A 121,896-nucleotide genomic window follows, 5' to 3' on the forward strand; every position below is an offset into this window, starting at 1 on the left:
CCCACCTTTAACTGATGTTCTACCTGTGGACACCTCACCCACCTTTAACTGATGTTCTACCTGTGGACACCTCACCCACCTTTAACTGATGTTCTACCTGTGGACACCTCCCCACCTTTAACTGATGTTCTACCTGTGGACACCTCACCCACCTTTAACTGATGTTCTACCTGTGGACACCTCACCCACCTTTAACTGATGTTCTACCTGTGGACACCTCACCACCTTTAACTGATGTTCTACCTGTGGACACCTCCCCACCTTTAACTGATGTTCTACCTGTGGACACCTCACCCACCTTTAACTGATGTTCTACCTGTGGACACCTCACCCACCTTTAACTGATGTTCTACCTGTGGACACCTCACCACCTTTAACTGATGTTCTACCTGTGGACACCTCACCCACCTTTAACTGATGTTCTACCTGTGGACACCTCACCCACCTTTAACTGATGTTCTACCTGTGGACACCTCACCCACCTTTAACTGATGTTCTACCTGTGGACACCTCACCCACCTTTAACTGATGTTCTACCTGTGGGCACCTTTAACTGATGTTCTACCTGTGGACAACTTTAACTGATGTTCTACCTGTGGACACCTCACCCACCTTTAACTGATGTTCTACCTGTGGACACCTCCCCACCTTTAACTGATGTTCTACCTGTGGACACCTCACCCACCTTTAACTGATGTTCTACCTGTGGACACCTCACCCACCTTTAACTGATGTTCTACCTGTGGACACCTCACCCACCTTTAACTGATGTTCTACCTGTGGACACCTCCCCCACCTTTAACTGATGTTCTACCTGTGGACACCTCCCCCACCTTTAACTGATGTTCTACCTGTGGACACCTCACCCACCTTTAACTGATGTTCTACCTGTGGACACCTCACCCACCTTTAACTGATGTTCTACCTGTGGACACCTCACCCACCTTTAACTGATGTTCTACCTGTGGACACCTCCCCACCTTTAACTGATGTTCTACCTGTGGACACCTCACCCACCTTTAACTGATGTTCTACCTGTGGACACCTCACCACCTTTAACTGATGTTCTACCTGTGGACACCTCCCCACCTTTAACTGATGTTCTACCTTTGGCACCTCACCCACCTTTAACTGATGTTCTACCTGTGGACACCTCACCCACCTTTAACTGATGTTCTACCTGTGGACACCTCACCACCTTTAACTGATGTTCTACCTGTGGCACCTCACCCACCTTTAACTGATGTTCTACCTGTGGACACCTCACCCACCTTTAACTGATGTTCTACCTGTGGACACCTCTCCCACCTTTAACTGATGTTCTACCTGTGGACACCTCCCCACCTTTAACTGATGTTCTACCTGTGGACACCTCACCACCTTTAACTGATGTTCTACCTGTGGACACCTCCCCACCTTTAACTGATGTTCTACCTGTGGGCACCTTTAACTGATGTTCTACCTGTGGACAACTTTACTGATGTTCTACCTGTGGACACCTCACCCACCTTTAACTGATGTTCTACCTGTGGACACCTCACCCACCTTTAACTGATGTTCTACCTGTGGACACCTCACCCACCTTTAACTGATGTTCTACCTGTGGACACCTCCCCACCTTTAACTGATGTTCTACCTGTGGACACCTCACCCACCTTTAACTGATGTTCTACCTGTGGACACCTCACCACCTTTAACTGATGTTCTACCTGTGGACACCTCACCCACCTTTAACTGATGTTCTACCTGTGGACACCTCCCCCACCTTTAACTGATGTTCTACCTGTGGACACCTCACCCACCTTTAACTGATGTTCTACCTGTGGACACCACACCCACCTTTAACTGATGTTCTACCTGTGGACACCTCACCCACCTTTAACTGATGTTCTACCTGTGGACACCTCACCACCTTTAACTGATGTTCTACCTGTGGACACCTCACCACCTTTAACTGATGTTCTACCTGTGGACACCTCACCCACCTTTAACTGATGTTCTACCTGTGGACACCTCACCACCTTTAACTGATGTTCTACCTGTGGCACCTCACCCACCTTTAACTGATGTTCTACCTGTGGACACCTCACCCACCTTTAACTGATGTTCTACCTGTGGACACCTCACCACCTTTAACTGATGTTCTACCTGTGGACACCTTTAACTGATGTTCTACCTGTGGACACCTCACCCACCTTTAACTGATGTTCTACCTGTGGACACCTCACCCACCTTTAACTGATGTTCTACCTGTGGACACCTCTCCCACCTTTAACTGATGTTCTACCTGTGGACACCTCCCCACCTTTAACTGATGTTCTACCTGTGGACACCTCACCCACCTTTAACTGATGTTCTACCTGTGGGCACCTTTAACTGATGTTCTACCTGTGGACACCTTTAACTGATGTTCTACCTGTGGACACCTCCCCACCTTTAACTGATGTTCTACCTGTGGGCACCTCACCCACCTTTAACTGATGTTCTACCTGTGGACACCTCCCCACCTTTAACTGATGTTCTACCTGTGGACACCTCACCCACCTTTAACTGATGTTCTACCTGTGGACACCTCCCCACCTTTAACTGATGTTCTACCTGTGGACACCTCCCCCACCTTTAACTGATGTTCTACCTGTGGACACCTCACCCACCTTTAACTGATGTTCTACCTGTGGACACCTCACCCACCTTTAACTGATGTTCTACCTGTGGGCACCTCCCCCACCTTTAACTGATGTTCTACCTGTGGACACCTCCCCCACCTTTAACTGATGTTCTACCTGTGGACACCTCACCCACCTTTAACTGATGTTCTACCTGTGGGCACCTTTAACTGATATTCTACCTGTGGACAACTTTAACTGATGTTCTACCTGTGGACACCTCACCCACCGTTAACTGTTGTTCTACCTGTGGACACCTCCCCCACCTTTAACTGATGTTCTACCTGTCGACACCTCACCCACCTTTAACTGATGTTCTACCTGTGGACACCTCACCACCTTTAACTGATGTTCTACCTGTGGGCACCTTTAACTGATATTCTACCTGTGGACAACTTTAACTGATGTTCTACCTGTGGACACCTCCCCCACCTTTAACTGATGTTCTACCTGTGGACACCTCACCACCTTTAACTGATGTTCTACCTGTGGACACCTCACCCACCTTTAACTGATGTTCTACCTGTGGACACCTCACCACCTTTAACTGATGTTCTACCTGTGGACACCTCCCCACCTTTAACTGATGTTCTACCTGTGGACACCTCACCACCTTTAACTGATGTTCTACCTGTGGACACCTCACCACCTTTAACTGATGTTCTACCTGTGGACACCTCCCCACCTTTAACTGATGTTCTACCTGTGGACACCTCACCACCTTTAACTGATGTTCTACCTGTGGACACCTCACCACCTTTAACTGATGTTCTACCTGTGGACACCTCACCACCTTTAACTGATGTTCTACCTGTGGACACCTCACCCACCTTTAACTGATGTTCTACCTGTGGACACCTCACCCACCTTTAACTGATGTTCTACCTGTGGACACCTCACCCACCTTTAACTGATGTTCTACCTGTGGACACCTCCCCCACCTTTAACTGATGTTCTAACTGTGGACACCTCACCCACCTTTAACTGATGTTCTACCTGTGGACACCTCACCCACCTTTAACTGATGTTCTACCTGTGGACACCTCCCCCACCTTTAACTGATGTTCTACCTGTGGACACCTCACCCACCTTTAACTGATGTTCTACCTGTGGACACCTCACCCACCTTTAACTGATGTTCTACCTGTGGACACCTCACCACCTTTAACTGATGTTCTACCTGTGGACACCTCCCCACCTTTAACTGATGTTCTACCTGTGGACACCTCACCACCTTTAACTGATGTTCTACCTGTGGACACCTCCCCACCTTTAACTGATGTTCTACCTGTGGACACCTCACCCACCTTTAACTGATGTTCTACCTGTGGGCACCTCACCCACCTTTAACTGATGTTCTACCTGTGGACACCTCACCCACCTTTAACTGATGTTCTACCTGTGGACACCTCCCCCACCTTTAACTGATGTTCTACCTGTGGACACCTCACCCACCTTTAACTGATGTTCTACCTGTGGACACCTCACCCACCTTTAACTGATGTTCTACCTGTGGACACCTCCCCACCTTTAACTGATGTTCTACCTGTGGACACCTCACCCACCTTTAACTGATGTTCTACCTGTGGACACCTCCCCCACCTTTAACTGATGTTCTACCTGTGGACACCTCACCCACCTTTAACTGATGTTCTACCTGTGGACACCTCTCCCACCTTTAACTGATGTTCTACCTGTGGACACCTCCCCCACCTTTAACTGATGTTCTACCTGTGGGCACCTCACCCACCTTTAACTGATGTTCTACCTGTGGGCACCTTTAACTGATGTTCTACCTGTGGACAACTTTTTCTGATGTTCTACCTGTGGACACCTCACCCACCTTTAACTGATGTTCTACCTGTGGACACCTCCCCCACCTTTAACTGATGTTCTACCTGTGGGCACCTCACCCACCTTTAACTGATGTTCTACCTGTGGACACCTCACCCACCTTTAACTGATGTTCTACCTGTGGACACCTCACCCACCTTTAACTGATGTTCTACCTGTGGACACCTCCCCCACCTTTAACTGATGTTCTACCTGTGGACACCTCCCCCACCTTTAACTGATGTTCTACCTGTGGACACCTCACCCACCTTTAACTGATGTTCTACCTGTGGGCACCTCACCCACCTTTAACTGATGTTCTACCTGTGGACACCTCACCCACCTTTAACTGATGTTCTACCTGTGGACACCTCCCCCACCTTTAACTGATGTTCTACCTGTGGACACCTCACCCACCTTTAACTGATGTTCTACCTGTGGACACCTCACCACCTTTAACTGATGTTCTACCTGTGGACACCTCCCCCACCTTTAACTGATGTTCTACCTGTGGACACCTCACCCACCTTTAACTGATGTTCTACCTGTGGACACCTCACCCACCTTTAACTGATGTTCTACCTGTGGACACCTCACCCACCTTTAACTGATGTTCTACCTGTGGACACCTCACCCACCTTTAACTGATGTTCTACCTGTGGACACCTCACCCACCTTTAACTGATGTTCTACCTGTGGACACCTCCCCCACCTTTAACTGATGTTCTACCTGTGGACACCTCACCCACCTTTAACTGATGTTCTACCTGTGGACACCTCACCACCTTTAACTGATGTTCTACCTGTGGACACCTCACCCACCTTTAACTGATGTTCTACCTGTGGACACCTCCCCACCTTTAACTGATGTTCTACCTGTGGACACCTCACCCACCTTTAACTGATGTTCTACCTGTGGACACCTCACCACCTTTAACTGATGTTCTACCTGTGGACACCTCCCCCACCTTTAACTGATGTTCTACCTGTGGACACCTCACCCACCTTTAACTGATGTTCTACCTGTGGACACCTCACCCACCTTTAACTGATGTTCTACCTGTGGACACCTCACCACCTTTAACTGATGTTCTACCTGTGGACACCTCACCCACCTTTAACTGATGTTCTACCTGTGGACACCTCACCCACCTTTAACTGATGTTCTACCTGTGGACACCTCACCCACCTTTAACTGATGTTCTACCTGTGGACACCTCCCCACCTTTAACTGATGTTCTACCTGTGGACACCTCACCACCTTTAACTGATGTTCTACCTGTGGACACCTCCCCCACCTTTAACTGATGTTCTACCTGTGGGCACCTTTAACTGATGTTCTACCTGTGGACAACTTTACTGATGTTCTACCTGTGGACACCTCACCCACCTTTAACTGATGTTCTACCTGTGGACACCTCACCCACCTTTAACTGATGTTCTACCTGTGGACACCTCACCCACCTTTAACTGATGTTCTACCTGTGGACACCTCCCCCACCTTTAACTGATGTTCTACCTGTGGACACCTCACCCACCTTTAACTGATGTTCTACCTGTGGACACCTCACCCACCTTTAACTGATGTTCTACCTGTGGACACCTCACCCACCTTTAACTGATGTTCTACCTGTGGACACCTCCCCCACCTTTAACTGATGTTCTAACTGTGGACACCTCACCCACCTTTAACTGATATTCTACCTGTGGACACCACACCCACCTTTAACTGATGTTCTACCTGTGGACACCTCACCCACCTTTAACTGATGTTCTACCTGTGGACACCTCACCACCTTTAACTGATGTTCTACCTGTGGACACCTCACCACCTTTAACTGATGTTCTACCTGTGGACACCTCACCCACCTTTAACTGATGTTCTACCTGTGGACACCTCACCACCTTTAACTGATGTTCTACCTGTGGCACCTCACCCACCTTTAACTGATGTTCTACCTGTGGACACCTCACCCACCTTTAACTGATGTTCTACCTGTGGACACCTCACCACCTTTAACTGATGTTCTACCTGTGGACACATTTAACTGATGTTCTACCTGTGGACACCTCACCCACCTTTAACTGATGTTCTACCTGTGGACACCTCACCCACCTTTAACTGATGTTCTACCTGTGGACACCTCACCCACCTTTAACTGATGTTCTACCTGTGGACACCTCCCCCACCTTTAACTGATGTTCTACCTGTGGGCACCTCACCCACCTTTAACTGATGTTCTACCTGTGGACACCTCACCCACCTTTAACTGATGTTCTACCTGTGGACACCTCCCCCACCTTTAACTGATGTTCTACCTGTGGGCACCTTTAACTGATGTTCTACCTGTGGACACCTTTAACTGATGTTCTACCTGTGGACACCTCCCCCACCTTTAACTGATGTTCTACCTGTGGGCACCTCACCCACCTTTAACTGATGTTCTACCTGTGGACACCTCCCCACCTTTAACTGATGTTCTACCTGTGGACACCTCACCCACCTTTAACTGATGTTCTACCTGTGGACACCTCCCCACCTTTACTGATGTTCTACCTGTGGACACCTCCCCCACCTTTAACTGATGTTCTACCTGTGGACACCTCACCCACCTTTAACTGATGTTCTACCTGTGGACACCTCACCCACCTTTAACTGATGTTCTACCTGTGGACACCTCCCCACCTTTAACTGATGTTCTACCTGTGGACACCTCCCCCACCTTTAACTGATGTTCTACCTGTGGACACCTCACCCACCTTTAACTGATGTTCTACCTGTGGGCACCTTTAACTGATGTTCTACCTGTGGACAACTTTAACTGATGTTCTACCTGTGGACACCTCACCCACCTTTAACTGATGTTCTACCTGTGGACACCTCCCCACCTTTAACTGATGTTCTACCTGTGGACACCTCACCCACCTTTAACTGATGTTCTACCTGTGGACACCTCCCCACCTTTAACTGATGTTCTACCTGTGGACACCTCACCACCTTTAACTGATGTTCTACCTGTGGACACCTCACCCACCTTTAACTGATGTTCTACCTGTGGACACCTCACCACCTTTAACTGATGTTCTACCTGTGGACACCTCCCCCACCTTTAACTGATGTTCTACCTGTGGACACCTCACCCACCTTTAACTGATGTTCTACCTGTGGACACCTCACCACCTTTAACTGATGTTCTACCTGTGGACACCTCCCCCACCTTTAACTGATGTTCTACCTGTGGACACCTCACCACCTTTAACTGATGTTCTACCTGTGGACACCTCACCACCTTTAACTGATGTTCTACCTGTGGACACCTCACCACCTTTAACTGATGTTCTACCTGTGGACACCTCACCCACCTTTAACTGATGTTCTACCTGTGGACACCTCACCCACCTTTAACTGATGTTCTACCTGTGGACACCTCACCCACCTTTAACTGATGTTCTACCTGTGGACACCTCCCCACCTTTAACTGATGTTCTAACTGTTGACACCTCACCCACCTTTAACTGATGTTCTACCTGTGGACACCTCACCCACCTTTAACTGATGTTCTACCTGTGGACACCTCCCCACCTTTAACTGATGTTCTACCTGTGGACACCTCACCCACCTTTAACTGATGTTCTACCTGTGGACACCTCACCCACCTTTAACTGATGTTCTACCTGTGGACACCTCACCACCTTTAACTGATGTTCTACCTGTGGACACCTCCCCCACCTTTAACTGATGTTCTACCTGTGGACACCTCACCCACCTTTAACTGATGTTCTACCTGTGGACACCTCCCCACCTTTAACTGATGTTCTACCTGTGGACACCTCACCCACCTTTAACTGATGTTCTACCTGTGGGCACCTCACCCACCTTTAACTGATGTTCTACCTGTGGAGATGTGTATAAGAGACAGGTGGACACCTCACCACCTTTAACTGATGTTCTACCTGTGGACACCTCCCCCACCTTTAACTGATGTTCTAACTTTGGACACCTCACCCACCTTTAACTGATGTTCTACCTGTGGACACCTCACCCACCTTTAACTGATGTTCTACCTGTGGACACCTCCCACCTTTAACTGATGTTCTACCTGTGGACACCTCACCCACCTTTAACTGATGTTCTACCTGTGGACACCTCCCCCACCTTTAACTGATGTTCTACCTGTGGACACCTCACCCACCTTTAACTGATGTTCTACCTGTGGACACCTCTCCCACCTTTAACTGATGTTCTACCTGTGGACACCTCCCCACCTTTAACTGATGTTCTACCTGTGGACACCTCACCCACCTTTAACTGATGTTCTACCTGTGGGCACCTTTAACTGATGTTCTACCTGGGGACAACTTTAACTGATGTTCTACCTGTGGACACCTCACCCACCTTTAACTGATGTTCTACCTGTGGACACCCTCCCCACCTTTAACTGATGTTCTACCTGTGGGCACCTCACCCACCTTTAACTGATGTTCTACCTGTGGACACCTCACCCACCTTTAACTGATGTTCTACCTGTGGACACCTCACCCACCTTTAACTGATGTTCTACCTGTGGACACCTCCCCCACCTTTAACTGATGTTCTACCTGTGGACACCTCCCCACCTTTAACTGATGTTCTACCTGTGGACACCTCACCCACCTTTAACTGATGTTCTACCTGTGGGCACCTCACCCACCTTTAACTGATGTTCTACCTGTGGACACCTCACCCACCTTTAACTGATGTTCTACCTGTGGACACCTCCCCCACCTTTAACTGATGTTCTACCTGTGGACACCTCACCCACCTTTAACTGATGTTCTACCTGTGGACACCTCACCACCTTTAACTGATGTTCTACCTGTGGACACCTCCCCCACCTTTAACTGATGTTCTACCTTTGGCACCTCACCCACCTTTAACTGATGTTCTACCTGTGGACACCTCACCCACCTTTAACTGATGTTCTACCTGTGGACACCTCACCCACCTTTAACTGATGTTCTACCTGTGGACACCTCCCCCACCTTTAACTGATGTTCTACCTGTGGACACCTCACCACCTTTAACTGATGTTCTACCTGTGGACACCTCCCCACCTTTAACTGATGTTCTACCTGTGGGCACCTTTAACTGATGTTCTACTGTGGACACCTTTACTGATGTTCTACCTGTGGACACCTCACCCACCTTTAACTGATGTTCTACCTGTGGACACCTCACCCACCTTTAACTGATGTTCTACCTGTGGACACCTCACCCACCTTTAACTGATGTTCTACCTGTGGACACCTCCCCCACCTTTAACTGATGTTCTACCTGTGGGCACCTCACCACCTTTAACTGATGTTCTACCTGTGGACACCTCACCCACCTTTAACTGATGTTCTACCTGTGGACACCTCACCCACCTTTAACTGATGTTCTACCTGTGGACACCTCCCCCACCTTTAACTGATGTTCTACCTGTGGACACCTCCCCCACCTTTAACTGATGTTCTACCTGTGGACACCTCACCCACCTTTAACTGATGTTCTACCTGTGGGCACCTCACCCACCTTTAACTGATGTTCTACCTGTGGACACCTCACCCACCTTTAACTGATGTTCTACCTGTGGACACCTCCCCACCTTTAACTGATGTTCTACCTGTGGACACCTCCCCACCTTTAACTGATGTTCTACCTGTGGACACCTCACCCACCTTTAACTGATGTTCTACCTGTGGACACCTCCACCTTTAACTGATGTTCTACCTGTGGACACCTCCCCACTTTAACTGATGTTCTACCTGTGGCACCTCACCCACCTTTAACTGATGTTCTACCTGTGGACACCTCACCACCTTTAACTGATGTTCTACCTGTGGACACCTCACCACCTTTAACTGATGTTCTACCTGTGGACACCTCACCCACCTTTAACTGATGTTCTACCTGTGGACACCTCACCCACCTTTAACTGATGTTCTACCTGTGGACACCTCCCCACCTTTAACTGATGTTCTACCTGTGGGCACCTCACCCACCTTTAACTGATGTTCTACCTGTGGACACCTCACCCACCTTTAACTGATGTTCTACCTGTGGACACCTCACCCACTTTAACTGATGTTCTACCTGTGGACACCTCACCCACCTTTAACTGATGTTCTAACTGTGGACACCTCACCCACCTTTAACTGATGTTCTACCTGTGGACACCTCACCCACCTTTAACTGATGTTCTACCTGTGGACACCTCCCACCTTTAACTGATGTTCTACCTGTGGACACCTCACCCACCTTTAACTGATGTTCTACCTGTGGCACCTCACCACCTTTAACTGATGTTCTACCTGTGGACACCTCCCCCACCTTTAACTGATGTTCTACCTGTGGCACCTTTAACTGATGTTCTACCTGTGGACACCTTTTACTGATGTTCTACCTGTGGACACCTCACCCACCTTTAACTGATGTTCTACCTGTGGACACCTCACCCACCTTTAACTGATGTTCTACCTGTGGACACCTCACCCACCTTTAACTGATGTTCTACCTGTGGACACCTCCCACCTTTAACTGATGTTCTACCTGTGGACACCTCCCCACCTTTAACTGATGTTCTACCTGTGGACACCTCACCCACCTTTAACTGATGTTCTACCTGTGGACACCTCACCACCTTTAACTGATGTTCTACCTGTGGACACCTCCCCCACCTTAACTGATGTTCTACCTGTGGACACCTCCCCACCTTTAACTGATGTTCTACCTGTGGACACCTCACCCACCTTTAACTGATGTTCTACCTGTGGACACCTCACCCACCTTTAACTGATGTTCTACCTGTGGACACCTCACCCACCTTTAACTGATGTTCTACCTGTGGACACCTCCCCACCTTTAACTGATGTTCTACCTGTGGACACCTCCCCACCTTTAACTGATGTTCTACCTGTGGACACCTCACCCACCTTTACTGATGTTCTACCTGTGGACACCACCTCACCACCTTAACTGATGTTCTACCTGTGGACACCTCCCCCACCTTTAACTGATGTTCTACCTGTGGACACCTCACCCACCTTTAACTGATGTTCTACCTGTGGACACCTCACCCACCTTTAACTGATGTTCTACTGGGCACCTCACCCACCTTTACTGATGTTCTACCTGTGGACACCTCACCCACCTTTAACTGATGTTCTACCTGTGGACACCCCACCCACCTTTAACTGATGTTCTACCTGTGGACACCTCCCCCACCTTTAACTGATGTTCTACCTGTGGACACACTCACCCACTTTAACTGATGTTCTACCTGTGGACACCTCACCCACCTTTAACTGATGTTCTACCTGTGGACACTCACCCACCTTTAACTGATGTTCTACCTGTGGGACACCTCCCCCACCTTTAACTGATGTTCTACCTGTGGACACCTCACCACCTTTAACTGATGTTCTACCTGTGGACACCTCCCCCACCTTTAACTGATGTTCTACCTGTGGACACCTCACCCACCTTTAACTGATGTTCTACCTGTGGACACTCACCCACCTTTAACTGATGTTCTACCTGTGGACACCTCCCCCACCTTTAACTGATGTTCTACCTGTGGACACCTCACCCACCTTTAACTGATGTTCTACCTGTGGACACCTCACCCACCTTTAACTGATGTTCTACCTGTGGACACCTCACCACCTTTAACTGATGTTCTACCTGTGGACACCTCCCCCCACCTTTAACTGATGTTCTACCTGTGGACACCTCACCCACCTTTAACTGATGTTCTACCTGTGGACACCTCACCCACCTTTAACTGATGTTCTACCTGTGGACACCTCACCCCACCTTTAACTGATGTTCTACCTGTGGACACCTCCCCACCTTTAACTGATGTTCTACCTGTGGACACCTCACCACCTTTAACTGATGTTCTACCTGTGGACACCTCCACCACTTTAACTGATGTTCTACCTGTGGACACCTCCCCCACCCTTTAATGATGTTCTACCTTTGGACACCTCACCACCTTAACTGATGTTCTACCTGTGGACACCTCACCCACCTTTAACTGATGTTCTACCTGTGGACACCTCACACCTTTAACTGATGTTCTACCTTTGGACACCTCACCCACCTTTAATGATGTTCTACCTGTGGACACTCACCCACCTTTAACTGATGTTCTACCTGTGGAACTCACCCACCTTTAACTGATTTTCTACCTGTGGACACCTCCCCCACTTTAACTGATGTTCTACCTGTGGGACACCTCCCCACCTTTAACTGATGTTCTACCTGTGGGCACCTTAACTGATGTTCTACCTGTGGACAACTTTTCTGATGTTCTACCTGTGGACACCTCACCCACCTTTAACTGATGTTCTACCTGTGGACACCTCCCCACCTTTTTAACTGATGTTCTACTGTGGACACCTCACCCGCTTTAACTGATGTTCTACCTGTGGACACCTCACCCACCTTTAACTGATGTTCTACCTGTGGACACCTCACCCACCTTTAACTGATGTTCTACCTGTGGACACCTCACCCACCTTTAACTGATGTTCTACCTGTGGACACCTCCCCCACCTTTAACTGATGTTCTACCTGTGGACACCTCCCCCACCTTTAACTGATGTTCTACCTGTGGACACCTCACCCACCTTTAACTGATGTTCTACCTGTGGACACCTCACCCACCTTTAACTGATGTTCTACCTGTGGACACCTCACCCCACCTTTAACTGATGTTCTACCTGTGGACACCTCCCCACCTTTAACTGATGTTCTACCTGTGGACACCTCACCCACCTTTAACTGATGTTCTACCTGTGGACACCTCCCACACCTTTAACTGATGTTCTACCTGTGGACACCTCCCACCTTTAACTGATGTTCTACTTTTTTGCACCTCACCCACCTTTAACTGATGTTCTACCTGTGGACACCTCCCCACCTTTAACTGATGTTCTACCTGTGGACACCTCACCACCTTTAACTGATGTTCTACCTTGTGGCACCTCACCCACCTTTAACTGATGTTCTACTGTGGACACCTCACCACCTTAACTGATGTTCTACCTGTGGACACCTCCCCCACCTTTAACTGATGTTCTACCTGTGGATACCTCCCCCCACCTTTAACTGATGTTCTACCTGTGGGACACCTCACCACCTTTAACTGATGTTCTACCTGTGGACACCTCCCCACCTTTAACTGATGTTCTACCTGTGGGCACCTTAACTGATGTTCTACCTGTGGACAACTTTTACTGATGTTCTACCTGTGGACACCTCACCACCTTTAACTGATGTTCTACCTGTGGACACCCACCCACCTTAACTGATGTTCTACTGTGGACCCTCACCCACCCTTAACTGATGTTCTACCTGTGGACACCTCCCCCACCTTTAACTGATGTTCTACCTGTGGGAACCTCACCCACCTTTAACTGATGTTCTACCTGTGGACACCTCACCACCTTTAACTGATGTTCTACCTGTGGACACCTCACCACCTTTAACTGATGTTCTACCTGTGGACACCTCACCCACCCTTAACTGATGTTCTACCTGTGGACACCTCACCACCTTTAACTGATGTTCTACCTGTGGACACCTCCCACCTTTAACTGATGTTCTATGTGGACACCTCCCCCACCTTTAACTGATGTTCTACCTGTGGACACCTCACCCACCTTAACTGATGTTCTACCTGTGGGCACCTCACCACCTTTAACTGATGTTCTACCTGTGGACACCTCACCCACCTTTAACTGATGTTCTACTGTGGACACCTCCCCACCTTAACTGATGTTCTACCTGTGGACACCTCACCCACCTTTAACTGATGTTCTACCTGTGGACACCTCACCACCTTTAACTGATGTTCTACCTGTGGACACCTCCCCACCTTTAACTGATGTTCTACCTTTTGACACCTCACCCACCTTTAACTGATGTTCTACCTGTGGACACCTCACCACCTTTAACTGATGTTCTACCTGTGGACACCTCACCACCTTTAACTGATGTTCTACCTGTGGACACCTCACCCACCTTTAACTGATGTTCTACCTGTGGACACCTCACCCACCTTTAACTGATGTTCTACCTGTGGACACTCTCCCACCTTTAACTGATGTTCTACCTGTGGAACCTCCCCACCTTTAACTGTTTGATGTTCTACCTGTGGACACCTCACACCTTTAACTGATGTTCTACCTGTGGACACCTCCCCCACCTTTAACTGAGTTCTACCTGTGGGCACCTTTAACTGATGTTCTACCTGTGGACAACTTTTACTGATGTTCTACCTGTGGACACCTCACCACCTTTAACTGATGTTCTACCTGTGGACACCTCACCCACCTTTAACTGATGTTCTACCTGTGGACACCTCACCCACCTTTAACTGATGTTCTACTGTGGACACCTCCCCACCTTTAACTGATGTTCTACCTGTGGGACCTCACCCAACTTTAACTGATGTTCTACCTGTGGACACCTCACCCACCTTTAAATGTTCTACCTGTGGACACCTCACCACCTTTAACTGATGTTCTACCTGTGGACACCTCCCCCACCTTTGACTGAAGTTCTAACTGTGGACACCTCACCCACCTTTAACTGATATTCTACCTGTGGACACCACAGCCACCTTTAACTGATGTTCTACCTGTGGACACCTCACCCACCTTTAACTGATGTTCTACCTGTGGACACCTCACCACCTTTAACTGATGTTCTACCTGTGGACACCTCACCCACCTTTAACTGATGTTCTACCTGTGGACACCTCACCCACCTTTAACTGATGTTCTACCTGTGGACACCTCACCACCTTTAACTGATGTTCTACCTTTGGGCACCTCACCCACCTTTAACTGATGTTCTACCTGTGGACACCTCACCCACCTTTAACTGATGTTCTACCTGTGGACACCTCACCACCTTTAACTGATGTTCTACCTGTGGACACATTTAACTGATGTTCTACCTGTGGACACCTCACCCACCTTTAACTGATGTTCTACCTGTGGCACCTCACCCACCTTTAACTGATGTTCTACCTGTGGACACCTCACCCACCTTTAACTGATGTTCTACCTGTGGACACCTCCCCCACCTTTAACTGATGTTCTACCTGTGGCACCTCACCCACCTTTAACTGATGTTCTACCTGTGGACACCTCACCCACCTTTAACTGATGTTCTACCTGTGGACACCTCCCCCACCTTTAACTGATGTTCTACCTGTGGGCAACTTTCACTGATGTTCTACCTGTGGACACCCTTTAACTAACTGATGTTCTACCTGTGGACACCTCCCCACCTTTAACTGATGTTCTACCTGTGGCACCTCACCCACCTTTAACTGATGTTCTACCTGTGGACACCTCCCCCACCTTTAACTGATGTTCTACCTGTGGACACCTCACCCACCTTTAACTGATGTTCTACCTGTGGACACCTCCCCCACCTTTAACTGATGTTCTACCTGTGGACACCTCCCCCACCTTTAACTGATGTTCTACCTGTGGACACCTCACCCACCTTTAACTGATGTTCTACCTGTGGACACCTCACCCACCTTTAACTGATGTTCTACCTGTGGGCACCTCCCCCACCTTTAACTGATGTTCTACCTGTGGACACCTCCCCCACCTTTAACTGATGTTCTACCTGTGGACACCTCACCCACCTTTAACTGATGTTCTACCTGTGGCACCTTTAACTGATGTTCTACCTGTGGACAACTTTAACTGATGTTCTACCTGTGGACACCTCACCCACCTTTAACTGATGTTCTACCTGTGGACACCTCCCCCACCTTTAACTGATGTTCTACCTGTGGACACCTCACCACCTTTAACTGATGTTCTACCTGTGGACACCTCACCCACCTTTAACTGATGTTCTACCTGTGGACACCTCACCCACCTTTAACTGATGTTCTACCTGTGGACACCTCCCCACCTTTAACTGATGTTCTACCTGTGGACACCTCACCCACCTTTAACTGATGTTCTACCTGTGGACACCTCACCACCTTTAACTGATGTTCTACCTGTGGACACCTCCCCCACCTTTAACTGATGTTCTACCTGTGGACACCTCACCCACCTTTAACTGATGTTCTACCTGTGGACACCTCTCCCACCTTAACTGATGTTCTACCTGTGGATACCTCCCCCACCTTTAACTGATGTTCTACCTGTGGGCACCTCACCACCTTTAACTGATGTTCTACCTGTGGACACCTCCCCCACCTTTAACTGATGTTCTACCTGTGGGCACCTTTAACTGATGTTCTACCTGTGGACAACTTTTACTGATGTTCTACCTGTAGACACCTCACCCACCTTTAACTGATGTTCTACCTGTGGACACCTCACCCACCTTTAACTGATGTTCTACCTGTGGACACCTCACCCACCTTTAACTGATGTTCTACCTGTGGACACCTCCCCCCCCTTTAACTGATGTTCTACCTGTGGACACCTCCCCCACCTTTAACTGATGTTCTACCTGTGGACACCTCACCCACCTTTAACTGATGTTCTACCTGTGGACACCTCACCCACCTTTAACTGATGTTCTACCTGTGGACACCTCACCCACCTTTAACTGATGTTCTACCTGTGGACACCTCCCCCACCTTTACTGATGTTCTACCTGTGGACACCTCACCCACCTTTAACTGATGTTCTACCTGTGGACACCTCACCCACCTTTAACTGATGTTCTACCTGTGGACACCTCACCCACCTTTAACTGATGTTCTACCTGTGGACACCTCACCCACCTTTAACTGATGTTCTACCTGTGGACACCTCCCCCACCTTTAACTGATGTTCTACCTGTGGACACCTCACCCACCTTTAACTGATGTTCTACCTGTGGACACCTCACCACCTTTAACTGATGTTCTACCTGTGGACACCTCCCCCACCTTTAACTGATGTTCTACCTTTGGACACCTCACCCACCTTTAACTGATGTTCTACCTGTGGACACCTCACCCACCTTTAACTGATGTTCTACCTGTGGACACCTCACCCACCTTTAACTGATGTTCTACCTGTGGACACCTCACCCACCTTTAACTGATGTTCTACCTGTGGACACCTCACCCACCTTTAACTGATGTTCTACCTGTGGACACCTCCCCCACCTTTAACTGATGTTCTACCTGTGGACACCTCACCCACCTTTAACTGATGTTCTACCTGTGGACACCTCACCCACCTTTAACTGATGTTCTACCTGTGGACACCTCACCCACCTTTAACTGATGTTCTACCTGTGGACACCTCCCCCACCTTTAACTGATGTTCTACCTGTGGACACCTCACCCACCTTTAACTGATGTTCTACCTGTGGACACCTCACCCACCTTTAACTGATGTTCTACCTGTGGACACCTCACCCACCTTTAACTGATGTTCTACCTGTGGACACCTCACCCACCTTTAACTGATGTTCTACCTGTGGACACCTCCCCCACCTTTAACTGATGTTCTACCTGTGGACACCTCACCCACCTTTAACTGATGTTCTACCTGTGGACACCTCACCCACCTTTAACTGATGTTCTACCTGTGGACACCTCACCCACCTTTAACTGATGTTCTACCTGTGGACACCTCCCCCACCTTTAACTGATGTTCTACCTGTGGACACCTCACCCACCTTTAACTGATGTTCTACCTGTGGACACCTCACCCACCTTTAACTGATGTTCTACCTGTGGACACCTCCCCCACCTTTAACTGATGTTCTACCTTTTGACACCTCACCCACCTTTAACTGATGTTCTACCTGTGGACACCTCACCCACCTTTAACTGATGTTCTACCTGTGGACACCTCACCACCTTTAACTGATGTTCTACCTGTGGACACCTCACCCACCTTTAACTGATGTTCTACCTGTGGACACCTCACCCACCTTTAACTGATGTTCTACCTGTGGACACCTCACCCACCTTTAACTGATGTTCTACCTGTGGACACCTCACCCACTTTAACTGATGTTCTACCTGACACCTCCCCCACCTTTAACTGATGTTCTACCTGTGGGCACCTCACCCACCTTTAACTGATGTTCTACCTGTGGGCACCTTTAACTGATGTTCTACCTGTGGACAACTTTTTCTGATGTTCTACCTGTGGACACCTCACCCACCTTTAACTGATGTTCTACCTGTGGACACCCCCCACCTTTAACTGATGTTCTACCTGTGGACACCTCACCCACCTTTAACTGATGTTCTACCTGTGGACCACCTCACCCACCTTTTAACTGATGTTCTACCTGTGGACACCTCACCCACCTTTAACTGATGTTCACTGTGGACACCTCACCCACCTTTAACTGATTGTTCTACCTTGGCACCTCCCCCACCTTTAACTGATGTTCTACCTGTGGACACCTCCCCCCACCTTTACCTGATGTTCTACCTGTGGGCACCTCACCCACCTTTAACTGATGTTCTACCTGTGGGCACCTCACCCACCTTTAACTGATGTTCTACCTGTGGACACCTCACCCACCTTTAACTGATGTTCTACCTGTGGACACCTCCCCCACCTTTAACTGATGTTCTACCTGTGGAACCTCACCACTTTAATGATGTTCTACCTGTGGACACCTCACCACCTTTAACTGATGTTCGACCTTTTTTGCACCTCACCCACTTTAACTGATGTTCTACCTGTGGACACCTCACCCACCTTTAACTGTGTTCTTACCTGTGGACACCTCACCACCTTTAACTGATGTTCTACCTTTTGGCACCTCACCCACCTTTAACTGATGTTCTACCTGTGGACACCTCACCCACCTTTAACTGATGTTCTACCTGTGGACACCTCTCCACCTTTAACTGATGTTTCACCTGTGGATGACCTCCCCCCACCTTTAACTGATGTTCTACCTGTGGGCACCTCACCACCTTTAAACTGATGTTCTACCTGGTGGACACCTCCCCCACCTTTAACTGATGTTCGAACCTGTGGGCACCTTTAACTGATGTTCTACCTGTGGACAACTTTTACTGATGTTCTACCTGTAGGACACCTCACCCAACCTTTAACTGATGTTCTACCTGTGGACACCTCACCCACCTTTAACTGATGTTCTACCTGTGGACACCTCACCCACCTTTAACTGATGTTCTACCTGTGGACACCTCCCCTCACCTTTTAACTGATTTCTACCTGTGGGCACCTCACCCACCTTTAACTGATGTTCTACCTGTGGACACCTCACCCACCTTTAACTGATGTTTTACCTGTGGACACCTCACCCACCTTTAACTGATGTTCTACCTGTGGACACCTCCCCCACCTTTGACTGAGTTCTAACTGTGGACACCTCACCCACCTTAACTGATGTTTCTACCTGTGGACACCTCCCCCCACCTTTTAACTGATGTTCTACCTGTGGACACCTCCCCCACCCTTTACCTGATGTTCTACCTGTGGACACCTCACCCACCTTTAACTGGATGTTCTACCTGTGGGCACCTCACCCACCTTTAACTGATGTTCTACCTGTGGACACCTCACCCACCTTTAACTGATGTTCTACCTGTGGACACCTCCCCCACCTTAACTGATGTTCTACCTGTGGACACCTCACCCACCTTTAACTGATGTTCTACCTGTGGACACCTCACCACCTTTAACTGATGTTCTACCTGTGGACACCTCCCCCACCTTTAACTGATGTTCTACCTTTTTGCACCTCAGCCACCTTTAACTGATGTTCTACCTGTGGACACCTCACCCACCTTTAACTGATGTTCTACCTGTGGACACCTCACCACCTTTAACTGATGTTCTACCTTTTGGCACCTCACCCACCTTTAACTGATGTTCTACCTGTGGACACCTCACCCACCTTTAACTGATGTTCTACCTGTGGACACCTCTCCCACCTTTAACTGATGTTCTACCTGTGGATACCTCCCCCACCTTTAACTGATGTTCTACCTGTGGGCACCTCACCACCTTTAACTGATGTTCTACCTGTGGACACCTCCCCCACCTTTAACTGATGTTCGACCTGTGGACAACTTTTACTGATGTTCTACCTGTAGACACCTCACCCACCTTTAACTGATGTTCTACCTGTGGACACCTCACCCACCTTTAACTGATGTTCTACCTGTGGACACCTCACCCACCTTTAACTGATGTTCTACCTGTGGACACCTCCCCTCACCTTTAACTGATGTTCTACCTGTGGGCACCTCACCCAACTTTAACTGATGTTCTACCTGTGGACACCTCACCCACCTTTAACTGATGTTCTACCTGTGGACACCTCACCCACCTTTAACTGATGTTCTACCTGTGGACACCTCCCCCACCTTTGACTGAAGTTCTAACTGTGGACACCTCACCCACCTTTAACTGATATTCTACCTGTGGACACCACAGCCACCTTTAACTGATGTTCTACCTGTGGACACCTCACCCACCTTTAACTGATGTTCTACCTGTGGACACCTCACCACCCTTTAACTGATGTTCTACCTGTGGACACCTCACCACCTTTAACGGATGTTCTACCTGTGGACACCTCACCCACCTTTAACTGATGTTCTACCTTTTGGCACACCTCACCCCTAACTGAATGTTCTACCTTTTTGGCCACCTCACCCACCCTTTAAACTGGTTCTACCTGTGGACACCTCACCCACCTTTTAACTGCATGTTCTACCTGTGGACACCTCACCACCTTTAACTGATGTTCTACCTGTGGACACATTTAACTGATGTTCTACCTGTGGACACCTAACCCACCTTTAACTGATGTTCAACCTGTGGGCACCTCACCCACCTTTAACTGATGTTCTACCTTGTGGACACCTCTCCCACCTTTAACTGATGTTCTACCTGTGGACACCTCCCCCACCTTTAACTGATGTTCTACCTGTGGGCACCTCACCCACCTTTAACTGATGTTCTACCTGTGGACACCTCACCCACCTTTAACTGATGTTCTACCTGTGGAACCTCCCCCACCTTTAACTGATGTTCTACCTGTGGGCACCTTTCACTGATGTTCTACCTGTGGACACCTTTAACTGATGTTTCTACCTGTGGACACCTCCCCACCTTTAACTGATGTTCTACCTGTGGGCACCTCACCCACCTTTAACTGATGTTCTACCTGTGGACACCTCCCCCACCTGTAACTGAATGTTCTGCCTGGGACACCTCACCCACCTTTAACTGATGTTCTACCTGTGGACACCTCCCCCACCCTTTTACTATGTCTACCTGTGGACACCCTCCCCACCTTTAACTGATGTTCTGCCTGTGGACACCTCACCCACCTTTAACTGATGTTCTACCTGTGGACACCTCACCCACCTTTAACTGATGTTCTACCTGTGGGCACCTCCCCCACCTTTAACTGGTGTTCTGCCTGTGGACACCTCCCCCACTTTCAACTGATGTTCTACCTGTGGACACCTTCACCCACTTTAACTGATGTTCTACCTGTCGACACCTCACCCACCTTTAACTGATGTTCTACCTGTGGACACCTCCCCCACCTTTAACTGATGTTCTACCTGTGGACACCTCACCACCTTTAACTGATGTTCTACCTGTGGACACCTCACCCACCTTTAACTGATGTTCTACCTGTGGACACCTCACCACCTTTAACTGATGTTCTACCTGTGGACACCTCCCCCACCTTTAACTGATGTTCTACCTGTGGACACCTCACCACCTTTAACTGATGTTCTACCTGTGGACACCTCACCACCTTTAACTGATGTTCTACCTGTGGACACCTCCCCCACCTTTAACTGATGTTCTACCTGTGGACACCTCATCACCTTTAACTGATGTTCTACCTGTGGACACCTCACCACCTTTAACTGATGTTCTACCTGTGGACACCTCACCACCTTTAACTGATGTTCTACCTGTGGACACCTCACCCACCTTTAACTGATGTTCTACCTGTGGACACCTCACCCACCTTTAACTGATGTTCTACCTGTGGACACCTCACCCACCTTTAACTGATGTTCTACCTGTGGACACCTCACCACCTTTAACTGATGTTCTACCTGTGGACACCTCCCCCACCTTTAACTGATGTTCTACCTGTGGACACCTCACCACCTTTAACTGATGTTCTACCTGTGGACACCTCCCCACCTTTGACTGATGTTCTAACTTTTGACACCCTCACCCACCTTTAACTGATATTCTACCTGTGGGCACCTCACCCACCTTTAACTGATGTTCTACCTGTGGACACCTCACCCACCTTTAACTGATGTTCTACCTGTGGACACCTCCCCCACCTTTGACTGATGTTCTAACTTTTGACACCTCACCCACCTTTAACTGATATTCTACCTGTGGACACCTCACCCACCTTTAACTGATGTTCTACCTGTTGACACCTCCCCCACCTTTAACTGATGTCCTACCTGTGGACACCTCACCCACCTTTAACTGATGTTCTACCTGTTGACACCTCCCCCACCTTTAACTGATGTCCTACCTGTGGACACCTCACCCACCTTTAACTGATGTTCTACCTGTGGACACCTCTCCCACATTTAACTGATGTTCTACCTGTGGACACCTCCCCCACCTTTAACTGATGTTCTACCTGTGGGCACCTCACCCACCTTTAACTGATGTTCTACCTGTGGGCACCTTAACTGATGTTCTACCTGTGGACAACTTTGATGTTCTGCCTGTGGACACCTCACCCACCTTTAACTGATGTTCTACCTGTGGACACCTCCCCCACCTTTTACTGATGTTCTACCTGTGGACACCTCCCCCACCTTTAACTGATGTTCTGCCTGTGGACACCTCACCCACCTTTAACTGATGTTCTACCTGTGGACACCTCACCCACCTTTAACTGATGTTCTACCTGTGGGCACCTCCCCCACCTTTAACTGGTGTTCTGCCTGTGGACACCTCCCCCACCTTCAACTGATGTTCTACCTGTGGACACCTCACCCACCTTTAACTGATGTTCTACCTGTGGGCACCTTTAACTGATGTTCTACCTGTGGACAACTTTAACTGATGTTCTACCTGTGGACACCTCACCCACCGTTAACTGTTGTTCTACCTGTGGACACCTCCCCCACCTTTAACTGATGTTCTACCTGTCGACACCTCACCCACCTTTAACTGATGTTCTACCTGTGGACACCTCCCCCACCTTTAACTGATGTTCTACCTGTGGACACCTCACCACCTTTAACTGATGTTCTACCTGTGGACACCTCACCCACCTTTAACTGATGTTCTACCTGTGGACACCTCACCACCTTTAACTGATGTTCTACCTGTGGACACCTCCCCCACCTTTAACTGATGTTCTACCTGTGGACACCTCACCACCTTTAACTGATGTTCTACCTGTGGACACCTCACCACCTTTAACTGATGTTCTACCTGTGGACACCTCCCCCACCTTTAACTGATGTTCTACCTGTGGACACCTCATCACCTTTAACTGATGTTCTACCTGTGGACACCTCACCACCTTTAACTGATGTTCTACCTGTGGACACCTCACCACCTTTAACTGATGTTCTACCTGTGGACACCTCACCCACCTTTAACTGATGTTCTACCTGTGGACACCTCACCCACCTTTAACTGATGTTCTACCTGTGGACACCTCACCCACCTTTAACTGATGTTCTACCTGTGGACACCTCCCCCCACCTTTGACTGATGTTCTAACTTTTGACACCTCACCCACCTTTAACTGATATTCTACCTGTGGACACCTCACCCACCTTTAACTGATGTTCTACCTGTTGACACCTCCCCCACCTTTAACTGATGTCCTACCTGTGGACACCTCACCCACCTTTAACTGATGTTCTACCTGTGGACACCTCACCCACCTTTAACTGATGTTCTACCTGTGGACACCTCACCACCTTTAACTGATGTTCTACCTGTGGACACCTCCCCCACCTTTAACTGATGTTCTACCTGTGGACACCTCACCACCTTTAACTGATGTTCTACCTGTGGACACCTCCCCACCTTTGACTGATGTTCTAACTTTTGACACCTCACCCACCTTTAACTGATATTCTACCTGTGGGCACCTCACCCACCTTTAACTGATGTTCTACCTGTGGACACCTCACCCACCTTTAACTGATGTTCTACCTGTGGACACCTCCCCCACCTTTGACTGATGTTCTAACTTTTGACACCTCACCCACCTTTAACTGATATTCTACCTGTGGACACCTCACCCACCTTTAACTGATGTTCTACCTGTTGACACCTCCCCCACCTTTAACTGATGTCCTACCTGTGGACACCTCACCCACCTTTAACTGATGTTCTACCTGTTGACACCTCCCCCACCTTTAACTGATGTCCTACCTGTGGACACCTCACCCACCTTTAACTGATGTTCTACCTGTGGACACCTCTCCCACATTTAACTGATGTTCTACCTGTGGATACCTCCCCCACCTTTAACTGATGTTCTACCTGTGGGCACCTCACCCACCTTTAACTGATGTTCGACCTGTGGGCACCTTTAACTGATGTTCTACCTGTGGACAACTTTTTCTGATGTTCTACCTGTAGACACCTCACCCACCTTTAACTGATGTTCTACCTGTGGACAACTCCCCCACCTTTAACTGATGTTCTACCTGTGGGCACCTCACCCGCCTTTAACTGATGTTCTACCTGTGGACACCTCACCCACCTTTAACTGATGTTCTACCTGTGGACACCTCACCCACCTTTAACTGATGTTCTACCTGTGGACACCTCCCCCACCTTTAACTGATGTTCTACCTGTGGACACCTCCCCCACCTTTACCTGATGTTCTACCTGTGGACACCTCACCCACCTTTAACTGATGTTCTACCTGTGGGCACCTCACCCACCTTTAACTGATGTTCTACCTGTGGACACCTCACCCACCTTTAACTGATGTTCTACCTGTGGACACCTCCCCCACCTTTAACTGATGTTCTACCTGTGGACACCTCACCCACCTTTAACTGATGTTCTACCTGTGGACACCTCACCACCTTTAACTGATGTTCTACCTGTGGACACCTCCCCCAACTTTAACTGATGTTCTACCTTTTTTGCACCTCACCCACCTTTAACTGATGTTCTACCTGTGGACACCTCACCCACCTTTAACTGATGTTCTACCTGTGGACACCTCACCACCTTTAACTGATGTTCTACCTTTTGGCACCTCACCCACCTTTAACTGATGTTCTACCTGTGGACACCTCACCCACCTTTAACTGATGTTCTACCTGTGGACACCTCTCCCACCTTTAACTGATGTTCTACCTGTGGATACCTCCCCCACCTTTAACTGATGTTCTACCTGTGGGCACCTCACCACCTTTAACTGATGTTCTACCTGTGGACACCTCCCCCACCTTTAACTGATGTTCGACCTGTGGGCACCTTTAACTGATGTTCTACCTGTGGACAACTTTTACTGATGTTCTACCTGTAGACACCTCACCCACCTTTAACTGATGTTCTACCTGTGGACACCTCACCCACCTTTAACTGATGTTCTACCTGTGGACACCTCACCCACCTTTAACTGATGTTCTACCTGTGGACACCTCCCCTCACCTTTAACTGATGTTCTACCTGTGGGCACCTCACCCACCTTTAACTGATGTTCTACCTGTGGACACCTCACCCACCTTTAACTGATGTTTTACCTGTGGACACCTCACCCACCTTTAACTGATGTTCTACCTGTGGACACCTCCCCCACCTTTGACTGAAGTTCTAACTGTGGACACCTCACCCACCTTTAACTGATATTCTACCTGTGGACACCACACCCACCTTTAACTGATGTTCTACCTGTGGACACCTCCCCCACCTTTAACTGATGTTCTACCTGTGGACACCTCACCCACCTTTAACTGATGTTCTACCTGTGGACACCTCACCACCTTTAACTGATGTTCTACCTGTGGACACCTCCCCCACCTTTAACTGATGTTCTACCTTTTTTGCACCTCACCCACCTTTAACTGATGTTCTACCTGTGGACACCTCACCACCTTTAACTGATGTTCTACCTGTAGACACCTCACCCACCTTTAACTGATGTTCTACCTGTGGACACCTCACCCACCTTTAACTGATGTTCTACCTGTGGACACCTCCCCTCACCTTTAACTGATGTTCTACCTGTGGGCACCTCACCCACCTTTAACTGATGTTCTACCTGTGGACACCTCACCCACCTTTAACTGATGTTTTACCTGTGGACACCTCACCCACCTTTAACTGATGTTCTACCTGTGGACACCTCCCCCACCTTTGACTGAAGTTCTACCTGTGGACACCTCCCCCACCTTTAACTGATGTTCTACCTGTGGACACCTCCCCCACCTTTAACTGATGTTCTACCTGTGGACACCTCACCCACCTTTAACTGATGTTCTACCTGTGGACACCTCACCCACCTTTAACTGATGTTCTACCTGTGGACACCTCACCACCTTTAACTGATGTTCTACATTTTGGCACCTCACCCACCTTTAACTGATGTTCTACCTGTGGACACCTCACCCACCTTTAACTGATGTTCTACCTGTGGACACCTCTCCCACATTTAACTGATGTTCTACCTGTGGATACCTCCCCCACCTTTAACTGATGTTCTACCTGTGGGCACCTCACCCACCTTTAACTGATGTTCGACCTGTGGGCACCTTTAACTGATGTTCTACCTGTGGACAACTTTTTCTGATGTTCTACCTGTAGACACCTCACCCACCTTTAACTGATGTTCTACCTGTGGACAACTCCCCCACCTTTAACTGATGTTCTACCTGTGGGCACCTCACCCGACTTTAACTGATGTTCTACCTGTGGACACCTCCCCCACCTTTGACTGATGTTCTACCTGTGGACACCTCACCCACCTTTAACTGATGTTCTACCTGTGGACACCTCACCCACCTTTAACTGATGTTCTACCTGTGGACACCTCACCCACCTTTAACTGATGTTCTACCTGTGGACACCTCCCCCACCTTTAACTGATGTTCTACCTGTGGACACCTCCCCCACCTTTACCTGATGTTCTACCTGTGGACACCTCACCCACCTTTAACTGATGTTCTACCTGTGGGCACCTCACCCACCTTTAACTGATGTTCTACCTGTGGACACCTCACCCACCTTTAACTGATGTTCTACCTGTGGACACCTCCCCCACCTTTAACTGATGTTCTACCTGTGGACACCTCACCCACCTTTAACTGATGTTCTACCTGTGGACACCTCACCACCTTTAACTGATGTTCTACCTGTGGACACCTCCCCCACCTTTAACTGATGTTCTACCTTTTTTGCACCTCACCCACCTTTAACTGATGTTCTACCTGTGGACACCTCACCCACCTTTAACTGATGTTCTACCTGTGGACACCTCACCACCTTTAACTGATGTTCTACCTTTTGGCACCTCACCCACCTTTAACTGATGTTCTACCTGTGGACACCTCACCCACCTTTAACTGATGTTCTACCTGTGGACACCTCTCCCACCTTTAACTGATGTTCTACCTGTGGATACCTCCCCCACCTTTAACTGATGTTCTACCTGTGGGCACCTCACCACCTTTAACTGATGTTCTACCTGTGGACACCTCCCCCACCTTTAACTGATGTTCGACCTGTGGGCACCTTTAACTGATGTTCTACCTGTGGACAACTTTTACTGATGTTCTACCTGTAGACACCTCACCCACCTTTAACTGATGTTCTACCTGTGGACACCTCACCCACCTTTAACTGATGTTCTACCTGTGGACACCTCCCCTCACCTTTAACTGATGTTCTACCTGTGGGCACCTCACCCACCTTTAACTGATGTTCTACCTGTGGACACCTCACCCACCTTTAACTGATGTTTTACCTGTGGACACCTCACCCACCTTTAACTGATGTTCTACCTGTGGACACCTCCCCCACCTTTGACTGAAGTTCTAACTGTGGACACCCCACCCACCTTTAACTGATATTCTACCTGTGGACACCACACCCACCTTTAACTGATGTTCTACCTGTGGACACCTCACCCACCTTTAACTGATGTTCTACCTGTGGACACCTCACCCACCTTTAACTGATGTTCTACCTGTGGACACCTCCCCCACCTTTACCTGATGTTCTACCTGTGGACACCTCACCCACCTTTAACTGATGTTCTACCTGTGGGCACCTCACCCACCTTTAACTGATGTTCTACCTGTGGACACCTCACCCACCTTTAACTGATGTTCTACCTGTGGACACCTCCCCCACCTTTAACTGATGTTCTACCTGTGGACACCTCACCCACCTTTAACTGATGTTCTACCTGTGGGCACCTCACCCACCTTTAACTGATGTTCTACCTGTGGACACCTCACCCACCTTTAACTGATGTTCTACCTGTGGACACCTCCCCCACCTTTAACTGATGTTCTACCTGTGGACACCTCCCCCACCTTTAACTGATGTTCTACCTGTGGACACCTCACCCACCTTTAACTGATGTTCTACCTGTGGACACCTCACCACCTTTAACTGATGTTCTACATTTTGGCACCTCACCCACCTTTAACTGATGTTCTACCTGTGGACACCTCACCCACCTTTAACTGATGTTCTACCTGTGGACACATTTAACTGATGTTCTACCTGTGGACACCTCACCCACCTTTAACTGATGTTCTACTTGTGGGCACCTTTAACTGATGTTCTACCTGTGGACAACTTTAACTGATGTTCTACCTGTGGACACCTCCCCCACCTTTAACTGATGTTCTACCTGTGGACACCTCACCACCTTTAACGGATGCTCTACCTGTGGACACCTCACCCACCTTTAACTGATGTTCTACCTGTGGACACCTCACCACCTTTAACTGATGTTCTACCTTTTGGCACCTCACCCACCTTTAACTGATGTTCTACCTGTGGACACCTCACCCACCTTTAACTGATGTTCTACCTGTGGACACCTCACCACCTTTAACTGATGTTCTACCTGTGGACACATTTAACTGATGTTCTACCTGTGGACACCTAACCCACCTTTAACTGATGTTCAACCTGTGGGCACCTCACCCACCTTTAACTGATGTTCTACCTGTGGACACCTCTCCCACCTTTAACTGATGTTCTACCTGTGGACACCTCCCCCACCTTTAACTGATGTTCTACCTGTGGGCACCTCACCCACCTTTAACTGATGTTCTACCTGTGGACACCTCACCCACCTTTAACTGATGTTCTACCTGTGGACACCTCCCCCACCTTTAACTGATGTTCTACCTGTGGGCACCTTTCACTGATGTTCTACCTGTGGACACCTTTAACTGATGTTCTACCTGTGGACACCTCCCCCACCTTTAACTGATGTTCTACCTGTGGGCACCTCACCCACCTTTAACTGATGTTCTACCTGTGGACACCTCCCCCACCTTTAACTGATGTTCTGCCTGTGGACACCTCCCCCACCTTTAACTGATGTTCTGCCTGTGGACACCTCACCCACCTTTAACTGATGTTCTACCTGTGGACACCTCACCCACCTTTAACTGATGTTCTACCTGTGGGCACCTCCCCCACCTTTAACTGGTGTTCTGCCTGTGGACACCTCCCCCACCTTCAACTGATGTTCTACCTGTGGACACCTCACCCACCTTTAACTGATGTTCTACCTGTGGGCACCTTTAACTGATGTTCTACCTGTGGACAACTTTAACTGATGTTCTACCTGTGGACACCTCACCCACCGTTAACTGTTGTTCTACCTGTGGACACCTCCCCCACCTTTAACTGATGTTCTACCTGTCGACACCTCACCCACCTTTAACTGATGTTCTACCTGTGGACACCTCCCCCACCTTTAACTGATGTTCTACCTGTGGACACCTCACCCACCTTTAACTGATGTTCTACCTGTGGACACCTCACCACCTTTAACTGATGTTCTACCTGTGGACACCTCCCCCACCTTTAACTGATGTTCTACCTGTGGACACCTCACCACCTTTAACTGATGTTCTACCTGTGGACACCTCACCACCTTTAACTGATGTTCTACCTGTGGACACCTCCCCCACCTTTAACTGATGTTCTACCTGTGGACACCTCACCACCTTTAACTGATGTTCTACCTGTGGACACCTCACCACCTTTAACTGATGTTCTACCTGTGGACACCTCACCACCTTTAACTGATGTTCTACCTGTGGACACCTCACCCACCTTTAACTGATGTTCTACCTGTGGACACCTCACCACCTTTAACTGATGTTCAACCTGTGGACACCTCACCACCTTTAACTGATGTTCAACCTGTGGACACCTCACCCACCTTTAACTGATGTTCCAGCAGTTGTATTTCTATTTTTATATTTTGCATCTGCAGCCTTATGTGGTCAATTTCTAAATGACATTTTCCAATTTGTTCCTCTAAGTACAACTTGTACAGCTGTTTCACAGGGAGCTATAGTAACACAAAAGAAATACATAGAATTTTACAGTGCCAGGTCTACTTAGTTTCATTGTAAGTCATGGGCCAATGCTGAACAACATCTTAATGAGGTAAGTTCTGCTGTGGAGCTGGATGGACCCTCTTCCTCATTGTAATTTCCAGCATTGCTCTGTTAGAGAAAAAGAAGGTGCAAGTTTTATTATGGTACAACACTATCATCAACTGTTAGATGTGCTTTTTAAGGCATAACCCTCAATAGGCCTCTCTGTATCTTCCCTCTCTGTGGCAGCTGGCAAGGTGTCTTCATCATCCTCCTGTAATGAAAATTAACAATTTTGGTGTTCTACTGTAACCATTATGAAAAATCTGTGGAGTATTAAGAGTACTTACAACTGCATGGAGGTCTGTAATGGCAGAAGGCTCCATCAGACAGATGACACCATCAGTAACTGGTAGAAGATTAAACAGTTACATTATAACTTCCCCCAGAAAAGTGCCCCACCTAATTTGAAGTTGTGTCTAAGATGGATGGGTGGGAGTCACTGTAGTAACACTGGCAAAAGGATGAATGTAAATATATAATTCATTTGGATAACTAACCTCTTATGTAGACACTTGTGTCCTGTGGGGTGGTTGGGTCAGATGAGCTTCTTCCAGAGATGCCTTCAGCAATAGGTTTCCCACTGTTTTGACTGAGAGCCATCTCTTCAGCCTCTTTGAGTGGTGGTGGACCCCCCCCCCCCCCACACACATGTTTTTCGGCCCTCAGCCTTTTTTCTATTGGCTATAATGGAGGTCAAATTTCCAGTAAGCACAAATTTGGAGACTGGTATGTATGAAGGAATTTAGGTGTTACTTTCAAAGAAACAGTATTTAATCCTGGCAGTGTTGGGTTGGCTGAAAATGGTACTTTTTTTGCTTCAAAAATGTCACTAACTACTTAAATATATCACATGTTGAATGTAGCCACTTAATGCTGTTTAATTAGGAAGGGTAGGCTAAACAACATCACAATTGCTTGTAATGAAATTATACCTCACCTGTTTGAAGTATGTTTTTATACTTCATCTTCAGTTGCTGACAAGTACGTTTTGTGGCTGTTGGGTTGCACCTGCATATATATATATATATATATATATATACATATGCGCACGCACACACACCAAAATATATATGTGTGTGTGTGTGTGTGTTGAATAAGTGGAACACTCGAGATAAAACTTTTTTTCATTTTTTTTCAATTAATACTCATGCATTGAGTCATCGGTCAGCAATCTTCTGCCGTGCCAGTCCACGTTCTTTTGCTGCTGCTAATGTATTGCTTTTTTTCTTAAATATATACTCATATTTGCTTTGCTTTATCTTGGCCAGGTCGCAGTTGTAAATGAGAACGTGTTCTCAACTAGCTTACCTGGTTAAATAAAGGTGGAAGAAAAAATATATAGAGATATATTCTGCATATGCGAGATTTCTTACTCCACTGGTGAAGTAGGAGGTTTGAGCCCTTTTTTCTCCTGTTGCCATGATGAATCATGTTCTCTGCATTCCATTGATGAGGGCTTTTTATCTCCCCATGCACATGCTTTACTCAGGGTTAACTTAACTCAGAGTTGATTGAACTAATTGTTATCACCTGTTCTGAAACCGAAAACTCTGAGTTTAACAGCTCAGACAGAGTTAGTTAACTTAGAGTTCAGGTTTAAACTCAGAGTTTGTTAAACCTGCTTTCTGAAACAGGGCCCAGGTGAAATATTTAGTCAGATTGGCTAGCTACTTGTCATTAAAAGCCTAAAGGGGATATCAGCAGTTTCTAGATCCATCTTTGGACTGTTAAATTAATGATATGTACCCATTGATTCTTGAAGATATAACTTATAAAATACCTTATGAGCTTAGTTCAACCGTCATACCCCACCAGAACCCCAAATAAAAGCTTGTTTTACTCCAATGTTTGTAAACAAAGTAAGTGTAAACAAACACAGTATAGCCTCAAACTATAGCATGGATGGTCAGTCCTTGCATCCATATCTCTGGCAATGAATTTGAGAGCGGTAACATTTCTCCAGCCCCGTCCCATAGCTTTTTACCCAAACTGGAACATGGAAGATGCTTTACTGTTTCTACTGCTGATTGCAGCTTCAAGTGCTTTTCATTTGCTTCATATTGTAACCTGCAATAGGCTCGATGTGAGTGCAGTATAATGAAAAGACTGGCTCCTACTACCCTGACCAAGGGCTTTTGGTCTTGCTGGCAAAGGCTAATTACCTTTCAGTAAGATCAAAAGGACGGAAGGCTCTTGTTCATAGTGCAACAGTTTGTCAGAGAATTTGGTCTTTCCTTTGCAGGTAAAGTACTATTGAAAAACAGATTAAAAGTAGACAATACAGTTGCTGTGTTTCTTGTTTTCCTAAGCATATTTACCATTAATACCAATAATAATAATTAGGTGGGCGCTTATACTTGTCGTATATTGTGTCATTCTGCAGCATGTTATTTTAATTGTTCATAGGTATAAACACAACTGGACCACAGGAGGGTGGGAGGAGCCCAGCAGATCTAGTTCTGGCAGTTAAAGACGTCTTCAATTCTAAATGTAATATGTTTATGGTTAAAGTGATTTCCTTTCTGACAATAGCAAACAGCACATTCATTTAGTCACATCAATAGATTATAGATACATTTGGTCACATCAATTATTGCAGAATAAATGTAATTGTATTGTTTAGTGGTACCAATAATGTAGTATGTAACATTTGATGTTTGATATCTACAGTATGTATGTATGTATGTTATCCATGTCAAGTTCTCTGTGTCTTCCCTGTTAGATGAATGTGGTGGAAAAGGTTGGTTCCCCTACCGCTCTTTTGAGGGGACCATCGTCATGTCTGGGGCATGAGTTTACCATCAAGAGACCGTGATCTTTTGGAAAGAAGCAGCTGGAAGACATACTGGCAAAGGGCAGGGGACTTCAAATTTGAAATTAGTAGGTGTAAATTAGTTATAATAAAACATTTATTATAACACGAAGAGAGTGGTATGAGATCTCTCTCAACAATGGACAACAGAGTGCAGCAGAAAATATCAAGGTAACAGACGTCCAAACCCCTTCACTGCCTGAGTTCCTATCTGGTGTATTTGGAATGGTATGCTTGTGTGCGTACTTTTCCCAAATCTTCCCGTACCTTCCTAACATTCCCTTTCCCTCACAATTTCCTGTACAAAGTCGACAACATGTCGATAAATGTCTCTGCCAAATGACTCAGAATGGCCTTTAGGGTTTATAGCAGCAGTCATCATTTTGTTGTCACTTAGGTTACAGGCAAGTGCTGGAACTTGCACCCCAGTGCTGATGTCTAATGGAAGCTCTCTGCTCGCCCAGTTGAAGTCAGTGCCCTGTAATGAGGCAGGTTGCTTGAATAAAACACAAAATGTATGTATTAAAAAATGATCTTTGTGTGTTGTATGAATTACCTCCATATCGCACATGACCAATTTCCCACAACTGGTTGGGAGTGCAGTTCTGCTCAGTGCTCTGTGGATGGTAGTTCCATCCCTCTGTGAATGAGTACAGGTCTGTCTGAAGGCGTGACAAGTACACATACTCTTTATGTTATGATAAAAGTTTTAACCAAGCATGTTTTTATTGGAATTACACATTGAATAACACTGCAATCAATCGAAGCTGTTGTTGTCAACATATTTTCCACTCCATTGTTACATTTTGCAATTTAGCTAAGCCTAACAAATAACACATTTATCACAGCCTTTAACATGTTTGTAATTATTTACAACCAGCAAATTATACAACAAGTATTCACATACAAATGCAACAACAATAATTAAAAGCTCATGAACAGTCTCATGGTGTCTTCATTGATCACTCACAATGCCAGCTGTCAATTTCCATTGAATGGCATTGACTACCTTTGCGGTGAGCTTTAACTCGGATTTAATAGATTGTACTACAAAACTGACTCCTAGTTTAGTCTCTTAACTTCTTCAAAAAAATAATTAACCACACAGGACACCCACTTCAATATTGGCCCCTTTCAGCCTTGATGAAAATGGGCGTTCTGCAATCAAAGAACATTTTCTGAAAATGTAAAAGATATTTGAGGTGTGTTCTGGTGAGAGAAACCAAAATCGCATTGGCCGGCACACAAACAGTAAGTGTGTGTCATATACTAACAATGACTTGTTTCCATCACAGACAATCCTGCAGATGAAGAAGCAAAAATGTACATTCAATTCTCTGGCAACAGCTCTGGTGGACATTCCTGCAGTCAGCATGCCTATTGCACACTCCCTCAAAACTTGAGACATCTGTGGCAATGTGCTGTGTGACAAAACTGCTAATTTTAGAGTGGCCTTTTATTTTCCCCAGCACAAGGTGCACCTGTGTAATGATCATGCTGTTTAATCAGCTTCTTGATATGCCACAACTGTCAGGTGAATAGATTATCTTGGCAAAGGAGAAATGCTCACTAACAGGGTTGGAAACCAATTTGTGCTGAACATTTGAGAGACAAGCTTTTAGCGCATATGGAACATTTCTGCGATCTTTTATTTCAGCTCATGGAACCAACACTTTACATGTTGCGTTTCTATTTCTGTTCAGTGTATAATCCATGGTATACAATGATGTACCCTTATTATATTGGGACATTCGTTGGGACCTCTTCATCTGCAGACAGGGTTTGAAAAAAATAAAAAATATCCATCTCTCTCCATATTTCAAGAGATGGCATATGATGTTTCTGTGAGATACCCGATTGGTTGGATGATGCTGTTCTTGTCAATTATCCTGAAAAAACAATCAATCCTGCATCGTTAACACTATGGAAAGGTCAAATGCTTTATTATCTAATCAAATCAAATTGTATTTGTCACATGTTTAGCAGATGTTTAGCTAAATACTTGTAATCTAAATGTTGAAAGAGTGTGGGCGACGGAGAGAAACAAAATGGTGCCATTTGAGGTGGGCGCTGGAGATGATGTGAATGTTTGTGTGCGTCTGTATGTTTTTGTTTGTTTGTGGATGTTTTGTATTGTTAAAAAAAACAATAGGAAAAAAACTAGTCCAATATAGGATTCCAATAGGATTCTGGTAGAGGTGATACACAATCCTATAGGACTGCAAGAATTGTATAGGGTCTGATAGGATTACTTTTGATTCCCAATAGGAAAAAACTGTCCAATATAATTCCAATAGGATTCTAATACAGGTGACACAACATCCTATAGGACTGTGAGAATCCTATAGAATCCAATATGATTACTTTTTTTTATTTCCAATAGATTCTAATAGGATTCCAAAAGGATTCTGATAGAGGTGACGAGATTCTATTGAAAAAAAATCACTAATCCTGTAGGATTTTTTCACAAGGGCTGAAATGATGTAGAAACAATGTTGATTCAAACAGTTTTTGCCCAGTGGGTAAGTTGATGTTCTGTGGTCCCCACAGGCCCATCCAAACATGATAAAGAGGAAGCACGTTAAATAAAAAAATAAAAAATATTCAGAAATATAAACGACAAAACACAAGTGAAGATATCAGAAATAAATTATACATTGCCTATTAATAAAAAGATTGCACTTCCTTCTCTGTTCCCAAATGCTATCAGGCAGCTTCCACTCCACCAGGTAGGCTAGCTGCATTTGAGTTTAATATTATAAACAAAAAAACGATAAAAGAACTTGACTGCATAGTAACTTTATTATAACTTAGATAACAGAATCTACCCCAAACCCCAATGCCTACTTCCATTAACCAACCTATTTGAAGTTAGACAAGACCATCCTAAATGTTAACAAGCAGCTGTCCATACTAGAACTCCACTAGATAGTTGCGTGCCTTCATCAGGCGTTTGAGCTTGCTCTGCAGTGCAGTCCTCTTGCTGCCGATGTCGATGTCCTCTTTCAGCAGCTGCTCGATGTTGTCCTTCTCCTGCAGAGTCTGAAGCATCTCCCTCTGCAGCTGGGAAGCAAACTCCTGCAGCACCAGGTAGCGGATCACCATGGGAATCTGATCAGCCAGACGCTGACTGGCAATCTGGCAAAGAAAAAAAACCGAAGAGGAGTGTATCAGCTCTTGGGCATGAGACAATGAACTTCTTTTAACAGTAGCCTGCTGTAAATACTCCTGACTTACATGATAATAGGACTTGAGGTGCAGCATCATCTCCCGTAGGGTAGCATGGGTGTCAAGGCCGTTGACAGTACTCCTTACAGAGACAGAGAACCCTTTCTGACTCCCTAAATGATTTTTAACTAACTCTCCCTCCTCCAACTCTTCCTCCTCCCTCTTCCTCTTCTTCAGGCTAGAGCTGTATGTGCTGTCCTGTGTGTACACTATCAGCTCCATCTTGAACTGAGTCCTCAACGTGGACTCAGCCATAGACTCCTTCTCCTGCTTGATGGTCTCGATCTTAGTCTGAAGGCCAAAAGACAAGTTATTCAATGTGTTATCTCCGCATCTTGTTTAGGTTTAACTTGATGGCCAGCTGTGGCAATATATATGGAAAAGTATATAGAAACAGTTCTGAAAACAGTTACCTTTGCTGTTTTCAGAAGGATAGGGAAACCTGTGAAGCTGTTCTGAGCCAGCAGTATGAACGCCTTCCTAGCAGCATCTAGAAAAGGGAAGAAACACCACTGTGATACATACAGATGTAGGATCTTAATTTGATCACTCTTTTGTTGCTAAGAATTTTCCTGCCCTGCAGGAAATGCAGATGAGCTTCATGATTTACATAAATCCACTGAAAACACATAATAACACAAGGTTATATTAACGGTATTGCACACACACACATAATTGTTTATGTAACGGTCTGAGTGTAGTGGGTGAGGAGTCAGGCGCAGGAAGCAGAGAGTTCAGGGGAGTGCTACTTTAATGCACTGAGAAAAAACGCTGAACATAAGCCAACCCTCACAAACACACAGGGCATACTGAACATACAAATGCCCCAAACAGGGGGACTTAAACTGTCCAGGGAAAAACCACAAAATGGGAAAACACAAAACCCATCGACGTGCACAATAGTACACCAAACAGACGATCACAATAATTAATCCCGCACAAGGAACCCTGCGGGCCGGCTGACTAATAAAGCCTACTACCTAACACAAAACAGGTGCACACAATCAACACATAAGGAGGGGGAGGAAATAATCAGTAGCAGCTAGTAGGCCGGCGACGACGACCGCCGAGCGCCACCCGAACGGGAAGGGGAGTGTCCTTCGGTCGGAGTCGTGACAGTTTAATTGTATTGTTTGTATATTGTTGTATTTAACATTTCTGTGACTGTCCTTGTTTATCTGTGTATCACTATTTTGTTACTTGTCATATTATGTGTTTCTTATGGACCCCAGGAAGAGTAGCTGCTGCTTCTGCAAAAGTTAATGGGGATCCAAATAAACAAATAGGCATTTTGCATGTAGCCTAATTTTGGCCAGCTGATAGCCTAACCACCAATCAAGCAACATTATGGACTAAATGTTGAGATCCTGTTGCTGTAGGAACATTTTGCTGCAACAATACTGGTCAAACTAAGATCTGACATCGGTAGGACTCAAAACTACTACCAAACTCAAAGATAGACTACATTCTTGGATGTAAATCATTTTGGTGGCTTCATGGTTGAATCAAACCCAATGACTGGGTTTCAGGATAAGTTAAAAAAAAAAGAATCCATGTACTCAATACTGTACCTGATAACTCTTTCAGCTTCTTGACTGCTGGTTCTTCCAGTTGTTTGATCTGGTCCTTCACAATCACCTCAAAGGTCTTGTAGTTGATGAACCCTGGGAGCTCCCTTCCACGGTACGTCTTCTCATAATCATCCACTTCTTTTTCAATCTTCTTTTTAACTGCAATATGAGGCATCCACATTATCCTGTTGTTTAACCTAAACGTGTGAGTGTAAGCATTCAATGCGATTTTAGATTCACAAGAAAGATGCTATGAGGCTTCATTAATTTTATACATCTATGTTAACAATCTACAACTATATGATATTATGATATTTTGTTTGTCTTGGATGACACAGGAAAAGAAAACATTTTGACATAAATGGCAACTCTCGGTTACCAAACTTCCTGACCCAGTATTTATGGCCAATGTTTGATTGGTGTATGAGAATTGTGTACTCACAGTTCTTTCCAGAGCGATCCACGTGTGCCTTCCATTTCCCAAACTCTGTTCTGAGTGTGGAGAAGACATTGATGTCTCCACTTTTCAGCTCCTCCCCAGTGCTCAGGTTAATTGCATCCTGGGTGAACAAAGTCACTTTCTGCCACACGGAAAGAGGAAGTATCACATGTCAGTGTATCCTAAGAATGAGGGACTATGATTGCTTTGAGCTTCAGGGACTCACATCGATCAGAAAATACAGCCGCTCTTTTGGGTCTTCAGGGGGTCCGTTACCACATTTCTCCAGAGCGGTGCGTGTCTCCTCCAGCTTTTCCTCAATCTGCTCTTTTAGACGAGGCATGGATTTCTAAACACAAAGAAAAACATTCAAACAAGCATATAACAATACACCCTGCAAATAATCACGGTATATTCACATAAAGCCAGAGAGGTACAGAGAGGTACAGGGAGGTACAGGGAGGTACAGAGAGGTACAGGGAGGTACAGGGAGGTACAGAGAGGTACAGGGAGGTACAGGGAGGTACAGAGAGGTACAGGGAGGTACAGGGAGGTACAGGGAGGTGCAGAGAGGTACAGAGAGGTACAGGGACATCATAATGTAAGAGGAATTCACCTCGATATGTTGCACTAGTTCAAGAGTTAATTTCTCCGCCAGTTTAGGGATGGTGGCATGCCCCTCATCATAAAGTGTGCTACATAAAGGATAGAGAAAATGTGAAAACACAATGCAAACCTTTCAGAAAATGTTGATGCATTTGTCAGACAATAAGACAACAACAACAACAACACAGATCTGAAAATTATAGGGGAGACAGCCTAAAAACACACCGGTAGGATTTTCAGACGTTTTCCATCAACAAAACTCTGAACAGAATGTCACAGTCACTCTCTTTTGTGCTCACACAGCAAAGACTTTGAAGTCATTAACCAGTCAGAATTGTTCAAATAACTCAAACCAGAAGGTGGCAATAGTGTTGCTTGGAAATGCATGTCTGTGTGTGTTGCTTTATGGTCTAGTCCAGGTATTCCCAAACTGGGGTACGCGCAATGCCGTTGGGGGTACGCCAAATAAAAATGATTGATAAAAAATATATATAATTCTTCACATTTTTAAACAGTTATATTTTCCAACAGGGCTATACATTTGGGTAAGGTTTTTTTCTCGCCTGAGTAGCCTCGTTTCACTGACAAAAATAAAATTAAACCATCTAGTAAACCATCTAGTTTAACTTTGTTAAAGCAAGGCCCCTGAACTCTCATGTGTTTTCTGCACAATGCAATGATATGGGCATGTAACGTTTTTATAACATACAGAAGTGCGCTGGTTATCAAGGGGCAAAGTATTGACACGTTCTTTTGAATTGAGAGACGAGCTTAAAGTTTTCTTTACTGACCGCTTGCATGATGACGAGTTTCTCACACGACTGGTCTATCTGGGTGATATTTTTTCTCGCCTCAATGATCTGAATCTAGGATTACAGGGACTCTCCGCAACTATATTCAATGTGCGGGACAAAATTGAGGCTATGATTAAGAAGTTGGAGCTCTTCTCTGTCTGCATTAACAAGGACAACACACAGGTCTTTCCATCATTCTATGATTTGTTTGTGTGCAAATGAACTCAAGCTTATGGACAATGTCAAATGTGATATAGAGAAACACCTGAGTGAGTTGGGTACGCAATTACGCAGGTACTTTCCCGAAACGGATGACACAAACAACTGGATTCGTTATCCCTTTCATGCCCTGCATCCAGTCTACGTGAACAAGAGAGCCTCATCGAAATTTCAACATGCGGTTCTGTGAAAATTTAATTTAATCAGAAGCCACTGCCAGATTTCTGGATTGGGCTGCGCTCAGAGTATCCTGCCTTGGCAAATCGTGCCGTTAAGACACTGATGCCCGTTGCAACCACATACCTATGTGAAAGTGGATTCTTGGCCCTCACTAGCATGAAAACTAAATACAGGCACAGACTGTGTGTGGAAAATAATTTAAGACTGAGACTCTCTCCAATACAACCCAACATTGCAGAGTTATGAGCATCCTTTCGGGCGCACCCTTCTCATTAACCTGTGGTGAGTTATTCACAATTTTCAATGAACAAATAAGGTTTTATATGTAAGATGGTTAAATAAAGAGAAAAATGATTGATTATTATTATTTGTGCCCTGGTCCTATAAGAGCTCTTTGTCACTTCCCATGAGCCGGGTTGTGACAAAAACTCACACTCATTCTTATGTTTAATAAATGTATTGTATAGTGTGTGTGTGGCAGGCTTAACATGATGGCAAAAAACAACATTTGAGAGTGAGCTGACCCTGGTGCTAGAGGGGGTACGTAGCTGGACTTCTACCGAAGTCGTTGCCTCTCCTTGTTTGGGCGGTGCTCGTCGGTCGACGTCACCGGTCTTCTAGCCATCATTGATCCATTTTTAATTTTCCATTGGTTTTGTCTTGTCTTCCCACACACCTGGTTTCAATCCCATTCATTACCTGTTGTGTATTTAACCCTCTGTTTCCCCTCATGTCTTTGTCAGAGATTGTTTTATGTCAGTGTTGTTTTATGGTTGTATAGGTGCGCAACAGGTCCTCGTACCCATGTTTATTTATTTATGTATGTACATATTAGTGTTTGGAGCATGTTAAGTGGGCATTTATTAAAAGACACCATTTACACTCCGTTTGACTCTCCTGCGCCTGACTTCCGTGCCACCTATACACACGATTCTGACAGAATCTCTGACCAAAAATATGAAGTCAGCAGGAGAAGACACTTCGCTCATGGAGGTGGAGGAACGCATCATGGAACAAGCGGAGGAGATTGACAGTCTGAGCGCTGCCATGGATCCCATTGTCCAGAATATGGACCGCTGGGAGAGACAGGGAGTTTCTCCAGCGCCTCCACCACCACAACCGGGATCTCCCTTGAACGCCTTTTCTCCTCCTGAACCTAACAAGATCCATTTATCCCTACCCACGGGATACAACGGAGATACTGCCGGTGCCAGGGTTTTCTCCTTAAACTGAACTTGTATCTGGCCACTGTCTCCCCAGTACCATCGGACCGTGAGAAGAGTTGCGCCCTCATCTCATGCCTGACCGGGAAAGCCCTGGAGTGGGCCAGCGCTGTGTGTAGAGAGGAGGATGCGGCGTTGGACCATTTTGAGGAGTTCACCTGCCATTTCAGGACAGTATTCGATCACCCACCCGACTGCAGAGCGGCGGGTGAGTGCCTCTATCATCTGAGTCAGGAGACGAGGAGTGCACAGGAGTTTGCTCTGGAGTTTAGGAACCTGGCTCCTGGCGCTGGATGGAGCAACAGGGCCCTGATCGACCATTACCGTTATTGTAGTCTACGCGAGGACGTCCGTCGGGAGCTGGCCTGTAGAGACACCACCCTCACCTTTGACCAGCTGGTGGACATGTCATTCAGGCTGGACAACATGCTGGCTACTCGTGGACGTCTAGATCGGGGTCTGGTTGTTCCATCCTCCCGCACCCTCTCTCCCGAACCTATGGAATTGGGAGGGATGGTGCGCAGGGAGACCGGAGGGGGTTCCCGCTCGAGCACCATCTATGGTCGCAGAGGGCACACTGCTGGTCGGTGCCGGGTTGGTTCCTCTGGGAATAGAGAAGGCAGGCAGGGCACTCTGGCATCACCCCAGGTGAGTAGACACCATTATCACCCAGAGCCCTCTGTTACACTAATGTTTGTCTCTGTCACATTTCCTGATCCCCCCCCCCCCCCCCCTGCATTCCCAGTTTAAGGCGCTAGTAGAGTCAGGCGCGGCTGGGAATTTCATTAATAAAAGTTTAGCTCATAGTTCAGGGATCCCTATTGTTTCTGTGGATATGCCTTTCCCTATTCATGCCTTAGATAGTCGACCATTAGGGTCAGGGTTTATCAGGGAGGTCACCGCACCTTTGTGTATGATAACGCAGGAGGGTCACAAGGAGAAGATTAGTCTTTTCCTTACTGATTCTCCTACGTATTCTGTAGTGCTAGGCCTACCCTGGTTAGCTTGTCATAACCCCACTGTTTCTTGGCCACAGAGGGCTCTCACGGGGTGGTCGCGAGAGTGCTCAGGTAGGTGTTTAGGGGTTTCCATTGGTGCTACTACGGTGGAAAGTCCAGACCAGGTCTCCACCGTGCGCATTCCCCCAGAATATGCCGATTTGGCTCTCGCCTTCTATAAAAAGAAGGCGACTCAATTACCACCCCATCGACGGGGGGATTGTGCGATAGATCTCCTGGTAGATGCTGCATATCCCAGGAGTCATGTGTATCCCCTGTCGCAAGCGGAGACGGTGGCTATGGAGACATATGTCTCTGAATCCCTGTGTCAGGGGTACATTCAGCCATCCATTTCACCTGTCTCCTTGAGTTTCTTTTTTGTGAAAAAGAAGGATGGTGGTTTACGCCCCCGTGCATTGATTATCGAGGTCTCAATAAAATCACGGTGAAATATAGTTACCTGCTACCTCTGATAACTCCGGTTAATGAGTCAATGCACGGGGCACACCTTTTCACTAAATTGGATCTCAGGAGTGCGTACCACCTGGTGCGTATTCGGAGGGTGGAAGACCGCATTTAGCACCACCTCAGGTCATTATGAGTACCTTGTCATGCCATATGGGTTGGTGAATGCTCCATCAGTCTTCCAATCATTTGTAGATGAGATCTTCAGGGACCGGCACGGGCAGGGTGTAGTGGTGTATATCGATGATATCCTGATATACTCCTCTACACGCGCCGAGCATGTGTCCCTGGTGAGCAGGGTGCTTGGTCGCCTGTTGGAGCATGATCTATATGTCAAGGCTGAGAAATGCTTGTTCTTCCAACAATCCATCTCCTTCCCAGGGCATCGGATTTCCACATCAGGAGTGGAAATGGAGAGCGACCACATTGCAGCCGTGCGTAATTGGCCGACTCCAACCACGGTAAAGGAGGTGCAGCGTTTTTTTTAGGGTTTGCCAATTACTCCTGGAGGTTTATCGGGGTTTTGGTCAGGTTGCTGCTCCCATTACCTCACTGCTAAAGGGGGGGCCTGGTGCGCTTGCAGTGGTCGGCTGAGGCGAACAGAGCTTTTGGGCACTTGAAGACTCTGTTTACCTCGATACCTGTGTTGGCTCATCCGGATCCCTCTCTGCCATTCATAGTGGAGGTGGACGCATACGAAGCTGGGATAGGAGCAGTGCTCTCTCAGCGTTCGGGTGAGCCACTGAAGCTTCGCCCCGTGCTTTCTTTTGGAAGAAGCTCAGTCCGGCGGAGCGAAACTATGATGTGGGGGACCGGGAGCTGTTAGCTGTGGTAAAAGCCTTGAAGGCGTGGAGGCATTGGCTTGAGGGGGCTAAACACACCCTTCTCATCTGGACTGACCACCACAATCTGGAGTACATCCGGGAGGCGAAGAGACTGAATCCTCGCCAGGCAAGGTGGGCCATGTTTTTCACTCGTTTTGTGTTTACTCTTTCTTACAGACCAGGCTCCCAGAACATTAAGGCAGACGCATTGTCTCGGCTATATAACACAGAGGAGCGGTCCATGGATCCCACTCCCATCTTCTTGTTTGGTGGCGCCAGTAGCGTGGGAGCTGGACGCGGACATTGAGCGGGCGTCACATGCAGAGCCCTCTCCCCCTGAGTGTCCAGCTGGTCGTCTGTACGTTCTGTCTGCTGTCCGCGACCGAATGACCTATTGGGCTCACACATCACCCTCTGGTCATCCTGGGATAGGTCGGACGATGCGCTGTCAAGATGGGAGGTACTGGTGGCCCACTTTAGCTAAGGACGTGAGGATTTATGTTTCCTCCTGCTCGATGTGCACCCAGCGCAAGGCTCCTAGACACCTGCCCAGAGGTAAGCTACAACCTTTACCCGTTCCACAACAGCCGTGGTCGCACCTGTCGGTGGATTATTATTATTATTTTTTAAATGTTACCCCTTTTTGTCCCCAATTTCGTGGTATCCAAATGTTTTAGTAGCTACTATCTTGTCTCATCGCTACAACTCCCGTACGGGCTCGGGAGAGACGAAGGTTGAAAGTCATGGGTCCTCCGATACACAACCCAACCAAGCCGCACTGCTTCTAAACACAGCGCGCATCCAACCCAGAAGCCAGCCGCACCAATGTGGCGGAGGAAACACCGTGCACCTGGAAACCTTGGTTAGCGCGCACTGCGCCCGGCCCGCCACAGGAGTCGCTGGTGCGCGATAAGACAAGGATATCCCTACCGGCCAAGCCCTCCCTAATCCGGACGACGCTAGGCCAATTGTGCGTCGGCCCACGGACCTGCCGGTCGTGGCCGGTTACGACAGGGCACAAACCCAGGGTCCCTGGGCACAAACCCAGGGTCCCTGGTGGCACTATCTCCAAGGTGGCATAGCAGTTCAGACGTCTTTTGTCCTCGTCTTGTCGTGTCCTGTATATATATATATTTACAACTTTTTCACATACATTTTATTTTTATTTTCCATCAACTCATCTTCAAAACACTCTCCTGCAACCCGCCTCACCAATGTATGTTTATAAAAAAGTATTATTTACCTCAGATCTGTAATCCTCCAAGAAGCTAGCCAGAAACTCCAAGAAGCTAGCCTGAAACTAGCCAGAAGCTAATCCAGAAGCTAGTTCAGAAGCTAGTTGGCTCCTTTACTGGTAAGTCGTTGGTGTTCAGCTAACCACGGTTTGTGGTCATCGGCTATCCTTTGGCTCGAAAGTCTATCGCCAGTTCTGTACGGCGCAGCGCGGCTCGGAGCGGAGCATACCGGACCAATTTTTCTCTCCATGTCCCTGGATTTCGACTGCTCTCTGGACATTCATGCCCGGATCTCACAGCTAGCTAGCTGCTATCCGTGTGACTATCGGCCTTCGTCGATTCCGGAGCAAACATCAATTGTTCCGGAGCTAGCAAGCTCCGTCAATCACTCCTGAGTTCCATCAATCGCACCTGGGCTGCAGTCGCCTATCCGGACCCGTTTTGCTGCCTTCGCGGAGCCCCACCGGGCCTTCACAACTGGACTGCCGACGTTATCTACCCGAAGGGGTTATTCGGCTGGCTCCTCCGTCGCGACGTTACCTGAACGCCCATCTGCGGCCTGCTAACCGTTAGCTGTCTTACCGGCTGCTATCTGAATAGACAATCGGACAATTTTTATTTTTTTATTTTTTTATTTATTTTATTTTTTATTATTATTATTATGTTTTCTTCTTGGGCCTCTATAACTATATCTATTGTTTTTATTTTTGTTGTTGTTGTGTGATCTGGATTGATCCCCTCTACCACACGGAACCCCACTAATCTACTGACGGAGCGCAGGAGGTGGCTAACAACAGACCTCCATCCTATGCTAGCTTGCTACCGATGCCCTGGCTAGCTGTCTAAATCACCAACCAACCTCTCCACTCACCGGACCCTTTTGATCACTCGACTAAGCATGCCTCTCCTTAATGTCAATATGTCTTGTCCATTTCTGTTCTGGTTAGTGTTTATTGGCTTATTTCACTGTAGAGCCGCTAGTCCTGCTCACTATACCTTATCCAACCTATTAGTTCCACCACCCACACATGCAATGACATCTCCTGGTTTCAACGATGTTTCTAGAGACAATATCTCTCTCTTCATCACTCAATACCTAGGTTTACCTCCACTGTATTCACATCCTACCATACATTTGTCTGTACATTATACCTTGATGCTATTTTATCGCCCCCAGAAACCTCCTTTTACTCTATGTTCCAGACGTTCTAGACGACCAATTCTCATAGCTTTTAGCCGTACCCTTATTCTACTCCTCCTATGTTCCTCTGGCGATGTAGAGGTGAATCCAGGCCCTGCAGTGCCTAGCTCCACTCCTATTCCCCAGGCGCTCTCTTTTGACGACTTCTGTAACCGTAATAGCCTTGGTTTCATGCATGTTAACATTAGAAGCCTCCTCCCTAAGTTTGTTCTATTCACTGCTTTAGCACACTCTGCCAACCCGGATGTTCTAGCTGTGTCTGAATCCTGGCTTAGGAAGACCACCAAAAACTCAGACATTTTAATTCCAAACTACAACATTTTCAGACAAGATAGAACTGCCAAAGGGGGCGGTGTTGCAATCTACTGCAAAGATAGCCTGCAGAGTTCTGTCCTACTATCCAGGTCTGTACCCAAACAATTCGAACTTCTACTTTTAAAAATCCACCTCTCTAAAAACAAGTCTCTCACCGTTGCCGCCTGCTATAGACCACCCTCTGCCCCCAGCTGTGCTCTGGACACCATATGTGAACTGATTGCCCCCCATCTATCTTCAGAGTTCGTGCTGCTAGGCGACCTAAACTGGAACATGCTTAACACCCCAGCCATCCTACAATCTAAACTTGATGCCCTCAATCTCACACAAATAATCAATGAACCTACCAGGTACCTCCCCAAAACCTTAAACACGGGCACCCTCATAGATATCATCCTAACCAACTTCCCCTCTAAATACACCTCTGCTGTCTTCAACCAAGATCTCAGCGATCACTGCCTCATTGCCTGCATCCGTAATGGGTCAGCGGTCAAACGACCTCCACTCATCACTGTAAAACGCTCCCTGAAACACTTCTGCGAGCAGGCCTTTCTAATCGACCTGGCCGGGGTATCCTGGAAGGATATTGATCTCATCCCGTCAGTAGAGGATGCCTGGATATTTTTTAAAAATGCCTTCCTAACCATCTTAAATAAACATGCCCCATTTAAGAAATTTAGAACCAGGAACAGATATAGCCCTTGGTTCTCCCCAGACCTGACTGCCCTTAACCAACACAAAAACATCCTATGGCGTTCTGCATTAGCATCGAACAGCCCCCGTGATATGCAGCTGTTCAGGGAAGCTAGAAATCATTATACACAGGCAGTTAGAAAAGCCAAGGCTAGCTTTTTCAAGCAGAAATTTGCTTCCTGCAACACTAACTCAAAAAAGTTCTGGGACACTGTAAAGTCCATGGAGAATAAGAACACCTCCTCCCAGCTGCCCACTGCACTGAAGATAGGAAACACTGTCACCACTGATAAATCCACCATAATTGAGAATTTCAATAAGCATTTTTCTACGGCTGGCCATGCTTTCCACCTGGCTACTCCTACCCCGGACAACAGCACTGCACCCCCAACAGCAACTCGCCCAAGCCTTCCCCATTTCTCCTTCTCCCAAATCCATTCAGCTGATGTTCTGAAAGAGCTGCAAAATCTGGACCCCTACAAATCAGCCGGGCTAGACAATCTGGACCCTTTCTTCCTAAAATTATCTGCCGAAATTGTTGCCACCCCTATTACTAGCCTGTTCAACCTCTCTTCCGTGTCGTCTGAGATTCCCAAAGATTGGAAAGCAGCTGCGGTCATCCCCCTCTTCAAAGGGGGGGACACTCTTGACCCAAACTGCTACAGACCTATATCTATCCTACCGTGCCTTTCTAAGGTCTTCGAAAGCCAAGTCAACAAACAGATTACCGACCATTTCGAATCTCACCATACCTTCTCTGCTATGCAATCCGGTTTCAGAGCTGGTCATGGGTGCACCTCAGCCACGCTCAAGGTCCTAAACGATATCTTAACCGCCATCGATAAGAAACATTACTGTGCAGCCGTATTCATTGATCTGGCCAAGGCTTTCGACTCTGTCAATCACCATATCCTCATCGGCAGACTCGACAGCCTTGGTTTCTCAAATGATTGCCTCGCCTGGTTCACCAACTACTTCTCTGATAGAGTTCAGTGTGTCAAATCGGAGGGTCTGCTGTCCGGACCTCTGGCAGTCTCTATGGGGGTGCCACAGGGTTCAATTCTTGGACCGACTCTCTTCTCTGTATACATCAATGAGGTCGCTCTTGCTGCTGGTGAGTCCCTGATCCACCTCTACGCAGACGACACCATTCTGTATACTTCCGGCCCTTCTTTGGACACTGTGTTAACAACCCTCCAGGCAAGCTTCAATGCCATACAACTCTCCTTCCGTGGCCTCCAATTGCTCTTAAATACAAGTAAAACTAAATGCATGCTCTTCAACCGATCGCTACCTGCACCTACCCGCCTGTCCATCATCACTACTCTGGACGGCTCTGACTTAGAATACGTGGACAACTACAAATACTTAGGTGTCTGGTTAGGCTGTAAACTCTCCTTCCAGACCCATATCAAACATCTCCAATCCAAAGTTAAATCTAGAATTGGCTTCCTATTTCGCAACAAAGCATCCTTCACTCATGCTGCCAAACATACCCTTGTAAAACTGACCATCCTACCAATCCTCGACTTTGGCGATGTCATTTACAAAATAGCCTCCAATACCCTACTCAACAAATTGGATGCAGTCTATCACAGTGCAATCCGTTTTATCACCAAAGCCCCATATACTACCCACCATTGCGACCTGTACGCTCTCGTTGGCTGGCCCTCGCTTCATACTCGTCGCCAAACCCACTGGCTCCATGTCATCTACAAGACCCTGCGAGGTAAAGTCCCCCCTTATCTCAGCTCGCTGGTCACCATAGCATCTCCCACCTGTAGCACACGCTCCAGCAGGTATATCTCTCTAGTCACCCCCAAAACCAATTCTTTCTTTGGCCGCCTCTCCTTCCAGTTCTCTGCTGCCAATGACTGGAACGAACTACAAAAATCTCTGAAACTGGAAACACTTATCTCCCTCACTAGCTTTAAGCACCAACTGTCAGAGCAGCTCACAGATTACTGCACCTGTACATAGCCCACCTATAATTTAGCCCAAACAACTACCTCTTTCCCAACTGTATTTAATTTTAATTTATTTATTTATTTTGCTCCTTTGCACCCCATTATTTTTTATTTCTACTTTGCACATTCTTCCATTGCAAAACTACCATTCCAGTATTTTACTTGCTATATTGTATTTACTTTGCCATCATGGCCTTTTTTGCCTTTACCTCCCTTCTCACCTCACATTGTATATAGACTTGTTTATACTGCATTATTGACTGTATGTTTGTTTTTACTCCATGTGTAACTCTGTGTCGTTTTATCTGTCGAACTGCTTTGCTTTATCTTGGCCAGGTCGCAATTGTAAATGAGAACTTGTTCTCAACTTGCCTACCTGGTTAAATAAAGGTAAAATAAATAAATAAACAGCTGGCGCTGCAGTACAGCACCCTTAACCACTGCGCCACCCGGGAGGCCTCGTTGGTGGATTTTTTTTGACTGATCTTCCAACTTCACAGGGTTACACCACGCTCCTGGTCGTTGTGGATCGGTTTTCGAAGTACTGTCGTCTCCTCCCTTTGCCCGGTCTCCCTACGGCCTTACAAACTGCAGAGGCCCTGTTTACACACGTTTTCCGGCACTATGGGGTGCCTGAGGATATAGTGTCTGATCGGGGTCCCCAGTTCACATCAAGCGTCTGGAAGCTAGATATCTAGCTAGCAATACTTTAATTCACTCTCCATAATTGCATACGTTAGCTAAATTGTTAGCATGATTCAATAGCTACCTGTTGTGCTAGCTAGGTAATGACACTGCATTGATATTCGGCATCCAGCTACTGGCAGCTGCTTCATGGAAACATATCCATTGTGATTTAATTATAATGTTACTGGCTATAGTGGCCAGATAGCTAGCTTGGTAAAGCATTTAGTGTTGTGCGCATTGTGCTGCACTTATTGCCACTCCCTTCATTTCATATGAGGTGTGTGTGACTGCCTTGCTCAGTTAGGAAGCTAACTAATAAGCTAGTGCACATTGTCAAACCTAAACCAAAAAAACTTATTCAAGCACAAAACTCCTTTTGTTTTGTGCTTGAAGAACAATTCTCATAAGTGCCCTATTTTTTTTTCTTTTTCTTGTCACTCCCCTCACAAAAAAATATAGCAGTTTTGAAACTGCAGTAAAAGTGCAGTAACTGCAGTTGACTGTAGTATTCTGGACGCAGTAATTACAGAATAACTGGAGTGTACTGCACTGTAACTGCAGCTACACTGAAAAATTACTGCAGTAAAAAAACAGGGTTATTTTGAACGCAGTATTTGCAGCATACTGCAGTTATACTGTACTCTGACTACAATCGTTCTTAAGGGTCCAGTCGCCTCCCCCACGTGGAGGTCTGTGCTCTCTGACTGGCTCAAAGTCAAGTTGTCGGCCACTGCTGAGCATTGCAATTAAACAAGTAGAAACTGCAGTTTCATCGATACCAGGTCGGTACACAGCAGGTACGTATTTTATTCTAGCAAGAGAAGGAACGGCCTCATACTGTGATCAGTACCTATCGGCAGTCTCAGATTCTCAGTGTGTTTCATGCTTAAGATGGTCTGGCTCGATGGCTGGAATCTTTGGTAAATCTTGTTATCTTGTGGGGTAAAGAGCAATAATTGGCTGCAGAATGTTCATGACTAATTGTCAACCCTCTGTGTACCAGACTTAAAGCACACTTCAATCCAGAGGACCAACCTGAGATGAGCGTGCTCTTTGAAGAAAGCCTTCTCCCTCTCTGTGGCCTCGGTCAGTGAGACTCGCTCCATGATCTCTTTCTGTCCCCTGCACTTGACTATCATGTAGCCCTTAGTCAGCTGGATAACCTCATTATGAACTATGTCCACCACAGTCTCCTCTGTGCCTTTGTCTACCAAGTCGGGCTTGGTCAGGATGCCTGTTCAATGGGAAACACACACAAGTCTCACTCATTAAAGTCAACACAAGTCTACATGGTTTATAATCACCATTACACAAGAGCTTGCTTCATAATAGTTTAGTAAATAATAAAGGGTGGAATACCTAATGTCCTTTCCCCTTCAGGGTCCACCTCTTGTGCCATCTTCAAAGCCTCTGTGGTTGCAATGTCAACGTTGCATGGCACAACCACCAAGTTAATTGTTTCTTGCTTTGTGATGAACTTCCGTATCAGTCTCTTAATCTGGAAATGCCAAAGATTATTAAACTGTACATAACGTGTGGTGGGGGGGATACGTGTCATTTTGGCTTCTGCTCTAAAACTGGGGTGACAAATGAACAGTGGTTCCCCACTAATATTGGGGGTGGGTGGAGGTATGTACCTGTTCCCCAATGTTCTCAGGTTGACCCTTGACAGCTACACGGGCGATGCCTGGCAAGTCGATGAGTGTGAGGTCTGGGACGTCAGGGGAGCCAATCTCCAAGCTGATGAGGTCATCACTGATACCCACCCCCACACCTGCCATTTCATCCTGGGCTGGAGGGGGGGGGGGGGGATAAGAATACAGGTGCCTTAGTACCAACAGTTAATGTTATTTGTAATGGTTTTAGGTAAATATGAAAATAGTATGTTAGTGAAGAATAGTGACTCAGTTTAGATGCTTGAGGTAATGAGAGTGGGTCAATGACAGTGACCACACCCACCTTTCCGAATTTTGTTCTCCACATCAGAGGGATCCTCAATCTCCTCCTCACGGTCCTGGTAGCTGATTTTTCCGTGCCATTCCTCTCCTTCTTTCTTCCTTTTCATCTTCAGCTCGAGGGGGCATCGTGTTACAATACCTGTCAGAGTTGACAGAGGAGGAGTTAGAGAGTGTAAAAGAGATTAGATGACTCTGCAAGAAACCCAGAGAAAAACAGCCCATATACATCACCCTGTCAGAGTTCATTGGAAGAAGAGGAGTGAGAGAGAGAAGAAAAAAAGAAGATCAACTTACAGTGCCTTTGGTGTTGATATGTTACAGCCTTACACTAAAATGAATTACATTTTTTTTTTAAATCCTCAGAAATCTACACACAATAACCCAAATGACAAAGCGAAAACAGGTTTTTAGAAATGTTTGCAAATGCATTAAAAATAAAAATAAACAGAAATACCTTATTTACATAAGTATTCAGACCCTTTGCTATGAGGCTCGAAATTGAGCTCAGGTTCAACCTGTTTCCATTGATCATCCTTGAGATGTTTCTACAACTTGATTGGAGTCCACCTGTGGTAAATTTGATTGATTGGACATGATTTGGAAAGTCACACACCTGTCTATATAAAATCCCACAGTTGACAGTGCATGTGAGAGCAAAAACCAAACCATCAGGTCGAAGGAATTGTCTGTAGAGCCTTGAGACTGTATTGTGTCGTAGGCACAGGTCTGGGGAAGGGTACCAAAAAGTGTCTGAGCATTGAAGGTCCCCAAGAACACAGTGGCCTCCATCATTCTTAAAATGGTAGAAGTTTGGAACCACCAAGACTCTTCCTAGAGCTGGCCGCCCGGCCAAACTGAGCAATCGGGGGAGAAGGGCCCCCGATCAGGCCTTTATAGTCGAGTGGCCAGACGGAAGCCACTCCTCAGTAAGGCACATGACAGCACTCTTGAAGTTTGCCAAAAGGCACCTACAGACTCTCAGACCATGATAAAAAAGATTCTATGGTCTTACGAAACCGAGATTGAACTCTTTGGCCTGAATGCAAAGCGTCACATCTGGGGGAAACCTGGCACCATCCCTAAGGCTAAGCATGGTGGTGGCAGCATCATGCTGTGAGGATGCTTTTCAGTGGTATGGACTGGGAGACTAGTCAGGATCAAGGCAAAGATGAACGGAACAAAATAGAGAGAGATCCTCTATGAAAACCTGCTCCAGAGCACTCAGGACCTCAGACTGGGGAGAAGGTTCCCCTTCCAACAGGACAATGACCCTAAGCACACAGCCAAAACAATGCAGGAGTGGCTTCGGGACAAGTCCCTGAATGACATTGAGTGGCCCAGCCAGAGCCCAGACTTGAACCTGATCTAACATTTTTGGAGAGACCTGAAAATAGCTGTGAAGCGACGCTCCCCATCCAACTTGACAGAGCTTGAGAGGATCTGCAGAGAAGAATGGCAGAAACTCCCCAAATACAGGTGTGCCAAACATGTAGCATTATACCCAAGAAGACTCGAGGCTGTAATCACTGCCAAAGGTGCTTCAACCAAGTACTGAGTAAAGGGTGAGGATACTTATGTAAATGTGATACTTCAGTTTTATTTTTAATACATTAGCAAACATTTATAAAAACCTGTTTTTGCTTTGTCATTATGGGGTAATGTGTGTAGATTGATGAGGGAAAAAAATGATTTAATCAATTTTATAATATGGCTGTAATCTAACAAAATGTGGAAAAAGTCTAGGGGTCTGAATACTTTCCAAAGGCACTGTACATATCAACTATAACATCAGAAACTAAACATAGAAACTAGCAAACACAATTGTATTTTATCAATGGCAAATTTAATGCACAAGAATACCGTGATGAGATCCTGTATCTGTGACCAACAGATGCATATCTTTATTCCTAGTCATGTGAAATCCATAGATTTGGACCTTATTTATTTATTTCAATTGACTGATTTCCTCATTTGAACTGTAACTCAGTAAAATCAATGAAATTGTTGCATGTTGCATTTATATTTTTGTTCAGTAAAGTTGATTGCAACATACTGGCTGCACTCTTATTATTTATTGGATTACATGCCATTTAGGGACCTACTTTCCCACTGCCCTCATCTGTTTTTTTATTTATTTTTTATTTAACAACAATAACAATAGAGTGTGTACACGAGGGAACACAAGTATATATAGATTATATACAATGGACAATTGAGCTAGGGGGTACAATATCACATTACACAAAGACCTTAATCAGGGACATAAATACACTTATAATTCTAACAGCTTTTTTTTAGTAGAGTATTTAATTGTCTTAAAATACAGTTCAATTTATTTTTGTAGGGTAAGAAAATTTGTTTTTTTGTTTGTAAAGGTACATTTGTGAATATGAAATTTGGCCAAAAGAATAATGACATGAATTACATAAAAATGATTCAGCTTATTCCCATCGTAGGTAACGTGTTCAATTCTAAATCTACTGATGTCTTGCCACAGTTTTCTTACATGAATACAATGACAAAAAAGATGCAACACTGTTTCTGGGTGGTTACTACAAAAGGAGCAATTTGAGCAAATATTTATAATATTTATGAATCATTTTAAAGGAAACTTCCTTAATTCTGTTAACAAGTAGGTATGTGTGTCGCAACATCCAAACTTTTTTCCAACAGATATTATCAATAAATCCATTCCAATAAGGCATGACATAAGGTCCTGACATACAACATACTGCTGAAACAAGGTTGGTATCGCTCTGTTGTTGAATGGACCAAAAGAGAAACACATATTTCCTACTGATGAGTCAACAGGGTCAATAGAAAGGCAGGCTCTGAGGGTCAGGTCTTGACACGTTCCTGAACAGTAGAGCAACACCTGAGGGAACGGCATCTAAAACAATTGCAAAATCTTTAGGTGTTACAGGGACCTTGTAAAGTGATATGAATTCCTTATAACTGAGTGCATTTACCAGTTGGCTCATGTAGAGAAATGCTAATTCTTATGTAGGTGACCAAACTATTGTTAAGGGGGGGCTACCACTCAGAGTTGAGCCTGTGGGGTCCCCTACAGGATAGCTCCCGCATTACACTAATGGCCAAAACCAGCGCACACACACATGATCTCCGTTGTAGCTGAACGTTGAATACCCGAAGAGGATTCTACGATGACGGACAGACAACTGAGCCAATGGCGGAAGACTACAGACTACACCCCAGCTGAACCAATCCAAAGATCCGATCTTCCAGAATCAACCTACTTTCTGTTCTATATATAAGTGGTGTACTGATTGTATCGGTCTCTTCTTCGTCTGCGCTTCCGTACGAACCAGCGGGAGAGCCGTAATTACGCTGTTCTAGATATCTTCACTCTGAATAAACTGTAGCTTGTCATACAATTTACCACCTTGTCTGAATCGATCCTTGACCGACTCGTCCGTCTACATATCCAATTACTAACAGAAATGGTAGCAGAGGATGGTTTACTAACGATCCAGTCGAAGTGAGTTGATTTGGGTGTGGAGAAGGCGAGTTGGGGAAAGGACGCATCATTAAATAAATAAGAAAGACGGGTGAAGACTTTCGGGGGAGGGCAACAATTCTGCTCAACTCGGAAAACTGATTTCAAGGTGCACCATATAAAAATAAGGTAAGCAAAAGCCTGTTAAATCAAACTTTGCATATTGTCGAATAGTCTGTCCAAATTTTTATCAGTTTTTCCGAGTAAGTATGAATTCTTGTGTAAATTTATAATTTGCTGACGAGTCGAAATAACAGTGTATGTGAACATATGTAGTAACGAACCGGCGACGGCCGGTGTGATTTAAATCATTGATGAGATATCAGTCCGGTCAGCACAGTCTGCTAGCTTTCAATGATGAGTGATCACTGTTTTGTCTTTGTTAGTTCCGATAGGGGTCGGGAATAGAGATCAGTAGGGGATAGCTAATTACTATTCTTCAAATCTGGCACCGAGGGGGATAAATTGTAATTTTATCCTGTGGCCCGGTACGGCTCAGTCTGATAGAGATTCACCGATAGGGGTCGGACATGTGTGATAGTTCCGATAGGGGTCGGGAATAGAGATCAGTAGGGGATAGCTAATTACTATTCTTCAAATCTGGCGCCGAAGGGGATAAATTGTAATTTTATCCCGTGACCCGGTACGGCTCAGTCTGATAGAGATTCACCGATAGGGGTCGGACATGTGTAATAATTCTGATAGGGGTCAGCTCGATAGGGATCAGGAATAGAGATCAGTAGGGGATAGCTAATTACTATTCTTCAAATCTGGCGCCGATGGGGATAAGTTGTAATTTTATCCTGTGGTCCGGTACGGCTCAGTCTGATAGAAATTCACTGATAAGGATCGGCTTTCAGGGGTCAGAGATATAACGTGCTGTTTTGTCTTGTTTTGTCTATTTGTAACTGTTTATGTTATGTTATGTTAAAATGCAATGTGGTTGTAATTGTTTCCATTAAGATTGTTGGTGGTTAGATAGAGGGAGAGAGAGAGAATTATAATAAGGGATATTGGATAAATCCGAAACTTCTATATTGTACCCATGTACCCATGTTAATAGGTACATGTATAAATGTATAATCAGGAATGAAATGACTGATGTATAATTGAAATAATATCTGAATATAATATGTAAATATTGAGACTAAATAGTCGAATAGATCCCTTGGTTGTGCGCTCCACAAATGCTATACCAGCCCATGCGTTTTTCTCAACCTGAATATACGAAGGGGAAGCTCTGAGATAAGGCAGAGTACGAGCAATAGTGTCTCTTCGAATACATCGTGGGTATTAATCAACGTCGGGCGAAGTATATGCTAACTATATTCAGATAGAAGGAGAGAATTTCGATTAAAACTACGATTAAATTCCGATTGAATTAAATTAAATTACGTTTAAAGCAAATTCACAATGGCGAACCCCAATACTCCAAAGCTGAGGTTTAATGAGTTCCTAGAACAAAAAATTGAATATAGATCAGGGGGACAGGAACAATGGAAGCCTATAAAGAAAGTATGGGAGGGATTGAAGTTAAAATGGACACAAGCAGGTTATCTAGGGGGGGGGCCGCCAACAGGGGCCCAGCTGAAAACGATGGAATGTGAGTTGAGAGGGACGTTACAAGAGGCCAGAGACAAGGAAGTAGAAAATAACAAAAGTCACGTATTTAAGAAAAAAGGGACTAAACAGAGAGAAAGGGCAGAAGTGGAACTGAAGATAGGAACTTGGGCCATCGAAGAGGCGCTAAAAGCACAACTGAAAAAAAAAACGGAAATGATGGGGGTGGCCACTCCCTCACAAGGGGAAGATGAGCAGACGGACCACCACCAGGAGATGGCGCCAAATCCATTTCCCTCTGCCCCGCCAACACATGTGCCCTCAACGACCCAACCCCTTTACCCAGTCCTCTCAAATTTGCCTCCACCTTATACTGATAAGGGGAAAAGGGCCGGGCACGCGTCAACACAGGCCCCTGTGTTCCTTGTAAAAGAAGGAGTACTCCAAGGGGATACGTTGATCACAGGGGGCCACCTGGAGTGTGAAGAATTAAAGCCTGGCCCACAGGGATGCTCCACACCAGGGGGTGCACAAAAGTGCACACCAGGGCCATCTGACATGCATGCCCCTCGAACTATGCGAGAACAGCTCCGCCCCAGTGGCCACACGAGGAATCCAGTCATAAATGGAGCAGGGGGCAACGGGAGCAGCTTGAAGTCAGAGGGGAGAGGAACCCCGACCTTCTGCACATCCAGTGTGTACAGAGAACATAGAGGGGAACCAAGGAGCGATATTAGTAAGGAGTATTTCACAAGTGGCCGCCAAGAAGGAGAAAATTTAATGTCTTTCAGCGAAACGGAAGAACAGGAAGGAGATGATATGGAACCACAAGAGGAGACAGAGGAGGACGTTCCCCTCACGGCTGCAGGTGTATGGGAGGCAGAAAGCCAACTGAAACTCATGGAAGAAGTCGCAGAAGAATCGGGTGAAATAATCCTGATACAAGGAGTTTTTAAGGGAAAATCAACCCCCGTTGAAACGGCAGTAAGACGGTCGAGGCGCATCATAGCCAGACAAAGGAAAGGAGGAGAAGAAGAAGCCCAAAGACAACATGGGCCGTATCAAATGCCACTCAGGATGGACGAAACAACCCACCGAGAGGAATACGTTGCCTGGAAGATGCACGATTTAACGGTCCTGATGGAACAGCTCCCGAGCTTACATGGGGGTGCCTCAGCCTGGCTGCTTCAGCTTCAGTCCCTAACTTCTGGGGTCCGGCTTGCCTTGGGGGACATGAAGGCCTTATTGGCTAGGTCAACCGACTACACGACCATGAATGCCCTAATAAACACAGCAGGACTGGGAAAATTGGGGTCAGCAACAGAACCTGAGAAATACAGAGTATCACTGTGGAATGAGCTCAGAAGGGCATATCCCACCGAAAAAAATTATGCAACCCTTACCTCTTTTGCCATGAAAGACGGGGAGCAGGCAGCTCAATACCTAGATAGGGCTAAGACCACCTGGAGGTCAGTCCACATTGAACCCCATGACCAGAGCGGAACCACTCTCAGCATGTGGAAGGAGATGGTGGTGAATGGGACACCCATAGAAGTGAAAACCAAGCTTAGGGCCACAGTGGGGCTGATGGCCTTGCCCACTGCCCAATTCAACTCCCATGTGCACCATCACATCTCTCAATACAACAAAGACAAAGGCACGGCTGATTCACAAGTTCAGTCGCTGCAACTCCAACTGCTCAAATTACAATTGAATGAGGCCCAAAAGACTGCAAAGCCAAAAAAGCAAATGGTGGCGGAGGAACCCACTGATATAGCCAAGATTGGGACTCAGACCATTAACCAGATGTTGGTGGCCGCTCCAACACCACCGACCCCCGCACAGGCACCGGTCGTATACGCCGCCCCTCCAAATCCAGGAGCCAACTACGGATATGAGGGTTACACCCAGCCTGGATTTTCTAACCCATCTGGACCGACATGGGGGGGACCGCCGCAAGCAAGAAGAAATTGCTACAACTGCTACCAAGAAGGTCATTATGCAAGGATCTGCCCTGTTCCCCTCTCACAGCAGCGCCAGTCATACATGGCCAACAGAGGGAGGAGAGGTGGACAACGGGGAAGCTGGGCCCCAAGATACCCATCCCCTGCCCAGGGATATCCACCAGCCCCTGCCCAGGGATATCCACCAGCCCCTGCCCAGGGATATCCACCAGCCCCTGCCCAGGGATATCCACCAGCCCCTGCCCAGGGATATCCACCAGCCCCTACCCAGGGATATCAACCAGCATACAACCCAGCGCCCCCTACCGGTCCCACCTTCCAGGGGATGTCTGAGGGATACCCCCCATGGGAATGAGGCTGCCCACCACCACCAGTTGGGTTAGATGGCCAACAATTCTCTGTCCACACGGAACCCACTATTACATGTGTAGTACAAGGGGTCACCCACAGGTTCCTTGTGGACACTGGATGTACATATTCCGCCATCAATTCTCATCAACCCCTCTCTTCAGAAAAGGTAAAGGTGGTGGGGGTTTCAGGAAATCCTGAAGATCAATACAAAACTACTCCACTATTGTTCCAGTGGGGCCCTTCCAGTTTGAAACACCAATTCCTATATTGTCCAAATTGCCCAATCAACCTACTAGGTCGAGACCTACTCTGTAAGTTAGGATGCGCAATATACCTAACTGAGTCAGGAGTGGAGGTCGCGCTCGATCCACCGCCAAGGGCCCGAATCCTGATGCTCCCAATTCTGCCCGCACCTGCTCTATCCACCACACAGGAGGTTTACTGGCTCAAATGCCTACCATCTGGACCTGGAACTCCTGCCATCCAATTTCAATTCAACCAATGGAGGAAGCTAATATATACCTTCCATCCCTATAAGACACCACAGGCTGAGTTGCACTGCACTCTCAACGTCACTGACGAAGAAGACACGCCGTACACACAAGATTGGGATGAAAACATGATGCATCTTACCCCAAACATACGCTGCCTTACCATCGTGTGCGGCCCTGAGGGGGTGGCAGCCCCAGTCATACTCCCACACCATATTAAACCTTGGTATCAACTGGGACCCGACTCTGCTCCACACGTGACCCTCGCAGTAGGGAATGGACATGAGGCCCGAAGTCTGGGTCAAATGATAAAGAGGGCCTCGAAACTCACTTGGGAAGAGACTAGTGCACCAGGCCTGTTGAAGGCAACCACCGAAGAGATGTGGCGTCTGACTATGGTGGACACTGAAGAACAGTGCCAGCCTGAGCGCCTCACTCTCCCCAGGCATCACGGGAAACCATATTCTGATCACCCCTCCTCCCCTGCTGTCTTGGACTCCATAGACAAGGCAATATGGACAACCACACCATTTGACGTGGGAAAGTTACAGGTCCAACCAGTGTGCATTACCCTAACCAATCCGGCGCAAGTACCAATATTTCGAACCCAATATCGACTGAAGCAAGAACAGATAGAGGGGATAAGACCCACTATCGAAGGCCTACTGGAAGCTGGGTGCATATACAGGACTAAATCACACTGGAACACCCCCATACTTCCAGTTCCGAAGGCAGGAGGAGAAACATACCGGATGGTGCAGGATTTCCGGGCTGTAAATGAAGTTACCACACCCATCGATCTCCCTGTTCCAGACCCACACATTATACTGAGCAACCTGTCACCCAAACATCGGTATTTCACCGTAGTGGACTTGGCCAATGCCTTTTTCAGCATCCCATTGGATGAGGCTTCCCAGCCACTTTTTGCCTTTACCTACGAGAATCAGCAATTTACCTATTCCGTACTTCCCCAAGGTTACACTTCTTCCCCGGGAATCTTCAATTATATTCTGAAGACTCATCTGGCAGAACTGAAAATCCCAGAAGGAGTGATACTCATACAATACGTAGACGACCTGTTGTTGGGGGCTCCCACCTCAGACCTTTGTCTAGAAATGACTAAAACCCTGTTGGACTTTCTGGCAGTCAAAGGCTACAAAGTCAAGATGTCAAAAGTCCAATCATGCAGACGAACCGTCCTGTTCCTGGGAAGGGAAATCTCAAGCGAGGGGGCCGGACTCTCAAAATCACACCGAGACTCAATCCTACATCATCCCAGGCCCATTACTGTTTCAGGAATGCTCTCTTTCCTGGGGTTGACGGGATACAGCCGTACTCACATCCCAGACTATACTGAAAGAACTGAACCTCTGAGAGAAATTGTTCGAGAAGCTGGCCCAAGAAACCTGCAGGCCCCACTTATATGGACTCCTGAGGCTTCAACGGCGTTTGGGCTCCTGAAGACTGACCTGTCTGTGGCTGCTGCTCTCACGGCACCAGACTACGGTAAAACATTTCACCTGGATGTTTCTGAAAAGGAAGGCTTTGCATCCGCCGTCCTTTTTCAGAAACATGAGGGGGAGAGAAGAGTACTCATGTACCACTCTTCAAAACTTGACCACATTGAAACCGGACAGACCGCCTGTTCCAGATACGTTGCGGCGGTAGCCAAGGCGATTGAGAAGACAGCCCATCTGGTAATGTGCCACAAGATGCAAATACACACCCACCACGGGGTGGCAGCATACCTCATCAGCAAAGAATTTACCTTCAGTGCGGACAGAAAAAACAAAATCCAGAACAAATGCACCCAGTCACACATCACTTTTGTGAACACCGACAAGAACATGGCAGATGCACTCACCGCAGAAGATGGCCTAGCACACTCCTGCCAAGAGAGGGCAGCACAAGAGCTCAAACTGAGACCAGACCTGGAAAATGAACCACTGACATCTCCAGACCTATGGTTGTACACAGACGGATGTTGCTACAAGGGAGACACAGGAAACGTAGCTGCCTATGCGGTCGTACAGCAGCTGCATGACAAAACACATGTCACGTTGGAATCAGGAATTATCCCCCAGCCAGCATCGGCACAACTTGCGGAAATTGTGGCTTTGACTCAAGCTCTAGAGAAAGCTGAAGGAAAAACCGTAAACATTTACACGGACTCGGCATACGCACACGGAGCAGTGCACATAGATGGACCACAATGGGTTAGGCGCAACTTCACCACCACAGGTAACCTACCCATCAAGCACCGAGCCCAAATGGAACGTTTGATACATGCCGTGTCCATACCAAAGACAGTGGCCATAATGAAATGCCAAGGCCACCAAAGACTGACCAACAGAATCAATCAAGGAAATGATGCCGCAGATCTGGCAGCCAAGGCCGCAGGAGGATACCGCCCCCGACAGATGGTGCTCGGGATAGAACCGGCAAGGACTGAATTGACAAGCCAACACATACTAGAACTACAGGAAGAGGCAGGCCCTTACGAACATTCGGTTTGGACACAGAAGGGAGGCTCTAAGGGACCAGATGGAATATGGAGATGCCATGATGGCCGACTGGTGGCTCCGGCTAACCTCTGTCCAGAACTGATAAGAGAAGCCCATGGACCCACTCATGAAGGGAAACTCAGAACTTTACAGAAGGTTTCATACATATGGTGGCACCCCCACATGAAGGACATGACAGATTTATTCTGTGACGAATGCAACATATGTGGAAGCCACAATCCAAAGAAGCCCTACCAAACCCCGATGGGGGCCTACCCGGTGCCAAACGCATGCTTCCAAGACATCAGTATAGACTATACAGACATGGGAGAAGACAATGTAAAGAACGGGAAGAGATATTTGCTAGTAATGGTAGATAGATTCTCTAGATGGGTAGAAGCAATTCCAACAGCTAAGGAGGATGGGTTAACGGTCATTAAGTGGCTACAGACAGAACTCATACCTAGATATGGGGTCCCTAGACATATCCGAAGCGACAATGGGTCCCACTTCGCAAACAAACAACTGAGACAGGTGGAGGAAAGGTTCGGCATTATACACAAGTTTGGATCCGTGTATAAGCCGCAGGCCCAAGGCCTTGTGGAGCGCTGCAACCAATCTCTTAAGTGTAAGATAGCCAAAGTGTGTGCTGGTACAAAACTGACATGGGTGGAGGCCCTGCCACTGGCGTTGATGGCCATGAGGTCATCACCTGGGGCAGGGACTCATCTCTCACCCCACGAAATAATGACAGGAAGAGTAATGCCAGGTCCACCAAGAGAGGGAGGTCATATGCCCCCTCTTGATGTACACCAGATAGGTATGACTGACTATGTAAGAAAATTGACGGAACTGTCCGCAGCTCTTTCCAAACAGATACACAAAGTCCATGAGGGGAAGCTGACGGGAGATCCGGAGCAACTGAGGGTAAAGGTCGGCGATTGGGTAAGGATCAAAGTCCACAAAAGAAAGTGGGCGGATCCCAGGTGGACTGGACCGTACGAAGTGAAGGAGGTTACTTCACACTCAGTCCAGGTCAAAGGTAAATCGGGCGCACCTTGGCACCACTTGACTCATTGTACACCAGCACCGACTCCTTCAAGAACGCTGACTGAAGTCAGGGTCGATTTGAGCGACCTAAATTTGATTACAACCACAGAACCCTTAGTTGGTGAGGATGTGGGAGCAGCTCCCCAGCACACCAACTAACAGGTCGTCCAGAGATAGGGGCTATCCCTGGACGAGATTGGGGATATCCGGCCCCGTGTTTGTTATTTTTATTGTAGTCACAGGAGTTTCCATGGGGATTCTCCTGTGTGTATTAGAGCATCATACACCTACATCACAAGCAGATATAGGACCCTTTAATGGGTCATCCAACCTGACCACATCCATGGCACATATAGAACTGACTAATCATTTGTGCAAAAGGCATTCCACCACCCCTGACACTGATTGTAAGGCCAACGACATACGGAGCACGACCGTTTGCGTCCCCGCAAATGCAACTAATATCATTAACATCCCTTGGGGGACTTTAGGGTACTCTAGGATAAAGGGGAGGGAACAGGCGGGGACCAGTGCACTCTGGTTTGCCGGACACGTCTGGTATATGACATTAGGGAAGGTTGGCGATTGGTCATGGAGAAATTTGGTGGGGGAGACAGGTAATGGGTGGGAAGACTGGACAAAAGACGAGGGGGCAGTGAAATGGCGGAAGCGACTGACCTTAACTAAGACAAATACGGGACTGAAACTTACTGTCAGGCCAGGGGGCCAGCCCTTAGGGTGTTATGATTTCATACTGGCCCCAGGCTTAAAAGTCCGGATGATGTAATTTTAACAGCCACAGGAGTCTCAGGTTTCTCCAATAATTGGCTATTGTTGACCGAGGAAGCTGCAAATACCACCAGGCAGAGTTGTGTGGTATGCATGGGAGCTCGTCCATTGCTCCGCATTGTCCCAGCAGTGGTGACTCTAGCTTGTCTAGTCCCTCTTATGACTACAGATAACCCCAGGGGTAAATGTACTGCCTGGGATGAGGTCTATCCGGTTACTAAATTCACAACTAGGAACCCAGTGTTTTCCAACCAGGTTGCAAGGGCAAATTTTACTTGTGTCAATATGACGGGAGGAGGAACCAAGGTGGGATGGATCCCTGCGGATTGGTGTCTGGATACAGTTAATATTAAGGGGAGCCTTAGGTCAATATCCAGAGCAGATGTGTGGTGGTGGTGTGGTAGCACGGTCCTGTTTGATAAGTTACCCTCGAACAGTACTGGACGCTGTGCACTTGTTACTCTCTTGTTGCCTGTTTCTATCTACCCTATAGGAGCCGAGGACCTTGTTCTGCGGACCCAGGGAGTAAATCCCGGATATAGGGGACGTTCAAGGAGAGACACCACCCCATCTAGTGGAGACCCCTCCTACATAGACGCTATCGGAGTCCCTAGGGGAGTGCCTGATGAGTATAAGTTAATAGATCAGGTAGCTGCAGGGTTTGAATCATCCATCTGTTGGTGGTGCACAATTAACAAGAATGTTGATCGTATTAACTATATACATTACAACGTCCAAAGGCTAGGCAACTGGACTCAGCAGGGTTTTGAAGCAGTACATGGCCAACTGGCTGCAACCAGCCTCATGGCTTTCCAAAATCGTATTGCAATTGATATGTTACTCTCTGAGAAGGGCGGGGTTTGCTCCATGTTTGGTGACCAGTGTTGTACTTTCATCCCTAATAACACAGCCTCGGATGGTAGCTTGACCATAGCCCTAGAAGGTCTGCGGACGCTTAATGGTAAAATGAAATCTCATTCTGGGATAGATACCTCGATGTGGGACTCCTGGATGAGTGCGTTTGGTAAATATAAAACCCTGGTGTCCTCCATTTTGGTATCTATTTCGGTGTTCGCTGCCATTTTAGTTCTCTGTGGATGCTGTTGCATTCCATGCATCCGTTCCCTTGCCACTGGGGTTATCTCTAAAGCCATTGACCCTTCCTCCCCTTCCCAGATGTTTCCTCTGCTGGATAAAGACCTACTTGAATTCGAGGATGAGGAGGAGAGTGTCTATTAGATTTACATTATATCTGCTGTTGCCTTATGGGGATGTATGCATGTGTTATGCAAGTGGATCATTCCGCCTGACTTGCCAAGTTTAAGTCACATCTCTTTGGAGATGTGAAGAGAGGGAATCACAACTTTTTCCTGCGGGAAAAAGTTGCCTTATATAGACAAGCATTTTACTTTTATTTTGAGCTGTTGTTCTCCGCTCTGTTAAATGAGGGTTGTAAGTTCCTGGGTGGCTGGTAGCCAACTTAGTACATAGTGGGATTGAATGGAGAACATGATGTAATACATATATATCTATTTCTGTTTAAAACTGTGCCTTATTTCATAGTCCCCTTGGGAGAAGTTTCTCTTTGTGTCTGGATCCAGTTAGGTTGTGTCACGTCTCTGGTGAGACGTGAAGAGAGGGTTTTGTAGAGAAATGCTAATTCTTATGTAGGTGACCAAACTATTGTTAAGGGGGGGCTACCACTCAGAGTTGAGCCTGTGGGGTCCCCTACAGGATAGCTCCCGCATTACACTAATGGCCAAAACCAGCGCACACACACATGATCTCCGTTGTAGCTGAACGTTGAATACCCGAAGAGGATTCTACGATGACGGACAGACAACTGAGCCAATGGCGGAAGACTACAGACTACACCCCAGCTGAACCAATCCAAAGATCCGATCTTCCAGAATCAACCTACTTTCTGTTCTATATATAAGTGGTGTACTGATTGTATCGGTCTCTTCTTCGTCTGCGCTTCCGTACGAACCAGCGGGAGAGCCGTAATTACGCTGTTCTAGATATCTTCACTCTGAATAAACTGTAGCTTGTCATACAATTTACCACCTTGTCTGAATCGATCCTTGACCGACTCGTCCGTCTACATATCCAATTACTAACACTCACCAATATAATATTATTTCGGAACCAATATTCTAAAAACCACTGCCCTCATCTCACCTGTTTCATCAGAATCTAAGTAACTTTTATTCGGCAAGTACATTTACATGGGGCGGCAGGGTAGCCTAGTGGTTAGAGCGTTGGAGATTGCTATATCAAATTCCCGAGCTGACAAGGTTAAGAAAAATCTGTCTTCTGCCACTGAACAAGGCAGTTAACCCACTGTGCCTAGACGTCATTGAAAATAAGAATTTGTTCGTAACTGACTTGCCTAGTTAAATAAAGGTACAAAAAAAATAAACATGTACCGACCAGGAATTTGACATGATGAAGCCACAATAAACACATAATTTACACTATCAACATGTACACTATGTAGAAAAACAACAACTACAGACACTGTGAACACTATAAACTACACGATAAATTATGCACGTACAGAATGTTCATGAATTATCACTCACCACTCCCCCTTGGCAAAGCCACCCCAGACAGCGCCTCCAGCACGGAGCTCTTTCCCGAACTCTGGTCCCCTATCACGGCGATGGCAGGCAGGGCAAGGTCCTTCTCTACGCCAAGGGAGCGTAGAGAGTCGATGAGGTCAATACTAGGACGCACCTTCTCCTCATAATGTTGGTTCAGCGTATAATTCATGATTTGCGATAAAAACGGTTAATACACTGCAACTGACTACACTGCAACTGACTACTGGCTGTACAAGATCTGTAGAAATAGTAATCCCCGTGAAACGATTCTTAACCATAATAGAGTTTCACTTTCAGTTCTTCAACAGCGAGGTAACCTGTGTTTCATCTCACTCGATTTTAGAGTGAGGCCAGAGAGTAATTAATTGATTTGCAGCCTGTACGTGTTGATGTGAAATATTAAGTATGTCTTAAACTGTAAACCACGGACAAAGTGGCAGAGACTCAACAATATTCAGATTAACATCATGTCAATTTAAACATCATAATAGACAGGTCGGAACTAACATGGCTGAATTCCTCCTCCGGGCAGTGAAGAGACCTGACCCCTCTGGAGGTGCAGGTGTAGAGGGACCTCGAACTGATGCTAAAGTTCGCACCGGACAGACGCGGGAGTCTATCCAAATCTTGTGTCCTTAGTAAGCCTTTGAAATAATCAATCATATTTTTTTTAAAGTTTTGATGGAAAAGTAGGTAAAAAAGTGTATTTTATGGTCGTCACAATTGTGACCAGTGGGATAATGTGATGTATACTGAATTAACATATTTATCCTATGCAGTCATGAAAATGCTTATATATCCCAGCTGTCACGCCCTTGCCATAGAGAGGCATTTAATTCTCTATTTTGGTTAGGCCAGGGTGTGACTAATGTGGGCATTCTATGTCCTTTTTTCTATGTTTTGTATTTCTATGTCTTGGCCTGGTATGGTTCTCAATCAGGGACAGCTGTCTATCATTGTCTCTGATTGAGAACCATACTTAGGTACCCTTTTCCCCACCTGTTTTGTGGGAAGTTAACTTTGTCTTTGTTCAGGGCACATAGCGTCACGGTTTGGTTTATGGTCTTCATTTGTCGGCGTCATTTTGAATAAAGAAAAAATGTATGCTTACCATGCTGCACCTTGGTCCTTCAGTCAGCAGTGACCCCAGCCCAGTTATTAACACATTTAAAACTGTCACTGGCAGTCCCCAACATTGCTACTGGAATGCCCCATCACATTATAGTGTGACTATTTTACATATCTAAAACCCTTTTATGACATCGATATGAATACTGAGAGCAAAAACAAAAATCAACAACCATCAAGGTATTTCAACACTGTTACTTTAGTGCAACATGTATTGAAACATTAATTTTGTAACTTTATTGTAACATTTGAACTTGTACATTAGTGCAATATTCATTGAAACATTGTCATTGTGACATTTTAGTGCAACATTCACTAACAACTGTATAGCAGTTGTGTCATTCATTCACATTGAACATAAAGGTAACATTTAGGATAGAGGTAGCCTGTAGAACATGCATTCAAGTAGAGGCCTACACTGAACAAAATGTAAAAATATATATATATTATACACATACATGTGTGTGTATGTATGTGTATATCTGTATGTGTATAATATATATATATATATAGTTTTTTAAACGTTTGTATTACAGTAGGCTTCAGAACCAAGTGCACGATTAGTTTGTGCATCCCTTCTTTTTTGTTGAACTACAATCAGTCAGATACTGTAATACAGTATGTCTTGAATCAATTGATCCTCTTTTCCAAAAACATTCCAGTAATTTTCAATTTTTCGTAGATTTTTCTTTTCTTCCTAGAGTCCGTTGTACTGCTTCTCCTCACCCTTTATTGACTTTTCTATTTTTCTTATATTGGCTTTTTCAGCCCTTTTTCATTCACTCTTATCTCCTTTTCTACTGTCCATGGTATATCTTGAAGCACTCAATGTGCAGTGGCGTTTTGCATTTCTCACATGCATATGTAGTGCGTTTGTCACAATGATGACATCTATGGAACCGGTGCATCGTGTTGATTGGCCAGTGAGAAGCTTTGTCATATCTTGCCTGATCTTCAATAGTAGCAGCCAGTAGAGATCTCCTTCCGTGACTCAGTGGTTTCGTGCCAAACATTTGCATAAGAGACTGGCCCACTATCCATGAGAAGGTGAGCAGGTTGATGGTCCCTCCCATAACATCTCTGTAAAATAAATGGCTGTTTACGAGTGCACTGTTGAGAGACCATGCAAAGATGGGCCACCACCACTTCTTATACCTGCAGCGCAACCCGACGAGACAATATGATATGTAGATTTTACATCCCTTTATCCTCATGTAATGAGTTCCTCATGCTATCCTATGGGGCATCCGGAAATTATTCATCGCGACTTTGACTTACGTCAAAACTATTTTGGTCTGTTCAAAGCATCTGTCTACCCTCCTAGGGGTTTCTTTCTACCAGTGTTGCCTTACAAGGGCCCTCAAGGAAAACTTTTCTTTCCCCTTTGTCGCACCTGCAGTGAAAACAACAACCAGCAAAACCCATGTGATCACTCAGATCAAGAAAGAGCCCTGACAGGGGTATGGGTCACAGTTGAATTCTCTAAGGCTCTAGAGATGGGGTATCGTGTGGCCAAAATCTTTGACGTGTGGAACTTTTCCAGGAAATCAGATACTCTTTTTAAAGAGTACATCAAGACCTTCTTGAGAGGCAAACAAATGGCTTCAGGCTATCCTGCATCTGTCACAGATCAAGAGAGCAAAGACAGGTACATTCAAGACTATCACAACAGAGAAGGCATACTTCTTGACCCTGACAGAATAGAGGTGAACAAAACCAAAAGAAATGTGTCGAAATTGTACTTGAACTCGCTTTGGGGCAAATTATCGCAGAGATGTAATATGCTAACAACGTCGATCATTAAGAGAATATGAACAATGCTGAATGGTTGTAGACAAAGGAGAGCTCTCCAGTAGGTACCAAAACATTCAAAGGCCCTTTTCTCAAAAGTGAGTTTACAAGTTTATCAACTTTCAAAGCAGAATTACTTTCCCATTGTTCCTAAAAAAAAATGCAGTGTATCGTATACCATTTTATCCAACGTAAGAAAAAAAACTATTTCAGATTTTGCTACATAAGACCGATTTGAGCCGGTTAGTCACATATTGTTCCATTATTCACTTTTTGGACGTTAGAGTTTTGGGTGGGCAAAAGTCTCTCTAGACAAAGGCATTATTTTAGTTGATACTAAAGGGTAGAGAGAGAGTTAAAGTAATCAAAACAGGAACATTTTACATTTGGCTAGAAATTTAAAAGGAAATTATCTTAACAGAGAAAAATATTCTCCTGTGTGCTACCTAAATCCCCCCACTAGAATCCCCATACTTTAATGAAGACAGCCTCTCCATCCTGGAGGTGGAAATCAATAATTTCCAGGCCCAGGGACATGTACTAGTCTCTGGCGACCTAAATGCCAGACCCGGACAAGAACCTGACACCCTCAGCACACAGGGGGACAAACACCTGCCTGCAGGTGACAGCATTCCCTCCCCCATATGCCCCCCTAGCACAACTATGACAACATAACCAACAAAAACGGGTCACAACTCTTGCAGCTCTGTCGCACGCTGGGTATGTACATAGTCAATGGTAGGCTTCGAGGGGACTCCTATGGTAGGGACACCTATAGCTCATCTCTTGGCAGTAGTACTGTAGACTACTTCATCACTGACCTCAACCCAAAGTCTCTCAGAGCATCCACAGTCAGCCCATTGACACCCCTATCAGACCACAGCAAAATCACAGTCTACTTGAACAGAGCAATACTCAATCATGAGGTATCAAAGCCAAAGGAACTGAGTAACATTAAGAACTTATATAGATGGAAGGAATGCAGTTTGGAAACCTACCAAAAAACAATTAGGCAACAACAAATTCTATCCCTTTTAGACAATTTCCTGGGTAAAACGTTCCACTGTGAAGGTGTAAACTTGGCAGTAGAAAATCTTAACAGTATATTTGAGCTCTCAGCTTCCTTATCAAATCTAAGAAAAAGAACAACAATGAAAAACGGTTTGATGAAGAATGCTAAAATCTAAGAAAGAAATTGAGAAACGTGTCCAACCAAACACATAGAGACCCGGAAAACCTGAGTCTACGCCTTCACTATGGTGAATCACTAAAACAATACAGAAATACACTACGGAAAAAGAAGGAACAGCACATCAGAAATCAGCTCAATGTAATTGAAGAATCCATAGACTCTAACCACTTCTGGGAAAATTGGAAAACACTAAACAAACAACACGAAGAGTTATCTATCCAAAATGGAGATGTATGGGTAAACCACTTCAATCTTTTTTGGCTCTATAACAAAGAATAAAGAGCAAAAACATATACAGGATCAAATACAAATCTTAGAATCAACTATTAAAAAGACTACCAGAACCCACTGGATTCTCCAATTACCTTGAATGAGCTACAGGACAAAATAAAAACCCTCCAACCCAAAAAGGCATGTGGTGTTGATGGTATCTTTAATGAAATGATCAAATATACAGACAGCAAATTCCAAATGGCTATACTAAAACTGTTTAACATCATCCTTAGCTCTGGCATCTTCCCCAATATTTGGAACCAAGGACTGATCTCCCCAATCCACAAAAGTGGAGACAAATTTGACCCCACTAACAACCGTGGGATATGCGTCAACAGCTTTGGGAAAATCCTCTGCATTATCATTAACAGCAGACTCGTACATTTCCTCAATGAAAACAATGTACTGAGCAAATATCAAATTGGCTTTTTACCCAATTACCGTACAACAGACCATGTATTCACCCTGCACAGGGGGGGTTGGAGTAGCCAGGGGGAAGGCATGGCCAGCCGTTGAGAAATGCTTATTGAAATTTTCGATTATCATGGATTTATCAGTGGTGACCGTGTTACCTAGCCTCAGTGCAGTGGGCAGCTGGGAGGAGGTGCTCTTGTTCTCCATGGACTTTACAGTGTCCAAAAACTTTTTGGAGTTAGGGCTACAGGATGCGAATTTCTGCTTGAAAAAGCTAGCCTTTGCTTTCCTGACTGACTGCGTGTATTGGTTCCTGACTTCCCTGAACAGTTGCATATCGTGGGGACTATTCGATGCTATTGCAGTCTGCCACAGGATGTTTTCGTGCTGGTCAAGGGCAGTCAGGTCTGGAGTGAACCAAGGACTATATCTGTTCTTAGTTCTGCATTTTTTGAAGGGGGCATGCTTATCTAAGATGGTGAGGAAATTACTTTTAAAGAATGACCAGGCATCCTCGACTGACGGAATGAGGTCAAAAACCTTCCAGGATACCCGGGCCAGGTCTGCTCGCAGAAGTGTTTTAGGGAACGTTTGACAGTGATGAGGTGTGTTCGTTTGACCGCGGACCCATAGCGCATACAGGCAATGAGGCAGTGATCGCTGAGATCCTGATTGAAAACCAGGTGTATTTGGAGGGCAAGTTGGTCAGGATAATGTCAATGAGGGTGCCCATGTTAACGAGTAAAACTATAAATCATTTCAAATTCCTTATACTAAACCAGACGCAACAATCTTAATTTATAATTTTTTATTGAAGGATAGCCAGGGGCACATTCCAACACTCAGACATAATTTACAAACAAAGCATTTGTGTTTAGTGAGTTTTGAGATCAGATGCAGTAGGGATAACCAGGAATGTTCTCCTGATAATTGTGTGAATTGGACAATTTTCCTGTCAAAATGTAACAACTACTTTTGGGTGTCGGGGAAAATGTATCGAGTAAAAACTAGTAAAAATTATTTTCTTTCGGAATGTAGTAAAAGTAAAAGATGCCAAAAATATTATGTCTAACATAATGATGTGGGAAATGGGTCCGTGGGGAGATGTAGAAAACAAATCTCATATTGTTTTTCATTTTGTGATGTTATTACAAAACTGTATGAACCCAATACTGTAACTTGTAAAGGATACCCCCTTTATCTGTCAAGTTTTCATCCAATATGTCGGACATAGTTCTCTTATCTCTTATGACTCCTAAAATCACATTCCTATCTTGACAAAAATACCTCCTTCATTTACCATAATGGTTCGTCGCAGGGCATAGCAAGATTTCTTGTAAGCTCCCGGGTTAGAGGCCGCACTTTGAATACTCTAGAATTTTTTTCCCTTTGGTTGCACATTTAACATATTGATAGAAATTTGGTAGAACTGATTTAAGTTTCCTTGCATTAAAGTCTCCGGCCACTAGGAGCGCCGCTTCTGGGTGAGTGGTTTCCTGTTTGCTTATTTCCTTATACAGCTGACTGAGTGTGGTCTTAGTGCCAGAATCTGTCTGTGATGGTAAATAAACAGCCATGAAAAGTATAGCTGAAAACTCTCTAGGCAAGTAGTGTGGCCTGAAATTTATCACAATATACTCTACTTCAGGCAAGCAAAATCTAGAGACTTCCTTTGATTTCGTGCTCCAGCTGTTGTTTACAAATATGCACAGAACCCCCCCCCCCTCGTCTTACCAGAGTGTGCTGTTCCTTCTTGCCGTTGCAGCATATATCCTGCTAGCTGAATATCCATGTCGTCATTCAGCCACGATTCTGTGAAACATAGGGTATTGCAGTTTTTGATGTCCCATTGGTAGGATATCCGTGATCGTACCTTGTCTAATTTATTGTCCAATGATTGCATGTTGGTGAGTAGTAACGGCAGCTTTCCCAGTCGCCTTCTCCAGGTCCTGACCAGGCATCTGGCTTTATCCTCTGTACTTCCTCTTGCAAATAACGGGGATATCGGCCCTTTGGGTTGTTTGGAGAATGTCCTGTGCGTCCTCCTTGTTGTAGAAAAAAATCTTTGTCTTATCCAAGTTGAGTGATCGCTGTCCTGATATCCAGAAGCTCTTTTTTGCAGTAAGATACGTTTGCAGAAACATTATGTACAAAATAAGTTACAAATAACACAACCCCCCCCCCATTTTGAGCTTGATCTTGCTTGATCTTGAGTTTCAGTATGAATACAACTGCTCTGCTCCCCTCAATGCTCTGAAGAGGAAGGATGTGTCTTGGGCTTTCGAAGACTTGAAAGAGGCCCTAACCAAAGCACCAATGGTACTCTCCCATGGCTTCTGCCTGCCCAAAGTACAAACAGATGCCAGTGACATCGGACCTGGTGCTGTTTTGACAAGAGATTGATGGCAATGAATCAAGACTGTTGAACTCTGCCGAGAATAATTACTCTTGTCTCTGAGCGAGAGTGCCTAGCAGTCATTTGGGCGGTGGAAAAGTGGCAGTCTTTTCTTGAAGGGAGGAAATTTGAGGTCATTACTGACTACTCAGCCCTGGCCTGGGTGTTCCACCATCCAAAGCCCAATTCAAGACTGATAGATGGATGATCATACTACATTTTGACTTCCATGTCACCTACAGAAAAGGACAGTGCAACATTGTTCTGGATACTCTCTCCTGCACCCCGGGTTGGGAGGCAGAAGCATGCTGGGACTGGATATCATGGGCCCTTGACTATTGTAGCAAATGGGTTGAATTGTTCCCCATGCGAGAGGCGAAGACCTCAAAGATAGCCTCCATTCTCACTGATGAAATATTCACCAGATGGGGAACGCCAGCATATCTCGTCTCGGACAGGAGCACAGTTCACCTCCATCCTTCTCAAACAGGTTTGCCAGCAATGGGGTGTTGTCCAAAAGCTCACTACACTGTACCATCCACAAACAAATCTGTCAGACGCATCAATCGCACATTGAAGACCATGATCACAACCTTCGTGAAGGACAAGCATAACACTTGGGACAGCTGGTTGCCTGAGTTCCGCTTCTCCATCAACACTGCCTGGCAGGAGTCAACAGGTTTCACACCTGCAGAAATTGCTCTCGGGCCGAAGCTGAAAGGTCCGCATGAAAGGCTCATCAGCAAGTCACCTGATCCTGACCAGAATGCCTACTCACTGCTCGAGAGGCAACAGATAAAAGATAGGGAAAGTGCAGAAATTCTGGTGCTGATAGATGTATTAGAAGTTCTGGGGTAAGGTAAGAACAGAACTTAATTACTATTGTTAGAAGCTACTGCATTGTAATTGCTAAATACATTATTTTTTTAAATCCATAAATTGTGAAGCTGTGGAACAGCGAGATAACACGCAGTAAGAGCCAGGCCGCGCCAAAATAGTACAGAGCGGAATATAAATAAATATTACATTGCTCGTTGGTGTTGTACACAAAAATAGCCCCCGCTGACACGTAGTATACCGTGTCACAAATGACCCGCAGTGTTAACAGTAGAAAGAAGTGAGCTAACCTATGTGGCCAGCAGGGATAGACCAAGAGGGGTGACCCGGGTTGATAAAGTGAGGGCTCCACTGCTAACTCAGTTTAGGATAGGAAGACAGGGAGGCCCCCTCACTGGGAAAGAGGCTCATACTGCAGGATAATCCAGGCTTACAACATGCGATGGGAGTTGACCCACCCTGTGTGGTCAAGAGAAGATCCACAGGCAAAGACAACTGGCGCATGAGTGAACCTAGTAGGACCGTCTGGGAGACGGACCGCACTAGTTGTAGTGCTTACCAACTGTTAGAACCATACCAAACGTAACATATCATACTAGTTTGAGAGTCTTTTATTTTAATTTTACTTAACCTTTATTTAAATAAGCAAGTCAGTTGAGAATAAATTCTTATTTACAATGACTGCCTACCAAAAGGCAAAAGGCCTCCTGCGGGGACGGGGGCTGGGATAAATAAAAATATAAAAATATAGGACAAAACACACATCACGATAAGAGAGAAAAACACAACCCTACATAAAGAGACCTAAGACAACAACATAGCAAGGCAGCAACACATGACAACACAGCATGGTAGCAACACAAAATGACAAAAAATATGGTAGCAACACAACATGACAAAAGCACAACATGGTAGCAACACAAAACATGGTACAAACATTATTGGGTACAGACAACAGCACAAAGGGGCCTGGATATACTTTTACTATATTACGTCTAGTCTATGAGACCAGGCTGCAATAACCAACAGCTTTTTTAGGTAGGCTGTCCTCCTTTTATACCTCTAGATGTCCCTATCTCAATAATTAAGGGACGAGTCTGGTTTTTCTATCAGTAGAATAGCCTGGACTGGAACAGATACAATATATATTTAAATGGGTGATCAAGAAAATACACAGCCTTTTATTCTTTAATTTAGGTCCTGCTGCTGAAAAGTGTAATATCTTGCAATTGGATGTCTAAAGTTGTCTTGTATGTAGACAAATCAGTATAAGGATGCAAAATAGTATTTATACTTGAATGTTGTATTTTCATCAACTGTTAATTAAATACATGTTCATTGCTTTTTATGGATTTTGTGTCCATGACTCGTGAGCAAAACAAATTCCCATTAAGGGCATACAGGTTTCATTAACATTAATTTATTTAAAGGGATTACTTTTATGTATACTGAACTGAAATAGGAACGCAATTTGTAAAATGTTGGTCCCATGTTTCATGAGCTGCAATAATAGATCTCAGAAATGTTTCATACGCCCAAAAAGCTTGTCTTTCAAATGTTGTGCACAAATGTGTTTACATCCCTGTTCGTGAGCATTTCTCATTTGCCAAGATAATCTATCCACCTCAGGTGTGACATATTAAACAACATGATCATTACACAGGTGCACCTTGTGCTGGGGACAATAAAAGGCCACTAAAATGTGCAGTCTTGTCACACAACGCCACAGATATCTCAAGTTTTGAGGGAGAATGCAATTGGCATGCTGACTGCAGGAATGTCCAACAGAGCTGTTGCCAGAGAACTGAATGTTTGTTTCTCTACCATCATCGTTTTAGAGAATTTGGCAGTACGTCCAACCAGCCTCACAGCCGCAGACCATGTGTACCCACGCCATCACAGGACATCCACATCCCGCTTATTCACCTGCAGGATCATCTGAGGAGGGGTGCTGAGGAGTATTTTTGTCTGTAATAAAGTCCTTTTGTGGGGAAAAACTCATTCTGATTGGCTGGGCCTGGCTCCACAGTGGGTGGACCTGGCTCCCAAGTGGTGGGGTCTATAGATTAGGGCCTAATGAATTTATGTAAATTGACTGATTTCCTTCTATGAAATGTAAATCAGTAAAATCTTTGAAATTGTTACATGTTGCGTTTATATTTATGTTCAGTATATATCAGCCTCCCCTGGCACTGAAAATCATTATTGTCCCTGAATAGCGTTAGAATAGCATTTGCTTCTGATGAGTAAGAGAGGGGGAGAGGGTGGCTGTATGATTCACTTGATATCATTATAAGACAGTTCCATTGAGTCACACTGTAGAGACAATTGGGAGCACCCTGCTGCCTGGAAATTGACTGAGATGCCATGTCTTCTAAGGAAAGAACATTGCCAAGTTAATGAGCTATAGAGATGAAGCATAATTTACTAGTGCGTGCACCACACTCAATCAACTGACTGCATATCACTGTCTTGTCTCTGTTGTGTAAAGCAGCATAGTGCTCCATAAAATTCAGGCCTATATGATTTGCTACGTTTCTGTCCAGTCATTACAGTGTTTACACTGTCACAGATGTCTCTCTGGATATACTTATTTTACCCTGAAACAGACACACCCTGACATCGGAGAATATACATGTTCTATTCTATACATATTCTATTCATAATCTCGGATGTCAGGGTGTGTTGGGATAAAAGAGTGATATCCAGAGAGAGACATCAGTCTTGTGGAGAGAAGAGACTGCAGAGAGGAGTTAACGCCTCTTGGCTGGTGTGCATTGGTCCTGTTCTTAATGGCCACAGCCTATTGGAGCAGGGAGACAGGCACAGATACAGCACCACACTGCATTTAGGCAGAAAGGCCATGCTACTAGCTCAGTGTGCCCTTTTCCCTCCCCAAAAAACTCCAGAGATGCAGTGCACCTCCACAACCACAGCAGGGCACTCTGATGCCTTGATGATGATGGTGGTCAGAGGGTAGTCACTCGATGACCATGCTAGAATGGACCTAAGACTTAGTATAGTAGTCTGAACTGATGATAAAATACAGGAGCTCAACTGGAGTCACATTCTTTTGAGTCAATATTTTTTGTTCAGTATAGATGTACTCACACAGTTTCAGGCTTTTACCAGGGTAAGAGAAGTTACTCACAGTCTCATGCTTTTACCAGGGTAAGAGAAGTTACTCACAGTCTCATGCTTTTACCAGGGTAAGAGAAGTTACTCACAGTCTCGTGCTTTTAACGGGGTAAGAGAAGTTACTCACAGTTTCAGGCTTTTACCAGGGTAAGAGAAGTTACTCACAGTTTCAGGCTTTTACCAGGGTAAGAGAAGTTACACACAGTTTCAGGCTTTTATCAGGGTAAGAGAAGTTACTCACAGTCTCATGCTTTTAACGGGGTAAGAGAAGTTACTCACAGTCTCATGCTTTTAACGGGGTAAGAAAACAGAGGGCACATGACCACAGCCCTTCACTCTCACTGCACTAAAGTGCTTTTACCAGTTTCTTGAATTTCTCTAGACACATTCTCTTTGGGAAAGCTTTTCTTCCTTTATTTCATATTCGTACCATTCAATTTCTTAACACAACATGTAACAATTTCATCCATTTTACTGTTACATTTCATATGAGGAAATCAGTCAACTGAAATAAATAAATTAGGCCTTAATCTATGGATTTCTTATGACTGGGAATACAGATATGCATTTGTTGGTCACAGATACATTAAAATATATGGGCCTCACAATGGACCTCAGGATCTCGTCACGATATTTATGTGCATACAAATTGCCATCAATAAAATCAATTGTGTTCGTTGTCCGTAGTTTATGCCTGCTCATACCATAACCCAAACGCCACCATGGGGCACTCTGTTCACAACATCAGCAAAACATTCGCCCACACGACACCATACACGTGGACTGCAGTTGTACGTACTGCCAAATTCTGTAAAAGGACATTGGAGGCGGCTTATGGTGGATAAATTAACATTAAATTATCTGCCAACAGCTCTGGTGGGCATTCATGCAGTCAGCATGCCAATTGCATGCTCCCTCAACTTGAGACATTACAAAACTGCACATTTTAGAATGTCCTTTTATTCTCACCAGAACAAGGTGCACCTGTGTAATGATCATGGTGTTTAATCAGCTTCTTGATATGCCATTACCTTGGCAAAAGAGAAATGCTCACTAACAGGGAAGCAATCAAATGTGTGCACAACATTTGAGAGAAAATGTCCATACGATTTTTGTGTGTATGGAAAATATCAGGGATTTTAATTTCAACTCATGAAACACGAGACCAACACTTTACATGTTGTGTTTATATTTGTGTTAAGTGTAATTACCCTGGTAAAAGCCTGAAACTGTGAGTAACTTCTCTTGCCCTGGTAAAAGCCTGAAACTTGGTGAGTAACATCTCCCTGACCACTCTTCTGTTGACCCGGGAGAGCTGTAAAAAGAGCAGCACAGAGAGAGAGAGACCCCCAATCAAACAATTGTTTGATTTCAGATGCAGCAATAAAAACATTACAGTAGCTGAGTGACAACGAGGCAGTGACCATACTGCACCTACCTTCAATGGAGGACAGCTGTTTGGACACTTTAACAATGTTTCAAAGAACCAGGAACAGATAGTACTCATCAAACTGATAGCAATGGCACACTCCCACATAGTCCGACATGGACACTGGTATAGAAAGTTTAACGTAATGGTACAATAGGTTCACTTACCTGTTTGACACCTTGGAAGCTGTATTGACTAATGTAAGAAATCCTATTTTACTTGTGTTCTTTGGTTTAATGTTGAACCACCCAAATTAACAGGAAGCTTTAGTGTAGAACAGGTAACTTGGCAACAGGTGTTCTTTGGCAAACATTAGCCTTACTGTGACCAAGCCCGCTTAGGTGCTGTTTGTTAGGGCCAAAGTAATAGTCAATCTGAGCTCCAGATTGGATCATCTTAAATACATAAGTTCTGTTCCCTGAGAATAGCAATAAGGAATCTCTGTTGTCAGGTCAGATGCTCATTGTTAGATTCCCAAGTTAAACTAATACATTCAGCCAGATACCTTTCATTCCAAAGCTTGGGGACAGGTGACTGCTGGACTCATTACCGGGGGATTCCTGTCTGCTGATTCAGGTTTACTGGATACGGATCATTTTCTTTATTGAGACATAAAGTCTGGGATTAGGTTTGTTTGTTTGCTAGTAGAATTCCTTCACTCTGGTAATGGTAAACAAAGGGCCACAGACTTAACTGCCTGCCTCTCTCTGGGAAAGGCTGGTTTCTGCTCAACCATCTGACAGACGTTCATTGCCCATCCTCCCATCCCTATGGTAACCAAGCTGAGGTGTGTTTAAAGGTGGTGCTCTACCTGGGGCATTGGGTCAGGGCAGGGTAAGGGGTGAATCAGGTACCTCTGTGCTGGAGTTAGCCTGGCCCATTAGGGATACTGGCCTGTCTACCAATGTCCCCTAAGACACTCTTTGTGCAACTGTCTGAGAGAGAGAAAGAGAACATACCATGAATGGATTTGTACAACATCTTTATTAGCATTATTCAAAATGCTTGTAAAATATCATCCACCCTCAGTAATCATAAACAGATTACAAATACTGGTAAATGGTTTTCAAATTGTTCAAATTATAATGTTACACGGACAGAAGAGCAAGTACATACATGGAGTTTCTTTTTACCACATGCTTTGACACTGAAGACACATGGTTAATTCATTATCATCATCAATATCAGACACCATCTCATTAGACTTATTTTTATACATTGCACAAACTTTCCAAAAGTTGTACAAACCTGAATGACTTTGTTTATAGAATTCAAGACAGAGAAAACATGACAGATAAAATGGAGGGTGTTCAGGAATGGTTATACAGACAAGCTTGGCTGAGCTCACTGTTTTAATTGCAACTTAGTTATTCTGGCCCTTTTTCACTGGGGCCTAGCTAGCTAGCTCCAGGATGTGTATGAAATGATTCTTTCATTTGAATCAAGAGCAACCATTTGTAAACAGAGCGGGTACAAACACTTTTCCCATTTACAATTGTTAACAACAACATCAAAAACTCCCCACAAATCAATACATAAAACCCATTTATGATCAAGGGCATCTTGTGTAACATGGCAGACAGCGAACAATTCTTCCTTAGTGCAGTGAAATAAAACTTTATACAATTTAAATAATCATTCTAAATATATAAAATAAAAACACATTTATTTAAATATAGTGTATACTATAAAGGATGTCTTGAAAAAAATATAAATAAATACAAGCGATTAAATAAAATTCTAATAATGAGGAATAAACTGCTACTGTTACCTTGCTGTAACGCTGAGATTAAATCCTGCCAGTTTCACAATTAGAATGTGCACAAACAAGCATAGAAACACATAGCACCACTTCATGCACTTTGTCAAGACTATATAGGAAACTTCAAGAATTATACAATTGTAGACCACATTTCTCTTCCACGACAGTACAAACCAGTTTGAAAAAGACGTCTCGTTAAAAAGGCAATACAACATTCACGAAAACAACATCTAAAAACGTAACTAAAATCTAGATTTTGTACAATACTTCAAAATACAACGCGTGGAACTGTATCAATCGACAACTTACCTTTTCTGGCACCAGAATATTGTTACCTAAGAACTGCATGTAGGTCATTTGGACACATTTTTTAAATGTTTTTGCACAAACAGGACACCAACAACGTGATGCATCAGAGGATCAAACTGAGCTAGCCCCTCATGCCCCCTCCCTCCCTTCAACCCTTTCCTTCCTTAACCCCTGATTGAATTTGCCCTTATAGAACACTGATGTCCCAATCAGACTGCAAGGCTACATCTGATTGGAGTAGGAGGTGGGTTCACCCACAGGACTGTATTCTGATGCCTGCTCCCGGTCTCCCTGGCCGCTGTAGCCTCCTGACTGGTCGAAGCTGCCCTGGTTGTAGGGCTGGTGCTGGCTGAAGGTCGCGGCCTGTTTTTCGGGTGGCGCTCCAGCATACCGAGCAGGTCCTCCCTTATGCCAGCCAGTCTCCTTGAAAACAAACCAGATGTTTCCTGCCCACAGGACGAAGTTTAGGAAGCCAAACACCTGGGGAGAGACAGAGTATATCACAACAAAACAAACCATACATGTGGTGTGTGTGTTGTGGTGTGGTAGTGTGTGGGTCACAGTCTGTCGTACCACAGAGGTGTTAAGGCCTGACCAACGGGGTCCTTGCACTGAGCCACACTTGTTGGTCATGACCTTACAGGCAGATATGAGCTCCTGCACCTCATCTGGATCTGTGGCGACCTTGACGTCCGACAAGGCCTGGGCCCAGGCCGAAGAACTGACCAGCCACATGAAGGCGAACACCACGGTCACTATGAAGTCCTGAGAGGGGAGGGGGACATATTACTGAATAGTGATCAAGTTGCTGTTTGCACAACCAGCAGATGTGAAAGGTGCAGGGACTGGGTACATTATACAACATATATTGCAGCATGGAAGCAGTACAAACACATAGCATACTATCTTATTCAAAAGGAAATATAATCAGTGGAGGTTTGAACACGGAAAAGGTGAGAAGCTCACGATGAGAGGGCCTCGGTTGTTCTCTCGGTACTTGTTCTGGAAGAAGATGTAGACTACGGTGGCCATGAGGGAGTAGAGGAAGGCGAACACAGCAATGGTGACGAAGAACTCAGCTGAGGAAGAATAGTCCCCAATGAGGAAGAGACTCTCCCTCCTCCTCCCATCACACAGCGGAGCCTCAAAGGACACCTGGTGCAACCTGCCACAGAGTGGAGAAAATAGGAGTCTAAAACACCTGTAGCCACTCTTTAATCAATGGAGAGATTAAGTCTGTTAAAAGACATCAACAGACTGCTGATGATCTTATTTTGTGTGTCTTGAGTGAATATTAGCAAAGCGACCACTGAAAGCATTTTAGACATCTTGTCTGGTGCTAATCACTACCCCTTTGTTTGGCTGCATTATAGCTTTCAGAGTGCCACACAGATGGATCTTAATTGGCTCGACTAAATCTTGCATATGGTGTTAGAAATTACATCTCAAATTGTCTCAAATATTATCCCGCTAGGCTGGTGTTGAAAAGCACATGTGTGCACGCACACACATACACACTGAAACACAGACAGCAAAGGAATTTGAATGAGGAGCAACAGAGTTGGAGATGGCTCCTAATCTCTTTGGGTTCATTAAACATTCATGGGGATGCGCTGGAAATTGAGAAAAAATACCTCTAACCCAAATGTGCTTGTCCTCGAGTTGCATTACTATTATGTGTCTTAAATGTTACTAGAAAGTGTCTAGAAAGGGTCTTACCTAAAAGGATAGGCAAAATCGATGCCAATACTGAGGTTGCTGCTGGCCTTGTCAAGCTGACAGTCAACGCTAACCCGCAGCTGTCCACTGTAGCCTCCACATGTTGCAAATGCAAAAATGGCAAAAAGCTGTTGAGAGACAAACACACAAAAACAACTAAATTATTGAATTGCAACTCTGTTCAGGAGTAATTAGCCTGATTATTTAAAGGCCCAATGCATCTGTTTTTTATTTTATTATCTCAATATCAAATAATCTCTGGTTAACAATTATATACATATAGTTTTCCATTAAAATAGTCAAAAATAAACAATATTAGCTGTTTAGCAGAGGCTTGGCAGAGGCTTGGAACTGTCTTTATTGGTCCATTAAAGGCCTAGTGCAGTCAAAGATGAGATTTTTCCTGTGTGTTATATATATTTCCACACTGAGGTTGGAATAATACTGTGAAATTGTGAAAATGATGGTAATGTTTTTTGTGTAAGAGCTGTTTGAAAAGACCACCTGAAATGTCAGCCTGTTTTGGGGGGATGGAGTTTTGGCCTGGATGGTGACATCACCGGGCGGGAAATTAGTTAGACCAATAAGACAGAGATCCAAACCTCTCTGCCAATAACAGCTGATTTTCAGTTTTCCCCTAACTAGTGTTAGCGCAATGATTGGAAGTCTATGAATATCTGCATGCTGCTAACGCTAGTTAGCATTGGCTCGTGAAACTCCACGACTTCATCTGATTCTGGGGAAGTAGATAATGGGCCTCATTGCCAAAATCCCGAAGTATGCCTTTAACTGAAATTGATTTGATATGGAGATTAAAATGGCTGCATGGAACTTATACCGCCGGTGATGTCACCGGGCAAGACAAAACTCCAACCATGCAAAACCTGCTGGTTAGAAGGTCCTGTGTAAATTGTACTTTCTACCAGCAACTATGAGGAAATAACACTGATCAAATTTGTTCACACTTTTACAATGTTAGTTTCATCAGCTGTTGTACAATATGATACAGAACACAGGAAAAACAGCATTTTGAATGCAATGGGTTTAATGACTCATCTGTTGAAAGTCTGAGAGGGTATTGTGATCACTAAGAACACAAGGGCCTTGTTGTAATTTCCTCCCAATTATTTATGCATCCATCAGTTGTTAAGTCAAAGATAAACAAGAACACCAAAGCGTGCAGATCTAATCCCTCCCAAGGATTTTGTTGGTCTTCCAGCAGGCAAAGCAGTGCTCAATTTCAATTAGGCCCCCTCCCACACATACAGGTAATTCATATCCAGCACCACTCTCTCTGTGGTGGATTCTCACTGCAGTTAGACAAAGAGGCAGTGACATGGCTACGGCTACTGCCAGCAATGTCTGGAGTACCCACCCACCAAAGAGTGAGACAGGTTGAGATAGCGAGACAGGCAGAGAAATAGGGAGAGAGAGAGAAAAGAAACCATTTTCAACGTGAACGACCTCTGGCCTGATGAAGTACATTAGCCAAGCACTGAGAACAGAATGGGCTCATACTGAGAGGTTAGGCCTCTCACCGCCTGCTTGCAAAACTAATACAAAAGCAAAGTCTCATCATGAGTGGGAATTAGATTTCAGTAGATGACTCAGATGCCAATGTTCCGTTATGAAACAAACAGACACAGAAGAATTATTAACACTTGGACCTGGACCATTCCAGCAAGGATAATAGGGTAACAACATGCGGCATAAAAAACATCTGACAATATCAATCGCTCAAATCAGCTATCTGCTCCTTCAACCTGTAGCTACAGCTATAGTTCCAGACACGTCAGGTGTCTGGACACATAACATGCAATAACAAAATACATTAGGTTTCTTTCACAAGACACCCATATAGCAGACGGCAGTCATTAGTACTGTACTGACAGACTGGAGAGAGAGAGCAGTCAGCGTGACAGAGACATCCTCTGTAGTCCTCTTGCGCCCAATGATGACCTCATCACCCGCAGACTGAAGAGAAATTCCTGGACATCATTAGACTTCCGCTCCACTTGGCATGCCCACAATAGGACCACAACTTCTCTTCTCCCAGGGGTGGCTGCAGAGACTGTAGATCCATCTCTGAAAAACGACTAGTGCTATGGAGACATGCATACACTGCCACACATACACATGACATAACATGCATATGCACATACATCAACACACACACACACACACACACACACACACACACACACACACACACACACACACACACACACACACACACACACACACACACACACACACACACACACACACACACACACACACTTGTCCAGTCTGTTGGCTGAAATATATATCAGGTTTGTTTCTATGGGGATCCTCCAAACAGAGCCTGAGAAATAATTCCCATGCTGCTACTGAGCCAAACACTCAACTACCATGAGAACTAGGAAACTTAGATTCACATGTATAAGCACTACTCTTCCATAGTCTCATTTTCAGCCCTGCATCCAGGGCTCTGGGAGCAGTAATAGTTATCATTAGCAAGCTCATAATATAATTTGTCTGCTCAGACTGAATGATCCTCTATGTCTACCGTTTTGTTAAAATGAACCCACCAGTAGTAGAGCAGAGGAAAGGAGAGAAGGGAAGGATTGAGAGAGGCTCACTGTAAAGGGCGGCAGGGTAACCTAGTGGTTAAGAGCGTTGGACTAGTAACTGAAAGGTTACAAGTTCATTTCCCCGAGCTGACAAGGTACAAATCTGTCGCTCTGCCCCTGAACAGGCAGCACTGTTCCTAGGCCGTCATTGAAAATAAGAATGCCCTAGGAATGCCCTAAGAATGCCCTAGTGCTACACAGCTAATTGAAATAATCAAAGCTTGAATTTGTATTTATTTTACCTTTATTTAACTAGGCAAGTCAGTTAAGAACAAATTCTTATTTTCAATGACGGCCTAGGAACAGTGGGTTAACTGCCTGTTCAGGGGCAGAATGACAGATTTGTACCTTGTCAGCTCGGGGATTTGAACTTGCAACCTTCCGGTTACTAGTCCAACGCCGGTTACTAACCACTAGGCTACCCTGCCGCCCCAGCTGTGTAGTGCTAGGGCAAAAACAAAATGTGCACCTGGGGGGCCCAGGACCGAGTTTGGGAAACCCTGGGCTAGAGAGAGCAAGACATGATGGAAAGGCTCATCACTGCTTGCACTGAGAGAGGGTTATTAGTAAGCTCTCATATCTAGTCACTTCAAAGGACAACACAGGCATTTCTCCTCAGAAAGCCATGTAGTGGGACAGCAAGTCAAACCAGGAAGATAATGTAACAAACGGCAGGTAGGGAAGTGAACCTGGGTCTCTGGCGTGAAAGGCAAACACCCTAAACATCACGTCAATAGGGTTAACCCACCTGGTGGGAATTGTAATGTGGCTCATATAGCGAGGATCGCTACAATATCTTACAGACCAATGTGAAACTGATGCTGGATTGAACACAAGTGTCGCACTAAGAATTACACATCTCCATTTACATTGCACCAACTTTAGTTGATCATGCAGAACATTACACAGCCTAATCACTCTGTTAACTTATCTAAATCTCAACAATTTTGCAATTATTTCTTAAGGGAGAGGCATGGTATTCTCTTATCATTAGGACCTCAATGCTGAAATACATTTGTTGAATTTCATTAAACATTTTGTAACTGAATATCTGACCACACCTAATCAACTGCAGTATGTAGAGTGTATGAAAATGTAACTTACCGGTGCAAATATAACCATACACATTTGAAAATTACAATCCAACTTTGTTACACAAAATGTTTTCTAGTAGCTCTCACTCTCATCCCGTGAAACCGAAGAAGATGCTCCCCAGAGACTGAACAGGGTTGTGTGTTGTCTACCTCTCTCTCTTTCTCCCTCCCTCCCTTTTTCATAAAGTAAAACAACGAATATTGTGAGAGAGAAAAGTGATATGAAAAAAGCGAGAGACACGGGATAAAGAGAGAGAGATGGATATGATGTCACCTATCAGTTTCTTTATATTCAGTATGTTCTCTTCTTACCCCAGCTGAAGATAGGACTCCACACACACACACACACACACACACACACACACACACACACACACACACACACACACACACACACACACACACACACACACACACACACACACCTAGCTATAATGTACACAAAACCATACCACAGGAAACCCCAGAACATGCCATAAACAACCTCACAACATCAAGAACCTACAAAACTACAACATTCTGAGCACCACCAGCTAACGTTCTCTTCCAATGACATTGATGTACAGTACCAGTCAGAAGTTTGGACACACCCTACTCATTCAAGGTTTTTCTTTACATATTTTGATTTGTTTAACACTTTTTTTGGTTACTAAATGATTCCATGTGTTATTTCATAGTGTTGATGTCTTCACTAATAATCTACAATGTTGAAAATAGTACAAATAAAGAAAAACCCTGGAATGAGTAGGTGTGTCCAAACTTATGACTGGTACTGTAAGTGCACAGAAACATCACTCAAACCAGACCTAAATGAGTCTGAGGAAATGCTGCCATTAGAGAAAACAATATTCGTAATCACAGACCCAACAGGGAGAGTTTCATTAGGCAAGAATTATAATTCTGTAGCAGTTGAGGAAGACCAGCTAGAGTGGGGCTTGACCCAGCAACCCTACAGTAACAGGGCAATCACACAACCTATGCCATAAAGATCCAGACCTCTTGCCAGCGGCTGTACTACGCTTACGTACAGAGGTGTTACAAAACTGTGATGTCTAAGATTGAATCATTGAGGGAGATATGAGAGTTAGTAGGGAGTGGGGTAAGAAGCCATTTTTTACAGGGAAACATAGTATTCTTTCTAACAAAGGTGTCTCCATATACACTACATGGCCGCAATTATGTGGAGACCTGCTCGATGAACTTCTCATTCCAAAATCACGGGCATTAACATGGAGTTGGTCCCCCCTTTGCTGCTCTAACAGCCTCCACTCTTCTGGGAAGGCTTTCCACTAGATGTTGGAACATTGCTGCGGCGACCTGCTTCCATTCAGCCACAAGTGCATTTGTGAGGTTGGGCACTGATGTTGGATGATTAGGCCTGGCTCGCAGTCTGTGTTCCAATTAATCCCAAAGGTGTTTGATGGAGTTGAGGGCAGGGCTCTGTGCAGGCCAGTCAATTTCGTCCCCACCGATCTCGACAAACCATTTGTATATAGACCTCACTTTGTGCATGGGGGCATTGTCATGCTGAAACAGGAAAGGGCCTTCCCCAAACTGTTGCAACAAAGTTGGATGCACAAAATCATCTAAAATATAATTGTATGCTGCAATTCCCTTCACTGGAACTATGGGGCCTAGTCCGAACCATGAAAAACAGCCCTAGAACATTATTCCACCTGCACCAAACTTTACAGTTGGCACTATGCATTGGGGAAGATAGCGTTCTCCTGGCATCCTCCAAACTCACATTCATCCGTCGGACTGCAAGATGGTGAAGCGTGATTCATCACTCCAGAGAACGCGTTTCCATTGCTCCAGAGTCCAATGATGGTGAGCTTTACACCACTCCAGCCGACGCTTGGCATTGCGCATGGAGATCTTAGGCTTTTATGCGGCTGCTCGGCCATGAAAACCCATTACATGAAGCTCCCGACAAACAGTTATTGTGCTGACGTTGCTTCCAGAGGCAGTTTGGAACTCGGTAGTGAGTGTTGCAACAGAGGACAGACGATTTTTACTCGCTACAGCACTTCAGCACTCGGCGGTCCCGTTCTGTGAGCTTGTCTGTCCTACTACTTCGTGGCTGAGCTGTTGTTGCTCCTCAACGTTTCCACTTCACAATAACAGCACATACAGTTGACTCTAGCAGGGCAGAAATTTGACGAACTAAATTGTTGGAAAGGTGGCATCCTATGACGGTGTCACGTTAAAAGTCACTGAGCTCTTCAGTAGGGGCCATTCTACTGCCAATGTTTGTCTATGGAGATTGCAAATCCACTAATTTGAAGAGGTGTCCACATACTTTTGGTTATATAGTGTATTTCAGGATGTTGTGTATCCCTGGAAATAATCAGAATTAATGTAAACAATACAGTTTTGAAAACATAGCTTGTCCAATAAAAGAGGTCTCTTGGCACAACTTACCCCAGGTATGGGGCAAATTAAGCCGCAGGACAGGGTAAGTTACACTGCCTACACATTTCTGTAATGAATGAAATTGTAGGGACCGACACCGGAGATGAGAAGCAGGTAAGGGGAGTAAAACATTTAATCAGGAACAGACATGAAACAAGACAGGAGCAGCGTCAGCACACGGGTATACAAAGACAAATAACAATCAATGCAGAAGCAGGGAACAGAGCAGGGAACCAGACAGATATAGGGAAGGTAATGACAGATGTGTTTGAGACCAGGTGAGTCCAATAATCGCTGATGCGTGTGATGGGGGGAAGGCAGGTCTGTGTAATGATGATGGCAGGAGTGCGTAATGCTAGGGAGCCTGGAGCTCAAGCGGGAGCAGGCATGACAGAAATATTACCAGTAGCTTTTAAAAACCATGTCTCTCCTTATTTCCCAAACACAATCACAATAGTTTTTGTCTTAATCATATTAAGCATATTTTAACACAGGCTTAACCCCTAGCAAACACTTTCTACGTTTTGTTTTTACACTTGTAACTTAGGCCAGGCCCTGTTGTTACCTCATATCCTAGCGATAATGCCTAGCATTACGCCTTGGAAGAAAACACTTCAATTTTCTTAACTTGCCATGGGCGCAACATACCCCATACCATTGGCTCAGTTTGCCCAAGGCAAAGATTTTGACTATATTAGCCCACACAGCTACAATGATGCACTTTCATGCTAGGTTCAGGACCTCATATTGAAGCTTATAGAAACTCCAACTGCTAAATAGAACACTCTTATCTACTTTGGTTTATACACAAGCATCATGAAACCTCTAACACAATCAATTAATTTGACTTGGTGAAAATACTTTTTTGAGACCTAACTTGCTTACTACTTTTTCCATGTGGTTTTCTACCTTCACAGACTCCATTAAATGATGACTTCTTCCTAAATATTTGGTCAAATTATACATTTTGTGTATGGTTTCTTAGAAACAACTTCCCCCTTTTGCTCAACTTACCACACTCTCCCCGACTGGAGTACCTTAATATTCATCATCATCATCATCATCATCATCATCATAATAATAATAAAACCTAAGGGAGTTGTTGGTAGAATGAGAAACAATAACATTTAATGTGATTTAGCACACATCCTGTCCTTATAGTAGTAATGCAATAGCATTTTGTGCTCCCGAACCCTACGGCCCAGGGGACTGCAGCAGAGGAGGCTGGTGGGATGGGCTATAGGAGGACGGACTCTTTGTAATGGCTGGAATGGAATTAACGGAATGGAGTCAAACGTGGTTTCCATATGTTTGATGTATTTGATTCCGTTCCAATGATACTCCAGCCATTCCAATGAGTCCGTCCTCCTATAGCTCCCCCCACCAGCCTCCACTGGATTTCAGATATAAAAGGGTGGCTGAATCTGCTTTTTTTTTTAAACAAGAAAGTTTCAGGAAACAAAAAATCGTCCTTCATCTGAGGCCAGGACTAATGGGGTGTTACCAACTCTATCTGGGACTATAGGGAGAAATCACAGGCTGTGACAAATGCAGGTCTGCAGTTTAATATCGCATAGGTTATCATTGCCATTGTAAAAATACAAACCCTCTGTGGCAATGGTAGAAGAGAATCCTACAGCTACAGTGCCTTGCGAAAGTATTCGGCCCCCTTGAACTTTTGCCACATTTCAGGCTTCAAACATAAAGATATAAAACTGTATTTTTTTGTGAAGAATCAACAACAAGTGGGACACAATCATGAAGTGGAACAACATTTATTGGATATTTCAAACTTTTTTAACAAATCAAAAACTGAAAAATTGGGCGTGCAAAATTATTCAGCCCCCTTAAGTTAATACTTTGTAGTGCCACCTTTTGCTGCGATTACAGCTGTAAGTCGCTTGGGGTATGTCTCTATCAGTTTTGAACATCGAGGGACTGACATTTTTTCCCATTCCTCCTTGCAAAACAGCTCGAGCTCAGTGAGGTTGGATGGAGAGCATTTGTGAACAGCAGTTTTCAGTTCTTTCCACAGATTCTCGATTGGATTCAGGTCTGGACTTTGACTTGGCCATTCTAACACCTGGATATGTTTATTTTTGAACCATTCCATTGTAGATTTTGCTTTATGTTTTGGATCATTGTCTTGTTGGAAGACAAATCTCCGTCCCAGTCTCAGGTCTTTTGCAGACTCCATCAGGTTTTCTTCCAGAATGGTCCTGTATTTGGCTCCATCCATCTTTCCATCAATTTTAACCATCTTCCCTGTCCCTGCTGAAGAAAAGCAGGCCCAAACCATGATGCTGCCACCACCATGTTTGACAGTGGGGATGGTTTGTTCAGGGTGATGAGCTGTGTTGCTTTTACGCCAAACATAACATTTTCCATTGCTGCCAAAAAGTTCAATTTTGGTTTCATCTGACCAGAGCACCTTCTTCCACATGTTTGGTGTGTCTCCCAGGTGGCTTGTGGCAAACTTTAAACAACACTTTTTATGGATATCTTTAAGAAATGGCTTTCTTCTTGGCACTCTTCCATAAAGGCCAGATTTGTGCAATATACGACTGATTGTTGTCCTATGGACAGAGTCTCAAACCTCAGCTGTAGATCTCTGCAGTTCATCCAGAGTGATCATGGGCCTCTTGGCTGCATCTCTGATCAGTCTTCTCCTTGTATGAGCTGAAAGTTTAGAGGGACGGCCAGGTCTTGGTAGAATTGCAGTGGTCTGATACTCCTTCCATTTCAATATTATCGCTTGCACAGTGCTCCTTGGGATGTTTAAAGCTTGGGAAATCTTTTTGTATCCAAATCCGGCTTTAAACTTCTTCACAACAGTATCTCGGACCTGCCTGGTGTGTTCCTTGTTCTTCATGATGCTCTCTGCGCTTTTAACAGACCTCTGAGACAATCACAGTGCAGGTGCATTTATACGGAGACTTGATTACACACAGGTGGATTGTATTTATCATCATTAGTCATTTAGGTCAACATTGGATCATTCAGAGATCCTCACTGAACTTCTGGAGAGAGTTTGCTGCACTGAAAGTAAAGGGGCTGAATAATTTAGCACGCCCAATTTTTCAGTTTTTGATTTGTTAAAAAAGTTTGAAATATCCAATAAATGTCGTTCCACTTCATGATTGTGTCCCACTTGTTGTTGATTCTTCACAAAAAAATACAGTTTTATATCTTTATGTTTGAAGCCTGAAATGTGGCAAAAGTTCGCAAAGTTCAAGGGGGCCGAATACTTTCGCAAGGCACTGTATAGGGGAAAAACTGTGGTTCCGTGTATTGATTGGTATCGGGTATATTTCATGACGTAATGACAACTAAATTAAAGACAGAAAGAAAGCAAAAGCCCCCCTCCAACATCACAAGACCATCTCTTTCCTAGAACCAACGAGGGAAACTGAAAAAAGGGCGTAAACGGAACACATGTTGATGGAAACTTGAATCAGGCATCAACAAATCAGACATAGGATGGAAGAAATCAGAGAGAACTGCCCGGAACAGTGTGATGGACACTTGTTGGATTATTACTTTGTTTCTGCCTCCATAGTTTGAAGAAAGTATATTGTACTACTTCAGATATGCACTGCCCCAAAAAACGTTGATTTCATGTATTCATTTGTATCTGGTATATTTCATGATGTAATTACAACAAAATTAAAGACAGAAAGCATGCAAAAGATCAAACATCCCTTTGAAGGAACATCTCTCTTTCTGTAATTCTCGAGTGAGATGCTTTTTAATACCTATGAAAAAGTATATAGAAGTTAAACCTCATGAGACAGATTAGTGTTAAAAAACTGGACTTGGCAGCTTGGAGGAAGTTATATCACTCCTAGTAGTCTACACCACTGCACATAGAAGCTCTGCTCCAAACTCAGCCTTGAACATCATCTATCATCTCACTATCTGTCTCAAACCAGGTACAGTATATGTATCCAGATCCAATGATGAATTATGTAACACATTTCCTCTGCCATCACATTGCAATCTACCTCCCATGAAAGTACAGAAGAGAATGACCATTAGCTGCTGTGGGCCTGCAGGTCTGGAATTGGAGGTGAGGGCCGAGGGCTGAGGGCAAAAGTCATGGAGCCTGGGGAAAGAAAGTGTGTCAAGCTCTCCTCCTACAAAGATATTGATCTTGAAGAAAGTTTTTCACAATGTATAATGAACAAGGAGGTTTTCTTAGTTTAGAGTAACAGATGAGTACAATATTTTGTAAACAGAAGGAGAACTAGCTACATCCCAAACATCCCCTTTTACTTCACCCTGGCTGCCTCTTCTAATTGAAAAACGTATCTTCGAGGATGTCAGGAGGAGAACATGTGTCACGGATCAGACATACTCTCCAAAATCCCCCCTCCAACATCACAAGACCATCTCTTACCTGGAATCCATAAGGGAAATGGAAAAAGAGGCCGCCCACGGAACACATGTTGATGAAAGTGTGAATCGGGCATCAACAAAACAGACATAGGATGGAAGAAATCAGAGAGAAATGCCCAGAACAGAGTGGGATGGACAGCAGTGGTCCATGACCTATGTTCCCTGAGGAGCAATGGGCCTATAACTTGTTGGATTATTACGATGTTTTTGCCTCCGTGGTTTGAAGAAAGTGTGTTGTACTACTTCAGATATGCACTACAAAGATGCATCTCAATAGTTCTTTCCTTGTATCCTCTCCTTCATACACACTGATCTGAAAACGTATGACTGTAACAACTGCTCGCTGAAGGAGGGAAAGAGGTACAGTGCCTTCAGTAAGTATTCAGACCCCTTGACTTTTTCCACATTTTGTTACGTTACAGCCTTAACCTTAAAATGTACTAAATAAATACAAATAATCAGCAATCTACACACAATACCCCATAATGTATTGTCCTGAATCTTCGTCATAGGATTCACTCGGATTGCCTGCTTCTGGAGAGGGGACGATATTTCCTGCATCAAAATGGGCGCTCAGGCCTTGGGATCAGTCGATGTGATGACGCTGCAGAAGCGTGGGGGACGCACAACAAATTGCAGCCTGTACCAATGTTCGCTCTAATTATTTTCGGCACTGAGCAAATTTCAGGTCCGCTGAGCGTAAACTTGAACATTGTGAAAATTCTGTGAACACTGTGGCTGTAACCACCTTATGTTCCAGTTTTAACAGTGGCCAAGTAGGCTACTATGGCTATTTAATCATAATGTAGGCCTACCAGAGTGGCCAGTACTGAAAAGTACTGAAGGAAAAATACTTTAAAGTAGTACCTAAGTAGTTTTTTGGGGTTACTTTACTTTACTATTTATATTTTTGACAACTTTTACTTCACTACATAACTAAAGAAAATTATTTACTTTTTACGCCTTGCATTTTTCCTGACACCCAAAAGCACTCGTGACATTTTGAATGCTTAGCAGGACAGGAAAATGGTCCAATTCACCCACTTATCAAGAGAACATCCCTGGTCATCCCTACTGCCTCTGATCTGGCAGACTCACTAAATACAAATGCTTTGTAAATGATGTTTGTGTTGGAGTGGGCCCCTGGCTATCCGCGAGTAAATAAAAAACAAGAAAATTGTGCTGTCTGGTTTGCTTAATAAACAAAACAAAAATAATAATAAACGTCCCTTTTAAGAGTCCTTTCTAATGACTCTGAAAAACACAAAAAGAAAGATGCCCAGGGTCCCTGCTCATCTGCGTGAATGTGCCTTAGGCATGCTGCAAGGAGGCATGAGAACTGCAGATGTGGCCAGGGCAATAAATTGTAATGTCCGTACTGTGAGACGCCTAAGACAGAGCTACAGGGAGACAGGACGGACAGCTGTTCGTCCTCGTAGTGGCAGACCATGTGTAACAACACTTGCACAGGATCGGTAGATCCGAACATCACACCTGCGGGACAGGTACAGGATGGCAACAACAACTGCCTGAGTTACACCAGGAACGCACAATCTCTCCATCAGTGCTCAGACTGTCCGCAATAGGCTGAGAGAGGCTGGACTGAGAGCTTGTAGGCCTGTTGTAAGGCAGGTCCTCACAAGACATCACCGGCAACAACGTCGCCTATGGGCACAAACCCACCGTTGCTGGACCAGACAGGCAAAAGGTACTCTTCACTGACGAGTCGCGGTTTTGTCTCACCATGTGTGATGGTCAGATTCACGTTTATCGTCGAAGGAAAGAGCGTTACGCCGAGGCCTGTACTCTGGATCGGGATCGATTTGGAGGTGGAGGGTCCGTCATGGTCTGGGGTGGTGTGTCACAGCATCATCGGACTGAGCTTGTTGTCATTGCAGGCAATCTCAATGCAGTGCGTTTACAGGTAAGACATCTTCCTCCCTCATGTGGTACCCTTCCTGCAGGCTCATCCTGACATGACCCCCCAGCATGACAATGCCACCAGCCATACTGCTTGTTCTGTGCGTGTTTTCCTGCAAGACAGGAATGTCAGTGTTCTACCATGGCCAGCGAAAAGCCCGGATCTCAATCCCATTGAGCACGTTTGGTACCTGTTTGATCGGAGGGTGAGGGCTAGGGCCATTCCCCCCAGAAATGTCCGGGAACTTGCAGGTGCTTTGGTGGAAGAGTGGGGTAACATTTCACAGTAAGAACTGGTAAATCTGATGCAGTCCATGAGGAGCAGATGCAAAGCAGTACTTAATGCAGCTGGTGGCCACACCATATACTGACTGTTACTTGATTTTGATTTTGACCCCCCTTTTGGTCAGGGACACATTATTCAATTTCTGTTAGTCACGTGTCTGTGGAACTTGTTCAGTTTATGTCTCAGTTGTTGAATCTTGTTATGTTCATACAAATATTAACACATGTTAAGTTTGCTGGAAATAAACGCAGATGACATTGAGAGGATGTTTAAGGAATGTGAAATTAATTCTACTTTAACTTTTGATACTTAAGTATAATTTAGCAATTACATTTACTTTTGATACTTAAGTATATTGAAAATCAAATACTTTTAAACTTTTACTCAAGTAGTATTTTACTGGGTGATTTTCACTTTTACTTGAGTCATTTTCTTTTAAGGTATATTTACTTTTATTCATTTATTCATTCATGTGTAATAATTGGGTACTTTTTCCACCACTGAGAGTAGCCTACCATCAACAACAATTGAAAAAAATGCATCCCATAACATTTTTACATGGAAATAGCTGTTCTATCACCCAGTCTACAGTAGAAGTAAATGTTTAGTGTTCAATGTAGGCCTACATTCCAGGGGACTTTAGAAAAAAAAACATGCAGGGCTTGACATTAATCTGTTTATCCACTTGTCATCCAGACAAGGAGGTGACTGAAAAGGTTGTGTTGTTTGATGCAAGAAACCATTTTACAAAATAAAATTAATTATTGTTCCCATACTGTTAAAACAAAGATTCAGACAGATTATGCTACCCTCTGCCTTTTAGCTACATAGCTTTGTAATGAATACACAGGTAGAAAAAGGTGTAGATTCACATGCAGAGCGCGGCAGGTGTTTATTTCGCCTTCGCGGAAGGCAGGAATTGTGGTCACAGGCCGGCAATGGTCATACACAGGTAGGCAAACAGGCAGGTGAATCAAAAAGAGGATTGAAGGCTATAACTGGTTCTCACAAATGAGCTAGGAAAAGGCTTAGTAGAGTCAAAATGAACAATACCTCACAAAGGCACAAACAGAATGAACTGAACTAAATAAGGAGCTGATGAGACCAGGTGAGTAACTAACACAGGTGAAATCAATGAACAAAAATGAAAGACAGGGCTACCTTTAACAACACAAAGAAACAGGGCTACGTTCACGAACACAAAGAAACAAAACACAAGGTTGACAAAGAAAATAAATACAGAACCCTATAAGCTTACTCAAGACAGTCTCAAAATACAACATTGCCCCATTAAGACATAAAAAAGCTCTTTACTTGACTTACTTTCGAAGATGGCTAGAAATACATATATTGAATATATTTTGTGCTCCTGTAGGACGCAACCACTCCCCCATTGTTGACTAGAAATTTGCTATAACTGGGCTAATAACTCACTAACTAGCAAATAATATGAACAAATGTGCATAGGTGTCTACATGCAGCTCTCGCTTTGATCTCAAAACAAGTGCATCTACTCCCAACCTCTCATGCTGTAAACACTGTCCAGTTCAAGGTGAACGGCACAGATCCATATATGGCAATGGCTATTTGCATATAGGCCTACGGCAGTTATGGCGCATGGTCTGTGTAGAGTCGTGCCTGTCAATGCAATAGAATCCTACTCCAATGCCCTCTGCCTACAACAAAATCTCTTGCACAGTTAGTTTTACATACTAAGTCTTGCACAGTTTTGTTCTGGTACATTGAATGTGGCTAATATATTATTGATTCATGCACAATTTCTACAGGAGAATGAAACTTTGATAGTGTTAAAGTGGCAATATGTAACTTTTTGGGCGACCCGAACAAATTTCCATAGAAATGTGAGTTATAGATTTAGCATTCTACTTCAAAGCAAGTCTAAGAAGCAGTAGATCTGTTCTATGTGGCTATTGCTATGCTTACGTTTTGTTTTTGCCTATTTTACTTTCAGTTTTGTACACAAGCTTCAAACAGCTGAAACAACAATATTTTTGGTTATGGAAAATATATTTCACAATGATTCTCTACACTAGGTATTCCCAAACTGGGGTACACGAATGCTGTCAGGGGTACGCCAAATAAAAATGTGATTCACATAAAAATATAAACATATATAGTTTTTTTTCTTCACATTTTCAAACAGTTAATTTATATTTTCCAACGGGGCTATACATTTGGGTGAGGTTTTTTTGTCACCTGAGTAGCCTCGTTTCACTGCCAAAAACTCAATTCAACCATCTAGTGTTCAGCGAAATAACAACACAATGTCAAATACAGGTAGCCTAGTCAAATAATTAACATCCGGTCACATTAACCGTTACTCTCTTGCGGGAATTCCACTAATGGTTCGTATGTAGCCAAACATAGCTGCTGCTAATGTTGGTATCTGTACTGATGGCGCAAAAGCCATGACAGGGAGACATATTGGAGTGGTAATGCGCGTGCAAGCAGTTTCTCCCGACGCCACTTGGGTGCACTGCAGCATCCACCGAGAGGCTCTTGCTGCCAAGGGAATGCCTGACAGCTTGAAAGACGTTTTAAAGCAAGGCCCCTGAACTCTTGTGTATTTTCTGCACTATGCAATGATATGGGCAGCGACCATATAACGCTTTTACAACATACAGAAGTGCGCTGGTTGTCAAGGGGCAAAGTATTGACATGTTTTTTTTAATTGAGAGACGAGCTTAAAGTTTTCTTTACTGACCATCATTTTCACTTGTCTGACCGCTTGCACGATGATGAGTTTCTCACATGACTGGCCTATGTGGGTGATGTATTGTCTCGCCTCAATGATCTGAATCTAGGATTACAGAGACTCTCCACAACTATATTCAATGTGCGGGACAAAATTGAGGCTATGATTAAGAAGTTAGAGCTCCTCTCTCTCTGCATTAATAAGGACAACACACAGGTCTTTCCATCTTTGTATGAGTTTTTCTGTGCAAATGAACTCAAGCTTATGGACAATGTCAAATGTGATATAGCGAAGCACCTGTGTGAGTTGGGTGCGCAATTACACAGCTACCCAAAATGGATGACACAAACAACTGGATTCGTTATCCCTTTCATGCCCCTGCCTCCAGTCCACTTACCGATATCTGAACAAGAGAGCCTCATCGAAATTGCAACATGCGGTTCTGTGAAAATTTAATCAGAAGCCACTGACAGACTTCTGGATTGGGCTGTGCTCAGAGTATCCCGCTGTTAAGACACTGATGCCCTTTGCAACCACGTACCTATGTGAAAGTGGATTCTTGGCCCTCACTAGCATGAAAACTAAATACATTATAAATACAATTATTTAAGACTGAGACTCTCTCCAATACAACCCAACACTGCAGAGTTATGTGCATCCTTTCAAGCATACCCTTCTCATTAACCTGTGGTGAGTTATTCACAATTTTCGATGAACAAATATATACCTGTATGTAAGATGGTTAAATAAAGAGCAAAATGATTGATTATTATTATATTATTATTTGTGCCCCCGTCCCATAGGAGCTCTTTTTCACTTCACACGAGCCGGGTTGTGACAAAAACTCACACTTATTCTTATGTTTAATAAATGTATAATATAGTGTGTGTGTGGCAGGCTTACAATGATGGCAAAAAGCAACATTTGAGAGTGAGCTGACCCTGATGCTAGAGGCGGTACGTAGCTGGAGGTTGAATGTTTGAAGGGGTACAGGACTATAAAAGGTTTGGAAACCACTGCACTACACTATACTAGTTTGTTTAGTCACATAAACTGAAATTTTTCAGTTTTAGCAACCAGGAAATGGTGGACCGATTTCTGCATAGTGTCACTTTAACAAAACGGGAAAACTCTAGAAAGTTGAGTGAAGATCAATCTTGTGCTTCTCTGAGCAGGCTGATATTTATTCTGCACGTCAGTCCGAGGGAAGAGGAACATTGGCCCTGTACCCTGATGTCATTGTTTGCATGGCAACCCTGTGCATGCACACCATTGGTCGGAGCAGACAGCAAGCCTCCCGTGAAGGGGCGGGACGTTACCTTATGGACTGGGAGAGATTGGTTCTTCTTCCATTTCCCCCACTCTTGACAACTGTGTGTCTAAATGTGGAGAAGGGACACTTTTCATCGAACTCACATACGGGAGACACAACACTTTTGACACCCGTGAAGACTGCTTAACAAGTCAAATAAAAAGCTGCATGGACTTAATATACCTTGGAGCATGGTGAAGTTATTAATTACACTTTGGATGGTGTATCAATACACCTAGTCACTACAAAGATACAGGCCTCCTTCCTAACTCAGTTGCCGAAGAGGAAGGAAACCACTCAGGGATTTCACCAATGGTGACTTTAAAACAGTTACAGAGTTTAATAGCTGTGATAGGAGAAAACTGAGGATGGATCAACAACATTATAGTTACTCCACAATACTCACCTAATTGACAGAGTGAAAAGAAGGAAGCCTGTACAGAATATAAATGTTCCAAAACATGCATCCTGTTCGCAATAAGGCACTAAAGTAATACTGCAAAACATTTGGCAAAGTGCTTAACTTTTTGTCCTGAATAGAAAGGGTTATGTTTGTGGCAAATCCAATACAACACATTACTGAGTATCATGTTATGGCTATGCTTGTAATCATTAAGGACTGCGGAGTATTTCAGAATAAAAAAAGAGTGCAACTTCCCCCATGGTATGTTGTACCGAAGTTGACTAACTGGAAGGGAAACAAACTTTCTTTCTCCATGACAGAGGTAGAGTCCCCCCAAGAGGTAAAAAGAGAAGCAGCAGTACTTCCGCTACAAGTCCCTCTCCCTGCCTGTCAGCAGCACACACCATTTCCTCTTCTCTATCTTGGTCTCTCCAAGCCCATTTTCCATATAAAGCTCTTTGCCTGCAGGCTCCTCAAAACCATGATCACCATAATCAGAGCTGACACCTACGTAGTATGCAGCTCCAGTCTGCCATTACAGGCAGCTGGATGGCCAGTTTACCAAAAGGAGGCGAGGTTACAGTTTGATTTCAATGGCGTTCAACTCCTGGAGGGGCTAATTAAATTTGGTATGCCATTTTCAGATTATGCAGCTTGACCTCACACATTCATCTCGGTACGAGCATCAACATTGACTTACACGTGCACACCTACAGAATATGAGTCACATATAAACATGCACAAGTGCAAACATGCACACACATCTGCACACATTCATACACACATACAGTAACAGTCAAAAGTTTGGACACACCTAGTCATTGAAGGGTTTTTCTTTATTTTTACTATTTTCTATATTGTAGAATAATAGTGAAGACATCAAAACCGTTAATAACACATATGGAATCTTGTAGTAACCAAAAATGTATTAAACAAATATGTAGTGAGGGTCAGCCAACGAGAGCATACAGGTCGCGGTGGTGGGTAGTATATGTGTCACGAACCCCGCTTCCTGAGTCTGTGTTTGCCTGTGTTTCTGTCCTGGAGTGTGTTTCCGGTGTCCTGGAACGCACCCTGTCTGGTTGCCGGGCAGATTAGCTTGTTGGGAGATCGATGTTCACCCGCACCTGTATCCCATCAGTAATCTGCACACCTGTCCTGATCATCACCTCTCCCCTTCAAAAGCTCTGACCTGACATCCATTCCCTGCCGGATCGTTAGCCATGAACAGTATGTTGTGCCATAGTATCAGCCTCAAGTTGGATAGAATTTGTTTTGTTGTTTTGTACGTCTTGCTTGCCTTCAACTTACCTCCGTTTGTTCTGTCTTCAGTTACTCACCCGGATCATTTACCCCATTCCCGCCTGGTCATCGGAGGATTCCGCTTCCCCATTGGATCCACCTATTTACTCCCATCAACTCACCACCGCTGCCCGCTACGCCACCTGGATGTATCTACCCACTCACATTCACTTGTAAATAAATACTCACCTTCTTCCTACTCTCCTTGTCCTGGTCTGCTTCTGGGTTCGATTTTGAAGAAACGTGACAGAACGATCCGGCCCAGGATGAACCCAGCGGACCTGGATTCCGTTTGCCATGCCATTACCCAGCAGGGGAAGACACTGGGACAACACAAGACGACGCTACAGGAGATAGCGGGTGCAATCCAGAATTTATCTGCTAGCTTGACACAGATGCAGGATCAGCTCAGTTTGCCGGCGATTCATTCACCACCTGTTTCACCCATCTCACCTGCCGTGTCTGATGCGGTTTCCTTCCGTGAACCCAAGGTACCGACGCCTGATAAATATGAAGGGGATTTGGGAAGATGCCGTTCGTTTCTTATGCAGTGTGGGTTAGTGTTTGATCTGCAGCCCCATTCTTACGCCACTGACAAGGCTAGGATAGCCTTTGTTATTGAACTGCTGCGTGGAAGAGCTCTGGAATGGGCTTCAGCCGTTTGGGAACGACAGGAGACCTGCATGGCTTCATACCAGGAATTCACGGGAGAGATGAGAAGGCTTTTTGACCATCCAGTCCGAGGTAAGGACGCAGCTAAACGTTTGTTCACTCTTCGCCAAGGAGCTTGCAGTGTGGCAGACTTTGTGATAGAATTCAGGACATTGGCTGTGGAGAGTGGTTGGAATGAGGAATCACTACAAGCGTTTTTTTACCAGGGGTTGTCGGAGCAACTCAAGGACGAGCTGATCTCCTATCCAGAGCCTAGTGACCTAGATAGTTTGATTACCTTAGCTATTCGGGTAGATAATAGAGTCCGAGAGAGAAGGAGGGAGAAGCAGTGGGGTCCATCTAATCAATCTGAGACTCGGTTACCATTCGGGTCAGGAAGTGGACCAGAACGGGTTGATCATTTTCCCTCACACGGGATTAGTGGAGGAGTCCTGCCGCCAGATCCTGAACCTATGCAAGTGGGGCGGTACGGGTTAACTAAGGACGAGCGCCAACGTAGACGTGAGACCAACAGCTGCCTCTACTGTGGTAGCTCGGGACATTACATCTCCGTTTGTCCTCAGCGCCCGTTAAACTGCTCGGCTCGTTAAGTTTGGGAGGTTTGTTAGCGAGCCAGTTTCAACCTCTCAAGAGCCCTGTCAGACCTCGTTTTCCTGCTACCCTCATAAATAAGAATCAGAGTTTAGCGATTAACGCTTTCATCGATTCAGGTGCCGATGACAGCTTCATTGATGCCGACTTAGTGGAACAGCTGGGGCTTTCCAAGGAGCAACTACCGGAAGCCATTGAAGCAACCACTCTGAACGGCAGTAGTCTGGCACGGATCACTATGAGGACCGAACCGGTTAAGATGTTGTTGTCGGGGAATCATTCAGAGGTTATTTCTTTTTTCATTTTGCCTTCCCCCCATGTTCCTCTGGTTCTTGGATACCCCTGGCTAAGAGAACACAATCCTTCGTTCGATTGGGTGACTGGTAAGGTGACTAGTTGGAGCATTGAGTGCCATGCTAACTGCCTCAGGACTGCCTGTGCTCATGCTGTCCCCAGTCAGGTCAGTGAGTCTGCTCCTCCTGATTTGTCCCTGGTTCCTGAAACATATCATGAGTTGGGTGAGGTGTTCAGTAAGCAGAAAGCTCAGTCACTTCCTCCCCACCGACCTTATGATTGTACAATTAAGCTGTTCCCTGGAGCTGCCTTTCCCAAGGGACGGTTATACAGTATTTCTCGACCTGAGCGGGAAGCCCTGGAGACCTACATAAAGGAGTCTCTTGCTGCAGGTCTCATTCGTCCCTCATCATCACCCCTGGGAGCTGGATTTTTTTTTGTGAGTAAGAAGGATGGCTCTCTTCGACCGTGTATTGATTATCGGGGGTTGAATGATATTACGGTCAAAAACAAGTACCCCCTGCCCTTGATGAGCTCCGCTTTCGATTCTTTACAGGGTGCTACTGTGTTTACGAAGCTTGATCTACGCAATGCGTATCATCTGGTTCGGATCAAAGAGGGGGACGAGTGGTTGACTGGATTCAATACACCTATGGGACATTTCGAGTACCAGGTGATGCCGTTTGGACTTTCCAACGCTCCAGCAGTGTTCCAAGGTTTGGTGAATGACGTGCTGAGGGATATGATCGGTCTGTTTGTGTTCGTTTACCTGGATGACATCCTGATTTTCTCCAAGGAGCTTTCCAGCCACATCCAGCATGTTAAACAGGTTCTGCAGCGGTTATTGGAGAACCGTCTGTTTGTGAAGGCAGAGAAGTGTGATTTTCACGCCCACACTACATCCTTCCTCGGGTACATCATCTCCAGGGGTGAGATCAAGATGGACCAAGAGAAGGTTCGGGCGGTTCGGGATTGGGCCCGGCCCAGTACGAGATTGCAGCTCCAGAGATTCCTGGGATTTGCGAACTTCTATCGGAGGTTTATCCGTGATTACAGCCGGGTGGCCGCCCCTTTAACTGCTCTGACGTCTTGCACCAGAATATTCTGTTGGACTCCTGAGGCAGACCGAGCATTTCTGAACTTGAAGAGACGATTCACCAACGCGCCGATTCTATCTCAACCTGACACTTCCCGTCAGTTTGTTGTTGAGGTGGACGCGTCTGATGTGGGGGTGGGCGCCATCCTGTCCCAGCGTAGCTCCACTGACGGTAAACTCCATCCCTGCGCCTTCTACTCTTGTCGTCTTTCACCAGCTGAGAGAAACTACGATGTGGGTAACCGGGAGCTTCTCGCTGTGAAGCTTGCCTTGGAGGAGTGGCGTCACTGGTTGGAGGGAGCGGAGCAACCGTTTGTGGTCTGGACTGACCACAAGAATCTGGCTTACGTGCAATCGGCTAAACGTCTCAACTCCCGTCAGGCCAGGTGGGCTTTGTTTTTTGGACGCTTCAATTTTTCCCTGACGTTCCGACCTGGGTCGAAGAACGGCAAAGCGGACGCCTTGTCCCGGATGTTCTCCAAGACGGATGAGAGTGGGGCCAAGACTGAGACGATTCTTCCCCAGAACCTTGTCGTGGGAGCCGTTACATGGAAGATTGAGGAGGATGTGATGGCGGCCCTTCGGACGCAGCCCGGCCCCGGTAACGGTCCACCCGGTCGGTTGTTCGTGCCTGAGTCGGTCCGTTCTGCTGTTCTTCAGTGGTCCCACGCCAGCAAGATAGCTTGTCACCCTGGCGTTGCTCGGACTATGGCGCTACTGCGCAGACGATTTTGGTGGCCTGCCATGGGAGAAGATACCCGGAGGTTTGTTGCCGCATGTCCTGTTTGTGCTCAGAACAAAAGTACCAATCGGCCCAGCTCTGGGCTTCTTCACCCCCTACCTATTCCTCGGCGACCTTGGTCGCATCTGGCCCTGGATTTAGTCACGGGATTGCCTCCTTCTGTTGGGAACACGGTCATTCTGACCATTGTGGACAGATTCAGCAAGTTTGCTCATTTTGTCCCTCTCTCCAAGCTTCCATCTGCCACGGAGACGTCCGAGATCCTTGTTAGGGAGGTTTTCAGGGTCCACGGATTGCCCAGTGACATTGTTTCTGACCGTGGTCCTCAATTTACCTCTGCTGTCTGGAAATCCTTCTGTTTGGCCATTGGAGCTACAGTCAGTCTCACTTCTGGATTTCACCCACAATCTAATGGTCAGGCGGAGAGAGCCAACCAGAAGATGGAGTCCACGCTGCGTTGTCTTGTCTCCTCTGATCCCACCTCTTGGTCATCTCAATTACCCTGGGTCGAGTATGCCCATAATACCCTTCCTTCATCTGCCACTGGGATGTCCCCCTTCCAATGCCTGTACGGATACCAACCTCCATTGTTTCCTTCTCAGGAGAGGGATCTTTCGGTTCCTTCTGTCCAGGCCCACATTCGTCGTTGCCACCGGACCTGGCATCGGGCCAGGAAGGTTCTCCTTAGAGTTTCTGACCGGTATCAGATCCAGGCGAATCGTCGCCGTATTCCTGCTCCCGCTTACACCATCGGAGATAAGGTTTGGTTGGCTACACGGGATCTTCCTCTACGGACTGAGTCGAGGAAACTGTCACCGAAGTTCATTGGTTCCGTTTGTGGTGGAGAGAATCATTAACCCTGTTGTGGTCCGACTCAAATTGCCGGCAACGCTTCGAGTACACCCCACTTTTCATGTCTCCTGCCTCAAGCCGGTTCTCATCAGTCCTCTGTTGCCCCCTCCTCCTCGTCCTCCTCCTCCTCCTCGGATGATCGGAGGTGGTCCTGCCTACACGGTGCGCCGCATAATGGATTCCAGACGGCGGGGTCGAGGTTTCCAATATCTCGTGGATTGGGAAGGATATGGTCCAGAGGAGAGGAGTTGGATTCCTCGGCGTCAGATCCTTGATGACGACCTGCTTCGTGACTTCTACCGCCTCCACCCTGGCGCTCTAGGTAGTCCGCCCGGTGGCGTTCGTCGGAGGGGGGGTACTGTCACGAACCCCGCTTCCCGAGTCTGTGTTTGCCTGTGTTTCTGTCCTGGAGTGTTTCCGGTGTCCTGGAACGCACCCTGTCTGGTTGCCGGGCAGATTAGCTTGTTGGGAGATCGATGTTCACCCGCACCTGTATCCCATCAGTAATCTGCACACCTGTCCTGATCATCACCTCTCCCCTTCAAAAGCTCTGACCTGACATCCATTCCCTGCCGGATCGTTAGCCATGAACAGTATGTTGTGCCATAGTATCAGCCTCAAGTTGGATAGAATTTGTTTTGTTGTTTTGTACGTCCTGCTTGCCTTCAACTTACCTCCGTTTGTTCTGTCTTCAGTTACTCACCCGGATCATTTACCCCATTCCCGCCTGGTCATCGGAGGATTCCGCTTCCCCATTGGATCCACCTATTTACTCCCATCAACTCACCACCGCTGCCCGCTACGCCACCTGGATGTATCTACCCACTCACATTCACTTGTAAATAAATACTCACCTTCTTCCTACTCTCCTTGTCCTGGTCTGCTTCTGGGTTCGATTTTGAAGAAACGTGACAATATGGGGCTTTGGTGACAAAACGGATGGCACTGTGATGGACTACATCCAGTTTGCTGAGTAGAGTGTTGGATGCTTTTTTGTAAATGACATCGCCGAAGTCAAGGATCGGTAGGATAGTCAGTTTTATGAGGGTATGTTTGGCAGCATGAGTGAAGGAGGCTTTGTTGCAAAATAGGAAGCTGATTCTAGATTTAATTTTGGATTGGAGATGCTTAATGTGAGTCTGGTAGGAGAGTTTACAGTCTAACCAGACACCTAGGTATTTGTAGTTGTCCCCAAATTCTAAGTCAGAACCGACCAGAGTAGTGATGCTAGACAGGTGGGTGGGTGTGGGCAGCAATCGGTTGAAGAGCATGCATTTAGTTTTACTAGCATTTACTAGCATTTAAAAGCAATTGCAGGCCACGGAAGGAGTGCTGTATGACATTGAAGCTTGTTTGGAGGTTTGTTAACAGGGGATACCGGTACAGAGTCAATGTGCAGGGGTACAGGCTAGTCGGGGTAACTTGTAAAGTGAATATGCATAGATAATAAACAGCGAGTAGCAGCAGTGTAAAAACAAAGGGGGGGGGGGGGGGGTCAATGTAAAGAGTCCGGGTGGCCATTTGATTAATTGTTCAGCAGTCTTATGGCTTGGGGGTAGAAGCTGTTAAGGAGCTTTTTGGTCCTAGACTTTGCACTCCGGTACCATTTGCTGTGCGGTAGCAGAGAGATCAATCTGTGACTTGGGTGACTGGAGTCTTTGACAATTTTTTGGGCCTTCCTCTGACACCGCCTAGTATATAGTTCCTGGATGTCAGGAAGCTTGGCCCCAGTGATGTACTGGGCCATACGCACTACCCTCTGCAGCGTCTTACGGTCGTCAAATGCCGAGCATTTGCAATACCAGGCGGTGATGCAACCGGTCAGGATGCTCTCGATGGTGCAAATGTCAAACTTTTTGAGGATCTGGGGACCCATGCCAGTCTCCTGAGGGGGAAAAGGTGTTGTCATGTCCTCTTCACAACTGTGTTGGTGTGTTTGGACCATGATAGTTCGTTGGTGATGTGGACACCAAGGAACTTGAAACTCTCAACCCGCTCCACTCTCAGGGCTGTTGAGGTTAATCGGGTCTGTTCGGCCATCCTTTTCCTATAGTCCACAATCAGCTCCTTTGTCTTGCTCACATTGAGGGAGAGGTTGTTGTCCTGACATCAACCTCTCACACACGTGTGTGTGTGCGTGTATATATGCATGTGTGTGTGCGCGAGTGAGAGAACCCCAATCACCCAATCAGAATTACTAGGATCATGAAAAAAGACTCCACAACCTTGTCCTTAATGAATCAAAGCAGGATAAAGGTAAAGCTCCAGTCAGGCCATCCCATAGCCCTGCTCTCTGTCCTGACCATGGCAGCCCTGCTCTCTGTCCTGACCACGGCAGCCCTGCTCTCTGTCCTGACCACGGCAGCCCTGCTCTCTGTCCTGACCACGGCAGCCCTGCTCTCTCTCCTGACCACGGCAGCCCTGCTCTCTGTCCTGACCACGGCAGCCCTGCTCTCTGTCCTCTCCACGGCAGCCCTGCTCTCTGTCCTCTCCACGGCAGCCCTGCTCTCTGTCCACTCCATGACAGTACAGTGACCCCATATGTGTGCTAGCTGCTGTGACGCATTTTGGATTCTCCCTGGGGTGGCATAGCATCAGTGGAGCACAGACTGTGTCCAGCATAGCAGAGCAGGATGCTAGGCTAGGCTAGGAGAGGCCATTTCAGAGCATAGCTACACTATACTGGGTCAGGGTCTCTCCCTTCTCTTAACACCCCAAGTATACTGTCAGTCTCTTCTCATTTCCTAATCTCAAGCACAAAGAAACACAGCAGGAGGGCATAAGCAAATATATATATAGTGCTTTTAAGTATGATATTGCATTTAACGCTCACATCACACTGTTTTGGTTGAGAGGGATAAGGGGATTATACAAAGCAACATGCACGCACACACGCACACACACTTACACGCATACACATTTTACATTTACACACACAAACACAACTGAGAGAGAGAGAGCGCAATTCCAACATAACATCACATTACTCCCTCCCTCCCTCCCTCCCTCCCTTTCCTGCAGCTGCCTCCATTCCCTATGTTTACCCCTCTCTTTATGGTGGAGGCCTTTGAACAGGAGAGCGTGGCATTGTGAAGGGGAGTGTGTGCTAAGCCCCGCACCCATGTGTGTTTATCTGCCTCTCCCAGCTGGGCTCCTGGGGGAGGGATGAGGCCTGGGAGAGAAGCTGGGATGAGGGCTAGGATGGAGACTGGGAGAACACTGGGGGAAAAAGCTAGGATGAGGCTAGGACAAGGGCTGGGGAATGATTATGTTTTTTGTCCTTCATACGGAAATTCTATCCTCACAGATCACCACAGTTAGTTACACATACACACAACAAGGTACATCCCTCACCCCCATGAAAACATACATGAGATATATACATTATAATGAGGGCTGGGATGAGAGCTGGGATGGACTCAACGAGAATGAAGAACGAAATCAAGGGAGAAAACAGAAAACAAGGAGAAGTGAAAGTGAAATGGTGAGAACTGAGGAGAGAGCGAGTGAGTGTAAGGAGTGTGGGGGTTGGCAAACAAGGAGGTGGTAGATGGAGAGGGATCAAGTGCAGAGTAAAGATGGAGATCATGCTAAGGACACTGTGTATTCAGTCAGTCTCACTGAGGAGCCTCAGCACAGCATTCATCAGCAACACTTATGTTCCCTCAGGCACCGTAGACGCTGCTATCCACCTGCTCTATTCAAGACGTAGGCGTCGCAGCATGAAGTACCCACTTGGGGAACCAAAAGCCTGAAATCTTCTCTCTACAACTGCAGAAATCTGGGACGGTCTTTATCAAGAGGAGAGGGAAAGAGATGACCATGTCTTAAATGTTTTAAACCACCATTACAATAGTCATATAAAGGGTCTACACAACCACCCTGAGAGCCAGGCACCCAGCTATTACAACATTATTACCACTGGGCTTAGAAGAACCAAACAGGGACATGATCCTTGCTACAGCACCTCTCGCCTACTGTTACAGCACACTTCAGTGTAACACACTCAAGCTGTTGTGTTTGGTAAGTGTCTATATGAGTATGTGATGATAAAGCATAGCCTCTGAAGAAAGTACAAACAACACTACCTATCAAGGGCTTTCCCCCCACACGTGTTTCCATGCTGTGCCTGTCTCCAGTGATACTGTGTCTGTGTCTGTGTGTCTGTGTGTGTGATAAAAATATCCCTTCTCCTCCACTCGAGTGGAAGCATTATCTACAATGCAGTTTCCTCCTACATGGTCCGTCAGTGTGGTAACATGAGCAAAATAAAACAGCAACCGTCTTTCAAAAACTGTCAGAGACAACAGGGAGAATAAACTAAATCACATTTACGCTTGCGCTTAATCAAAGACAAATGCCCAATGTAGAAAGCTACAAACAGATCTGTTTTGGGAAAACCTTTTTTTCTGCCTTTAAATGGTCTGGACCATGGTGAGCCTCCATTTTCAATGAGGTCCTTTTTGTTCATAGTCCTCTTATTTATACCCATTTAGTCTTAAAAGAGGACAATCTCAGATATGCAATACTGTACTTCAAAGTGATTTAGTGACATAACTAGCCCAACATACACCGTGAAAACAATCTGATCAAGACATTATGGTAGAATCAAGTTATCATGGAAGTTGATTGTGCTACATGGTGAATGCTTTGTGCCCTGCTTAACCCATGCCTCTCTTTCTCTCTCTATTTCTCTCTCGCTCTCCTCTCCTCTCCTCTCATATTTCTGCAAGCATGACTGACCACAAGCAAGCAGAAAATCTCAATTTATTTTATAACAGTGCTTCTTCATGCTCCTCTTCTCCTCGTGGGGTTTCCATGGCTACTTGGTCAGGTGACCTAGCTGGAGCCCATCCCCTGCCCTGCAGTCACTGTCACAGCAGTTAGTCAGCCTCGGCCACACAACAAGGAAATGTTACGACTGTGTGTGTGTGTGTGTGTGTGTTTGTGTTAGTATGCATACACCACCCGGCAGTGATACAGTGTTTAGTGTGTGTGGATGGTAGGACAGCAGATAGTTATTTTTTTTGTAAACATATATACACAGTAATAATATATTTTTTTTCAATATATTTTCCTTTATTATTTTCCCCTAACCCTACCCCCCCTCCCCAAAATGTAGGCTTCTACTTCCAGCTTATACATAATATATTCATTTTAATGACACAATGTATTTTACAATAGCATTTTACAATTATGCAATAGTCATCCTTCAGCTAACGTCAACCCCTCCCATCTATCTCTGAAGACCATCCAGTTTGATTTATATTTGCCATATATTTCTAACTGTGTTGTTTCACAAGTTCTGAACCCATTTACATTTTACGGGCACAGTATATTTTGCATTAGTTATCTTGTTGTTTTTAGTCCCACCCTTCAGCTCCACTCAACCCCTCCCATCTATCTCTTAACACCATCCATTTTTGTCTTCTATTTGCAATATATTTTTCAACTGTGCTTTGATGTTTCACAAAAGTTCTGTCACGTTCTGACCTTAGTTCTGTTATTATATCTTTGTTTTAGTATGGTCAGGGCGTGAGTTGGGTGGGCAGTCTATGTTTGTTTTTCTATGTTGGTTTTTGAGTTCGGCCTAGTATGGTTCTCAATCAGAGGCAGCTGTCAATTGTTGTCCCTGATTGAGAATCATACTTAGGTAGCCTGGGTTTCACTTTTGGGTTGTGGGTGTTTGGTCCACACGGTACTGTTTTCGGTTTTGTATATTCACGTCATCATTTGTTGTTTTTGTTTGAGTGTTCTATTGTCTTTATTAAAACACATTATGGACACTTACCACGCTGCGCATTGGTCCTCCGATCCTTCTCGCCTCCGAACCCTTACAAGTTCTGAACCTTTCTATTCTCATAGTTTCTATAGATTGTAAATGAAAGACAACAGCAATGATTTGTGTGTGTGTATGTGAAAGTTCATATTTGTGCAAAAACCTATGAGTGAGAGTTCCAGTAATTGTATTATATGTAAGAGCGGACACTTTTAGCAGAATGACACTTTACATTCATATTACTGGGCATGTCAAATTCTCTCTCTTTATTAAAGAGATGAGACACAAAGTGTGGTGTTCACACCTACAGTATATGCCAAATGGACCCAGATGTCAATTCAATGTCTATTCCATGTTGGTTCAATGAAATTTCATTAAAATGAAGTGGAACCAACGTTGATTCAACCAGTGTGTGCCCAGTGGGTGTTCACCTTGATGAGGCTGTTAATATTATTTGCTTTTAACACAATGGTATATGATGTTACAGAGCTACAAACATTCCACAAAGAGTGCTTTTTGGGTAGTATAATTTTGATTAAAAAAATTTAAAAAAAATATTTATTTCACCTAATTAAAACATTCTGTTATAAAGAGCGTAAAGAGCATAAAAAACATGTTTTCACTTACTATAGTGCCAAATAAAGTAACAGGGTTGACCGTAACAGGGTTGACAATTTTATCTTAAATCAGCCATATATTCCTTTGTGATGGGAGAATGGAGGGAGGGGCAATCGAATGCAAGCGTCACAAAAACATTCAATTGCAAAAAAAAATCTATCTATGGGTAACAGTGCTGACGTGTTATGCTTGACACACTCAGTTTTCCACCAGAAAAAAAACTGAAAATGGCCAAAAATGCTAGAACCAGCACCCTCTTTAACACTATGATTTGACTAATAGATGTTCGATGTGTCTTCTGAAAAGTTTTTTTTAAAGAACAGCTTCACTATATTAAAACAAGAGTTCCATTCACGTAACAGGGTTGACCTGAGGAACAAACGTAAATGAATCACTAATCACATTAAATAAATAATCATCTTCAGAAATTACTTTGTCAAAGCAACAAAAGAACTAGGGCTTTACAAATGACGGTGAAAACTTGGGAAAATGTTTGGGGTGGTGGGTTAAAATCTTCATAGAAGACGGAAAAGGGCCACATGTCAAATTTGCAGATCTTTTGCATTTTAAGCAAGTCTTTATTCATACAAAAAAAAAAGATTTATTGAATTTGACCAATCACATCCGAACTTTTCACATCAGATCTTTTTCAGAGCTGATCTGATTGGTCAAAAGACCAATTAGTAAAACAAATATATCAGACTTTGGCTGCCTGTGTAAATGCAGCCCATGTGGTTTATATTAAAGGGACTTCATTTAATAAAACAGGCTTTAAAAATTCAATATTGGTGCATAATTTCTACAGACCATTAGACTACACTCGCCAACCTTTCCCTTGTAGGGTTTCACTCGCTGATCAATGTTGAGAGGAGTGGCATTGGGCATGATCTCTGCTCCTCGCTTCGACAAGAGGCTGTGCCAACAAAAAGGAAGGGACAGGCCAACCTTCTCCTGCCTGACTCACAGACCGAGACGAACCCAGAGACGTGAGCTCCCCTCTGACATGATGGGTTAGCATTAGCAGAACTAAGTTACAGCCTAAAACTCCATCCACATCACATGCGGACTGTGGAGACACACACACATGCATACGCCAGCCCGCCCACACAGACAGACAGACAGACAGACAGACAGACAGATTTGCAAATTATGGTGGAAAATAAGTATTTGGCCAATAACAAAAGTTTATCTCAATACTTTGTTATATACCCTTTGTTGGCAATGACAGAGGTCAAACGTTTTCTGTAAGTCTTCACAATGTTTTCACACACTGTTGCTGGTATTTTGGCCCATTCCTCCATGCAGATCTCCTCTAGAGCAGTGATGTTTTGGGGCTGTTGCTGGGCAACACGGACTTTTAACTCCCTCCAAAGATTTTCTATGGGGTTGAGGTCTGGAGACTGGCTAGGCCACTCCAGGACCTTGAAATGCTTCTTACGAAGCCACTCCTTCGTTGCCCGGGCAGTGTGTTTGGGATCATTGTCATGCTGAAAGACCCAGCCACGTTTCATCTTCAATGCCCTTGCTGATGGAAGGAGGTTTTCACTCAAAATCTCACGGTATATGGCCCCATTCATTCTTTCCTTTACCCGGATCAGTCGTCCTGGTCCTTTTGCAGTAAAACAGCTCCAAAGCATGATGTTTCCACCCCCATGCTTCACAGTAGGCATGGTGTTCTTTGGATGCAACTCAGCATTCTTTGTCCTCCAAACACGACGAGTTGAGTTGTTACCAAAAAGTTATATTTTGGTTTCATCTGACCATATGACATTCTCCCAATCTTCTTCTGGATCATCCAAATGCTCTCTAGCAAACTTCAGACGGGCCTGACCATGTACTGGCTTAAGCAGGGGGACACGTCTGCCACTGAAGGATTTGAGTCCCTGGCGGTGTAGTGTGTTACTGATGGTAGGCTTTGTTACTTTGGTCCCAGCTCTCTGCAGGTCATTCACTAGGTCCTCCCGTGTGGTTCTGGGATTTTGCTCACCGTTCTTGTGATCATTTTGACCCCACCGGGTGAGATCTTGCGTGGAGCCCCAGATCGAGGGAGATTATCAGTGGTCTTGTATGTCTTCCATTTCCTAATAATTGCTCCCACAGTTGATTTCTTCAAACCAAGCTGCTTACCTATTGCAGATCCAGTCTTCCCATCCTTTGACAGCTCTTTGGTCTTGGCCATAGTGGAGTTTGGAGTGTGACTGTTTGAGGTTGTGGACAGGTGTCTTTTATACTGATAACAAGTTCAAACAGGTGCCATTAATACAGGTAACTAGTGGGGGACAGAGGAGCCTCTTAAAGAAGAAGTTACAGGTCTGTGAGAGCCAGAAATCTTGCTTGTTTGTAGGTGACCAAATACTTATTTTCTGGATTTATTTTTCTTATTTTGTCTTTCATAGTTGAAGTGAACACTATGATGAAAATTACAGGCCTCTCGCATCTTTTTAAGTGGGAAAACTTGCACAACTGGTGGCTGACTAAATACTTTTTTGCCCCACTGTACAGTGTGTGCAAATGAAGTAAGATTAGGGAGGTAAGGCAATAAATAGGCCACAGTGGCAAAATAATTACAATATAGCAATTAAACACTGGAGTGATAGATGTGCAGAAGATGAATGTGCAAGTAGAGATACTGGGGTGCCAAAGGAGAAAAACTTTGTTAACTTGGCTTTCGAAGACCTTGGAAAGGCAGAGTAGGATAGAGATAGGTCTGTAACAGTTTGGGTCTAGAGTGTCTTCTCCTTTGAAGAAGGGGATGACCGCGGCAGCTTTCCAATCTTTGGGGATCTCAGACGATACGAAAGAGAGGTTAAGCAGGCTAGTAATAGGGGTTGCAACAATTGTGGTGGATAATTTTAGAAAGAGAGAGTCCAGATTGTCTAGCCTATCTGATTTGTAGGGGTCCAGATTTTGCAGCTATTTCAGAACATCAGCTATCTGGATTTGGGTGAAGGAGATATAAGGGAGGCTTGGGCAAGTTGCTGTGGGGGGTGCAGAGCTGTTGACCGGGGTAGGGGTAGCCAGGTGGAAAGCTTGGCCATCCGTAGAAAAATGCTTATTGACATTTTTGATTATCATTGATTTATCGGTGGTGACAGTGTTTCCTAGCCTTAGTGCAGTGGGCAGCTGGGAGGAGGTGCTCTTATTCTCCATGGACTTTACAGTGACCCAGAAACATTTTGGAGTTTGTGCTACAGGATGTAAATTTCTGTTTGAAAAAGCTAGCCTTTGCTTTCCTAACTGACTGTATATTGGTTCCTAACTTCCCTGAGAAGTTACATATCGCGGGGGCTATTCGATACTAATGCATTATGCCACAGGAGTAAAATAAGGCTGCAATGTAACAAAATGCGGAAAATGTCTGAATGCACTGTATGCTTTGATTGAAACAAAATACAAGCAAGGCTAATAGTTTGTTATCATCTGCTCTAAGTCACTCACGAAACATTAATTCAAGAAAATTGAAATGCATAGGCTATTCCTATGAAACTGATTGAGATCAATCTAATGATTGGCATGCAGGTGCAAATATTACATTTCATTGAGACAATATGTGTGGGCATAGGCAACATTTTAATTGGAGGATTACTTGTTGGCATTTCTACAACAGGGCTCTCCAACCCTGTTTGTTCTTGGAGAGCTACCACCATTTAGGTTTACATTCTAACACTAATCGAGCGCAACTGATTCAAATAATTAGCTGGTTTATAAGATGAATCGGGTTAGTCTGAAACCCTACTGTAACGAGTGCGCTGAGAGTCGGGAAGCAAGTACAGGAAGTGAGTGTTTTAGTAAAGAAACAAAACAATAAACACAATACACAAACAATGCACCGACATGAAACAAAGTCAATAACACCTGAGGAATGAACCAAGGGGAGTGACAGATAGAGTAAAGATAATCAAGGAGGTGATGGAGTTCAGGTGAGTGTCATGAGGCCCAGGTGCGCAAGACGATGGTGACAGGTGTGTGGGATAATCAGCCACCTGACGACCTAGAGGTCGGAGAGGGAGTATACGTGACACCTACAGGACGGTAGCACTCCAGGAACAGGGTTGGAGAGCCATGATAGGCTATTCAATAGGCTACTGTTGGTAGAAACTTTGATTGAGGAAATGATGACGTCACTTACATATTTTGTGTGCTCCCTCATCTAAAAAATAGGCACTACACCACTGCAAGTAAGATCTGTAGTAGGGCTGTAGCCGTGATGTCTGTATGCTGCATGTGTTCCCTGCTGGCTTCATCCATCTGAGCAGAATCCAAAATGCAACCGTCACTTGCTCATTACGAACAGGGTAAATAAAGGACCTTGAATGACAGCACCATAGACAACTCCTCCTTTCACCGGGAGACTTCCTAACACTATTTTGATCTGCCGCTGACCACGTGTTAGCCTTCTTCTCCATTTACATTGTGTCGTAGCCTACACTTGGATTAGCCTACACTGTAATTCATTAAACTGGACTGGATTATTTTACCGCACCTGCATTGCAATCCAATGAATGCAAAATGTATGCAATAAACAAAGATATGCTACAGAATACTATATAGGTCCACTAATACAGGACTAGTAAAGTCCCAGTGCACTACTTTTGTGATTTAAAAAAAAAAGTTGATATATTTGTATTTTTCAGGGTGTGCTGCAGCACCCCTTGGCAACAGCTAATGGGGATCCTAAATAAATACTCAATAGTAAATACATGGGCCTTATTACAAGCTCTACTGTCTCTGGAAGTCAGTGGATTTGCATTCTGTTGATCTAGTAAACTTGAACTCAGAGCGTTGCTTGAATTATTATAATTTTTTTTTTTTACATCAGCTCTGTATGCAAATATCCTTCGGATAGGAATGATATATCTCTAACAGCAAATTATCTTCCAGGGAGGTAGTTATCGAAACAAGTCCAACAGTACAGTCACTGTAGTATTGAAGGCTGTTGGGAGTAAAAACAGACCCAAACCACAACGTGGTCAGTACAAGGACATGATTGCACCCACATGTGTTTCCCGGGTGATAAGCCTCGCATGCAGAGAGAGAGAGAGAGAGGGAGATTCATTCTCCCTAGAGAAGTTGCATCTCTTTTCACCAATCCCCTGGCATTCAAAAGCAAAAATTATATGAAATGATAATTCCTCTTTTGTAGTACTGCCTAATTTGCATAACAATGGAGGCTTTTTGGCTCCTCTCTCCCACTCTACTCTACTCTGCTCTATAAGAGGCAGTGGACCGGGGTCAATCTCAAAGAGTAGATGAAAATTTGACATATGAACTTTGTAGCATTGCCATTTTGAACAGGTGTCGATTAGCAATGCCAGGTTTGAGTGGGAATGCATGCCGAGTGCAAAGCTTGTGATTTGTGAAACCGAAACAGCGAAACCCCAACTTCCGTATGGTTCTGTTTTCTTGAGCCTTACCAACATGTTGCCCTATGAAAACAATAATAAATTGTCTTGTTGAGAAAAACCTACAGTAGCTGAGACAGGTGTATCAAGTTTCAGTCACACGGAAGTCACAGATCCTATACTGATATCTGATGTGACAAGCCATACAAATCCATATTAGAACATTTTGCAGTTTTGATTTTGTTATTATGTCTGAGCAAATAACAGCATTAGCCATGGCAAAATACATAGAACTGCAGGAAATTATCTTTAAAATTGCAACATTTAATTCAGCTCCACAGCAAAATGTGTAGAATTGTATCAAATTAGATCTAAAACTTCACAAATGTCTCTCATCTCCATGGAGAAATGTGTAGAATTGCAGGAAATTGCCTTAAAATGCAAAAATGTCTCTACACCGCCAAGATGGGGCCTCTAAAATGCAGCCGCGACAACAGGCCAACTGTGGGTATTGCCACGCCCCCCACCACATGCCTGTCACACCCACCACCAAAGCCTTTTTTTATCCATAAAAAACACTGCACTGCACTTACATATACACTGACACACGGACACACGCACGTACATAGAGACTAACACACAACAAGGAGCTAGGGCACATCTTAAAGCGCAGCTTCTACATGACTTGAGAATGGGAAGCTTACAGGTGTTTGGAGAATTGTCCACCACATACTGACAACGTGCCAGAGAGCCAGAGCTGCAGCTTTGGAAATGCATGGGAGATGATTATTTACCATAAAGTAGTTTGAAAGTATCAGGTTTGATGGCTAGATGCCGCTGTTCCTGCTATACCAACACACTCTTTTATCCATTTTGCTGGTCTCTTGTGTTTATTAAATAGATCACAGCATTTATTTAGCAACTTTGGGTAGAACACGAATAGATGTGGCTCATGATTGGTACACTAGGGCTTCTGAGTGGCACAGCAGTCTAAGGCACTGCATTTCAGTACTAGAGGCGTCACTACAGACCCTGGTTCAACTCCAGGCTGTATCACAACCGGCTGTTGTTGGGAGTCCCAGGGCTGTGCACAATTGGCCCAGCGTTATCCGGATTAGGGTTTGGCTGGGGTAGGCTGTCATTGTAAATAAGAATTTGTTCTTAACTGACTTGCCTAGTTAAATAAAACATTGTGTGGTCATCCTCACAAGTCCTCCATGAAAGCAAATACTTCTGTCCTTCTCTTAGCAACCTAATACTGACTGACTGCTGAGGGCCCTATCCTGGCAAACAAGGATCATCTGGGGCAAAAATATGTTCATAGCTTTCAGAAGCATAATAATGCACTTCAGTAAAATTCAACTTCTTCCTATTTTGATGATCTTTGAATACATTTGGACATATGACTTGAGTAATAGATTATCACACACTTCACAGGATTCAATGTTGTGCAGAATGAACTGCTCATAAGAGTCCGTAATAGTAAAGGTACTGACGATTACTTGGTTTTATTTACATCTCGGTCATCTCTTTTTTCCTGACTCTGGCCACTCATACTAATTAAGCTGAACCAATTTAACCACTCTGAGCATCCGAGTGTGTCAATGGGTTAGCTGTCTCTGTGTCACTCTGCTCCTGATGGGAAAGATGCTGTTTCCTCCTCTATTCCTCTGCATTGTTTCAACACACTCATAGAGTGAAACTATCATCTCCATGTCACTGTGACACCGTGACACTACTACATGCTCAGAGCTCTGTCAGCCATTGCCCCAGAAGCCACCAATTTCAAGCTGTTTGTGTGTGTGTGTGTTCTGCAAAGAGTCACCATATACTGAAACATCAGTCAACCAATGACTGCCTACTGTTATATAAAAAATAATAATACTTCAATTCAACAGCTGACCCCTGTGCCATGTCACAGTTGTAATTTAGATAAGTAGGCCTAAATAACATTGAAATGAAATTGTAGGCGACATATGATAATTTGATATCCCTTCAAGCTTTTATATTGTTGATATTTGTAAATTGACAAATTATTTAATGCCACAGCCACCCATGATTACAATGGAATTATGGCAACCAAATATATACCAGTGACTTGCAGTGTTTTGACGTGAACCCCTAATAAAGACAGCTTGCTGTTGAAACATTGGTCAATACATTACTGCATCAAAGCTACTAGAGTGCTGCTTTTCCTTTACTGTTTATCCATATGTGACAGGATGAAATTTGTTCCATGAGAGCACGCACGCACACACACACGCACGCACACACACGCACACACACACACACACACAAACGAGCTCTGACTGACTGAACGTTTTGGATCACCTGCCTGCTATTTTAGACTGACCCATAAATATCACCGTGAATAACCGTTACACCTAAACAACCAATGTGACCAGCCTCCCAGTGAAGACGAAGTAGTAGCCACACTAGCCTTACGTAATAGAGCAGCAATTCATTACATAAACTTGAACCATTTGGTCAATGTAAAGCGAATTGTTCACACGCTGATTGAACATGCGCTGGGATGGTTCCTCATCAGAGAAAGTGGAACATCACTATACACGACATAGAACGCAATTATGAAAATAAAAAGTTTCACCTGAGAGTAATGGAAATGAATGAAAACAAAACGTACAGGATAGCCTAACGCTACTCTCAAAAACACAACAAGCCCGCTTAGGTAGGCAAAACAAACACGCAATTATGAAATCGCACAGGGGTTCAGTGAGCAAATGCAAATACGACTGTGCAATGTATACAGATAGGCTGTATATCGGCAGACACTAATAGATAGGATCAATAAATTGACTTCCTACTGTAAACATGTTATCGTTCAGTTAACTCAAACAAAACAAATAAGTGTTTCTGCAAACACTCAACTTACCCATTCCAAAACGCTGATAAATCCAAGGGGTAATTTAAGCACTTGAAACGTTCCAACAGACATGAGCTAAGGGAATAATGACAACAACAATGACATGGAAACAAAAACTATAGTGTTAATCAAATAGCCATAACTATTAGTATATAATTTGACAAATTTGAATAATGGCCTTTTAACGCACATTATTTTGAGACCTGACCAAACACCATTTACAATCAATAAACATACCTGGTTGGCTGATTCCATTTTCAAAATACTTATCTACTTGTTCAGTAAGACGTAAACAATTTTACAGTGCTACCCAAACCGACTGATGCCTGTGCCTCGCGCAAAAGACTCTCGGCTTTAATTGCTACTGCACGGAAAAAACCGAGCTCTATTCGGCTTGTTGAAAAATAAAACACCATAGAGACAGACTGGGATTGGCTTCACGGAAATAAACGATGGCGTCCACATTTGCCGATTGTAACGGCCTCTCCTCCCCACGTCGGAGATGGTTGAGGGGATGTGATTGTATCTCTCGTGCATTAATGTTGGATCGAGGCACCACGCATTGTAAGGTCATATAAGTAGAAATATACAGTACCCGTCAAAAGTTTGGACACACCTACTCATTCAAATCAAATACAATTGTATTTGTTACATATGCCAAATACAACAGGTGTAGGTAGACCTTATAGTGAAATGCTTACTTACAAGCCCTTATAACCAACAATGCCGTTTTAAGAAAATAAGTATTATGTAAAAAAAATACATACACTACCTGTCCAAAGTTTTAGAACACCTCAT

General features: G+C 45.0%; 2 protein-coding genes across 2 annotated transcripts; both read right to left on the reverse strand.

Moving 5' to 3' along the window:
• Positions 1 to 34,651: 34,651 nt before the first annotated feature.
• LOC109875998 (interferon-induced GTP-binding protein Mx2) lies at positions 34,652 to 68,008 on the reverse strand. Its single transcript, XM_031806132.1, has 12 exons — positions 67,363 to 68,008; positions 52,553 to 52,690; positions 52,231 to 52,385; positions 51,953 to 52,091; positions 51,629 to 51,827; positions 39,803 to 39,881; positions 39,413 to 39,535; positions 39,190 to 39,328; positions 38,748 to 38,906; positions 37,590 to 37,666; positions 37,186 to 37,467; positions 34,652 to 37,086 (listed from the first exon to the last, which is right to left on the reverse strand). The coding sequence occupies exons 1-12, from the start codon at positions 67,550 to 67,552 to the stop codon at positions 36,862 to 36,864; spliced, it is 1,905 nt and encodes a 634-aa protein (XP_031661992.1). The 5' UTR covers positions 67,553 to 68,008; the 3' UTR covers positions 34,652 to 36,861.
• A 12,937-nt stretch (positions 68,009 to 80,945) lies between these two features.
• On the reverse strand, positions 80,946 to 121,642 carry LOC109907767 (synaptoporin-like). Its single transcript, XM_020506002.2, has 6 exons — positions 121,336 to 121,642; positions 121,108 to 121,173; positions 83,771 to 83,898; positions 83,018 to 83,216; positions 82,625 to 82,816; positions 80,946 to 82,531 (listed from the first exon to the last, which is right to left on the reverse strand). Exons 1-6 carry the CDS (start codon positions 121,351 to 121,353, stop codon positions 82,274 to 82,276), a joined length of 861 nt encoding a protein of 286 aa, XP_020361591.1. The 5' UTR covers positions 121,354 to 121,642; the 3' UTR covers positions 80,946 to 82,273.
• Positions 121,643 to 121,896: the final 254 nt, after the last annotated feature.

This window comes from Oncorhynchus kisutch, linkage group LG1, assembly GCF_002021735.2.
Source record: "Oncorhynchus kisutch isolate 150728-3 linkage group LG1, Okis_V2, whole genome shotgun sequence".
NCBI lineage: Eukaryota > Metazoa > Chordata > Actinopteri > Salmoniformes > Salmonidae > Oncorhynchus > Oncorhynchus kisutch.

Excerpts from the sequence above, each read along its gene's own strand:
- LOC109875998 (XM_031806132.1), bottom strand. The coding sequence starts at position 67,552 with ATGAATTATACGCTGAACCAACATTATGAGGAGAAGGTGCGTCCTAGT. Across the intron at positions 39,536-39,802 it reads AACTAGTGCAACATATCGAG|AAATCCATGCCTCGTCTAAA; the intron begins GTGAATTCCTCT and ends CTTTGTGTTTAG. Across the intron at positions 37,087-37,185 it reads ACCTCAAGTCCTATTATCAT|ATTGCCAGTCAGCGTCTGGC; the intron begins GTAAGTCAGGAG and ends TTTCTTTGCCAG.
- LOC109907767 (XM_020506002.2), bottom strand. Across the intron at positions 83,899-121,107 it reads TTATCAGCGTTTTGGAATGG|CTTTTTGCCATTTTTGCATT; the intron begins GTAAGTTGAGTG and ends GTCTCTCAACAG. Across the intron at positions 83,217-83,770 it reads GATTTTGCCTATCCTTTTAG|GTTGCACCAGGTGTCCTTTG; the intron begins GTAAGACCCTTT and ends ACTCTGTGGCAG.